Source organism: Gossypium raimondii, chromosome 12, assembly GCF_025698545.1.
Source record: "Gossypium raimondii isolate GPD5lz chromosome 12, ASM2569854v1, whole genome shotgun sequence".
Classification (NCBI taxonomy): Eukaryota; Viridiplantae; Streptophyta; class Magnoliopsida; order Malvales; family Malvaceae; genus Gossypium; species Gossypium raimondii.
In genome coordinates this window covers 34,555,179-34,697,388 of record NC_068576.1, presented here as the reverse complement: position 1 = coordinate 34,697,388, position 142,210 = coordinate 34,555,179, and the positions used below count along the sequence as shown (strand labels likewise).

At 35.4% G+C, this 142,210-nt stretch overlaps 16 protein-coding genes and 1 long non-coding RNA gene across 23 annotated transcripts in view; 8 read left to right on the top strand and 9 right to left on the bottom strand.

Annotated features, from left to right (window-relative positions):
* Positions 1-1,330, bottom strand: part of LOC105762421 (cation/H(+) antiporter 15) — a 2,672-nt gene extending 1,342 nt beyond the window's left edge. Inside the window, exons 1-2 of the mRNA XM_012580228.2 lie at positions 1,082-1,330; positions 1-988 (exon numbers count right to left, since the gene is read on the bottom strand). The exon at positions 1-988 is cut by the window's left edge and continues 8 nt beyond it. Of these exons, the coding sequence (XP_012435682.2) occupies positions 1-988; positions 1,082-1,330 (1,237 nt within the window). The remainder of the gene's footprint in view (positions 989-1,081) is intronic.
* A 17,380-nt stretch (positions 1,331-18,710) lies between these two features.
* Positions 18,711-21,487, bottom strand: LOC105763773 (cation/H(+) antiporter 15). The gene is made up of 3 exons (XM_012582119.2): positions 21,218-21,487; positions 20,138-21,139; positions 18,711-20,066 (listed from the first exon to the last, which is right to left on the bottom strand). The coding sequence occupies exons 1-3, from the start codon at positions 21,485-21,487 to the stop codon at positions 18,711-18,713; spliced, it is 2,628 nt and encodes an 875-aa protein (XP_012437573.1).
* A 3,297-nt stretch (positions 21,488-24,784) lies between these two features.
* Positions 24,785-26,361, top strand: LOC105763772 (uncharacterized). The gene has a single exon (XM_012582118.2). The coding sequence runs from the start codon at positions 25,153-25,155 to the stop codon at positions 26,122-26,124; it is 972 nt and encodes a 323-aa protein (XP_012437572.1). The 5' UTR covers positions 24,785-25,152; the 3' UTR covers positions 26,125-26,361.
* An 8,413-nt stretch (positions 26,362-34,774) lies between these two features.
* LOC105763771 (probable purine permease 11) lies at positions 34,775-37,136 on the bottom strand. Its single transcript, XM_012582114.2, has 2 exons — positions 36,935-37,136; positions 34,775-36,105 (listed from the first exon to the last, which is right to left on the bottom strand). The coding sequence occupies exons 1-2, from the start codon at positions 36,939-36,941 to the stop codon at positions 35,018-35,020; spliced, it is 1,095 nt and encodes a 364-aa protein (XP_012437568.1). The 5' UTR covers positions 36,942-37,136; the 3' UTR covers positions 34,775-35,017.
* A 712-nt stretch (positions 37,137-37,848) lies between these two features.
* LOC105763770 (ras-related protein RABH1b) lies at positions 37,849-39,992 on the bottom strand. Its single transcript, XM_052624970.1, has 6 exons — positions 39,847-39,992; positions 39,601-39,671; positions 39,219-39,307; positions 38,897-39,013; positions 38,682-38,767; positions 37,849-38,376 (listed from the first exon to the last, which is right to left on the bottom strand). Exons 1-6 carry the CDS (start codon positions 39,961-39,963, stop codon positions 38,230-38,232), a joined length of 627 nt encoding a protein of 208 aa, XP_052480930.1. The 5' UTR covers positions 39,964-39,992; the 3' UTR covers positions 37,849-38,229.
* Positions 39,993-42,617: 2,625 nt separating this feature from the next.
* Positions 42,618-45,805, top strand: LOC105763768 (protein TRIGALACTOSYLDIACYLGLYCEROL 4, chloroplastic). Its single transcript, XM_012582111.2, has 5 exons — positions 42,618-43,018; positions 43,240-43,489; positions 43,984-44,365; positions 44,737-45,029; positions 45,424-45,805. Exons 1-5 carry the CDS (start codon positions 42,747-42,749, stop codon positions 45,619-45,621), a joined length of 1,395 nt encoding a protein of 464 aa, XP_012437565.1. The 5' UTR covers positions 42,618-42,746; the 3' UTR covers positions 45,622-45,805.
* Positions 45,806-46,058: 253 nt separating this feature from the next.
* On the bottom strand, positions 46,059-48,044 carry LOC105763769 (E3 ubiquitin-protein ligase ATL4). Its single transcript, XM_012582112.2, has one exon. The coding sequence runs from the start codon at positions 47,449-47,451 to the stop codon at positions 46,357-46,359; it is 1,095 nt and encodes a 364-aa protein (XP_012437566.1). The 5' UTR covers positions 47,452-48,044; the 3' UTR covers positions 46,059-46,356.
* A 4,966-nt stretch (positions 48,045-53,010) lies between these two features.
* LOC105763767 (eukaryotic translation initiation factor 4G) lies at positions 53,011-60,576 on the top strand. 2 transcript variants are annotated; one of them, XM_012582110.2, is made up of 10 exons: positions 53,011-53,181; positions 53,255-53,494; positions 53,659-53,792; positions 53,895-54,044; positions 54,207-54,271; positions 54,361-54,417; positions 54,789-56,228; positions 56,307-59,425; positions 59,706-59,900; positions 59,997-60,576. In XM_012582110.2, the coding sequence occupies exons 2-10, from the start codon at positions 53,316-53,318 to the stop codon at positions 60,325-60,327; spliced, it is 5,670 nt and encodes a 1,889-aa protein (XP_012437564.1). In that variant the 5' UTR covers positions 53,011-53,181; positions 53,255-53,315; the 3' UTR covers positions 60,328-60,576. The 2 variants fall into 2 exon arrangements, with proteins under 2 accessions (XP_012437564.1, XP_012437563.1); XM_012582109.2 differs by having other exon boundaries at positions 53,012-53,181; positions 54,204-54,271.
* A 317-nt stretch (positions 60,577-60,893) lies between these two features.
* On the bottom strand, positions 60,894-62,991 carry LOC128035326 (uncharacterized). Of its 3 annotated transcripts, none has more exons than XR_008191714.1 (3): positions 62,636-62,991; positions 61,651-62,485; positions 60,894-61,335 (listed from the first exon to the last, which is right to left on the bottom strand). It is a non-coding gene; the product is annotated as an uncharacterized LOC128035326 (long non-coding RNA). The 3 variants fall into 3 exon arrangements; XR_008191713.1 differs by lacking the exon at positions 62,636-62,991 and having other exon boundaries at positions 61,651-61,785; positions 61,995-62,622; XR_008191712.1 differs by lacking the exon at positions 62,636-62,991 and having other exon boundaries at positions 61,651-62,623.
* Positions 62,992-92,721: 29,730 nt separating this feature from the next.
* Positions 92,722-96,341, top strand: LOC105763766 (pentatricopeptide repeat-containing protein At1g09900). Its single transcript, XM_012582108.2, has one exon. The coding sequence runs from the start codon at positions 92,849-92,851 to the stop codon at positions 95,549-95,551; it is 2,703 nt and encodes a 900-aa protein (XP_012437562.1). The 5' UTR covers positions 92,722-92,848; the 3' UTR covers positions 95,552-96,341.
* Positions 96,342-96,549: 208 nt separating this feature from the next.
* LOC105763765 (eukaryotic translation initiation factor 4G) lies at positions 96,550-104,221 on the top strand. Of its 4 annotated transcripts, XM_052625124.1 has the most exons (11): positions 96,550-96,644; positions 96,791-96,841; positions 96,937-97,171; positions 97,299-97,432; positions 97,535-97,684; positions 97,843-97,910; positions 97,995-98,051; positions 98,416-99,855; positions 99,929-103,077; positions 103,422-103,616; positions 103,714-104,221. In XM_052625124.1, exons 3-11 carry the CDS (start codon positions 96,996-96,998, stop codon positions 104,042-104,044), a joined length of 5,700 nt encoding a protein of 1,899 aa, XP_052481084.1. In that variant the 5' UTR covers positions 96,550-96,644; positions 96,791-96,841; positions 96,937-96,995; the 3' UTR covers positions 104,045-104,221. The 4 variants fall into 4 exon arrangements, with proteins under 4 accessions (XP_052481084.1, XP_052481087.1, XP_052481086.1 ...); XM_052625127.1 differs by lacking the exon at positions 96,550-96,644 and having other exon boundaries at positions 96,677-96,841; positions 97,559-97,684; XM_052625126.1 differs by lacking the exon at positions 96,550-96,644 and having other exon boundaries at positions 96,677-96,841; positions 97,846-97,910.
* A 7,412-nt stretch (positions 104,222-111,633) lies between these two features.
* LOC105762419 (uncharacterized) lies at positions 111,634-113,260 on the top strand. The gene is made up of 3 exons (XM_052625530.1): positions 111,634-112,109; positions 112,210-112,363; positions 112,448-113,260. The coding sequence occupies exons 2-3, from the start codon at positions 112,349-112,351 to the stop codon at positions 112,976-112,978; spliced, it is 546 nt and encodes a 181-aa protein (XP_052481490.1). The 5' UTR covers positions 111,634-112,109; positions 112,210-112,348; the 3' UTR covers positions 112,979-113,260.
* A 15-nt stretch (positions 113,261-113,275) lies between these two features.
* LOC105763764 (uncharacterized) lies at positions 113,276-116,131 on the bottom strand. The gene is made up of 3 exons (XM_012582104.2): positions 114,825-116,131; positions 114,250-114,511; positions 113,276-113,905 (listed from the first exon to the last, which is right to left on the bottom strand). The coding sequence occupies exons 1-3, from the start codon at positions 115,937-115,939 to the stop codon at positions 113,735-113,737; spliced, it is 1,548 nt and encodes a 515-aa protein (XP_012437558.1). The 5' UTR covers positions 115,940-116,131; the 3' UTR covers positions 113,276-113,734.
* Positions 116,132-117,110: 979 nt separating this feature from the next.
* LOC105763762 (putative casein kinase II subunit beta-4) lies at positions 117,111-121,051 on the bottom strand. Its single transcript, XM_012582101.2, has 5 exons — positions 120,510-121,051; positions 119,945-120,163; positions 118,760-118,869; positions 118,505-118,670; positions 117,111-117,641 (listed from the first exon to the last, which is right to left on the bottom strand). Exons 1-5 carry the CDS (start codon positions 120,718-120,720, stop codon positions 117,511-117,513), a joined length of 837 nt encoding a protein of 278 aa, XP_012437555.1. The 5' UTR covers positions 120,721-121,051; the 3' UTR covers positions 117,111-117,510.
* A 124-nt stretch (positions 121,052-121,175) lies between these two features.
* LOC105763761 (cytochrome P450 714C2) lies at positions 121,176-123,336 on the top strand. The gene is made up of 5 exons (XM_012582100.2): positions 121,176-121,616; positions 121,705-121,931; positions 122,015-122,256; positions 122,339-122,702; positions 122,777-123,336. Exons 1-5 carry the CDS (start codon positions 121,307-121,309, stop codon positions 123,200-123,202), a joined length of 1,569 nt encoding a protein of 522 aa, XP_012437554.1. The 5' UTR covers positions 121,176-121,306; the 3' UTR covers positions 123,203-123,336.
* A 125-nt stretch (positions 123,337-123,461) lies between these two features.
* On the bottom strand, positions 123,462-129,295 carry LOC105763763 (cytochrome c oxidase-assembly factor COX23, mitochondrial). The gene is made up of 3 exons (XM_012582103.2): positions 129,139-129,295; positions 123,924-124,000; positions 123,462-123,816 (listed from the first exon to the last, which is right to left on the bottom strand). The coding sequence occupies exons 1-3, from the start codon at positions 129,227-129,229 to the stop codon at positions 123,769-123,771; spliced, it is 216 nt and encodes a 71-aa protein (XP_012437557.1). The 5' UTR covers positions 129,230-129,295; the 3' UTR covers positions 123,462-123,768.
* Positions 129,296-130,560: 1,265 nt separating this feature from the next.
* LOC105763754 (uncharacterized protein At1g28695) lies at positions 130,561-132,082 on the top strand. Its single transcript, XM_012582089.2, has 3 exons — positions 130,561-130,704; positions 130,795-131,181; positions 131,564-132,082. Exons 1-3 carry the CDS (start codon positions 130,561-130,563, stop codon positions 132,080-132,082), a joined length of 1,050 nt encoding a protein of 349 aa, XP_012437543.1.
* The last annotated feature ends 10,128 nt before the right edge of the window (positions 132,083-142,210 follow it).

The window sequence follows — 142,210 nt, the reverse complement described above, 5'->3', positions numbered from 1 at the left end:
TTCGTCCTTCATTAAGAACAATGAGCGCAAGAACTCCTTTGGTGTTCATGAGGACTCCAAGGGCCAAACCGTCCCGCATTGGGCACTTGAAGTAGAGGCAGACAAGAAGAGTACTTACAATCTTAGCAAGGGAAGCCAGAAGTATAACTAAGAGCACCATTCCTATAGAAACATCGGCAAATATAAAAACAAAATTGGTTCTAGCGCCAATAATCAAGAATGTGGGGGGCAACAGAATCCCCACTATGAACTCTTCAACTTTGTCCTTGATGCTAGCCCCAAGCTTTCCACCGGGTATCATCAGTCCAAGCATAAAAGCTCCAAACATGGAATGTGCACCACATAATTCTGTGATGAAACCCGAGAGGAGCACCAGTGATAGAATGAAATATATGTGGTTATCCGGAATCGGTGCATCTTTGCTGCGTTTGGAAATCTTTTTGGCTATCTTACGGATAAATGGTCGTAACACAAACCACAAGCTTGCCATGCACACCATCACTGGGATTGCAATGTGCAATTCCTTTCTCCCACTGATTATACATACAGCTACCACCAGAAGACTCCAACATGATAGGTCACAAACAGCGGCTGCAGTCAATGCGGTTTTACCAAGCTCCGTGTACATGAGCTTATGGTCTGAAAGTGCTCGAGCCAGGTCGGGAAAGCTGGTAAGGCTAAGGGCAATGGACCAGAAGTATGCACCCATCTCAGGTGCGCGTACACTTGTCTGGTGTTCCAGTATCGTGGCATGTAATCCCACTCCTGCAATGAGGGGAAAAATAATACCAGCAATGGCAACGCTAAAGGCTGTTTTCCCCATTTTTCGAAGTGGGGTTATGTCCATCTCCAGCCCCACCAGAAACATATAGAAAGTTACCCCAAGGTTGGCCATTGTCTCCAGAAACAAACTCGCCTCGAAAGGAGTAATATGATTTGCTACCCACCCTAGATTTCCCAGCACGCTTGGACCCAGCAGAATCCCAGCCTACATTACATGATCAAGAAACAACAATAAAATTATAGTCTAAGCATCTTAATTGCAAAACAAATAATATCTTATCCTGGAATTAATACATACAAGAAGCTCGGAAAGAAAGCGAGGTTGGCGAAGTGGTTTGAGGATAATTATAAAAACACGAGTGATTACAATGAGGAGACTTAATTGGGTCAGAAATATAGGAAGCTTATTCATGACAGGGTTTGTTGATTGCCAGAATGTGTTGGATATAGGCTTGCTTTCATTGTAACATATAGTAAACTCTTTCCTCCCCCCGAACATTATCCTATACTTTCCATTGATTACGAAATCTTTTCTGTGTGTACTCATTTTGCCTCTTTTTCTTTCTCAGACTTGGGCAGATTTTGAGACAAAAAAGAAGTTCCAAATACTATAATGCATCAAACAACTGGTACAAAAATAGCATCCTTGTCTGTCTATAGCTCTTGAATCCAAAAACCAGCATATCCTTAATTTAATTCACGTCTTTTTATTTATTCATTTTGTAAATCAACAGTTTCTAACTACTTAATCTTTCTTTGTTATTTAGTTTCAACCAATCCTCCCTATTGCATTTAATTAATGCACGCTTTAATTGATTTTGGCTTCAACAAGCCATCCCTCTTGCTATTTTAACTTTGGTTATTCAGTACCTAAAGTTTCGTTTCATCCAACAACCTTGTGTCTTTACCAAAATTTTGACATGGTGGTAATTAACCTATTAAAAACCGGCACGCCATTTTTACCCTCAACTTCAAACCAACTAATGAATCATTTAGCATTCTATTTACACACAAGACTTATGTACTTAAACATAACTCATTTATCACTCTTTGTATAAATATTTCCTCTTCTCACGATATCACTTATACTCTCAACCAATAAAACTAATCCATGTTAATATTTCCAAGTCATTTCAAGTCACCAAATTAATTGTCTTATGAAAAAAATAAAAATTAAAGACAAATGAACAAAAAATTGGAGTTTTATTTATCAAAGGCAAATGAGACCAACCTAGTTATAACTTTCAAAATAAGCTTGAATTTAGGCAAGACATGGAGGTTTCTATTCAAATATTTTCAAAATATTTAGTGTTTCAATACTTATAAATAAAAAGTTACAAGTAACCAAAAGTTATGTCATTTGGTTATTAACCAAAAGTTGTCACTATATATAGTGATGAGTTATATCTTTTAAATTTAAAAGTTATGTCACTTGATTATTAACAAATAGTCTACTTGAATAATTATGTTTATTGCTAAAAATATTATAATCTATTTTTATAGTTATGTCCCTATGAAGAGACATGAGATCTCACATAAATAGGAGTGAACTTTTATTTGTATAACACACCTAAAAAGATAGAAACAAAGTTTTTTTTTAATTTCTCTCACCATTTTTTATATTTCTAGATTGTTCAACAATTGTGGAAATTCTTTATAGAAATTCATATCTTTGCTATGCTCCGTGATGTGTGTTTTACGTGACTAACTAAAATACGACTAAGGCAAGCGCACCAATCAAACAATAATATAGCTATGGTGAGTAGAGATATTCTATCCACGAGGACTAAAAGTATTAGTACTTTCTGTTCTCCTATTATTTAGCCGACAAATTGGAGTGATGGGTTTTAAGCTAAATTTACTAAACTAAATTAACTAAGAACTCAATAGAGAATGAATCAAGAAAATAATCGAAAGATAACCAATAAGAGAGACAATACCCAAGAAAGAATTCACCTAGACTTCATCTATTATTATGAATCTGAATTAAATGATTTATTCACTTGGTATTTTGATCCGTAGAAATCCTTAAATTATGCTAATATCTCTTTCGAAAGTAAGAGCAACTGACTCTAGGTTGATTAATTGAATTTTCTTTCTAATTAAAACCCCTATTATCGCATTAACTCGATCTATGGATTCCCCTATTAGATTTTACTCTAATCCAGTAGATTTACATCATCCTATTTCTAAAGTTGTATGTAACTCCACTCAATTATGCTAGATCTACTCTTAAACAAAGACTTTTGCTCCACTAATTAAACACATTAAACATCAATTAATATCCTGAAAATATTAAAATAAGAGATAAGCACACATAATTGAGAACAAGAATCAAGTATTTATCACGTAAAATAGAAATTAAATAATAGAATTCATCATAGGTTTCATCCTCCCTAGGTATCTAGGGAATTAGTTCATAATTGCGTATAAAAACATCAAAAAGACAAAAAAAAAACCACAAGAAATAAAGAAACTAATAAAAACTTCAAAAGAAATTAAAAGGAAATCTTCAAACTTGAGGGAGATTCACTTCAGAGTTGGCTCCTAATGGTGTTCTTCGAGTGTTTTCTTCGATCTTCTTTGATGGATCCCTGTTCTCTTATTCTATTTGATATTTATAGACTTTAGAATGCCCAGAAAGTCTAAAAATTGCATTTTTTCGCGCATTTAGGATGCGAGTTACGAAATTGACACGACCTGGCACATGGCCATGTGTCCAGCCTGTGTGGCTCACACTAGCATGTCTTCAGCCTGTGTGAGAAGGCCCAGGTCGAGTGGCTCCTAAACACAGCTCTATTTGTCCAATTTTGGCTCATTTCACTCCCAAATGCTCTCCTAAGTATAGAAACATAAATTTAAAGGATTATGAGCATCAAATTCACCAATTTGCATAATTAATCATACAAAAACACATTAAGAATGGGATTAAAATATGTTACTTTCATCACTTATCACTCGGTTCAATGCTCAATGGATTGTTTCCGTCAGTGCAAAACATAGACATTCATTGGGCTTTATTGCATCATTGAGGTTCATTTGCCAGTAACTCTTTTGCATATCATAATATAGGTAAGGATGAATAAAACCTTAAAAAGAGTGGCATTGATTCATGCCTTGAAGCCTTCGTTAATTTCTCATAAGTTAATTTTTATCTTCACCCACCAACACAAAGTATATATAATGTTTCAATAGTTGCAAATAAAAAGTTACAAGTAATCAATAGTTATATCACTTAGTCATTAATCAAGAGTTGTCGCTATTCAAAAGTGATAAGTTTTGTCTCTTGATACTAAAAGTTATGTTACTTGACTATCAAAAAAATTATTATTCAAGTAATATCTAATGAATAGTTTTGTTCATTATTAATATATGTGATTATCTAAATGTACATTTATTGGATAGTTATGTTTATATGAAAAGACATGAGAATTCCTATAAATAGGAGAAGAATTTTATCTGTATGGATACTAAGAAATACCAAACCACACTAAAATATTGAGAAACAATAGTTTCTTTATTTCATCTTCTAATATTCAAATATTGTTCTACAAAGAATTGCTGTAGAAGTTTTTTTTTTTTTTATAGAATTTGATCTTCTTACTATACTCCACTAGATGCTCAATGGACCATTTTCTCCAATGCAAAACGCAGGCAACCATTGAGGTTCGCTATATTATTGAGATTCATTTGCTTGTAACTCTTTTACACACCAAAATATAGGTGGGGACAAATAAAACCTTAAATAAAGTGACATTGTTATCCACTAGTAGGTGCTAAAAGTAACATGTTTTTAGCCTCATTCTTAATGTGTTTTTTAGTGAGTATTTGAGAGTAATAGTGAATTTTATGCTCCTAATCTTTTAAATTCATGTCGATTCTGAAGCAGTTTTCGTCAAGATTGAAGACTCCTAGTTGATTTCTTAGGAGATTATCATGAGTTTCTTTATTTCTTTCGGTTATACTGTCTCTGGGATGCTTTTATTTGCTAGCATGAACTAATTTTCTAAATACCTAAGAAGATGAACCCTACGATGAATTCTATCTTTTGATTTTTATTTTATGCAATAAAGACTTAGATCTTGTTCTCAATTATGTGTGCTTAATTCTTGGTTTGATATTTCTAGATTATTAATCCATGTTTGATGTGTTTAAATGAAAGGAGGAATAGACTCTATTTAAGAGTAGATCTAGTGTAATTGAGTGGATGATGACCACTAAACTAACTATAAATATGAAAAAGGCAATCGCACCTATCGAACAATAGTATAGCTATGGTAAGTAGAGAATATCGTACCCACGAGGACTAAAAGTATTAGTAATTACCAATTTTCTATTATTTAGCCGACAATTTAGAGTGATGTGTTTTAATCTAAATTACTAAACTAATTTAACTAAGAATGCAACTGAGAATAAATCAAGGAAAAAATCGAATATTAACCAATGAGATAGACAATACCAAGGAAAGAATCCACCTAGACTTCACCTATTATTATGAATCTAAATTAAACAATTTATTCACTTGTGTCTTGATCCATAGAAATCCCTACATTATTTTAATATCTTTTTCGAAAGCAAAAACAATTGACTCTAAGTTGATTTATTGAAATCTCTTTCTAATTAAAACTTCTATCGTCGCATTAACTCGATTTATGGATTCCACTATTAGATTTGACTCTAATCTGGTAGATTTATGTCGTCCTATTTCTGATCTATGGATTCCACTAATAAATTTGACTCTAATCTGGTAGATTTATATCGTCCTATTTCTAGGATTACATGCAACTCCGCTCAATTATGCTAGATCTACACTTAAACAAGGACTTTTACTCCACTGAATTAAGCACATTAAACATGAATTAATATCTCGAAAATATTAAAACAAGAAATCAGCATACATGATTGAGAACAAGAATCAAGTATTTATCGCGTAAAAACAAAAATTAAATAAATGGATTCATCATAGGTTTCATCCTCCCTAGGTATCTAGGGAATTAGTTCATAATCTTGAATGAAAACATCTGAAAGTCAAAATAACCACAAGACATAAAGAAACTCAATAAAACTTTGAAAGAAATTAAAAGGAGATCTTTGATCTCGAAGGAGATATGCTTCCTAGTTGATTCCGATGGTGTTCTTCGAGTGTTTTATCCGGTCTTCTCTGATAGCACCATTATGTCTTCTTCTCATTGATATTTATAGACTTTAGAATGCTCAAAAAAGCTAAAAATTGGGTTTTTTCGCATATTTGGGAAGCAGGGTGAAAACTCGACACGGGCTAGCACATGGGCGTGTGTCCAGCCCGTGTGGCTCACACGGCGTGTGCCCAGCCCTTGTGGAAAAGCCCAAGTCGTGTGGCTCTTGAAAACAACTCTATTTGTCTGATTTTGGCTCGTTTTTCACTCCTTTCACTCCTAAATGCTCTCCTGAGTATAGAAACATGAATTTAAAGGATTAGGAGCATCAAATTCACTAATTTGCATAATTAATCATCCAAAAATGCATTAAGAATATGATTAAAATATGTTACTTTTATAGCTTATCAGTGGAGTTGCATGCAATCCTAAAAATAAGGCAACATAAATCTACTAGATTGGAGCCAAATCTAATAGGGGAATCCATAAATCGAGTTAATGTGATAATAGGGGTTTTAATTAGAAAGAAATTGCAATTAATCAACCTAGAGTCAGTTGTTCATACTCTCGAAAGAGATATTAGCATAATTTAGGGATTTTAACGGATCAAGATATTAAGTGGAGAAATTGCATAATTTAGATTGATAGTGACAGATGAAGTCTAGGTGAATTCTTTTCTGGGTATTGTTTCACTTCTTGGTTGTTAATCGTTTGTTTTCCTGATTTTTTCTTTTCTGCATTCGTAGTTAATTAAGTTAACTACTTTTAGTTTTAATCCATCACTCGAATTTATTGGTTAAATAATAGAAATGTTGTTATTACTAGTACTTTTAATCTTCATAGGAACGATATCTTTGTTCACCCTAGCTATACTATTAATTGATAGGTGCACTTGCCTTAGTCAAATTTTTAGTTGGTTTACGACTGCATCACTTGTGAGCAACACGGGTTGCCACACGACCATGTGGTAAGTCGTGATGATTTTGTGAATTGGGACTCTAAACTGCAGAAAAACGTGATTTTTAGGTTTTTTGGGCATTCTAAGACATATATATGACAAAAATAAAAAGATACGAGTGAGTCGTCATAGAATACTTAAGAAAAAACTCGAAAAACACCATTGAAGCCAGTTCTGAAACATATTTCCGTCAAGATCGAAGATTCGTATTTGATTTCTTAGGAGATTATCATGAGCTTTTTTGTTTCTTTCAGATATACCATGTTTTGAATATTTTTATTTTTAAGCATGAACTAATTTTCTAAATACTTAGGTGAGAAGAACCCTATGATGGATTCTTTCGTTCGATTTTTATTTTACGCAATAAATACTTAGATATTGGTCTCAATTATCTGTGCTTAATTATTGGTTTGATATTTCTATACTATTGATCCATGTTTGATGTGTTTAAATTAGAGGAGGAATAGACCTTGTGATAAAGGATGAGAAGGATGAACGCGAAAGTGGATCATAAAGTTTGTCAAAGTCACGGATTTGATTTAGGGCTCCAGACGTTCGAAAAGAAACTTAGATTTTGACACAACCTGAAACAAAATTAAATCCAATTTAGATAAAACAATTAAAATAAATAACTAAAATAAAATAATAAATCAAAGATTAAAGGAGTGAATAAAGAAGATAAATTGAAAGATAGAACGTGGCGTGTAGAAGTCCTAAGAAGCTTTGGAAACACGGAGAATCCACAACCCCCTTCAAGCTGCTCTAATTTCCCCTCCAAGATAGAAACCTTGGCAAGAAAAAGTTTGAAGATGATCCCCACAATCTAAAAAGATTGTTAAAACTCTTCTAAAAGAAACTCAAGAGAAATTCTTGAAAAAAAAACCCAGAGAGAATTTATTAACTCAAAAGAGAAATAGCATAATAATGAATTGTATATAATGTAAAGGCCTATACATAGGCTAGCTAAACAAATCTAAATAACACTCCTAAGTATACTAGAACTCTAATTTAATCTAAATAAGAAATAGTTTTAAACTAGACTTTCTTGTTAACATAAAACTCCTAAATAACTTAAAATACTTAATAATTATCAAAAATTTAGAATATAATAATAAAATAATAAGAGCTGATAAATACAATATTGGGTTCATATATAATAAAAATTAAGCCTAAAACCCTAACCCAATATGATTTAAACTTGAATTAAAAGCCCGAAATTCGTAATTCTCTTCATAATCCCATTCAGAAATTTTGATTGTGTAGTCTTCACAAAAATGGTCATAACTTGAGGTCCCGAACTCAAAATTGAGTGATTCAAAATGCATTTTGAAGCTAAGAGATAGATATTCAAACTCCATGCAGACATATTAACCCATAAATATCAGGATCCCATCCAAAAAGTCATCAAAAGTTTGTTGATTTCCCAAACTTGAAAATTGGCAGCTTTGATTATTGGAATTTAATAAATTTCACCCCATCCGTGCATGCATCATTCTCCCTTTCCTCAAAAAGATTCATTCTCGAATCTTGTCTTTGATCTAACCCTGATTTGAATTGCTTAGCCATTAACATTATTGTTGGGCCTTAAGGTAATGTGAGCCCATCACATTCATGGGTCTGAAATTGTGCATTGAGACTCGCATCATTCCCCCCTTCCTCAAAAAGATTCGTTCTCGAATCTTTAGCTACACAGAAAGAAAAGGGATTAGAATAACTAGCAATAAAATGAATAAAATACTTAACTAAGCTTTCTTGTGCGCCAAAACTATCTCCAGGATCAAAGATATGATTTTGATATCCCAGATAAGTATCGATCAAGTATCTCTCCCTCAAAAATAAACCATCAACACTAGACAGAAATATTAGGCACATGAGTGTTCAAGTAAAAAATAACTTATAACTTTCTTTAAACATGAATGGTCATCCATAAGAATTTCCAACGATAAGTTAAGAATTTCACATAATTATAAAAATCAAGTAGTTTAATATTATTATGTAAAAATTCATATTTAGAGTTTAAGGTAGAAAATTTTGTTGCAAGATCAAATGTATGAGGTTTTTTAATAAACCTGTCGAATGCAACAAAAGTAAACTTTAAATACCTATATAAACCCATAAAATCATTTGAACTTTTAGACCATTTTTTATTGAAACTTGACCAATGAGAAAGCATGTCGTAAGAAAAGAATCAGTAGCATACTTATCAAAAACATTCAAGGTATGCCTACATATTTCAATTTCTGATGTATCATTACTTTTTTTACCTTATAGCACCTGTGAAGAATTATCAATATTCAACTTACCTCTTTCCCACAAGTAAAATCGTCTATCGATGGTAGAGTAATATAATTGAGAATCCGTCAGTGGATCCTTAAAATCCTGTAACAAAGAAACACCACTAAACAAATTTAAGTTAAAGTTATTTAAAACATAATCATTCCTCACTTTTGTATGGGTATTTTCTTGCTTTTCATTTTCTTTTTCCACTTCAGAACTCTCCAATTTTACCTCATATAGATTTTCGCTCACCAAATTTGGACCATTAACTAGACTTTTATCACTAAAGGTCTCTTTTCTCTTTGTCTTTTCACATGACTCTTCCTCACTTCTCATATCCCCCTCATGAGTATTATGAATATTCAATTCAGTACAATATATCTTAGTAGGAGAACATGATGTAATATCCACAAAAGTTTGTCATCTTCTTTGATCAACAAAAGTCTCGTGTTGGCACAATCACGACTATAGTATCCACGCCCTTTGTAATATCCTGAAAATTACTGCTGTAATACCCCAAAAATTACTACAGTGAGAAAGTAAGTATCCTTGATAGTAAAATAAGAAAATAAAGTGACAAAAATGAAAATTTTGAGTTATGGCAACATTGGGAATTATATAATGACATATTAATTCAAGAAAGGATTAAATCACAAAAGTGAGAAAAGTTTTGTTGCCCAAGAGTAAATACTCGAAATTTGAGGGGTTAAAGTGTAAATACGATAAATTTTAAGGACCAATAGTGTAAATACTTTAAGGGTGGAATAATCTAGAAACTAAGAAAAATGGATGAATTAGGACCAAATTGAAAAGGTAAAGAATTTTGAGGGACTAAATCACAATTTTACCAAATTAAGTGATGACTCAAGGATGGAATTTTTAAAGATTATAAAGGGCAAAATGGTCAAATAGAAGAGAGAGAAATCTAGAAGGCAATGATGATGTTGGTGATATTTTAGATTAATTAATTAAATAAATATTAGTTTATTAATATTTTAATTTAATTTTTTTGAATGATATTTTATTATTTTATTATTATTCTATTTAGTATATATACGGAAGGAAAGATGAAGAATCTTCATCTTCTTCCCATGCATCCAATGTATGAAGAGAAAAGAAAGAAAGAAACTTTCTTTTCTTTACAATTTGGTCCTTTCATCAAAAATTCACCATTTTCACTTAGAAATCAAAAGAATTTTCATATCCATCAAGAGAGCAAGATAACAAGGAGACAATGGGGAGCTAGAATATCAAGTTAGATTCAAGAAATAGAAGCTGAAGGAGACTGAAAATCAAGTTAAAGATTGAAATCAATAGGACAAGGTAAGAACATCAAGATTTCAATATATTTTTAAGTTTGTTATTATTGAAAAGTATGGAAATGATGTTATAGTAGAGTTTTCTTAAATAAATTCTTATGTTCTTGATATATTATTGAAGGAAATAAGAGAAAGTGATGGAAAATATTATAGAGAAAATGAATAAGGAAGTTATAAACTTAGTAATCAACATTTTACACTAAAATAGTTTTGGACAGCAGCAGTAGGCTAACTTTGAAAAATCACCATAAATTATGGAAATTGAATTAGAAGATGAAAAATATGGAATTAAATATTATTAAGTCTAGTTTCTCATAAAAGAAACGGTGTAAGTAATGGAATTGTAAATCATGAGATATAATAAATTATGTTAGACAAGGTCAGAATGAATTTGGGTTCCCTATTCTGACTTTGTAAAATTATCAAAATTGGAGAAAAATAATTATGGGATTAAATTATATGTTTAAAATCCTTAATGAGTATATTTTCAATAGAAAGAAACAGGAACATCATCTGAATCCTGTACGAGGAGATAATTAATTTTTAGTGAAGAAGGGTCGGAACTGTCAGACAGCAGAACAGGAATGAATTTAAAGAATAAACTGTACTTATTGGCTAAACAAAAAATTCTAAAAATTTTTTAGTAAGAATATATATGAGTCTAGTTTTATATAAAATTAACGGATCTCAATTCGAAGTTACATAGCTCAAGATATAAATAATTTTGTGACAATGACTCAAGTGGACAGCTTTGAATGAACAAATAAATAAATAGTGAAATTATAGATAATGTTACATATAAGCATGTTATATACATTAAGGATGTGGAATGGAGAGGAGAAGGAGGAAAATATATGATTATTCAACTAGCATGAGTTTTCATTAAAATGGCTAATTTGCATGTTTTAGGCTCGTGGACTAAATTGAATAAAAGTAATAGTAAATTTGTAAAATGTCAAAAAAGTGATCAAATTGCATGAAATGAATTGTTTTATTATTTAAATTAATAAATTGAATGAAATATTAATTTATATCAAGATTGGGTGGAAATTCGAGGAAAATAGAAAATTACCAAAATGTCCCTAAATTTTGGTATTTCATAAATTAGCTCGTAAGTTCGTGTAACTTGAATTATATTCTTAGATGATTGAAATATATATATATATATATAGTGTATTGAGAAATTGATTTGAATTGTGAACATGAGAAATTGTGAATTGAATGAAATGGAAATGAAGCTTTGAATTACATGAGTAAATATCGGGTCTCGTAGGCCCTATTTGTTATGAATATAATATTTCAAGGATATACTGTAAAGAATTATAAAATTATCTTAATAATTTAACAGTTTTAATTCGGATGAAATTTTATAACTCGGTTTAATACATATGCAAATGTATGTCTTCTAGTAATGCCTCGTACCCTATTCCGGCGTCGAATACGGGTAAGGGGTGTTACAATGTGACATCACCAGATTCGGTCATAACGTTTAGACCGGATTTGGGGTGTTACACCCTTTACACGTAAAACAGTCAATGTCACGAGCTCTATGTTGTTTTGGTGAAAAATTAGTAGAAATGAACTGCTTGAAAGATGTAAAAGAATTTTTTGTTGGAGCCCCACTTTTCCACTCAAACGGTTTAGTCTCAGCTTGTTTTGGCAGCAACTTATTAATAGCATAAGAAGGTTTCAAATTGTTGAAAGTAGAATTAAAACTTGTACCTCGATAATAGTGTGATGCGCCAAATGGACGAGATTGATATTGCTGAAATTGTTGCTCAATCTCAATTGCCTTGTGTACCATCTCCTCAAGATCAATATAGGTTTGAAGATTAAGAGTATTGGCTATCGAAACGCTCAAGCCATCTACAAATTGCACCATGGTAGTTTCGTCATCCTTTCGTATATTTGCTCTTTGCATAAGCATCTCCATCTCCTTAAAGTACTCATTAACAGATCGATTACCTTGAACAAGGCGTTGAAGTCTCATTGAGACCTCTCGATAGCAATGAGAAGGAACGTAACGCTTTCGCATCACTTGCCTCAACTCGTCCCATGTTTCCATTACACTTTCACAGTTTCTTTAACGATAAATTCCAAGTTGAATCCACCAACTCAATGCATAATCTGAAAATCTAAGGGTCACCAATTAGACTTTTTCCTCTTCCCAACATTTATAGTGACGAAACATAAGCTCAATTTTTGATTCCCACTCACAATATGCTTCAGGATCTGTAATAGCCCGATTTTGATCCTAATTAGAATAGTGGTTTCGGGACCACAAATTCGAGTTTAAAAAATATTTTTATATTATTTTTTGTGTTAATTATGTGTGAATTTATAGGTGTGAAAGTTTCGTGAATTTATTTTATTGTTTGTGTGCTTAATTTGAGAAAAGGGCTTAATCGCGTAAAATGAAAATTTGATGATTTAAATAAAAAAGTGTTTAATTGTTGTTGTCTTTATAATTTGGAGGCTTTATGTTGTATTTAGCCAATAATAATAGTTAGTGGACGGCATATTCATAATACATATGGTTTTTATATATTAAAAATAAAGGTTAAAATAATAATAATAATATAATATAATGTTATATTAAAATAAACATAACTTAAAAGCCATGTTTTCATCTTTCTTCAAACAGAAAGAAAAAGAAATAAGAAAGCTAGGTATTCGGCCCTTGTTCAAGCAATTTGAGGTATGTTTCGGTTTTTGATAATTTTTACGTTTTTGAGATCGTTGCTAAGTTATCTTCAAAGCCCATGTCTTAATTTTTGAATTTGATGATGATTTTATGTTTTGCCATTGATGATAGCTTGTGATTTTTGTTGTTTTTTGATGAAATATTAAAGATATGTTAAAGATTAACATGTTTTGTCTTGGGATTTTTGATGAATTTGAGTAATTTGGACTAAATTGTGAAAATAAATTTTTGAGGGACTAAAATGTGAAATAAATGAAAATTTTGGACTTTTTTGGAGCTTCTGAATATTCGGCCTAGCTATGGTGAGGTGAAATTTTGTGTATTTTGTGCTTTATGCGATAAGGACTAAATTGCAAAAAGTGTAAAATGTCAGGGGTAAAATGGTAATTTGTCCATTTATGTGTTTTTGGATTTAATTGAATCAATATGTGGTTAAATTAGTTAAATTTGAATTTATTTAGATCAAAAACGGAAGAAAACGGAATTAGATCGAGAGAAATTGAAAATAGACGAATAGTCGATTTAACCGTTCGACAACGTCCGAGGTAACTCTATAGGCATTTAAATGTTGTTAAAATTGAGAATATATAAATTTTATGTGATGAAATGAATTATTCGATTATATATGTGTTTGGCCGAATGTGATTTGAGATAGGGGAACTATGTTTCGAGCTCGTTTCGTTCGAGATAAAATATCCGAAAGCCTCGTATGAACCCTAGGAATAGATAGGATACATATGTTATGACATAAGACCTTTGATATGTGTTTTTCGTGTAAGACCACGTCTGGGATGTTGGCATCGACTTGTGTTTACGTGTAAGACCATGTCTGGGACAGTGGCATCGATATGTGATTACATGTAAGACCACGTCTAGGATGTTAGCATTGTATGAGCTTTCCTATTAACCGCATATCCTTTTTAATTCCGAACGGTTCAATGGGAAATGTGAGGTAAATACCGAATGAAAAATCTAATTCGGGTTCAGGTATGTGATAGTAAATGTTTATATGGAAACGAGGTAAGTTGATTACTTGAAATGATATAAGGTATTTGAATATGAATTTTGGATTAGTATGTTTGAACATATGTATATGATTCGGCCTATTGAGGTCATTATGAAATTAAAAGTGAAATTTATGTATGTAATTATGATAGTTATATTCGGCCATATAATATGTATGTGAGATCAAAGTATGCCCTTGGTAGTAAATGATATATTTGTATTGTAAATTATGTGAATTCAGTCTTACTAGCTAAATGTTAATATGCCATTATTAATATATATGTTTATGCTTATGACTTACTAAGCTTTAATAGTTTACTATGTGTTTGTACTTGTTTACCTCTGTTTTATAGATTTTGGAGTCGTTACGAACTTAGGGATTGTCAGCAAAGTCTATCACACTATCGACTGTTTCTTTCGGTATTTTACTAAGTTGATTTTGAGCATAAGGCATGTATAGCATAGTTGAATTGTTTGATTTTTGGGCATGTATATATTTAAATCCATACGAAAATGGGTTGATGACTTTGCTTATATGAGTTCTTGTTTAAAAGTTTAATGTGTTTGGTTTTATCATTTGACCATGGCTTAATTATGTAGTATATGGTTGTTATGTTAGATAATATTGTGGTAAATGTTTTGATATATATATATATAAAGTGTGGTATGTTTGGATTTAGTATTTAAGTGAGCTTGGTTAGGTCTTTTAAAATGAGCTATGTATTTAAAGGTTAGAAGTTAATTATATGTCCGAATGTATATGGGTTAGATGATTATAAGTCCGAATGTGTATAGGTTATATTGAATAGGTTTGTATTAGTAATGTATTCATATATGTTATGCTTGATTAATTGGTTAAATAGGTATGGTTGGTAACTTTGGAATTTGTTTTATTTGTTATGTGTGTACTAGGCTAAGCTATAGGAATTTGACAATTTGATATGGTACTTTGAGTTAAATTGAAATGGTATGTTTGCATTGGTGAAATGGTTTAGAAATGTGGAATATGTGTACAAGAATATTCGACTAAAGTATTAAACTTTTATAAATAGGTATGTGATATGGTTTATGTTATGTATGAAAACTATCTTATATGACCGAATATATAGTTAGTTAATGGTTATGTGTATGGATTTAAAGAATGCGAATTTGGTAAAAAAATTTAGTATAATTTGTGCTCAAATGGTTCAAATCAATATGGTTATTTGAGCATGAACTAGTGTTAAGAAAAGAAATATAATTGGTCATTGAAATGATACTTGTTTGAATGATTATATGTGTATATATGACTAGCATGCCATGTGGTTAATTAATGGAATAAGTTAATATTGATTCGGTAATTATATGTAGTTATGGTTTAGATATTAGCATATATGCGTATGATATTATAGTAAATAAAGTATGTTTGGTTATGTTTTATATTTCCAATGTCGTATAAATGAATAAATGAAAATTTTTAATAGTAAAGTTTGGTTTGTTTGAAGTTTAAATTTGTATATGTGCAAGAGTTTATATATATTTATAAAAATAAATTTGATATACGACTAAAGGAATTATATGATATGTTTAGATAGATGCCGGATTATGTTTTAACTATGCAATGTTTTTTTGAATGTTATGATTATTTTTATAAATTTGATATTTGATTAAGTTTCGAGATTTGATGTGGTAAAATTTTGAGTTGTGAAATGTAATGAATATTTGTATGAACTGTGATATGTCTGGTAATGCCTCGTAACCCAATTCGGCGACGGACTCGGGTTAGGGGTGTTACAGGATCATACTTCCCTCGAAATGGTGGAATGTTGAACTTTGATTTGGCTAAAAAAATGTTGTCTATGGTCATTATTAACCAAAGTCTCATCATTTTCATGAGAGACACGTTGAGCATTATTTGCACGAAAATGAGGCTGATCAATCTTATCTACCCAATTACGATTCGACGCTCAATTTTTGTACTTAGACTTTCTAAATTTATGTTGGTCGTGTCTAGAATAGTGTCATGTTGCTGATCTCGAGCATTTTGAACCTCTTGATCCCTTTCTCAACTTCCCAATCATAGTATTGCGAATCATTATAAAAGCCTGAAAAGAACACAACACTCAAGAAAAGAAAAATTAAGCAAACCTCAATGTTATGCACTCAGAAATAAAATCAAATTCTCAATGAGGTAAGAATTAATCTTGTGAGTCTTTTAAAAAGTGTCGATATCAATCAATCAGAATGTATTAGAATCAAACTAACAAGGCAAACCTAAGAGCATTACGAGTCCAAAATCGGCTAGACATCAAAGAATTTTGTTGCACGGAGGAAGAAATGTGCAACGTGTGTTAACCTACTAACACAAGAAACAATAAAGTGTTAGAATGCATAAAGGAACAATAAAAAGCGAAAAACAAATGAAAACCTAAGGCTAAGAGTCAATGAAAATTGCTAAAACCCGAAAACCTGAAAAATTGCAAAGCAACTTGACAAACTTCGCTTGAGGTGTTCCCGATTTTCAAAAATCATGAAATTTTAACTGGAGCCTCCTCAAATAATGCAGCTCTGATCTAGAAAGTTTCAGCACAAAATTCAACCCACATAATATTTTATTATTTTTTCTTTTTTTGTTTTTTCTTTTTTTCTATACTTTTTATCACTTTTTTTGTGGGAGATATTTTTTTATACCCTAAAATAGTGTCAAGAAATAGTATGTAAAATTTCAGATCTTTTGAAAAATGTTTACCCACTAAAAATATTTTTTTTCAAAAATTTTGGGGGTAAAAAAATTATTTTTAGGTTGTTTGCTAGAAATCAGTTTATAAAAATAAAAAGAACACCAAAAACACCCAAATCTGATACCAAATGATAAAGGATAAGAAGGATGAATGCGAAAGCGGATCGTAAAGTTGTCAAAGTCGAGGATTTAACTTAGGGCTCTAGACGTTTGGAAAGAAACTTGGATTTTGACACAACTTGAAATGAAATTGAATCCAAGTTAGATAAAACAATTAAAATAAATAACTAAAATAAAATAATAAATCAAATATTAAGGAAGCGAATAAAGAAGATAAATGGAAAGATAGAACGTGGTGTGTAGAAGTCCTAAGAAGCCTTAGAAACACGAAAAATCCACAACCCCCTTCAATCGGCTCCAATTTCTCCTCCAAAATAGAAACATTGGCAAGAAAAAGTTTGAAGATGATCCCCACAATCTAAAAAGTAGATCTAGCGTAATTGAGTGGAGTTACATGCAATTCTAGAAATAGGATGACATAAATCTACCGAATTAGAGTTAAATATAATAGGGGAATCCATATATTGAGTTAATGCGATAATAGGGGTTTTAATTAAAAAGAAATTTTAATTAATCAACTTAGAGTCAGTTGTTCTTACTCTCGAAAGAGATATTAGTACAATTTAGGGATTTTTACAGATCAAGATACTAAGTAAAGAAATTGCATAATTTAGATTGATAGTGACAGATGAAATCGAGGTGAATTCTTTCTTGAGTATTATTTCGCTTCTTGGTTGTTAATCGTTTATTTTTCCTGATTTGTTCTTTTTCGCATTCATAGTTAATTTTAGTTTTAATCAATCACTTGAATTTATCGGTTAAATAATATAAAGACGGTAATTACTAGTATTTTTAGTCTTCGTGGGAATAATATCTTTGCTCACTATAGTTATACTATTAATTGATAGGTGCACTTGCCTCAGTGAATTTTTTAGTTAGTTTTATGGACATCAATATATATAAGTCAGTTAAATTCTATCACTTGAAATTCTAAATACTATTCATAAACTTACAATGCATTTAAACCCATTTCGGACATTCATACTTGAATCTTTATACTTAAGAACAACAATTCTTCACTTTACCAAGTAAATCTTTTTCATATCTAAATTTCTAATCTAATCAATTAATATCAACACCTCAAGCACGTAACAGTGGTAACACTTCGAAACTTAAACAATTTTGAAAACAAACACACGGGTTAGCTAAATTGAGTTATCATGTTCACAAAATCATAAAATTTATGAAAAACAAATTATAATTTACTTACCATGCAAGGCCAAAAGCGAAGGAAATTCTTAAAACTTTTCTTTCTTCCTACTATGGTGAGATTTCGGAGAAGAAGATGAGAATGCTACTCCTAAACACTCCTCATAAATTGCCTCAACAACTTTAAGTTAAAATCTAGATTTTGCTTTAATATTACTAGGTTAATTTAGAAAAACAAGTTTGAATTATTGTAAGATACATGACACAAGACCAGGTTAAACAGATATTTGAATATTATCAATTATCGAGCATGACATAATACAACGTATAAAAACAATATAAAAAGATAGTTGAAATATGATATAACACAAAAAGTAATATACGGTCAGCGTAAATACATTGAAAAATAATGTAAGTATGAAGACCAAAAAAAAAGAGCTGAAAAAGAAGAAAATATTATTATGTTGTATAAGTGTTTGTTTACCTAAAACAAAGCCCAAGCATTGATTTAATTTCAGTGCAGAAGAAATAAATTGATGAATCATAAATAATCATGGGTTATTTGATGATTAACAAAAGGTTGATTGGAAAAGCGTGGAGCATCCATAGATACGGTTTTTTTGGAGACACAGCTGATGTTGTTTTTGGAGACAAGGGGAGGGCGAGGGGTAGCCTTAGGAGCTGATTGTTGCATAACCAGAACGGAGGCGGACGTTAAGGAATCCACCGATATTAATGTATCCCCAATCAGCCCAATCTCTGGGAATTCATTCCAATCACAAAGCCCTGAGGTCAATGGAGATTTGGTATCATATCCTCTACCAACTATATACAAATCAAAATCATTATAAGCTGATTTAATGGTGGATACAAGCTCGTCTCCACTGTTCACAGGTTTTTCCATGTATGCAATGGATTGATCGTGCATTGTTCTAAACCTAAACTCATTAATGTAGTCATCATCAAGCATTTTCTTCTTATCTTTCTCGAACATGGCCGAGAATGCCTCCGGATCATCATTAAAATTAGCCTCAGCCTCAGCCTCAGCCTCAGCCTCAGCATCATCTACTACAGTCTCCAACATGTCTTTTCCGGGGACAAATCTCACTACAGTTAATGCCACCCCGGGATTCCCTGCCATTCTCCATGCATAAGCCAATGCCTCTCGGTCATCAGCTCCTTCAAAAAAAAGCATAGCCACTCGAATTTCACGTATACTATCATGTTCAAAATCCAGAGGAAGATGTCGAGTTAGGCCCCGATCCACAAGTATGGCAATAGAACAAGGTGCATTTGCAAGCAAATGTTGACTCACTTTTTTGTGCTCGAGGCTTTCATCCACCCATCCCCCAATGCCATTGGGTTTCTTGTGATATGGGAGTAAGATGACAGCCACGTTCTTATCTATGGCGAAGTTTCTAACATCTTCATGCATAGTGGAGAAAGGCGACACTGCTGTGAGTGGATAGACAGCGATAGCACGGTTGTCGTTTTGGAGGGATTCAAAGGCATGAACAATATGCTCCGCCTCGAGTCTTTCTCGACTGGAGTTACCACAACCAGCTATATCATTCATGTTACTCTTATCATGGAAAATTAGCATGGCTGAAGCACGTCCTGTGAGCTCAACCAAGTAGACAGCGAAAACCACAATTGGGGATTTTCTTGTGGCATTTGAAAGATGCAGGAGATTGATTAGGCCAGCAAGATTTCTGCTGGAATGGAGGCATGCTAGCACTCGAAGCTCCGTGTCTGGTTTACTCCTTTCTAAATTCATCCGATGGTAGTGCTTCAAATGCCTTGCGGACTTGTGAGTGAAACTCACTACTGGACCAACCAAACCCGTCATGATTAACATGGCAATCACCATCCAAGTATATGTTTGTTGGTCAAAGCCCTGAGGTAAAAAAAATGTTTAGTTAATTACAGTATATATGATATATAAGAAGCATATCAAAGAAATCCAACCTTTACGTTCCGACCCTCATGAAGAACAATGATGGCAATAACGCCCTTGGTGTTCATCAGGACCCCCAAGGCTAAACTATCTCGAAACGAGCATTTTGAGTAGAGGCAAACAAGAAGAGTGCTGAGAATTTTTATCAAGGAAGCCACAACCATGACAGTAGCGACCAGAGAATAACGAAATCCAGCAGCTATAAATGCAACGTTGGTTCGTAGGCCAGCAACCAAGAACACAGGGGGTAGCAAAATCCCCACGACGAAGTCTTCGATTTTATCCATGATCTTAATCCCAACCTCTGAACTGGGTATCATCAGTCCAAACATGAAGGCTCCGAACATGGGATGTACGCCACATAACTCTGTGACAAGCCCACAAAGGAGCACCCCTGTTAGAATGAAACCTACATGTTTCTCGTTGTATTGAACTTCCATTGACGATTCCTCTCTTCCTGCGTTAATCCGTTTAATCATCCAAAAGATAATAGGCCGAATCACAAACCAACATATCACCATGAAAATCAAAGTTGGGATTATCCTCAGAAAGTTGCCATGCCCATTAACTATGGCTACTGTTGCCACGAGAAGGATCCAAGAAACAAAGTCAGTGAGAACAGCTGAAGTCATGGCCATCTTTCCAAGATCCGTGGACATGAGCTTGAGCTTTGAAAGTATCCTAGCCAAGTCCGAAAAGCTTGTGACGGTAAGGGCAATTGCCCAAAAGAAGCCACCCTCCTTAGGTGCATCTGGTCGTTCATTCCGAACTAGCTGGTATAATATCATTCCCACACATCCGGGGAAAATAATTCCGGCAATGGCCACACGGCTTGCTGTTTTTCCCATTTTCCTGATTGGGGTTAGGTCCATCTCCAGACCCACTAGGAACATATAGAATGTGACGCCAAGGCTCCCCATTGTCTCTAGCAACAATGCCCCCTCAAAAGGGTGAACGTAAGTCGCTATCCATGCCTCTCTAGTCAGAAGACTTGGGCCTAGCACAACGCCTGCCTACATTATTCACCATCAACAATCAAAATAAAATACTAGCTAGTGTTTGTTCAACAACAAATATATACATATACATACAAGAACCTCAGAAACAAAGCGAGGTTGACGAATAGGTTTGAGGATGATCATGAAAACCCGAGTGAACATTATAATGAAGGTCAGTTGTAGCATAAAATTGGGGAGACATCTCATCAAGGGATTCGCAGCTTGCCAATCCGTAGCGGCATGGGTCCGGTTTTCAACAAAACATACATTGAATTTATTTTCTAAGCCATCCACTATGTTGTATTTTCCTAATACGCCGATATTCGGCCTATCACCTACGTCAATCATGCCATCTTCCATCATTTTGTCTAATGAACAAAATCTTTTCTTGAGAGAGTTTTTGGAAGACGATACCAATTTTGAAGAGACAAGAATAAAATGGAAGATATTTGTTGCTGTAAGTTGAAAAGCAACTATTTGGAATATACAATTAACCGCATTTTTGTTGGATTTTCAGTTGTGAAAACCGTTGGTGACAGATAGACACCAAATATTGAAGGATATAATATATATTTTCTATCCCCAAAACAAGTTACTTGACATATGGTTATTTTGGGGTAAATCCGAATTATGCAACGAATAAGAACGAAAAAACGAGAAAATTGGACACTAATATTTATGTGAAAAAATTTCTCTGAAGAGGATAAAAATTCATGAGTAAAGGAAACTTCACTAGAACAGCAAAAACCGAAAAGGAGTACAATATAGAGAAACAAACAAACCCAAACCCAAAAAATACAAAGTTCTCCTAAAATTCCCACAAAATTCTCTTAATTATGTTATTGAATCAAACTCTTTAAGATTGTTAAAAGCCCTATTTACATATTAAAATTTGTGCGCTAATCTGATTAAAATATCTCTAGAGTTATTAGAGTTTCAATAGGAAAAAATTACGGAGTTTAACTAAGAGAAGAAACTCAATTTAGTGGGAAACACGTCGTGACGTCCTTCGCATCGTCGGGACGTGGCGATTCTTCTCATCGGGACATCGTTGTATAATGCAATTTGGAGTAATCAGAGTTTAACTGGGAGAAGAAACCCGATTTATGTGGGGAACACATCACCATGTCGCAACATCCCCATTCACATCGTCACGACGTTGGGAAGCTTCTCATCGTGACGTCGCCGTCTATTCGATCGAAAATGTGAGTCACACTCCACAAATGAAAAATTAACCATTTTCTTTGCTTTGGTTTAATCTGATTGCCAAATAAAAAAAAATGTGATTTAATTTATTAACAAAAATGAACCCTAATCCGATCAGCAGTCTATAAGGCTTTGTCTAAAGATTTAACAGGTTTTTATTTAACTATATGTCGTATTTTGCTCAAGTAGTTAGATTGGGTGCTGATAAATGTTTATAAATTCTGAAATCAACTAAACTTTATTCTTCTTGCAGCATGATATTCATTTTATTTAAACAAATTTCCAATGAATTATAAACCAAAGGGAAAGCACCTCTCTATTTTTTCCTTCACTTTGATTCATAAGATTGGACTCCCAAATACCTATCAACAAAACTTGAGTTGAATGGTCATTATCTAATATCGCATCATTTTAATTATATCTATACTTATATTAAAATCTTTAATGAAATTGTATCATAAGCAAATCGAACATCAATTTAGTTGAAAATTTATTAAAATATCTTGTTAGTATGCAAAGGAGTGAATGTTAATACTAGGGTGTTTTTATATTTTCATGTTTTTAAATAAAATAATACTATAATAAAGAAAAAAATAGAATGTCGATAATAGCAATGTATCTCAAAGAAAATAAAAAAATAGAACACACAGATTTTAGTTGGAAACCCTTTCGGGAAAAAAATCATGGGCAGAGTAGAAGAAATTTTACTATGTCGAATTCGAATGATGACAAAGAGTATAGACCGCATCTATTTATAGGTTTAGAAAACCTTATTCTAATCAACGTCTAATAAAAGTAATGCAGTAAGTTTGAAATACCTTATTCAAATCAATATCAAACAGAGAAAGTAAACTTCTATATGAATTCCTCTTGTGTAGCATGTACCATACTGCAGATTGCAACCCCAGTCCAGTATCTTGCTTATTGGGGATTCACGATGGGCTGCGACCTTCACTCTCGCGAATCCCCTTATCTTGCAACTTGTATTTTATTTTAATAAGAATTTGGGTCACAACTCTAACAATAAACTTTTAACTTTATCATTACAATCATATAATTTTATGTGAATTTTTAATCAATATATTTATTACATAAATTATTTTCACCCTATAAATCTAATAATTGATTAAAATTTTCGTTTGAAATCTTTTAAGATGATACATACTCAATCGTTCGCTACATTCATCTTCACTCACACAATTATAATATTCGTTGTTGCCTTCATTGACTTAAAATTGTAGCATTTGTTTTGGTCTAGTCTAGTTGAGGAGTTTAAAATTCCGATGGTTCTCAAACAAAGATTTCAACTTCAGGTGAGGATAAAATAATGGAGAATTTGGTTGAATATAATTTTCTTTTTATGCAAAAATTAAAAAAGCTCCATACACCTAACATGAAAACCCTGCCTCCAATAATAGTAATTAAAATAAGGGTTTGATTGACAAAATTAATTAAATATTGTGGTATGAAGGGGTAAGAATGTGTGCTCTGAGTTGAAATTATCTTATATGAGAAGAGATTGTATGAAATTGTGATTCCATATCATCACTATCCCTTTTCAATAAGAGAATGACAAAGCATATTTTTCCTCCTGATTTTCGGCTTTTTCCTCCTGAAAAAATTTAAATCCAATTAAAAATACTAAAAATCAAGAGGGAAAATATGATTTATCATTCGCTTATTAGAAAGGGATAAGAATGACGTAGAATCACAATTTCATATAATCTTTTCTCTATCTTATATATATAGATTTTTGTAAAATATGATTAATGTTAGCATGATCTAGTGAGTATATCCTTTTAAACTAGCTCCCACATCATTTTTCTTTTAGCCGTATGCCAAAGTGTTCACACATAATACACATACTTTGACATGCAAGAACAATAATACAGCTTTTTTTTTTACTTTGAAAATGGGACCTCAAAAATCATCCATAAATCCAGGCTGTGGTAGAGGGAATGCCGACAAATATATGTCCGTCACCTGGCATTCGGGTCAACCACCATGGAACTGGAGATGAAATCCAACTAGCCCACTTGTTCCTGCAGCGCGTGCATGGCTTTGACAAGCACCAACATAGTCGGATCATTTTAACGTACAGTAAAAGCATTGTTGAATAAGATATTTTATGCTTTTTCAAGATATTTTTGTGCTTTTCAAAAGTATTACAAAATATTTTTTAACAAAAGATAAAAGAAAAAAATTTAACTTCTGTTTAAAATAACTTTTAAAAAGTAATGCTAAACTAATTCGAAATTTTTTGTAATGCCCCATCCTCGTAAATGACGCAACAACTTACCACGCGCGTCCCACTAAAATTAGGTCAATGAATTTAAAAGCATCAGAATCAAGGCGCAAGATATCTTAAAAATTGTAATGACCAAATATTTTGGAAGAGTACTAAGAGAGAAAAACTCAAAAGACCGGAGTCCAGGTTTCCTCAATATCCTACTGCTAAGTAAGAAAATAAAGATGAGTATTGATTGATTCAAAATTGAAGAAAAAGAAAAAGTATGGTATTCAAACCATTGCTTTATGATCCACGTAAAAAGTAATGCCCCCTGAGATCCTGCCGTTGTGATGTAGCGTGGCCTCATTTTTAAACAACGGTTTGGGTCGTCATTGACCAATCTTCTTCTTTCTAAATTTAAATGAAGATGCCAAAAGAGATAAGTTAACCCCATTACAAATACACACATTCATAGGATCAGCAAGTCTCAAGCACCCACCAAATCCTCCCTTTCTCTCCATCACTTTTTCCAGCTTCATTACATCTTACAACACCATCCACTTATGTCCCATCCCGAAACAACCTTTTTTTTATGGTTATACTCACAATTCACCAACATAGGACTACAACAAAAGCTTTTCTTTCTTCTTTTATTAAACAGAAGCAAATGAGGTGTAAGAAGCACCTTGCCGACCTAAGTAGCAGCGCCGGCGTGTGTGCGACATGTCTACGCGAACGTCTTCTGGAGCTCATGGCTGCGCAGACCCGAGACCAACAGGCTCTATTAACGCGCGTTGCTGAGAACTGTCGGAAGCCTAATCCGCCCCCGCTGGTTTTCCCTCGCTCTGTTTCTCCTTATGTCAGCCGACGGAAATCCGACGAAAACAGTGCCTCGGGATTCCACCACCAGCGGTTTTTCAGCACTCCTCAGATGGGCCCCACCTACAGTACCACAACTACCGCCGATTTTGAAGCCGCCAAATCTTTCAAAAAGAAGAGCAAGTTCTCGATGTTTTCGAATCTGTTCAGGCCGAGATCCGACAAGTTCAATTCGGGTGCTGGGACTCAGTTTCATCGGGACTTGTGCGATGAGTCGTCCTCGTCTTGGTTCTCAGCAATCTTTGCCTTTCATCGAAAGCAGCACAAATCTTCGAGGACTCATGCAGAAGATTTTGGCCAATTTGATCCTGGCTGTCGAAAATCATGCAGGGTCGTAAATCGTGGAATGTCGCCAGCGATTGAAGTGGATTCAGGAGACGAGTGTGATCAATCGCCATCGGTAAGCACGCTAGAAGCTTCCCCCCAGTGGAAGAGGACGCCAACAGCGGCGAGGGGGGGGAGAACACGAACAAGGAACGTGTCGGGATTAGCATTTTGCTTGAGTCCGCTCGTGAGGGCGAGTCCTAACCGACAGTGGAACCAAAAGGGTGGATTGCCACCTGACAAGTCGTTTGCAGGCGAAGGTAGGCCGCAGATGAAGCCCCACCTGGCAACCGCCGCGGGGTTTTGTGCAAATAGGTCCAGGAAGCTTGCCGATTTTGGCCGAGTCAACTATAACCACTGAGTCGATAAACTGTTGATATATGACCAGACACACTTCGTGATTTTGAGTGAAGCTACTTGCAAATGACATATCAAACTACGATTATGCCATTGCTTTTGTGCAATTTTTACTTTGTGATTCCTAAATTATTATTGATTTTCTTTTTGAGAAGAAAGAAAAAAGAGAAACAAAATTTGTTAGTTCCTGCATTTAGTGTTTTCTAAAAACAATTATTTTATAGAATATGATATTTATGTGCATTTTTTTTAATGAAAATTTTAGCTAGCTTCGTATATTCAATAATTTTTCAGTATAACCAACGTTCTTAAATCTCGTTATACCAAAATTTGAACTCACATAAATGATTTAAGATTAGTTTATCAATGTTTTTAAAAGTACTGTGAAAATGTGTTTCTAAATGTGCTTTTGAAAAGTTTGGTTTAAAATTTGAGTGTTTAGCATTCTTTGTTAAAAAGTACTTTTGAGAAATAAAATGTTTATTTTAGACATATTATTATCAAGTAACATATATACATTTAAATAATATTTAAATTAGTTAATATTATTATATTTTAGTAAGAATATAAAAAATTATTATAACTTGTTGTTAATATTTTACTATATGAAATATAAATTTAAATATTTGTAAGCAATAAATATTAATTATTTATAAAATTTAATTAGAATATATAAACTATATTTTAAATATTTAAATATAACCATTAAATATTTGTAATTAGTATTTTTATAAAATTAATTAATAATTTTAACACATTTGTAATTAAGTACCAAGAAAAAAAGGAAAGTATTATGTTATTGAAGGATAAAAAATTAAACATCAAAAGTATTTTAGGAGAGAAAAGTCAAAATTTTCAGCTAAAAATAACTTATTTAGCACAACTTTTCTTCCAAAATACTTTTGAAATCAAAAGTATTTTTTTAAGCACTATTAAACAGGCCATTAATACCATTAGAATTTGAACTCATATAAGCCATTGTAATCCAAAGGTAGGCTGCCCACTATCTTTAATAAATTTAATTAATTCATATTTATGGTCTAAACTTAAGAAAGTCTTTATTTGTCATATTCAAAATTGCTTAAAATGCATATTTGTATGTGATATGGAGATAGAGAAACAAATGTATTTTGGTATATCTTTCTTAATTGAAGATATTGTCTTGGGGCAAATTAAAGAGATTGTGCGGGCTCACTTAAAAAAAAAAGACCAATCAATAGAATCCTATTAATGCTTCATTTTGTGCTTCTTAGGATATCTTTAATTAATTCATTTGTATAACTTAAAGTTACTGTAAAATATTTTTTTTGTTGTTTTATAGGAGTTTAAATTATTCATCTAAGAAAAAGTAAACTTAGGAAATGTTGGATGAATTTGAACATGAAAATTGTATATGCTTCTTCCTCTTCCAACCAAACCTTAACCCGAAGCAAGGGACAAATATGTGGGGACCAAAATTCTTGAAAACACGGTCAAGTTGAAGTAATGGAGCCACGTGGATAAACATCAATGAGGTGGCAAAACAAAACTAAAAAAAAACCATATAAAAGAGTGGCCTCAGCTCCACGCAGAAATTAAGAAGACAAATGGTGAGTGTCAGTGTTTCTGCAACTGCCGCATCAGCACTTTTTGTTGGCCATGGTGGGTGCCTTCTAACCTCCCCCACAACACAAGGCCCTAGTTCTAGTCCAATAATATCCCTCCACGTCATCAACAAGAGTGGGTCAAACACAATCTAGGAAAAGGTGCAGTTCTCAATTTAGTACTGTCCATGTCTTGTTCCGTCTTTTACTCCCACCATCTAATTTGAAAGCTATTTGCATGTTTAAGAGCTTTTGAAACCAACTCCTTTTCTTCCTTCTTTTCCTTCAAACTGCCTGATGGGGAGGTTTAATTGTGTAACAGATTCAGCAAAATATTAAATGGAGAAGAGAACACTAAAGAGATGATAAATTTTATGGTTGAAATTTCTAACCAAACATATAATTATGAATCTGTCATTTAATCTTATCTCACTTTTTCCATGTGCTGCCTACAAACAACGTTTCATCCTAATTAAATGCCAAACAGTTGATGGGAGGGAGATGACAGAATTTGAGTTCCTGTTATCTAAATTTCAGACCAGGATTTAACCATAATTCATCATGTTATTTTTCATTTTATTTCACAAAAAACCCTAAAATTTCTCTACTATTTTATTACGTTGGCATCACACATTATGAATATATTTCAGAAAAAAAGTATTTAATCCAATCACTTAGCTCATTCTCTTATAAATGATGATAAAATGTATTATATTATTGGTGGTTAAGCTTATTCTATCCTAGACTAAGTGAATTAGCTTTTGCCTCAATGGAGAAGTCTTATTTTATTTGAGAAACAAAATAGCCAACTAGGGAGGTTGCTTCAATTTAGAGAGAACACAAGTGCAACATACAGCACTGCTTGCAAAATGTACATCTCATATAAATTAACGAAGGACTTCAGTATCATATAAAACAAAGTCCCGAAAGGCTAATAAAACCTAACGCACTTTGAAGAATGAAACGAGCCTCCATTTCTGGAATTAGAACTCCCTGTCGAGTGGGTTTGAAAGGAATTTAGTTGAAAATGTTATAGTTAAAACATATTCCATAAATTTATATATTTTTAAAAATAAATTAGTATTATACTTGGCACCACCTCTTTTTTCTTGAATTAAATAATTTAAATCTGTTTGTGCATGTGTCATGGGTTGCGTATGGAAGCTCACAATTATGGCACAATTGTGCCATCTATCATGTTCAAGGGAGATCATTTGGCCCAATCAGATTGGTCCGTTGCTTGGAGAGATTGAAGGGGCAAAGACAACGTGTGTGACATGCTATAGTTCATATGAGTTCCTTGCGATGCCCTTCGGGCTAACGAATGTTCCAGCCACGTTCTACACCCTTATGAATATGGTACTTCAATCCTTCCTAAATTGTTTTGTGGTTGTTTATCTTAACAATATTGTGGTGTACATTAAGTCACTTCAGAAGCATGTGGAACATTTGAGGGAGGTGTTCCAGACCTTGCGAGAAAAATAGTTTTATGTCAAAGAAGATAAGTGTTCATTCGCCCAACGCGAGGTACCGTTTTTAGGCCATGTTGTGGGAGGTGGCAAGATCCGGATGGATGGAAGCAAAATTCGGGCCATTGTTGATTGGGAACCACCAACCAAGGTAACAAAAGTGATATCTTCCCTTGGGTTGGTAAACTACTACCAACACTTCATCGAAGGCTACTCCAAGGTGTGGGATTGGAATCCTCAATGTAGAATGTTTTAACCAAGTGAAGCAAGTGATGACGAGGGAGCTCGTACTTGCTTTATCGGATTATTCGAAGCCATACGAGGTACGCACGAATGCATCAAGCTATGCGATTAAGGAAGTACTGATGCAAGATGGGCATCAAATTGCTTTCGAGAGTCAAAATCTTAATTAGACGGAGTGGAGATATACAATTCAAGAAAAAGAGATGACCATTGTGGTGCATTGTCTGTGCACTTTGAGGCACTATTTATTGGGTTCCAAGTTCGTGGTATTTACTGATATTGTTACAAATAGTTATTTTCTAACCCAGAAAAAGTTGTCTTCCAAGCAGACTCATTGGCAGATTTTCCTAGCAGAGTTTGATTTTAGTATGGAATACAAGTCGAGGAGTGCCAACACTGTGGCTGATGCGCTTAGCCGAAAAATTGAGTTTGCAACAATTAGTCAGCCCAATAGCTCTCTATTGGAGCGCATTCGAGAGGGATTGTCCCATGATCCCACAACCAAAAATTTAATCGAGCTTGCCAAGAACGAGGTGATTTTGGCTTGTGGGGGAATTGTTATTCACTCGAGGGCATCGTCTTTATATGCCTTAATATAAGAGTTTGCACAAGGAAATTATAAAAAAGTGTCATGACTCGAGATGAGCTGGCCATCCAGGTATGCACCACACTATAGATCTTTTGGAGGACCGCTATTATTGGCCTCATATAGGTGATGATGTTGAGACCTATGTGAAAACTTATCTATTGTGTCAACAAGACAATGTAAAATTGAAGACTCCGACCAGATTGCTACAACCTTTGTCCATTTCGAACCATCCATAAGAGAGTGTATCCATGGACTTTATTGTTGGTCTGTCTAAGTCTGATAGGTTTGCGAGTATTTTTGTTGTGGTGGACAAGTTTTCCAAGTAGGGAACGTTCATTCTAGCAACAAATGAGTGCCCTACTGAGGAGACGGCTCATTTGTTCCTTAGACATGTAGTGAAATATTAAGTAGTGTCACAGTCTATCATCAGTTATCAGGATGGGCGATTTACGAGTCAGTTTTGGACGGAGTTGTTCAAGTTGATGGGCTCTGGCTTGAACTTTTCCACTAGCATGCATCCACAAAAGGATGGGAAAACTGAAAGAGTGAATGTGTTGTTAGAGACGTATCTTCAGAACTATGTGAGTGCCACACAGAGAGATTGGTCAAAGTTGTTAGATGTGTCCCAATTTTCATACAACTTGCAGCAAAGTGGGGCCACGAACCGAAGTCCGTTCAAGATAGTGACAGGGCAACAACCACTCACACCCAATGCTATCATGACCCGTTATACAGGACCAAATCCACCAGGTTTTCTATAACAGCCTAATTTTTAGTGGTATCGGAAACAGTGATTCGAGATCACTAAATCCGACCAATGAGTCTTAAAATTTAATAATCTAATAATTATGGGTCAACTGTGAATTTAAAAGAATTTTTGAATTAGTGAATTTTGTGATTTATTGAATTTTGTGATTTAAAAAGAATTTAATAGGTAAATTGGGTCCAAAATGAGGTATCGAGACCTCGAGTTCATAAACCAAGCCATAAATATTTTTATAAATATTTATGGAGTGTCATTGAGTTAGTATAAAAGTTTCGTTAGAAAATTTTAACGTTTGGATAGTCAATTAATTAAAAAGGACTAAATTAAAAATAGTGCAAAATTTGTTAAATTGTAATTAAATAGCTTAAGTGACTAATAAGAAGGGATTTAAAAGACAATTAGGCCCAAATTATATGGGTTGGACGGTTGGGCAAGAAAACTCAGCAAGAAAGTAAGGAGAAACAAGGGCAAAATTGGAAATTTTACAAATTAAATATATAAAACAAAGATAAAAGTGAAAAATCTAGAGATTTCTTCATAATTTATCAGCAAAAACGCCATAGGAGGTCTGAAAAAAGCTGGTTTCTCATATTTTTATACCATGTGAGTTCAATTCTTGCTTTTTTCTTTAAAATTTTATGTTTTGTGACTTTTACAAATAGGTCCAACTATTGAATTCATTAGTTTTTGATTCCATGGGTGATTTTTTAAGTTACTATGAATAAGTTCTGGAATTTTATGATGAATTTATATATATTTGAAGTTTTAATTTCATTATAATATGATTTTATTAAGTGATTTTAGCATAAAATGATTTTTAGGACCTAATTGTGAAAGATTTAGGAATTGGGGTTTTGTACTGAAATTCTGAATATCAAAGGCTGTATAGTAGTCTAAAATGGTTGGATAAGGTGTTAATTGAGAAAAATTAGATCAATTGAAGGGTTAATTGAGTAGGGACCAAATTGTAAAAATTGTAAATTTTTGGTGTAAAAGTGTAATTTCAAAAATTGAAAGGCATAAATTGTGAAGTAAATTAGTATTGAATTATATGCTAATGAATGGAAAATTTTATATTATAGATCAGGAATCCGAAGATAAACGCAGAAAAGAGAAAGTATCGAACTAGTTTCTGAACTTTTACAACTTCTACGAATTGGCCCAGGTAGGTTCATACGGCTGAACTTTTATGATTAATTGTTAATTTGGGAATGATATAATGTATCAATCTGTATATTGTTGTTGAATTATGATTATGGTAAAAATGAGAATAAAATGAGATTGTTAGTTCAAATTAAAGGATATGCAGGATTGAGTACATAAGTTCAGAAACCAGTGATGAATTGATGAATAAGTCCATGGTGGATCCACGGAAAAGTGTGAAACGTAGGTATGGTATTCCAGTGAAGAAAACCATACTGAGTTGTGAAAAGTAGGTATGGTATTTTGGTATGGTATTTCGGTAAAGAAAACCATACTGAGTTGTAAAAAGTAGGTATGGTATTTCGGTAAAGAAAATCATACTGAGTTGTGAAAAGTAGGTATGGTATTTCCGTGAAGAAAATCATACTGAGTTGTGAAAAGTAGGTATGGTATTTCCGTGAAGAAAACCATACTGAGTTATAGCCTTGTATAGGCTCATAATAAAATCTTACCAAAATTTCACTAACAACATTAATAAACAAATAAAAATTCAACATTTCCTGCCAACCACAATCTCAAACAAGCCTATACAAGGCTATACTGCCAACTTTTTGATTTATATGGCATGTATAGGGAGTTGGTCAGTTTGAGTGTATTCTTATGATATGGCTAAGAAGTAGCAAGTAAATATTTGATAATGATTAACTATTGAATTGGCTATATAAGAATGTGTTTTGGTATTGTGTATGCTTAAATGATAGTTAATGCAAAGAAATTATAAAAGAGTAAAAATTTGCAATGGAACAGTTTTTGGACAGCAGCATTGATGTGATTTTGAAAATCACTAAAATGGTGGAAATTGAATTAGAAGTTGAGTTAGATATGAAATTAAATATGAATGAGTCTATTTTCACATGAAAGAAATAGAGTAAGCAAAAGAGTTGTATATTTTTATATATTTTAATTTTAGTGAGACAGGGTCAAAATAGTTTTGAAATCTCCTGTTCTGAATTTAGAAAATAATTAAAATTGTACAGAAAGAATTGGGAGTTATAATTTATATGTCTAGATTCCTTAGTGAGTCTATTTTCAATATAAACAAACAAGAATGTTATCCGAATTCTGTATAATGAGATAATTAATTTTTAGTGAAGAGGAGTCAGAGCTGTCGAATAGTGAAACAGGGGAGACTTTAAAGAATAAACTGTACTAATTGGCTAAATAAAAAATTCTGAAAATTTTATGGTAAGAAGATATATGAGTCTAGTTTCAGGGAAAATTTACGGATCTAAATTTCGAGTTTTGTAACTTGAGTTATAATTAAATTAGTGACTGTTGCGCAGGTGGACAGTTTTATTGTGAATAATGAAATGAATTGTTTTAATTTGTTTTAGTATTTGAAAAATTATTAATGTTTCCGGTTTGGACTCGAACTGTTTCTATTGCATGATTTAGGGTCTCGAGATTCTTTTTTAGGGACACATTGAATGAACGTGAGTGAATTAATTTTTTTTAAAAGCAAATTTTTATGCTCTGAACTAGTAAGTTAAGTTAGGTAATGCCTCGTGCTCGACTCCGGCAACGGTCTCGGGTAAGGGGTGTTACATTTTCGTTTTGTGAAGGATTGGCAAGAGCAGACTGATTTAGCTAGAGCTTTTCTATATAGGCAAGTAAGCGCAACAAGAAGTGGGCTAATTAGAATTGTAGGGATGTGGAATTTCAGGTTGGTGATTCAGTCCTTACAAAGTTGCACTCGATTTTGCGCAACAATAGCTTGCACAAGGGGCATGTGCGGCGGTATAAAGGTCCATTCCGAGTTGTAAAGAGAGTAGGTAAGGTGGCCTACAAACTTGAGTTGCCACCAAAACTCAAAGTTCATTCGCTATTCCATGTCAGTATGCTTAAGTCATTCTATGATGATCCAAATCGAGGTAAGTCCAAAAGAGCACCAATGGGGGTGAAGGTCTCTTATGATCGTGAAGTTGAAAGCATCGAGACAAGCCGTGTGATCAGACGAAAGTATTATATGTTGTGGCATGAATACTTAGTTCGGTGGAAGAGACTTCCCGACAGTGAAACAAGTTGGGAACCTACCGAGGCCTTATGGCAATTCTAAGACAAGATAAATCAGTTCAATGTGGAGGACACGACGAGGGTGTCGTTAAAACAGGTGGGAAAGAATGTCATGAGTTGTGCATGGGAGCCCACAACTATGGCACAATTGTGCGACCCATCATGTTCAAGGGAGGTCATTTGGTCCAACCGAACTAGCCCATTGCTTGGAAAGATTAAAAGCACATCTACAAAGCATGCAAATATGGAATGTAATCTTCAAAAATATACAATCTTAAAAATGACTTGTAATCTTAGAAGATATTTTTTTATAATATTAAAGATTTGATTTGTAGATAACTTTTAATCCTAGCCATTGATGTACTTTAATCAATACAGTTGATTTTGGGAGGTTCAACTATAAATAGAGGCATCACCCCTTCATTGTATTTCATTCATTGAGTAATAGAATTCGCTTTGTTCATCTTTCGAGTTCTTTCAACTTTTGGGTTGCTTCCGCTTTGCTTTTCGTTGGTGCCTTGGAGGAATTTTGTTTGAACCCTCAATTATTGGGAGTTAGGTTGACTTAGGCATTTTTATAGCGAAGAAATTGCCTAAAACTATACGAATTGCGAGACTAAAATTCTAGCCCCACGACACATGCATGTACATTTATAATAGATTTGTTAAATATAAGCATGGTTTGAAATCCATTGTACAATAGTGGCTGTAGTTAATCATTTGGTTGACAAAACCTACAACAACAGCATCATACAAGAAAATTATCAAACATTCACAATTCACATGAATGAACCATAAAAAATCAGTTGTATTAATCGAAGGCCTGCAAAAACAAATGCTCTTCCCTGCAAAATCTAGAGTATTAAACTAACAAACACTAGTGCTTTGCTTATAAATAACTTGCTTTATATCTTTAGAGATCTTGTTGCAATGTAGTAAGCTATAAACTAATGTTTGGTCTCCCAGTTGAACAAAAAACAGACATAATTTCACAGTAAATAATTAGTGTGTCTACATTGGCACCAAACATATCAAGCAGTATGCTGGATTTCCCGGACATGGGTCTGCAACGTCCTTGCCTTCTTATCATCAATATAATTTTGATAAATATAAGAAGCAAAACCACAAAGAGCCAAAAGCATGGCGATTACCTTCACACCATTCATCTTGTCATGGAAAACTACCAGTGCAGCTAGTGGGGTAACAGCCAAAGACAGTGTGCTGATTACATTGGAGAAGAGAGATGACACAACAAAAATCAACCCCACAACACCAACAGCACATACTTGCCAAGTTATAGCAGTCCACACCAACGTCAGCACGTATGAAACTCTTCCGGTGCCAAATACCTCCATCTCATGCTGCAAACTCTTCCATTCACCACTAGCAAAGAGGCCGATAGTCGATAGGCAGCTTGCAACGACTGATGTATAGATTTGCATTTCCAAAACAACAGAAAATGTTTCCTTTTTCAAAACCTTCTGAAATGAAAGTTGCATAAAGGAAAGCAAAAGGGAATAAAGGGCAGAAGCTCCAAGGGTGCAGAGGAAGCCTATAAGGAACTTCCCCTTGGGAACTCCTGATGGCCCATCTGAATCATCATTCACTGCAATTAAGGCAGCAGACAATGACAGGATGACCACTGAGTTGAGAATCAAAGCAGTGAACTTCTGTGAGTTAAGGAAGTAGGAAAAAACTGCATTGAAAGCTAATTGAGTTGCGCAAATGAGCGAATAAGTAGAGGCTGAGAGGTACAAAAGCCCTACAGAATACAACATATTGTCACCAGCAACAAGTACACCAAGAACAAAATATAGCAGAGCAAGGGTTTTGATGGAAGGTGAAGTGGAAGAAGTCGAAGCTTCCCGAGAAGGGTGAAGAAGAAAATAAGGGATACAAAGGACTGGGAAGCCAGCAGTTTGCACAAGAGTGGCCATCCATTTACTGTTTCCACCTTTATCATAATAAAATCTCCCCAGAAGAACTGCTGCAGCTTGGCCAGCAATGAGGAAGAATATGTTGATTGCCACCAAAAGCCACCATTGCCACCGCTGCAGTTTAAGAAATGGTGATTCATCCATTAAATTTTCCTCCTTGTTGACAATAGATTCTTGATTATCTGTAATTGAACAATAGAAAACTCAAATTTAATGGAACAAGATCAATGTTCTAACATCAAGAGGACTAATGTTGACTTTTGCCAACAAAAGAGCATGAAAGAGAGTCTTCCAAATCCCAGCACTATAAACTTAACATTTACAACACACTTCAAGTTCAAGCACAAATATTGTTTATAAAGGTAGGAACCAAGGGTTAAATTGTTTCTCAAGTTACAAGTATACCTTTATCGACATTGTTAGAAGGGGCCCTCCACAAACCTTAACATGGACAGTAAAACAAAAATGGAGGATAAAAAGAACTACTCTTCTTATAGAGAGCATAAAGAAAAAAAATGGGACCACTTCAAGAACATAAGAAAAACATGCAAGACCATTCATGCAATAATCTAGAAATCCTCCCTTGGATTATATTAGGAATCTTCAACGGGATCCTGGAAATTACAAGTAAGCAAACATGAAAGAGAACCAAAAACATAAATTTCCAAAGAAAAATAGCCTACCAATTAACTGATTTGCTTGGCAATATCCAAGTTTTTGACCAAAACCTATCGGATGTTCACAAAGTCAAGCTAAAACACAAGGTATATCTTTTACTTCATTGCTATATTCCAAAGCAAAAACTAGACTGGTAAAGAATCATATCATCACGAATCGCCAAAACAAGCGTAGTAATGAAATCTATACATGAAAAACTAAAAGGGGCATTCAAGATTTATCACGGAAGCCCCCTTTTTTCCATCATTTAAAAGGAATCTTATCGGCATAGTGAAAATAAATCCGATTCTGAAGAGAACCCAGTAAAGTATTTGGCGTAAGAAAGCAGGTTACCAGTCATGGTGCGAAGGAGTGGACCGTTGAATCAAAGCAAGAAGACGAAGTGAGAATGTGTGTAAAAACAAAAGAAAGAATATAAACGAAAGAAGGGATCATTTTGTTCTGTGTAAATGCTATCGTAAAATTGAGAACCACCACACACAGGCAGTGCCCAACAGAGTAACTTTATTGGACGATTAGATACTTTATAATGGAAAGTCAAATATTAATGATTTTTTTTTTATGGAAGACCGGAGAAAGTCTAGTTTGTACAAAGTGGTCACAGTTGCCCACGGGTTCTAATATCTAGCTTCAACTACCACCCGCTTTACGACAAGATTTTTTTATTAATATTCTTTATTAGGTAAAAAATAACTTTGATGAATTTTTAATATCAAGTACTTCTAGCTCTTTTTGTTTGTCAAGCATGTTTGGTTTTTGTTTTCACGTAATAGTCTACAAATTTTAAAATTAAAATTTATTTGCTATTAGTAAAAATAAATTCTCAAACTTTGAAAGTTTGAATTTGAGTTTCATCATTTCTAACTTATGATTATGATGTATGGATCTCAATTTCACCATGTACATATGTCATGTGTACAGCCTATTTGATTATTTTCAAATTAATCCGATTCTTCATCACATTGATTTAATTTTATATTATAGTTTTAAAATTTATCTGTTTTAAAGTAACTGCAAAACATAAGAAAAAGACTATAACTAGGTTTTTTGTCATTCATTAGGAATTAAAGAACCCTTCAAAAGATACATTAAAAAGTATTATAGACTAATATATTTTAGATAAAGTCTAATATATATATATATATAATTATCTAATTCATACTACTATCTATATACCTCAAAATCTTTAAATCGAAATATAACATGCATTTAAGCACATTTGAACTAATATCTTGTTGCATCAACAATAGTACCAACAAAACTAAAGCTTAATTGATATATATTGGAAGAAGGAAAAAATGGAATGGTGCATTAACCATCACTGACGAGGAAAATCGCTTAAAGTGAAGCTAATAATATTCTTTACATAGTCAAGAGCAAAGCAAATCCTCTATTAATATAAATAAGCAAAATCAAACTGGCATAATTGCTTGAGATCACAAGAACCCTACTCATATATGACTGGTTAGGACTTAGGACTAGCCTAACTACCATACCAAATATCTTCTCTCTCAAGTTATATACTCAAATATTCAACCACACCCAGTGCTTCAAAACAAGATTTCTTACATGCACTTAGTAGGATCATGGAAGCACAAAAGAAATGCTGAGATGAATGATTTTGGGTATTAGCAGGCACATCCTCCTGACTCTTGTTGTGACTGCGATCCATTTGAATTGCTCGACTTAAGATTCACATCCACCATGTCTTCATGCTTTGTTGAAGATAGTGTTTCCATTCCAGGCAATGCAGCTGCAATCTTCCGAAATAGAGCCTATAAAATGTGATCAACAGAAAGAGTGAGAGACCCCAATACATTGCCCACCAATGCTGCGGGGAGGAGAGAAAACAAATCTTAATATCAGCTAATGGTGCAATATTTGTCATGTTGGACTGGAGATGCATGCACAAACAAGATGTAAAAAAACTGATCAAACCATCAGTCACTCTTCAATATTATCCCAAAACAAAAATGCAGTCCTAAGCACAACAAAGTTCTTCAGCAACAGATACAATCAATATAATATTTCTAGGAATATATATACATGATGATAGGTTACCAATGGTTTACCACTTTACCTTGATATTGAAACCAGCCTTGGCACTAGCTTCAATAAACATAACATTGATGTCACGAGCCTTGGCTTCTCCTTCCTCCACCGAGACTTGCCTGTTGAACCAGCCACCGAATACACAACAGTGAAGTAATGATCACAAACTAATGCCTGAGGCAATTGCAAACTAGAAAGGAAGGCAGTCAATCTTATTTTCTTCAACAAGAAAGCTGAAATAACATTGCCTTTTGTCCACAAGATCTGTTTTGTTCCCCACAAGCATAATGATAACATCACTTCCCCGTTCAGCCCGCACCTCTTCAATCCAATTTGAAGTATTTAAGAAGGACTGCCTGCCTACACCATCAAAATTAAAAGTTGGTAAAACTTCACCCCACTTTTACGAACAATTAACTAAGCAGGAAATATAAATCTACGAGATTACATTTTGGAAATTGGCAATGTAATTACCTACAGAAACATGCATAAAACACAATAACTTGAACAAGCAAACGTACAATGAGAAAGTGAAAGAAGAAAACAGAGTGAAATGATACCATACTTGCTACATCATAGACAATGACTGCCACCGAGGAATCCCTAATGTAGCTTGGTATAAGACTCCTGAACCTTTCCTGCCCTGCAGTATCCCTGTAATAAAGATCAAAGATGCCACTCTTTTCAAACATAACACTTAAAAAACCAAGCAAAACTCTATCCCCCACAAACATTTAAAACCAAAATTTCCAATTAACACAATGAAACCTTATGAAGCTAATCCAAAATTCAAGTAGCAATAGTGATTCCATGCTAAAACAAGATACTTGATACATACAAGGAAAAAGAGGCAGAATCTAAAATGGGTATACAGTAGCACGCTAAGTTAAGATAAATCCATAAAAGTTGAAAATAAAATAGGTTAAGATAAACAATAACAGACTCACCAAAGCTGCAATCGAACAGTTCGATCTTCGAGGTACATTGTTTTGGATAGAAAGTCGATACCAATGGTAGCCTGGTAAATAAAAAAGAAACAAATTTCAGAAATGGGAGCAAACAAGATCTTAAAAGAACACGGAAGTTAGGCAATCTAAATCGCAACCAAATAAAGGTATGATCAGATCCAAGGCGGATCGTAAAAATACATGAAAGGGCAATGAGAGGAGTATAATAAAAAGAAAGAAAAACACCTGGTAATTGTTATCGAATTTATCATACATGAAGCGACTGATGATACTGGTCTTCCCCACAGATTGATCCCCCAAGAAAACCAGCTTGTATTTCGCCAGAGCTGAAATAGGAGCCATGGTGATGGAGAGAGATGCGAAAATGATTTCCAGACATTACTATTTATTTCATAAATTATAAATTAATTTTTTAAAACATTTTATTTTATTTTTAAAAGAAATAATACATGTTTTATTTATATGATAATAAAACAAAACAGACCAATGTGTTTAACCATTTTACCTTAATGAATGTAAAATTGTCTAATGCACTAAACTTTATATGATAATAAAATAAAATCAAGGTTATTCACAAGGATGGTGCTATGCTTATTTCTTTCCGGGAAGATCCACCCAAATTTGAGACAGTCCCACCCCATAGCCATCATCTCTTACAACATTACCTGCTGTATGTTCGGAGCCATTGAATATGGTTCCCACGATGGACACTGGGTACTACTAACCTTGCAACTCATTATTAATGAGGCTTTCTGCCTCAAGACAACCACTCAATGCATACCAACATCACTCATGTCCTCCCTGTTTCCACTGCTCTAAAATAATTCCCTCCAACACATTTGTTACATGGACCGGATCACCCATTCAGGCTCGAAACTCGAAAGCTGCCATAGAAATAGGACTTAGAGAAAAAAATATAAATCTGAAAAATGAATTTAGACAAAAAAAATATGACCCATTTTCTAAACGAGATGGACTTTAGGTAAGATTTTTTGTTCAGGTCCGACTCAAATTTGCCTTACATTTTTAGTGTTGTTTATTGTTGTTTTACTGTCATTTTATTATTATATTGCTACTAGTTTGTTATTATTGTTTGGATATTATATAATTTTTGTTTATTATTTTTGCTATTATTTGCTTGGTAAGTTGCAACTATTATCTTAGTATTATTTAAGTATAAAACTTTTTTAATATATTTTTAATTTGTTGGAAAATATTTATTTTAATATTTGCAGCGTATTTGATGTATTATATTTTTAAATTTATTTTATATAAAAACAAATTTAATACGGGTGAGTTGGGTTAGGCTTGAGTTTAGAGAGTTTTGTAAATTTCAAATATAATTTTGCAAAATTACTTTAAAATTCAAATTTGTTTGTTATCCACACTAAATGTTCAAAATCATTAAATATAAAAATATTGTTAATAAAAATTTTAAAAAGTAAAATAGGTAATAGATTCAATATCTAATTTGAATCATTCATCCACAAAAGTAAAATAGATTCAAATATTAACCACTTAACTCCCGTAATTAAAATATCTGAATTCAAATATCATCCAAATCCTAAAAAAGGTAACACAAATATTCAAATATTTAGAATGGTAAACATGTAGTAGGGGATGTGATGAATTGTTGACTAGCAATTTAATTACTATATAACAAAATATTGAGGCATATTTTTTTACCAAAAATGAAATTGAAAGGCAAAATATCAAAAAGCCCTATTTTTTTAAAATTTACCGAAATAGGCCCGGTATTTTATTATTTATCGGAATGGGCCATTTTTCTCGAAATCGCGTCCATGTCAGCGCGATGTCAGGGGACGTGTCAGCAAACCGCGTCCACATCAGCGCGATTTGCTTACATGGACACAAATCGTGCCTACGAGGACGCGATTTGCTGACACGTCCCCTAACATCGCGCTGACGTGGACGCGATTTTGGGAAAAATGGCCCATTCCGGTAAATAATAAAATACCTGGCCTATTTCGGTAAATTTAAAAAAATAGGGCTTTTATATGTAATTTGCCCCTTTTTTTTTGGTATTTTGCCCCTAATAATACATATTAATGTATTGCTGTAATATGTAGCTCAAATTATCAATCCGTCTATACTATTGTACTAATAATATATATTAATGTAATATTGAAGAGTTAATTGATTAAAAAAATAAATGCAACAAGTACAAAAAGATTCAAAATTATTACCAACAAGATTTGAACCAAGGTACTAAGAGAAAAGAGCAACCATCTTAACCAACTAAACTAAACTAATTAATTAACATATTATAAAAATACTGTTATTATCTTAATTATATTACTTACGTTCTAACGATTTATCGGACCTATTCCATACACGTGTCAAATCGAAAAATAATACAACAATTACGTAAAAAAATCCGTGTTTATTTCAAATAAATAAGAAAAATAATGATTTGAATGTTTCAAAATTCAATTTTAAACTGAAAAAAATCAAAATTTGGAGGCAAAAAAGGATCTTTTTCGACGAAAACTGCGGCAAACCGCCTTCGGCCGTTTGTCAGCGTGTAGATCTCGAAAAGTTATTCGAAATAAAAAAAATCGTCTCAGTCGGACAACCGAGCCAAAAGTTATGGCCTTTCAAAGTTTTCCAAGCTAAAAAACATAAACTGTTCGTGAATTATTGCTTCCACGTCAGCAAATCGTGCTTACGTGGACGCGATTTGTTGCCACGTAAGTAATCGCGCTGACGTAGGCGCAATTTGCTGACATATCCCTTGACATCTCGCTGACGTGGATGCGATTTCGGAAAAAATGACCCATTCCGGTAAATAATAAAATACCGAGTCTATTTCGATAAATTTTAAAAAAATAGTATTTTTATGTATAATTTACCCGAAATTGAATTTCCAGAAAGAGAAGCTTTGCTGGGCCAGTACCTTAAACAGAAACAGACAAGCAAAAACGCCCTTAAACCCTTTCTCACCTCGAAATTATAACCCTTCCTCAAAGCGCTAAACAAAAGGCCAAAACACAGCAAAAACCCTTTTATGTACTATCATCTCAAAATGCCACAAAAACAGCTCAGATAAGGCAAAACCCCAAACCTCAAACCCCAAGTAGTCAAGCGCAAAAGTTTAGCCAAAAATGGCGAACCTGGAATCGGCAATAGACTCTGCATTTTGGGATCAGAGCATATCCTGCCCACGGACTTTGGATGGCTCGGCCAAGTCAGTTCCAGGTGAGCCGTTTCCTTTAGATGGAGCTCGAGCCAGCAAAGCCCTTCGAATTCAGCAGCTTTCATTTCTCCGAAATGGCTTCCCTTTGGGTATCATTCCTTCAATATCTCCCCCTTCTCAGAAGGACTTGGGTTCTTTCTCTCTTCAGACTCTCTTGCTTAGGCCTTCCACTTCTAACTGGTATTCACTTCCCTCTCTTGGGTTTCTACCCTTTTTTTTTTTCCTATTTTGTCTAGCAAAAGATGAGATTTTTATGTGGTTGTTGGAAAAATCGTGGTTAGTACGAAAATTGGGGGGGGTAACATCGATTTAGTTGCATAAAGTTGTTCTCTCGCTACAAACTTGTTCACTTTAGTTATCTAATGCTCTCAAAAAACACTATTTATCTTTTGCACATATAGGTGGCTTGGGTTAATTGGTCAGTTTAGGCCAAAGAAGCTTATTTCAGCTATTAAAACGGAACTTCAGAGTGCCGATGAGCTGGAGCTCCCTGTTTTCCGGGATGCAGCCAAGCATTTTCTTGACAAGTCACTGTATTCAGTTGCATTGGCCACACAGCTTTCCTTGTCCCCTTCTACATCCCTATTGTGGAGCACGGAGCGACAAGGCGAGAAGAAAGGTTATCGCAACAAGTTTAAGATTTATCACCAGGCAGGCAATTCAACTCCATTCACCTTCATATGTTCCCTTGAAAACATCATGCACGCATTCATTTTTCCATTTTTACCTTTATATATTAGTGAACTCTGCTAAGTTTCAAAGTTTTGCAAGTTTCCAGAGTAATTGCATAGGAATATTGGTTTGCTGCTGGGATACTTCATGCATGATAAAGTATTATTTCAATTTTTCTTTATTATATTTGTGTTGGACTTTTACTTGGGTGAATTAAGAGTCATATGGCTAGTAGCATAAACAAGTATATGAGAATTAGTGCCAGATAAGGAACTTTAAATCCTAATTCTAGTTGTTTGTGTTCAAAACACGAAATAAGTTCAGCAAATTGAATTCTCAAGCCTACTACGCATTCAGAAGCTTAAAGTTTTGATGTTGTCTACACTTATAATGTCAAATCTTTCTGGTTGCATGATGGTGAATGAGAGTTTTTTAACCTACATGTTTATGGCACCACTTATGTGTATTTACAGCTTCCTGATCACGATATCACATTAGATGCTGCATGGCCTGAGCTTTTTATGGACCGTAAAGGAAAATATTGGGAGGTTCCAGAATCAATATCCTTAGACATGTCTTCTCTTCCTTCTGACTCGGGGTTGCAATATCATTTTGGCATACACAAAAACAGTGGCCACCCTCAGGCTTTCAATGCACTTGACGGTGAGGCACCTTCTGCTTTAATGCCAGGGTTATGCGCAAAGGCTGCATTTTCCTATCAGAAGAGCAAGGATATTTGGAGGCGAAAGGAGACAAAAGAGGATCTCATCATAAAGACAGACAAAGGTTCATATTGGCGGCCGTCATATGATGTTCGTCTTAGAGAACCTCATGCTGCTATATCTGGAATTATAGGTATGTTTTCTGTATTGCAGGGTATGGTTTTTTTACTTTTCTTGCTTGACTTTCCCAACTTTCCCTCTAGTGACCTTGTCAATTTTGCACTCAATGCGGTAATACTAGTAGTACCAATACCACCATTTTATGGTAACCTCTTCTATTGCTTTAGATCATATTATATTTTAGATTATGCTATCGGACCAAAACCTTGAAGGAAATTGGTATTCCTTCGTTATTGCTTGCTTGTTGGAAGAGGCAACAGCATCGAGAAACAAGTTATTCAGACTAGTGATTCCAAAAGTTTCATTTTTTTGCTACTTTTGGTTTGTTTTGGAGAAGGCTTCTTTTTTGAGTTATTGTTTTCTTCCTTCTTAATCTTATTCTAGGAGGCACATGTGCGGCCTGGTTTGAGAAAGGCTCCAAAAATGTTGAATCACAGAGTGAGGATAACATACCTACAACCAATAACAAGAGAAGCCCTTTGAGTGCGGATTTCTTCGGTTCAGCTTGCTATACTTTTCAGCATGGGCAGTTTCGTAAGCTATATGGTGATCTAACTCGAGTTGATGCTCGTTTGGACTTATCTTCACTCTCATCATTTGCCAAAAGAATTTTCAAGAGTTCTAGTGCAAACAAATCTCTATCATCCCCCAGACTAAATTTGATATTTCAACAACAGGTAATTTTGTCCATACCCCTTGCTTGATTGTTACCCTTTTTCTTTCTTTTTAAATGAAAACATGACATTGATAGTCAGTGGATTTTATTAGCTGTTTTTAGTCACAAGTTTCCTGCATACTCTTATGGAGTTCTTGATGAACAAGCTTTAGAATCGAACACATTAACACGTATTAACCTGGTTCGTGTCAGTTGAGATGTACTTTTGAAAGGGAATTTATGGAGGGGCCTCATAAACTGTTACGGGAGGTCGATGAAATGATGATTCAATATTCAATTGCAAGTTTCTAGGAAACTGTTGAAACCAATATTGGATTAAGTTAATTATTGCATACAGATCTCACATGGCATGGTATATATTTACTTAAAAGAGTTCCGCATTTTGGGATATGCAGGTTGCAGGGCCAATTGTGTTTCGAGTGGATTCAAAGTTGCTGCTCGATTCTAAAGCTGGGAAACTAGGCCCTCATATCGAAGATGTCATATACAGCTTGAGCTACTCATTGAGGCTTCTGCGTTCCGGAAAAGTTGTAGCTTGGTATTCTCCAAAGAGAAAGGAAGGGATGATAGAATTGCGCCTTTTCGAATTCTAACTCATCTTCTGTCATCCTATCATTGTTTTTGTTCAGAATTTCTTCTAATCATATGATTATCCTAGTTAGAGGCTGATGTGAAATCTTGCAGCTTCATTTCCCTTTTTTGGGCCAATTCCCATGTTTTGTAGGCCTTTATGGAGCTTCATAGTTCATCCCAAATCCAAACCCTGCATGTTAAGTTTGTCTTCTCCCTTTTATATTCAACAATTGAGCGTGCGAGAGCGAGATGGTCTGGTGGTATCTGGTTGTTCAGTTCCAGTAGGCACCATTTTCTTCTAGTGGTCGCATCCATACGTTACTTTTAATGTAGCAATTGAATATCGAAAATCAGATTCGGCATTATATCTAAAAATAAATTTAATAATAATACGGATAACATAAGTCTTCAATTTGGTATACTACAGGTTTGTCTTGGAACTTGATTTGCCATAAGGTTTTGACGGTCAAAAGCAATTTTAACGTATTGTTTACTAAAATATCACCGTGGATTACATTCTGTTAAAACTACTTGTATTCTTTCACCTACTTTATTTAATATTTACAGAGGGATATAATGGTAAAAAGGAGGCAGGCAATACTCAAAAATTTTGCTATGTCCACTCCATTTCTCTACATTAACTCTCTGTCGTAAGTTTCATTAGGAACAGAGTGGAAGGTGCAAAAATAGAGTGATTGTGTGAAGTAACTAGTCAAACCGTGAAAGCTGAAAATGCAGAAATGCCGTTACCTACGTCATACCCCTGAGAACCAACGAAACATTTCACTGATCTCCTCACCTATGCGATTGGCTTCCACGTCATAATCTTCAGTGGCGCCGGAGATTTCGCTTCGGCGACTGCTTCCGGTAAAGAGCCTACCTGAGCTGCGAAACGACATGGTACGAGACGATAAGGAAGAAGATAGCCTATCCACGTAGTCCTTAAGCCAACTCCTCTCATTAGCAACTTCCCCGGCGAGGCTCGCTTCCAAAGCTGGCTCAGCTCCTCCAAGTTCTTCCTTATCGGACAAGTTTCTCCGATGCGTTTGATTCCTAGTAATCTCTGATTCTTCCTCCACGATATAATCGAAAGAGCCAACGGAATAAGATCTTCCCCGTTCAACGGATTCGGAGCCTGGTTGACGGCCACTGATAGAGCCAATCTCCAGCCGGAAACTGTCGCTGCCGCCAGTCCCGATCACGCCGGATACGTTAGAAAACTGAAGCGAAAGCTTTATGAGATCGGAGTCGGAAGCTAAGAGAGGAGAGCGACATAGAGGGCAAGTTTTGTTTGAAGTGAGCCAAGTATCAATGCATTGAGCATGGAACGCGTGGCAACAAAGAGGGAGAAGCCTGAGTTGATCCATCGGTTCAAATTTGGACAAACAAACCGCGCAATCTCCGGAAACGGTTGAATCCTTGTTGGTGCGGCTAGTAAGTGAAGAGAATGTGAACAAAGGAAGCGAATCAAGCAACGAAGTTGTCGGTGGTGATGATTGTTCGGGACTGATACGGTGGGCAGAAGAAGCGGTGATAGTGGACGTAGATGAAGGAGAGAGGCGACGCAAGCAACGGCGATTGAGGTGGCGAAGGAGAAGACAAATACATACGGAAACAATCACCGTAATGGAAAGTATAGAAACTATTATAATTATACTCGGGTTCACGTTCTCAGTCGAAGAAGAAGAAGGATGCGAGGGTACAGTGGCATTATTTTCGGCTGCCGTGACAGCTACTCCCGTAACGCCTAACAACGCAGGTGGCGAAGCCATCGATGACGCCGCCAACAAAAAAGAAAAGCTAGTAACAAAAGAAGGAAGGTTGTTGAAGTAGATGAGGATGAAGTGCATGTGACGTGTAGTAACTAGGGTCGTACGGACGGCGACTAAGAGATGAGTGGAGATGAAGAAGGCGTTGTTGGGTTATAGTAAAATGAAGGGAGGACAGTGAGAGAGAAATCAGATGAGAGCATTAAATTGGTTCAAACTGGCAAAATCAAGGAAGGAGGGAAGTAAATGCTCTTTGGCGCAGATTTTAAAGGTTGTGTCGTCGAAGCCAGACAAAACCCCCCAAAATTAAAGACCCTTTCACCAAACACCTCACCCATTTTGCCTTTTAACCTCAACTAGCCACCCAACATTATCCTTTTTTCTTTTTACTTTTTACTTTTGCTCGACTAAACTGAAACCTAACAAGCCACAACAAGAAAGCAACCCCTTTATTCTAATACTCCAATAAAACGCCTAGCTATGGCTCTCTATCTGATCACTGCATCTCATTCAAAAATAATACAGCATCACTCACACACACCACAGCACCTCTATGATTACATCCATAATTAATAATAATATATACTTAACATATATACTTGTAGGATCTCGCGTGTGCCTGCCCTGCCATCGCTTCGCTTCCTGCACACTCTTGGCATGCTCCTAAAGTAGCATTCCCTTCAAGGTTAGCCTTTTCATTTTTTTTTCAATTAATATATATATAATATTGTTTTCACTCATCACCTTTTGACTAACATTTCCAACTCTTACATGAATATATACTGCAAAGGAAAACGAGGTTAAATTGATCAAAATTATTGGAAAATTACAAGCCTACATTTTTAGTCTTAAAAGTCAACCAGATTTTAGCTCACTTACACAGCAGCAGGCAAGGGTAAGGCTTTTACTTTGGCTAATTCATATTTATCCAAATATATACATACGTGTATGAGGTTTCGTGCTGCAATATTATTTCTCCACCTTGTTAGATAAACTATTTCTTTCTTTTTTTGTTTTTTCTTTATTCCTTAGTTTCAATGCTCAAACTCCACGAACCTGCTGATTAGTGATAGTGTTGCTATGTCGTTGAAGAGAGTTTCTTGGTGTTTGCAGCAAAGTCAACTTCCATTTTTTTAATGTGAAGGGAAAATACAAAGCAAGTTGCATTGCATTCCTTAAAAAAATTTCAAAGCCGCGAATCGGAAAGATTAGGTCTTAATATATATACAGTTGGTGTATTATTAATAATAATATTATTAAGCTGCTTTTAAATGGAGGGAAATTAAGACAAGGACAGCGGTCTTGTTGGAAAGCACAGGGCACCATGTATTACCCCCCACAACATTAATAAACATTTGGATGGAACATCCAGCAACCAATCTCTTTTCTTTAACCTTAATAATGTGTTGGTTGATCCATAGCTGAGTGTGAGTAAATTCTAATGTGGCCTCGGCTCTTAAAAGCATATACGACGAATGAGGTTAATTATAGAACAAGTATGTGGTTTCTCTTCTTCCAACAGTGCATATTCCCGCTTCCCAGGAAATGGAGTGGTGTAATATATATAAGATTATTTTTCGTCAACTACTACATAAATTAACTTTTAATCTGCGTATTGTGAATATAGTAGAACGAAAATTAAAATGCATTAAAACGTATTAATATTTTATTTATGAATTAAGAAAAGATTATAAATAATAAAATTATGAGTAATTTTAAACCATCTTTTTCTTTATTTTTAAGGTTTAAGAGAAAGCAAGTTGCGAAGCAAAAGGAATGTATTAGTTTAATAACTAAATATGGGATATAGTCAGCGAAGAACATTCAAACATAAATGTAATTTCAGTCATACACGCTGTGATGTAGTAATAATTTACAAAATCCCACACACCAAGAAATTTCGGCCTCCCCTCCTTTAAACTTACACTCTATTCTATTGCTTTCTTGTTTCCTAGTGTAGATAGTTACATTTCATTTCCATCTCCTTGTCTTATGTATTCTCCAAATTCATCATTGACTACCTGGTCAAAGGAGCCCAAATCTGCTGATTTAGCTATTATACTAACACGAAACAACCAGAGGTCGCAATTTTCATTATGTTTTTTTATTCATCTTTCTTTTTATTTAGGGCTATTCACATTTTGTTAATACTGTAATTATTTTTGTTGAGTATTTTTTCTATCTCTCTTAAATGGTGAGGCTTCTCTATTTATATGATATAGGTATTATTCATTGATATGACATATTAGATAAGTTTCATGCATGTTAACATGTATCCTACTCTAAACCTAACACGTGTTTATGCGGTCCCATGTGCGATCTCATGTGTGGCTTCGCAGGAGAATGTAGGTACCCATCCTGCGAACACCTATTATTATGCGAGCTCGGTCTGCAAGCTCGATGCACGAGCTCAATAGAATCCGGCCCAAACCCATTCGGATTTTGGACCAATGACAACAAGTATCATAACAATTTTATATTAATATTATTCTAAAATCAAGTTGATTTTACATAGACACCAAATCACATAAAATTTCCGATTAATCCTTATCCGACCCCAAGTGGTTAAGGTAAGACATTTTCAACAAGCATGCTTGAGCTTAAACTTGTTTTCATATCATTATAGGATGACCATACATCAAGTTCAATTTACAACATTACATTTTTAATCAAATTCAAATTTATTAGATAAAAATACTTCTCGGGTCTTTCTCATTTTCGTTGTTAAGTAGATTGGTCTCTCTCTCAAAAAAAAGAAGAAAATCAATTGTACATGATTTTAATTGGTTTAATTACAAATTTTGCCCTTAATGTTTATATAATTTGTATAAATGTTGAAAGCTAAATTTGCTAAATCAAGACAAAATTGATAGAATTTATAAACTTTGAAAGTAAAAATTGTAACTATACCAATAAAAAAATTGGGTTTTACTAGAGGTGCTCATGGGCGGTAGCCTGCCTGAAAAAATTTCGGCCTGGCCCGGCCAAATATGGGCCTAGAATTTTGCCCAGGCCCGCCCGGAAAAATTCATAAGCCCGGCCCGCCCGTTTTTAAATAAATACCAAAATTTATTTTAAAAATTAAAACAAAATTAAAAAAGTATTTTAAAAATATTTTAAAATTAAAAAAATTAAAAAGCATTTTAAAAAATTTAAAATTTAAAAATTTAAAAAGTATTTTAAAATTAAAAATAATAAATAATAAAAATATTTATTATATTCGGGCGGGCCCGGGCCAAAAAAGTTGTGCCCGAGGCCCGGCCCGTTTTTTAATCGGGTCTCGTTTTTTTACCCAAACCCATATTTCGGGCCTATATTTTTACCCAAACCCTCCCATATTTCGGGCGGGCCATCGGGTCGGGCCGGGCCGCCCGGCCCATGAGCACCTCTAGTTTTTACCTAAATAATATAAAAAAATATTTACTGAAATAAGATAAGGCTCCCATTATTTATCAATATAGGCAGAATGAATAGTGAACCCACAGTGCCGCCTAAGCAATTGGCGGCATCCCCCTTGCCACTGATGATTGAAGCAATCATTTAGTTAAAAAAAACAATTTTTTTATGGTGTCACCTGAGCAATCGGCAGTACCGGTATTTGATACCCAAAGAATACACAATATTTTATACATGTAGAACGTAAAAAAATATATATTTTTTAATGGTGCCGCCTGATGTTATTTTAACATTAATTTTTTATTAAACTGAAAAAATATATATTAAATAAACGGGTGTTAGAACCCAGACCCATGACCGACAAGTCACATCGGTGGCAGGTCGTCTTATTTAAGTTATGATGAAAAACATTAAGATTATGATTAATTGTAAAAATGATGAAAAGCATTAAAGTTATGATTAATTGTCCTTAATTTCCCACTTTTGATTTTGATAGAAATTAAATTGTTATGATTTTTTGAGAGGGACTAAAGTGATGTTTTAACCAATTTATTTTTATGGCTTCAATAATCTTACGTCTTATTTAGAGGGCACGTATGATATTGATAGACCCCAAAGTAAAGCCCAGAACCAAACAAGTCCATAAAACAAACATTGAAGAATTGATTAAAGCCCACGAGCACAAGATCGAAAAAGGGCCAAGTGTACCATCCAACATAAAATGCCCATCCCTGTTTTGAAAAAGGATGGAAATGAAACACCATATAGCTGAATCCGGCAACGGATCTTCGCCACCCGATTGCCGGAAAACTTCACAGATTAATACAGTGATGCAGTTAACTTCAGAGAATGAGCGAAGGTCTTTCCCTTTACTGTCCCGACTCCTGGTTTATGAGTCTAAATAGTTCTTCTTATTGCAGATGAGTGTTCTAAAAGCTCCAATAGGATGTGTTGTATTTATCAAGTCCAGGGGACAATTTAATATTTGATATCCATTAACCCCAACTTGGTTTGTGCAAAAAGTAGATGGTCGGGCGAATTTTAAACTCGTTTTTTTAGGTTGGACTCGACTCAAAAAATAAGATTAAAATTTTACCCAAACTTAATTTAGATAAAAATGTTAAAACACGAGTTAAACTTAACTCAAGACGTATTAAATTTTTATAATGTTATTTTGTATAAAATAAATTTAAAAAATATAATACATTAAATATACTAAAATATTAAAATAAATATTTCCTAATAAATTAAAAAAATATTTATATTTAAATAACACTAAAATAAGTGTAATTTAACAAGCAAATATTTTTAAAATAATAGCAAAATTAACAATAAAACAATAATTATACAAAGTTCAAATAACAATAGTAAAATAATAACAATATAATAGTGAAATGCAAAACATAACAATAAATTATTTTTTTTACAAATTCGGGCTAGACTAAGTAAAAAAAAACTTACCCAAGACCTAATCTACTTAAAAAATGAATCTATTATTTATTTAAACTCATTTTTCGAACTTAAAATCATCTCGGATATAAATTCGGGCTCAGCATGCTTAGCAAAAAGGTTATTAATTCCCACTTTCGACGAAAAGAATCCCCACGCAAACATAAAATGCAATCTCATTTATGTATGTTATGTTTGCGGCTGACTTGGGAATGTGTTTCTACTTTCATTTTAGTGTAAATTTTAAAAATAGTCATTTATATTTGTTTCAGGTTACAATTTAGTTATTTATGTTTGAAATATTACGTTTTAGTTATTTACGTTATCGTTTTGTTACGAATTGAATATCTAAGTTGGTATTTAAAATCCGTTTAGATTACCACATAGAACCGCCGTTAGGGAAGTAACGGAACTTAACGGTAAAGTGACTACTTCGTAATAAAACAATAACGTAAGTGACTAAAATGTAAAATTTCAAACATAAATAACTAAAATATAATTTGAGATAAACAACATAACTCTTTTCATAGTTTTACACTACAAAATCTGAAATAAAATTTGAAACAAAGCATTAACCATTGCCTGCCCACAGTGAAAATAAAAACATTATGAAAATCCGAATAATAATAAAATAATTAGGGAAGAAAGAAGAAAGAAGACGTCGGTGAAAAGAGCAGTATAAAAGATAGGGCAGTTAAAAAGTATCGGAAATCTCTCGCACTTGAAAACTCAAAAACGAGTTGTTTTCTGTTTTTCACCTCCCACTGTTTTTCACCTCCTAAAACTTCCGACTTTTTGACCATATTCCTCTTCCCAGTAACTCTCTCTTTTTTAATTTGGCTTATCTTTCTTTCTCTTTCTCTTTCTATTTATTTTAAAAAATAAAGCTTTTTTTCATCTTCTACGACTAGCCATTAAAAGAAACCCTAATTCTCTTTCTCTCTGCAAACTCTTTGGAGTTCACAGGTACTCTCTTTTGCTGTTTGATCTCATTGCTGTTTCTTTAATTTCATGGATTTTGCGATCTGTTTGGATGCAGAGATAAAAAGAAGGTAAACAAAAAAAAAATAGAGGGCAATAGGTGGAATCAAGTGTGGGATATGTCCTTCAATCAATCTAGGTCGGATAAAAGCGAGCAACAATACCGAAAATCCGGGCGATCAGCCAGTTTTAATCAACAGCGGTCCTCCTCAGGCGCTTACAGTAAGGGCGCTGGCGGCGGCCCTGCCCCCTCGCGGTCTCCTTCATCATCTTCTTCTTCTTTATCTTCCAATCGAAGGTAATAACAACTGATCATCATGCTTTGCGCTTTTCAGTTTGTTTTGCTGTGTCTCTTTCCGTTTTGATTGCCAGATTATTTAGGGTTCATAGGATTAAGGTTTTCTAGGCAATTCCATGATTTCGTGATTTTATTTTGCTGTTCGCTTGGTAATCGTACAATAGTCTTAAGAAGTCTAACAATGCACAAGGAGGGCAATACCGGTTAAATTCACTGGCCGCGAATTCTACCGAGTCTAGTAATACTTCTGCTGCCCGCACCAAACAAAATGGCGCTCATTTACAACCCCAGCTACAGGGTATGATTTAAATTTCTTAAACTTGCTTAGCTTTATAGGTTTACAGTTGAAGAAACATGATTATATTTATGTTATTTGCATTTGCCTTTATTTTTCTCATAGGAGCATCAGATGCATCGATTGCAAGCAATGTTGCCCAGCCTGTTCAATCACCCATCATCCAGAATAGCACTCGAGCTGTTTCGAAAACTCCAAATTCTCAACCACCCACCATAAGTTCCGACAGTAGTCTCCCTACAACCGCTGGAAAGGGTATGTTTTTATTGCGCTTGTGTACTAAACTTATAGGGTCAAATTTGCTTTAGTTGGGTAATACTATTGGCTGTTTGTTTTCTTGATAGTGTTTCTAGTTAGCTCTAAGCTGATGCAACTACTTTCATGTTTTTGTTGTTTCTGATGGATTAACACCAGAAGATCCATCCAAAGCATTCTCTTTACAGTTTGGGTCCATAACTCCTGGTTTCATGAATGGAATGCAGGTATGGTACTATTGTAATATTGGCATTCCTTCTTTTACCATTCAAAAACTTGTTTCTAACAGCATATGTCTTGTTCTCATTTGAATCAGATTCCAGCTCGAACTAGCTCAGCACCCCCAAATTTGGATGAACAGAAACGTAATCAGGTTTGTCTCTTATCATAAACTGTACAATATAACGTTTTTGTTTTTTCCTTTTTAAAAACTTTTAAAGATAAGAGGGTATTGGATCATTTAATCTACTGAGTGATTGTCCTTCTTTATTTAGTTTAAACTTTGAAGAAACATGTAAGTTAAGATGCATAAAACTGAAAGATCTCTTCCTTCTGCCCACTGTGGTTACATTTTCGAATATTAAGAGACAGATCCTATAGAACTGAAGAAAAATACGAATAAGACCTGTTTGGGACCATCTTAATTGTTGGTCTCTCATGTTTATACATTAGATGCCTTTTAACTGATATTGTTTTGGACTTTTAGGGATTTACTTATATTTAAATGAAAATTTTTATCTGCAGGCACGCCATGATTCTTCTTTTAAGTCTGTGCCGAATTTGCCCACTTCCATTCCTAAACAGCAGCTACCAAGAAAGGATTCAGTTGCAACTGAGCAATCTAGTTCTGGGGAGGCTCATTCAGTGCCCAAGATAAAAAAAGATGCACAACCCTCTGCTGTACCCCCTGTGAACCAGACACAGAAGCCGTCTCCTGTTAATATACCAATGACATCTATGCAGATGCCATTTCATCACCAGCCTCAGGTTCCCATTCAATATGGCGGGCCTAATCCACAGATTCAGTCTCAAAGTGTTACTGCTAGTTCAATGCAAATGCCAATCCATATCCCCTTAGCTATGGGAAATGGACCTCAGGTGCAGCAGCAAGTCTTTGTTGCAGGTCTTCAGGCTCTTCCATTGCCACCTCAAGGGATGATGCATCAGGGTGGGGGCTTAAGTTTCACGCCACCCATAGGTGGCCAGCTTACGCCACAATTGGGCAACTTGGGGATGGGCATTGCCCCTCAGTATTCTCAACAGCAAGGTGGAAAGTTTGGTGTTACACGTAAAACCACTCCTGTCAAGATTACTCACCCTGATACTCATGAAGAATTAAGGCTTGATAAACGAACAGATATACGTGCAGATGGTGGCTCATCAGTTCCAAGGTCTCATCCTAACATGCCTTCTCAATCCCAGCCAATTCCTTCCTTTGCCCCATCTCATTCTATCAATTACTATTCCAATTCCTATAATACCAATTCCGTATATTATCCGCCACCAAGTTCACTGCCATTGGCTGGTAGTCAGATAGCACCCAATGCCCAAGGACCGAGATTTAACTATCCTGTTAGCCAGGGTCATCAAAACATTTCTTTCATGAATTCAGCAGCTGCCCCTGGTTCATTGGCAGTTAATAAATCTGTTAATCATGCGTGTGGCACTTCAGAATCAGTGAATGTGGATCCTGTACGTGATGCACAAAATGTTATATCCTTTGCTACCTCAGGTTCAACACAGGTGACAGTTAAGCCAGCTACTGTTTCTGCTGGGGAGAAGTTTGAAGATTCCTCTTTTTCAAGTATCTCGCCTTCTACTGAAAAGGCTGGGTCGCTAAAACACTCTATGCCAGCTTGTGAGGTTAGTTCGTCTCAGGCTCAAAGGGATTTGGATACTTTCCCGGAAAGCTCTGTACAACAGCCAAAACTTGGTAATGAATCTTTAACATCCGAGTCATTACCAGCTGCAGCTAAACACTCTGGTGGAGTTCCAGCGACTAACTTGGATGAGAGCCAGCCATCTAGTTGTGTATCTTCTGCTTCAGATTCCACATCCAAGGAGTCTACGCCAGTTTTTGCCAGTAATGAAGGCAAGAGGAGGGAGGGATTGAGTAGGTCAAACTCTATAAAAAATTATCAGAAGAAACCAGTACAAGAAGGACAAATTCAGCCACCAGTTCAGGTATCTTCCTTGTCTTTTTTTTTGTTGCACTTACTATGTTACAGTTTTCATTTCTTTATCTGACACATTTCTGTACAGTCTACATCAACATTCTACTTGGGTACCAACCCTGCAGAATATGGTGTTTCCTCAGAAAGTGCCGTCACTGAAGCTCTAGTGGCTAAAAAGGCTTTAACATCATTAGCAGCTGCTGATGTTTTGTCACAATCTACTAGGGAATTTACAGCCATTAATGAGGCTTTGCCTTCGTCCTTAGACCCGAAGACAGAGAGCAAGATAGAATGCTTAATCTCTGTTTCTTCTGAAGTTTCTGGTACTGGCAGTAAACTTGATAGCTTTGGCCTTGTCAAGCATGCTAAGTTTGATGGTTCTTCCAAGCTGGATGAACTACCAAGGTCTGAAATTAGTGGAATTAATGATGAAGAGGAAAAACATTTACCTGAAGAGCACTTAAAAGACAGCGTTAGCCTTGAGATTTCTTCTCAACCAGTTCCCTTGAAATCTACGGAGCTTAAATCTGACCAGGACTCTGCTTCAAAGGTAGTAGCTACCGACAATGTTGTTCATACCCAAGGAACTGAGCACAGGGTACTAAATGAAGATTTGAGTGGCAAGGTGGAAAATGTGGAAGTCACTGATAGTAAGGATATCTCTACCTCTAGAATTGCTGACTCTACTGATATCGAAGGTAGTCATGTTACTAAATCTGGCATATTGGACCAGCAGTCTGCACCTGTCCCATCTCCTGATCTCTTAGAGTCAAGTTCAAATTATGAAGGGGAAGGTGTTCCGTTACCTAGTTCAAAGGACAAACCAGCGCCACAACTTAGTAGGACAAAGAGTACTATAACTAGTGGGAAGAAAAAAAGAAGAGAAATTCTTCAGAAAGCAGATGCTGCCGGGACAACTTCCGATCTCTATATGGCGTATAAAGGTCCCGAGGAAAAGAAAGAGACTGTTGCACCTTCAGCAAGTGTGGAAACCAATTCTGTTGGTGTGAATTTGAAGCAGACATCTCATGAGGCCCTTCAGGTGGATGCCATAGAAAGAGAGAAAATTACACAGAGTAAAGCTGAACTCGATGATTGGGAAGATGCTGCTGACATATCTACACCAAACTTAGAAACTTCAGACACTGACGAAAAGGCTCATGGAGGTGTACCAAGTCATGAGGAAGATGGAAGTGGGAATATAACGAAGAAGTATTCCCGAGATTTCCTTCTTAAGTTTGCTGGACAGTATACTGATCTTCCACAGGGATTTGAGATTGCTTCTGATATTGCAGCGGCCTTGATGGCTGCAAATGTCAATGCATCTCATGCTGTTGATCATGATTCATACCCAAGTCCTGGAAGAAAATTAGATAGGCAATCTAGTGGATCTCGATTAGATCGCCGTGCTAGTGGAATTGTTGATGATGACAGATGGATGAGACCACCTGGTCCTTTCGGCCCTGGAAGGGATCTGCGACTTGATCTTGGTTATGGTGCTGTTGCAGGTTTTCGGCCTGTCCAAGGAGGTAACTTTGGTGTTCTAAGGCACCCGTGGGCGCAAACACCTCTTCCATATCTCGGAGGGGTCCCTGGTGGGCAAATGCTGCATATGAGTCCACATGGAGGGATGCAACACAGTGGTCCTGATGCTGACAGGTGGCATCGTGGTGTTATGTATCAGCAGAAGGGTTTAATTCCCTCTCCACAAACTCCATTGCAGACAATGCACAGAGCTGAAAGGAAGTATCAAGTGGGTAAAGTGACTGATGAGGAAGAAGCCAAGCAAAGGCAGCTGAAGTCCATTTTGAACAAGCTAACTCCTCAAAATTTTGAGAAACTCTTTGAGCAAGTAAAAGCTGTTAACATTGACAATGCAGTTACACTCACTGGTGTCATCTCACAGATATTTGACAAAGCTTTGATGGAGCCTACTTTTTGTGAAATGTATGCAAACTTCTGCCAGTGTCTGGCTGGGGAGTTGCCTGATTTTATCGAGAACAATGAAAAGATAACTTTCAAGAGATTGCTGCTGAACAAGTGCCAGGAGGAATTTGAGAGAGGGGAGAGAGAGCAAGAAGAAGCAAATAAAATAGAGGAAGAGGGTGAGGCTAAGCTGTCTGAGGAGGAAAGAGAGGAGAAGAGAATCAAGGCTCGAAGACGAATGTTAGGTAACATTAGACTTATTGGGGAGTTGTACAAGAAGAAAATGTTAACTGAGAGAATAATGCATGAATGCATCAAGAAACTACTTGGTGAATACGAGAATCCTGATGAGGAAGATGTCGAGGCATTGTGCAAATTAATGAGTACGATTGGAGAAATGATTGACCATCCTAAGGCAAAGGTGCATATGGATGCTTATTTTGAGAGGATGGCGAAGTTGTCGAACAATATGAAATTGTCTTCTAGGATCAGGTTCATGTTGAGGGATGCTATTGATCTGAGAAAGAATAAATGGCAGCAGAGGAGGAAAGTTGAAGGGCCTAAAAAGATTGAGGAAGTGCACAGAGATGCTGCTCAAGAGCGACAAGCACAATCCGGTAGGCTTGCTCGTGGTCCTGGCTTCAATGCTACTGCAAGAAGAGCACCCATGGATTTTAGTCCACGAGGGCCAATGTTATCTTCTCCAGTTTCTCAAATGAGTAGTTTCCGGGGGCTGCAGGGTCAACCCCATGGTTTTGGGGCTCAGGATGTTCGCATGGATGACAGACAGTCTTTGGAGTCTAGGACTCTATCGGTTCCCTTGCCTCAAAGACCAACTGGTGACGATTCTATTACTTTGGGCCCCCAGGGTGGCCTTGGTAGAGGGATGTCTTTTAGAGGACCATCTGTAATGTCCAGTACTCCCCTAGCTAATATTTCTCCAATTTCTGGAGATTCAAGAAGAACCGCTGGATCAAATGGTTTTAGTTCTGTATCAGAGCGAACGACTTATGGTCCTAGAGAGGATCTCATGCCGAGATTTGGAACTGATAGGGTTGCACCAACAGCTGCTTATGAGCAGCCAAGTTCCCAGGAACGGGGCATAAATTTTGGTAATAGGGACTCGAGGACCCCGGATCGCAGCATTGTTAGACCTCTTGCAGCTTCACCTTCCACACAAGCCCAATCATCTGGTTTCAGTCAAAATATTCCTCCTGAAAAGGGCTGGTCTGAGGAGCGCCTGCGTGATATGTCCATGGAGGCAATTAAAGAATTTTATAGGTATCCTCTTGGCTCATTTGATTTTAGAGTTTGTTATATTAGACTTGTTTCCCATAAGAAGATGTGTATATATGTGCGAACACATAAATTTGACCTTAGAAGGGTCTTTTGCTCAGAGTATGATAGTAATATGATATTGATGGGTTGATTTAAAATACAAAGTAGTGAGTGTTGTGGTAAATTTTAAGGAGTTATGCTGCATATCTATATTTGCTGTAGTTAGGTGTTACCTGATTACTTTTATGAAGTAATTGGCAATTTTGTGTCATAATTGAAACAGCGCTAGAGATGAGAAAGAAGTTGTTTTGTGCATCAAAGATTTGAATTCTACAAGCTTCCATCCAACAATGATTGCACTATGGGTAACGGACTGTTTTGAGAGAAAAGACATGGAACGGGATCTTTTGGCGAAGCTACTTGTCAACCTGACAAGGTCCCATGATGGTGTATTGAGCCAGGCTGAACTTATTAAAGGGTAAGAGGATCATTTAAGACTATAAAGCCATCTCACTGTAATGATTGATTATAATAACATTTTGAAGTGATGATATTGATGTTGTGTTATATTCAGGTTTGAATCTGTCCTGAGTACATTGGAGGATGCTGTGAACGATGCGCCAAAAGCTCCAGAATTTCTGGGACGTATTTTTGGGAAAATGGTAGTGGAAGATGTGATAAGTATGAAGGAGATAGGGCGGTTAATACTGGAGGGTGGGGAGGAAGCAGGGCAGATAGTGGAAATAGGGCTGGGCGGGGATGTAATGGGAAGCACCTTGGGGATGATTAAAACGGAGAAAGGAGAAAGTGTGTTGAATGAAATTAGAGGTAGCTCCTGTTTGCGGCTGGAGGACTTTCGGCCTTCGCATCCTAACAGATCAAGGATTTTAGAAACTTTTTTTTAATTTAGAACATAGCGAGTGGAGTGAATAGTGATGCTCCCTTTGGTTTTGTTAGAAGAAAATTCATGTCTGGCCTAGCCTAGCCTAGCCTAGCCTTGGGTTCTTGTCAAGTTCCAAGCTTCTTTGCTATGTTTGAACATTATTATTATCTTGCAAATATTCACTTCACAAAAATTATGAGAAGACTGTGTCGCTACCAATTGGCTAACTCTTTAGTCGGCAAGATACAGTAATTAAACTACACTTAGTACATATTTATATTTATTCCAACATTTAAATGTATTCATTAACAATCTTAATTTTTATGATTTTAAATAGCCTTTCTATCAACAGAAAGGCTTTTCAGGAAAATTGAATGATTTTCTGGAATGTGATATTCTTTTTAATGTTTGAATGCTTTTGTGTAAAACATTATTCATTAGTTGGTTTATTTTCTTGAAATTATTTTACAATGAAAATGTTTTCTGAACTGAAAAAGGTATTCAAGTATTAATTATAAATCAGTAAATAATATTAATTTGAGAAGTTTTGTTTCATAATCAATCTAAAATAATTAATTAGTTCATGGATATCTAAAATTGTTTTATATAAACAAAGAAAGTCATTAGTCCTACAATTAGACAGAAAAAAGCAAAGGAAAACATTAAACAATGAGACTCAAGGCCATAGAAAAGTATTGTCATCTCTTCCGGCAGCTATAGCCTTTTCAATTATCTTCCTTTTGACTCTAGTGTTCTTGAGCTTTGAAGAGGAAACTTTTAGTATCCTCCACAATCAGCATTAGTCTCCAATGAATACGAACAACGTAGTTCGTAAATATTTTTCTTAGCATTCCATCTCTTTTCCATATACAACATAGGGTAAAGCCTCTTCAAGAAGTCTCTAGCAGGGTTTCTCTACTAGTAATGAGCTTAACTTCCCTGCTCCCCTTTCCCGTGATAGATTTACTTCTTCAGTAGAGGTCCTGACCATCAAAAGTCTGAAAACATATAGCATTCCCATTCTTAAAGCCTGCATTTTTTTCAAGCCATGACAACAATGTAAGGGGTTTTCAGCATCATAACCAGAACTGTCTTTATATATATACAACTTTATATATTTTTTAGGCAAAAAAATGGTAAAATTTAGGCACCTAATTACATAGTCGTACAATGAAAAAGACCATCAAACTCATGCCATTAGTTGAAAATATATGATAGACAATCTTCTTAGACTCTCAAGTTTCAAATTCAATCACTAGATACTTAGGTCCTTTGCCTCATGCATTATATTTTTTGTTAATACAAAGTACAAATAAAAAAAGAGGTATAACAAAGTGAAGCTCACATTGATAAGCTTGAAGAAGATGGCAAACTGCTATAGTAACTAATGCAAAGTTTTATTGCAATTTTTGGTAACATCCATAAGCATGCCATATTTCCAAGATTTTCTGATATACATTGGCAGCCACGGTATAGTCACCTGCCCAAATAAGAAGCTTTCCCTATCAACTTAAAGTCAAAGAATATAGTTTCATAAGAAAAGGAAAGCAGAACAACTCCTCAAGAAATTATGTTCAATCTAACACAACACAGATAAATTTTGTATAGGCAACATTTGTGCAGAAGCTAGTTAAAATATCAACATTTATATAATCTTAACGAGTAGGAAATATAAGCTTCAGAAAATACCTATATTTGTAACTTCTTTTCTACCATTGACATACCTATATCTGTAACTTCTTTTCCACCATTCACACAAAGAACCTAAGAAAATGTTCAGATCCCACAAAGTAAGCAGTTGAAGTAGACATATCCTACATCTTTGCTCTTTTCATTACCAAACATTTGACATTCATGCCAATCTCCCCTTTGTTTAGCAGTACTAGCAAGCATTGTCATGTTTATCACTAATATATATAATACATGGGATCATGGAAGATTATTCATTATCCAATTAAGTACTAAGCAGCCAAGCAACAGATATTAAAGCAGAGCAGCAAGCCATAAATGGATTAAATCCAACTTTTCTTTTCAGTTTTCACTTCTCTATTTCTGTATATTAATAAATTCCACAAACATACACATGAAAAATCTTGGAAAGTTAAAAGAGGAAAGAGCAAACCAGGGTTTGGGCCGTGACACAAATTTATTCGCCAAATTTGATATAAGTCCCAAGCAATCTGAAGACATTTGGGAAGCAATTAGGTAAAAGAAAGGGAAAAAAAGGAAAAAGAAGAAGATATCAAAGATGAGGGGAGAAAAAGTTATCGAAGAGAATGAGAGAATGGCAGAGGAGGCGTGGGAGAAGAAAAGAATGTAAAACGTCTTACAGAAAAAGTAACCGTTTTTCCGTTGACTTGTAAAATCTTTTGACTGAGTTGATTTTCTTGAATGAAACAAACGGAGTCTAAAATGCCCAGTCAATTTCGCTCTAGCAGTCCGTACAATAATTTAGCTGCTTAAGTCCATTCTTAGTGAAATTGTCTCTTCATAAATTAACGACAACTTTATTTTGATGTCGGAACTAAAGATCAAAGGGAAAGGAAGTATAGGGGCTTTAAAATTAGACGTGAATAAGACATCTGTACAACCAGTTCTTCAAAATAACGGGTTTGAGGGAAAGTGGATTGCGTTCATCCTAGAAAGTCGAGAAAATAGGAAAGAGGAAAAGGAAGAAAAAGTTAGAGAATAGAAAACCGAATCAACTGATAAAATTAGAATCAAAGTGCAAGTCTTTTCATTTATAGGCTAAATTACCAAAAATAAAAACTCATTTTTTTAAATTAAGGAAATATATTGAATTTTTGAAAAATTATAGGAATGGGTCGTTTTTGATAAAACGCTTCCAGTTGGAAACATTTTCAGAGAAAACTCAGAAAAACGTGTCCAGCTCAGCGCGTTTTCCTCCCAATGGTCACTTCCAACGGCTATTTTAAATAGTCGTTGCCCCCTCCCCAACAGTAAAAAAAAACTATATATCCCCTACTAATTTCTCACAACATTCTCTCAAAATTCTTTCAAATTTCTCTCAAATTCTCTCTTAAATTTTTTTACTAAAATTCTATTTCTATCTAAATTCTATTTTTTATTAATATTTTCAAGAAATATTTTTTTATTAAAATTATTTCGTGTTCTATATAATTAACAATGGCTAGATCTCTAATCCGTCTTGATAACAAGCATATCTTCGTCAATTAATTGCAAACGGTGAGAATAAATTTTAATAAATTTCAATCTTGTTTGATATTTTTTTTATTTCATTGTTATATTTTAACTTAATATTTTTTTTAATGTAAATAGGTAGAAGATTGAATTTTACAATGCCATATTCATAATCTACCCGGTCTTCTATCACTATTGATCGAAACATACTTGAGGGAAGCCAGATTTTGGCACGTGGCCCTTGTAGGTCGGGGGTGTAAGTTGGACCCGAAACTCATAAGCGCATTGGTGGAAATGTGGAGACCCGAGACGCACACATTCCATCTTCTATGCAGCGAGTGTACTATCACTCTAGAGGACGTACATTTACAGTTGGGGTTACAAGTTGATGGGTCAGTAATCACCGGGTCTATTCAGTCTGCTGATTGGGAAGATGTATGTGGTGATCTTTTGGGTGCGGCTCTGGAGACGATTTACAGAGGTTGGATCGAAATAGCTTGGATACAAAAAAAATTCCACGGGGTTGGATAAGGATTCAACTGAAGTCCAAAGAGAACAATATGCTTGGGCATACATCATTCAAATCATCGGGGGTATCCTGATGCCAGATAAGTCACGAAACCTCGTCCATCTAAGGTGACTACTGAAACTCATCAATTTTAGAGGAGTGGGTGAACTCAGTTGGGGGTCCGTTGTGTTGGCAACCTTGTATCGGGAGATGTGTCGGGCGACGTAACCAGGAAAAATCAAAATTGGTGGTTGCCTTTTAGTGCTACAATCATGGGCTCGATTTTGATTTCTATTTTTCGTCCTCGAGCAAACTACTCGTATACATTCCCATTCGTAACAAGGTAAAATTCAGTAGATATTACCATGATTAAATTGATTTAAATTAAATTTATTATGCTAAGAAGTTATTTAAATAGGTGGAATCATGCACCATGTTATGTAGGATTAACTACTGTGGCTTCTATTAGACCAACGATCAGAAGCGGAGGTATGTATTTATTTAATTTTGAACTATATACAAATAACGTAGTTGATTTTGTATTTAGTAGTTTATATATAACTAATGTTTTTATCATGTTAATATAGTTTGAATGGACACCATACGAGGATCCGAAAATTCGAGAAGTAATCCTCGAGGAATTCTTTGTGAATCCTAATGCCTAGCACGTGAAGGTCCCATTGGTACTGTATGCTACCGTCAAGATGTACGGGACGGATAAAGTGTTGTGACAGTTCAGATTCTGATAGTTGATTTCCATGGCACCTCAAGACCTTGATAATCTGCATCCTATCAACTTGCGGCAGCCAGATGAGAATTGGTTGGTATTCCACTGCCAACATAGCAACATGTGTAATAGTCAGTATGATTTTTTACCTACTCGTGAACCTTTTATTGTTTCGGAGTTAGCATGCAATCTGGAGTACATGCCATGGTTTAAGATTCATGAGAAACCATATTTGTACGAGGAAGAGGCAATGCGTTGACATCCCCATACGAGTAAGCCACGACGACCCTCTTTAAATCCAAAGGCTAGCGAGGTGGGTCCATCATCAACGCCCACACAAGAATTGGCACCTACGGCCTCAGCACCGATGCCCACACCACCCTCCGTTCAGTATGTACCGTCTTATTCTGGTGCATATTCTAACCCTATCATCTTCACACAAGCACTATATGTTGCATCGTATTTTTCTATTTTTCTACATCTGTGCCATCTACTTTTTTGATGATGCCGATGACGATGTATAGGTCGTCTATGTTTCAAGCACCGACGGAGAGTCCATTCGTTATCCCATCGGTGTATGGGACTCAACCTAGTTATGCTCATTCATCGTTTATGACGCAAACACCTCCGAGATCTTTGTTCTACCAAGCTGGGTCATCTTTCCAACCACCTATTCCTAGACCGAAAGATGTACGATGACAACCGAGAATACAAGGATCGCAATCAGCTGAAGGTGAATAAGAGGAGCTACCGAGACCACAACCACCACAACCGCAACAACCATAACCTTACCCGAAGGCTGAACTAAGAAGAAATCTAGCACATAACCATCGTCCACCCCGATGTGGCACAAATTCTGATCAATATATGCATTGATTAATTTTATCCTTCTATCGAACATTTATATTGTAATTTTATCCTTCTATCAAACATTTATATTGTATCGATGATTTTTATTATTATATTTTTAGAGGAATATTGTTATCATTTAACAAAATGTTAATTGATATTTGTTATCATTTTACAAAATTAAAGTTATAATTTGTTATAAATTCACAAAATGAAAAGCTGATATTTGTTATCATTTCATAGAACCACGTGTTTACATATAATAATGGAATTGATATTTATTTTCTAGTTTGCATAGTCCTTTCGATGTGGACATAACGACAATGTATAGCCTGGGTTCCTACACCACCCGCATAACCTCAGTTGGTTTGACCTATCTTGAATATCCATGTTGTCGCATATTCGAATCGATGTCAGTCGACCTTTTGGTCTATGACGCAATCTTCTATTAGGTAACAACTTAAACGGAGCGTTCAATACAAGTGGTCACATACTTTCATTTGGGTCTTCACACGTTGTACAAGTTTTCTCATTTGTACACTTCGTCCACAATACTCATAGGATCTAAGCGTTGATTGCTACAAGCTAAAATTGTATGAGCGCATGGAAAATGAAGTATGTCAAATCTCCTATAGTCGTAAGTCCTATTTCTCAGGTGTACATGGTACACTCCCCTAGCAATACCTTGGTTCGGCCTGTCGAACTACATTATCCAAAACCATACGTCTTCGCGTGAGTGCCACACTAAGTGCATGTAGTTTGCTTGTGTCTTAGCCTTCTTAATTTGTTTCACCACATCCGGGCACCATATGTGGCCTCCCTACAATTGCCCAACATAACTTGCCATTCACTTTAGGAATAGTTCTGCCAAACGGAAGTAAGTCTCTTTCACAACTGAGGTTATTGGCAAATGATGTGTTTTCTTTAAAATGGAATTGATGCATTCCGCCAGGTTTGAGGTCATGTGGCTATATCGTAGAACCCCGTCATAAGATTGTGTCCACTGATCGAAGGGTATGTTAGAGAGGTACCGTGCTTCCTCCTTGTTAGTTGACCATAAGATTTGCAACATCTCATGGAAACAATCCTTCACGATCTCGTACCCTGTCAATAAAAGTGGATAATGACGATTACATACCAAAGAATATAAAAAAAACAAATGAAATATTACAAACCAAAGAATACTGGTGGCGATTACATGCTCATGTTGGTAACTTGTACTCGCTCAACAATAGAGGGATATTTTCGGTAGTAGTTGGATGCAACATGCCTTAGACAATACTGATGGTGTATGCGGTCCAAGAGGCTTCCCTGTCGTTCAATTGCAGATAGTATTACAGTTCCCCGATCTGAAATGACACATAAATTAGGTTAGGGGTAAACATGCTTCCTCAACCTAGACAGAAAAAAACTCAGTCGTATATTGACTCCCCCGGTGTTATTGCAAACGCAATTGGAAGGATTCTTTTATTACTATCATGTGCCACACAGCCAACAACAACCGATGGGTATATCTACCATACATAAATGTACCGTCTATTTGTACCAATGGCTTGCAGTAATGGAATGCTTGAGAGCATTGCTTGAAGGTCCAAAACAGACGATGGAACACTTGGTATCAACGGAGCAAGCGGTCATTGTATATGTCCGAATTAAGTAAATTGCGATGAATTGCTTCTGTAATGAGTATACAATAGGGATATTTCAATCATTGTACTCTTGTGGACTGGTCTCATAATTAAGTAAATTACAAATTATCGAAACGATACTCCTAGATATAATTGCAATTACTCGAGCCTAATTGTATATGTTCGATTGGTCCCTCTGCTAGCTCAACAAAAGCTCGATCGAACTGCATTTGAATTAGAAGAAAACTCTACGAATTTGGAAATAATTTATTGAGTCGATTTATTTTATGTGGAAATAAATTAGGCAGTTGTGAGATTATTCAACTAGAGAATTTGATTAAAGAATTTTATTGAAAATTTAATTAGGAAAATCTCAATGATTTTTGAGAAAATTAATTTTGATCAAGTAAAATTAAATTAATCAAATTAATTAAAATAAATACGATATTTTTGGAAGTTAATTTTCAAGTCAGATAATTTGCCCAATGGGTAATTCAACTTAAAATTTAGACTTGAGATCGAAAATCGAACCCAATAACCAAAACTCGAGATTGAAACCCAAAAATTGGTTAAACCGAGCCCTGTGTCTAAAACTGCGCTGACGGTCCAACTGATGGTTGGACCTAACCAATCGGGTCGTCACTGGCATGGACCAAACCAACAACAACTGAGCTAGCCATGCCCATTCGAGTGAAATAGTGACGGTTTAGGGTGTCGAGGGAGTCACGTCGGTGATGGCCTACTTTAATTTCTTTATCTATTATCTTGTTCAATTTTTGGTTGTGTTCTTTCTTCAAATTCCTATTATCTATCATCTTTTAAATTCACAGGTTCATTTGATCCATTTCGTACTCGGGCTCTACGTTGATTTCTTTCTCTAACCATATTAAAAGCCCTACTCTCTACTTCATCTTCAGAACTTTCTCGAGTCCTATTTGACATCTTTAAAATTACAATATATAAGAATTTTACAATTAAATAACTAAATCCCATCTCATCACTACGGTATATCCTACATGGCATGTACGTTTAGATTCATTCTCGACTCAAACATCAGAAAACCTAAGCTCTGATATAAATAAATGTAACACCCTTGTACCTGATCTGACCCTCGAAACTCGATATAGGAGTATTACATTTGGTGCCAAAGCGATCTTGGCTAGTCACTAGGTATTATGAGCACTAAACAATGAAATTTTCATTAAATCAATCCGATAATATTTTTTTTAGAATTTTAGGAACATTATTGGTTAATCGAGTACATTTAAAAATGAATTAAAAATGATTTTTAATCAATAGAGGGGTCAAGTATTGATACTAAAACATAAGGTATTGATACCTATGTTAAGATATCTATACCCCTGATGTGTATCGATACCAAAATTGGCCTCTAGAACTCCAAATTTTCAAATTTTGATGAAGGTATCAATACCTTAGACCTAGGTATGGATACCTTGCCTTTAAAATTGATACCAAATGTGATATCGATACCAAAATGACATTTTGTTTTCGAAATATTCAATTTTAAATACCATGTATTGATATCTAAACCCCTGGTATCGATGCCTTAGGTCAAATTTGTTAAAATTCAATTAGGAAATTTGTTAAAAACCTTTGCAATATTTCAAAATAGTCCAACACTTCAAAACCAGTCTAATTAATCTCAAACTCATTAAAATTCAACACAAAAGCCATATAATAATGTCTTATATGCATACATATGTTAAACTCTTATAAATTCATTTCAAATACTAACAAAATATATCATTATATGTAACACCTCTAACTCGTATCTATAGCTGGAATAAGTTACGGAGCATTACTGGACAAACGAAACATTAAATCATTCAATTCATACATCAAAGCAAACATAGTCTAATTACATTCAATTACATTCATAATGTCCCTTAATCAAGCCCACGAGACCCTAAAAATACTTTAGAAACAATCCAAGACTAAATTGAAAACATTTGAAAAGATCAAGAAAAAGTCAAAAAATTTAGATTGCAGGGGTTACATGGTCGTATGGCCAAGTCATGTAACAATCGAAATAGGGACACACTGCTGTGTCCCAGCCTGTGTCCTTACTAGTGTAACTCTCTAAGTTGGGTCACACGACCAAGCCACACGCCCGTGTGCCAGGCTGTGTAACTTTCGAAATAGCCTCACACGCTCGTGCGCTAGGCCGTGTAACAACTTAACTTGCATGCAATGGAACCTACAAGGGACACACAGCCGTGTCGCCAGGCCGTGTGTCACACACGACTGAGTCGGCTGAGTCACAAGCCCGTGTCTTAGGCCCTGTGGACATAAATTTGCCCAAAATCAAGCCATTCTCAACACCAAATCATGCAACCACCTAAGAACCTTTTGTACTTATCATCAAGGCGTCAAAACATGACCAAAACCTACATAAAATGATCAATTCAATATTTTAAAATCATTCATCCAATATGTCATACAAGGCACCTCAATTGCGAACATTCAAGCATACCTAAACATATATACTTTACCACATTTCAATCATACACATCTAGTTCAATACCATCTCAAAAACATATTATTTCTTGGACATATTGAAACCAATTCATCACATACCATTACAACATTTCAAACAAGCATTATAACATAAATACATTAACTCATACTAATATGACACCAAAAGTACCAAAAAGGAGTATTAACCATAAACAACTAATATATTCAAGAGTATACTTAACTATTTACATATCCAAAACATTAATATGAACATTCAATCCTATTACATGCCATATAATTTGAAATAAACGTTCCCAAAACTACTGAATTATGTAGGATAGTGTGACTTGAGTGCCGATCCGATAATCCAACCTTCTGAGTATCTACAAGAACATTAAATAACACAAGTAAGCTCAATAAAGCTTAGTAAGTTCGACGTATTAAAACAATAATTCTCACTAAAATAAATACAACAATTCAAACATGAAGGTTCCCTGTCATCCGCAATCTCAACCGATAAATCAAAAACATCCAATTCAATACTCAAATATATAGAAAATCCATCAAATTCATTAAACAAATTACCTTACCGAGATTTTCAATTCGAAGAACGACTTACGAATAAGAGTACATCGTCAGTCCAACCAAAACACACCAGATGCTCACACGAGCCATTCCCTCCAAAACACAGCAATGCTCATAAGAGCTACTCCAACTGAAACACAACAATGCTCATAAGAGCTAGTCCAACCGAAACACACCAATGCTCATAAGAGCTAGTCCCTCCGAAACACACCAAACAGAGAGTATAACACTAGAGTTCGCAACAAATGCTGAATCTCAGTTTACTTGAGAAACATATATATACATCACTCGATATCCATCTCCACTCCAATCCCTCATAACACACCATATCTCGACTGTACTCTATACCGCGTTAGATCCAACCCAAACATCAAATTCAATAATATTTCTTAAATAATCATATCAACAATTGAATATATTTATTGTACCATGTTGTACCATTCAATAATTCATATAGATGTTAAATTTTAAACCATACGAACTTACCTGGATTAAATTGTAATAGCTGCAGAAGTTTAGGGACTATTCTGTAATTTTTATTTTTCACAGTATCTACTTTATCTTGATCTAAAATATAAACTTTCTCAATTATCAGCTTAAATTTCTCATTCCAATCTATTTTAAAATTACTACCCTAATATTTTTTAAAAATTACACAATTACCCCAAACTTTTATATTTTTGCAATTTAGCCCTTAACCCAAATTCATCAAATTAACCCTAAAATTTAGACATTTTCACAATTTAATCTTAAAATCAAAATCTAACAAAAATCACTTTACAAAATCATTAAACAACACAATCAAAGCTTCAAATACATGGTATTCATAAAAAAAATTCAATATTCATCAATAGAAACTTCCAAAATTTTTAACAGATTCAAAAATGAAGGTACGGACTAGTTGGACTTAGTTGCAACGATCTCAAAAATATAAAAATTACAAAAAAAAGGCAAGAATTGCACTTACATGCAAGGTTTCTATGCTTAGCCGATTCTCAAGCCACCATTTCAAGACAATTTTGGTTATGAAAGAAGTGGAAATGAAGAAGAAAGGTATTGTTTTACTATTTGTTATTTAATTTCATTATAATTACCATTTTGCCATTAAAAACTTAATATTTTTATCATTTTAATATCATTGTCGTCCAACACTAACTTAATATTTTATCATTTTAATATAATTTCCTTAATTAACCATCCAAACATTAAAATTTCTTATTCAAATTTTAATACGACCCTAATTACTCTATAAATATTCTAAAAATAATATTTACGAGTCTATACGACGAAAATTTATGGTCTAAAATCACTATTCTGTCACCACTAAAAATCGGGATGTTACATTAGAACACCAAAGTAACAAGGTTTTCAAAGTTTGCATTTTAGCCCTTCTAACATTCACCCATACCAAGAACCTATGTACATGTCATACTAACTCCAAAAATTATACATACTCAAGTGACACTTGAAGTGGTGATGAGATGGGATACCTTCAACCTCGATATAAGCCTGACGGAATCTATTGTACCTACGCGTTGAAAAATAAATGCGTTAAATCTACGAAGACTTGATAAGTACAAAAAGAATTCTATAAAGAATTAAAATTTCCAAATTTCATTAATAACTTGAAATATACTTCTATACAATAATTTATACTTATAATCAACACAATCAACCCTTTTATTTTCAATACGTACATTATTACACAAAATTTCCTGTATAAACCACATTTCTTATCATTGCCCGATGTATACTTAGCAGAACAAATTAGGACATATGAAATGAATATAAGATGCATTAAAGAGCATAATCATATCAGTGGGCACTGTAGTGTTAAACTGAACAACGGGCACTGAAGTGAATTTTAGAACAGTGGGCGCGCTAAATATCCTTAATGGCATGCAATTTATATCCTAATAGTTCTTATCTCGTCTACATGGGTTGAAATTTTTACTATTTGAAAAAAACATTTAGTCGATAAATGGTACATAGTTTTCCATATTCACAATTCAGTCCTTCTTATTGCAAACATTATACAATCTTGTAATTTGATTAAACATTTAGTTCTAGTAACTTAATCACTTTGTACAACCTCTTTAAATATTACCTTCCCACATATATAGAAATATCAAGACATAATTTGCCTTCTCTTCAATTTTGTCATTCTACCATCATTATGAAAATGTCAAATTTTATTGTACAATTTAATACTTGAAATCTTCTCATAAACTCTATATTAATTTTAATACACATAATTTTAATATTTTAATATTTCAACTATCAATTAACATAATTTATACTTAAACCCTAACTAAAATGGATAAATTTGTAACAACCCGCTTTCAATAAAATCATAACAGAGGTTTTGGGACCACAAATTTGACAAGTAAATTATTATTTTATTATTATTTTAATGTCTATGGGATGTTAGTAAAGTCGTATTAAAATTTCGTTAATAAATTTTGATGTTTGTGTGATTAATTAAGTAAAAAGGCTAAATTATAAAATGTGTAAAAGTAGAGTTCCATTAGTTAAACGAGCTAAATAACTATAAAAATCTAAAGTGAATGGAATTATATGGTAATTAGACCATTTCTATAGTTAGTGGATATTCATGGCAAGGTTTTATTGAAATCTTGAATGTTTTTAAAAGGTAAAAAGTTAATTGGTAATTAAAGTTAAAATTAATCTAAGAAAAGATGTCATATTCCTTATTTCTTTCTTGTTTCAAACAGAATTGACATGGGAGAGGAAGCTTTGAATTCGGCTAGGGTTAATTCACTTGCATGGTATGATTTTGAGTCTCGTTTTTAATAATTTTCATGTTTTCGAGATCGTTGTAGCGTAATCTAGTTAGCCCGGGGATTAATTTGTAAAATTGTTAAATATTGAGGGTTATTACATTAATGGTTTTGTATGATTATTGATGTTTAATGATAGATCATGAGTCCTTGTTGAAAAATAAACAAGTTTTGTTAAGTGATTTGTGTTGAATTTTAGAATTAGGGATTAAATTGTTAAAGGTATAAATTATAGGGTTTTATTATGAAAAAGTGATAAATATGAGTATTTTAAGGTCCCTTGAATGTTTGATGAGCATGGAATTTGATTGAAATAGTTAGATTTTAAGTTATAAGCTTAACGACTAAATTGTGAAAAGTTAAAATGTTAATGGCAAAATGGTAATTATGCATAAATGTGAAATATGGATTGAATTGAATGTTTGGGATTTATTGGAACACTTAACTGAATATAATTATTTATTTAGATCAAGATAAATCTCAACCGGATCTAAATCGAGAAAAGACGAAAATCAAATATTAGCTCAATCATATTTCTATGCTCTAGTCGTCAAGGTAAGTCCATAATATTTCAATATGTAATCGAATCTCTACTTGTATTTTCATATTATAGTTACTGATTAAATGCTTATAGTTAATTTATTGTATGAATTTTACATACGTGCCTCTGTTTGTACTTCGGTACATCTGAATTGTACGTAAATGCCCCTGTTTGTACTTCAATACCCCTGAATTGCACATACATGCCCCTGTTTGTACTTCGTACTTCTAAATTGCACATACGTGCCCCTTTTTGTACTTTGGTGCCCTGGATGCACTTTTGCACCCCAGTAACCTTGAATCGAATAATAAATGAATTGTATTCAATTATTGTTAGATTAAATGATATATTGTGTCCTTATTAAACTTTATAAGCTTATTCGTTCATGTGGATTGTTTTGTAGATTGTGTTGTTGAAATTTGGATGGATCGAACTTTCGGCTCACACTATCAATCAGTGTTGGTAGTTCTTGTGTCTCTTAAGGTAGTGGCATGTATATGTGGCTAAATATGTTGTTTTGGTACAATTTGATACTATACTAAACTACGTTATTAGGTGTTTTATTAAGCTTGTAAATATGTATCTTTTTGGTATAATTAGAATGGTATGAAAGTGAACACTTGTGGTATGTTTTGGTTTATGATTAGATTAAGTTGCTATGCAAGGAATGGATCAATGTTGACATGTTTTAGTTGATGATGTTTGGACATAATTGTGCTATCTATGAATGAGACATTGGTTGGTTTATTTTAGGACATTAAAATGGTATGCTTGTATAGTGGTGGATGATGGTTATGTTCATTGAAGCATGTTTAAATGACTAGGTTGGCTAGGTGTGATTTGCTTGTGGAATGACAAATATATGTATCTTTAGGTATGTTTTGATGCCTTAATAGTGTGCACAAAATTTTCATAAATTGGTGTAGAAATGGCTTGATTTTGGGCAAATTTCATGTCCACGCGACCTGAGACAGGGCGTATGACTCAGTCGTGTGTGACACACGGCCTGACGACACAGCCGTATGTCCCATGTAGGTTCCTTTGCATGCAAGTCAGGTAGTTACACGGCCTAGCACACGGTTGTGTGCCCCTAATTCGATTGTTACACGGCCTAAGGCACGGGCCTGTGTCTCTACCGTGTGACCCTTATAGTCAAATTTTTCTAACTTTTTCTTAAACTTTCCAAGTGTTTCTAGTTTGGTCTTGAATTGTTTCTAAGGTGTTTCTAAGGCCTTGAGGGCTCAATTTAAGGATCATATGCATGTGAATGAATGTTTTATAATTTGTTTTCGATGATGTATGAAATGTATGTTTTAATGTTCCGTTTGTACGGTAATGCTCTATAATCCTAATTTGGCGATGGATACGGGTTAGGGGTGTTACATTTAGTGTAACAACCCAATTTTCAGTGGTGTCGGAAACAGTGATTTGGGATTACTAAATCCAACAAGTAAGCTTGAAAATTTAATAAATAAATATATATGAGTCAAGTGTGAATTTAGAAGAATTTTTGAATTAGTGAATTTTGTGATTTAAAAAGAATTTAATAGGTAAATTGGGTCTAAAACAAGGTATCGAGACCTCGAATTCATAAGCTGAGCCATAAATATTTATGGAGTGTCATTGAGTTAGTATAAAATTTTCGTTAGAAAATTTTAACGTTTGGATAGTCAATTAATTAAAAAGGACTAAACTGAAAATAGCGCAAAATTTGTTAAATTGTGATTAAATAGCTTAAGTGACTAACAATGAGGGATTTAAAAGGCAATTAGGACTAAATTAAATGGGATGGACGGTTTGGGCAAGAAAATCAGCAAGAAAGTAAGGAGAAAATTGAAAAATTGAAAAAACTAGAGATTTCTTCATAATTCATTAGCAAAAATGCCATACGAGGTCTAAAACAAGCTGGTTTCTCATATTTTTACACCATGTGAGTTCGATTCTTGCTTTTTCTGTGAAAATTTTTATGTTTTGTGACTTTTACAACTAGGTCCAACTATTGAATTCATTTGTTTTTGATTCCATGGGTGATTTTGTAAGTTACCATGAATAAGTACTGGAATTTTATGATGAATTATCATATATTTGAAGCTTTAAGTTCATTATATTATGATTTTATTAAGTGATTTTAGTAGAAAATGATTTTTAGGACCTAATTGTCAAAAAGCTAGGAATTGGGGTTTTGTACTGAAATTATGAATATCAAAGGCTGTATAATAGCCTAAAATGATTTGATAAAGTGTTATTTGAGGAAAAAATTTTCAATTGAAGTGTTAATTGAGTAGTGACTAAATTGTAACAATTGTAAATTTTAGGATAAAAGTGTAATTTTCAAAATTAAAGGAATAAATTGTGAAGTGAATTAGTATTAAAATAGATGCTAATGAATGGAAAAAAATTATATTATAAATCGAGAATCCGAAGATAAACGTGGAGAAGAGAAAATATCAAACTAGTCCCTGAAATATTGCAACTCCTACAAATTGGCCCAGATAAGTTCATACGGTTGAACTTTTATGATTAATTGTTAATGTGGGAATGATATAATGTATTAATTCATATATTCTTGTTGAACTATGATTATTGTAAAAATGAGAAAAAAATGAGATTGTAAGTTCAAATTAAGGGATATGTAGGATTGAGTACATACGTTCAGTAGCCAGTGATGAATTGACGAATGAGTCCATGGTGGATCCATGGAAAAGTGTGGAACATAGGTATGATATTTTAGTAAAGAAACCCATGCTGAGTTGTGAAAAGTAGGTATGGTATTTCAGTAAAGAAAACCATACTGAGTTGTGAGAAGTAGGTATGGTATTTTAGTAACGAAAACCATACTGAGTTGTGAAAAGTAGGTATGGTATTTCGGTGAAGAAAACCATACTGAGTTATAGCATTGTAAAAGATTCAAGCAAATCGTGGCACCGGGCAAACGATGTACTCAAATCCGTAAGACGATCCTCAATTTGACAAGTATTTGTAAGTTCAATTGAAGCTAAATGTTGGAAATAAGTTGATATCTAATATTGAGCTCGATTGAGTAAATTCATTGTTTGAGATTGTGGTTGGCAAGAAATGTTGAATTATACTTGTTTATTAATATTGTTAGTGAAATCTTGATAAGATTTTCTTATGGGCCTATGAACTTACTAAGCTTTCTGTAAGCTTACTCCTGTGTGTTTAATGTTCTTTGTAGATTGATGTGAAATCGGTGGATCGGACCAACACATCAGGGCACACTATCTAGATTACTTCAATAAATTTTATTGTGCATCATAAGGTTTATGTTGCATGTATAAGGTTTAATTGACAGGAATTGAAGGTTTTATAAACTTGCTTATTAACATTTTTTTTACTAAAATAGTTTTAGACAGCAGCAGTAGCTTGACTTTGAAAAATCACCAAAAATTATGAATGTTGAATTAGAGGTTGAATAAGATATGAAATTAAATCTTATTGAGTGTAGTTTTACATAGAAGAAATGGTGTAAGCAAGAGAATTTCATATTATGAGATATTTGAATTTTTATGAGACGGCGTCAGAGTGATTTTGGAATCCCCTATTCTGAATTTGGAAAATCATTAAAAATTGTATAAAAATAATTAAGGTTAAAGTCTATATGTTTAAAATTACTAATGAGTCTATTTTCAATAGAAATAAATGGGAACATCATCCGGATCCCATACGAAGAGATAATTATTTTTTAGTGAAGAAAGGTCGAAACTATTAGATAGCAGAACAAGGATGACTTTAAAGAATAAATTGTACTTATTGGGTAAACCATAAATTATAAAAATTTTATGGTAGGAAGATATTTGAGTCTAGTTTTAGAAAAATTTAGCAGAGCTTAATTCAAAGTTCCATATCTCAAGATATAAATAATTTAATGACTATGACTCGCGTGAACTGCTTTGATATGAACAAAGTAAATAGTGGAATTATGTGCAATTATTTTATAAACTCCGGTAACATCCTATAACCTTGGTTTAGTGAAGGATGTGGTTAAGGGTGTTACATTTAGTGGTATCAAATGTACAGTTTAGTTGATTCTAGGACTAACATAGCGATGTAGTGTTTAGTGTATACATGCCACATGTACCCCGTTATAGTGTGATGCTTTTAATTTGTTCTAATATTGTATTTTCGTATAGATTCAAGATGCCAGCAGAATCGAATCGAGCTGTAGTTAATGAAACTAAAAGTAATGTTGAAGCTTCAAATCCTGAAGCAACTAATAGTGCATCTATTCCAAAATAGTTCTTTGATGAGATGAAAAATGTATTCCTCAGAATGATGAACCAGTGGTTCAATGAGTTCAAGCAATCAAATCTTGCAACTCTGCCACCTCTATCCCCTACTGTGCCTCATTCGGCACGCTAAATGCTCCAAACCCTGTGCCTGTGATGGTTACCTGAGTATCAGTGGATAAAATTCGAAAATATGTAGCAAATGAATTTAGAGGTAAGGTGGATGATGAACCTTCAAAAGTCGAGTACTGGCTAATGAAGTGTATTTCTTGTGGGACAATTTGAACACGATGACATCGAATGATCGCATTAATTGAGACTTCTTTTAGACTGAAATCGAGAAGAAATATGTTAGTTGGTTGTTTATTGACAGGAAAAAGAAAGAGTTTCACGAGTTAAAATGAAGAAATCGGATTGTAGATAAATATGAACGGGAATCTGTGCAGTTGAGCAAGTACGCCCATAACATAGTATCAAATGAAGAGGAATTGTGTCTTAGATTTGAGGACGGGTTGAATGATGATATTCGTATGCTCGTGGTAGCAGTTACGAGAATTTGTAAAACTTTCAAAACGGGCTCAGAAAGTTGAAGAAATTTGTAAAAGCAAACGACAATCAGATTGAAAATTTCGAGACTATAACAAAAGGGGGTCATTCAAGGCTACTCAAACGTCTCCATCAAAGAAATTTAGAAATGATAGAAGTCGATTAGCTACCCCTTTAGAGTTCACAAGTAGAGAGAAACTAAAGCAAAGTAATTTTCAGTTTGTAAATTCTCCAGCGGCTAGTGTAGGAAGTGTGAGAAATGTTGAGAGAAACATAATTGTCTGTGAGGAATGCAATAAAATATATTTTGGTGAGTTTTGATCAAAGTCAAGAGATTGTTTCCGTTGTGGATCCACTAATCATTTCTTTCGTTATAGTCTGAAAAAGCAAAATGAATTTGGTAATCAATCAAAAAAATTTGAAACAACTTCCCAAAAATGTAGACGATCTAGAAACACTAGAATGATATTCCCGGTCGAGGGAAGACTAGTGAGATGGATGAACAGTCTGAAGCAAGAACACTAGTTAAGGCATATGCAATCCTGGCTCGAGAGGAAGCTACTGCTCTAGATGTTATTGTGGGTACTTTTTCTCTCTTTGATATTAATGTATATGCATTGATTGATCCTAGATCAACTCATTCGTATATATGCACTGCATTAGTAGAAAAAAAGAAATTACTTGTTGAGTTTACTGAATATACTGTTAAAGTTACAAATCCCTTAGGTCAGTGTGTTTTAGTTAATCAGATATGTAGATTATGTCCACTGAAAGTTAGGGGTTACGATTTTCCCGCTAGTTTGATGTTATTACCCTTTGATGAGTTTGATTTTATTTTGGGTATGAACCGGTTGACTCTACATGATGTTATTGTCAATTGTAGATGAAAGCATATCGTATTAAAATGTCAGAACGGTAAATGGATCTGAAGTGAATCAGATAGATTGGATGGTACATCTAGTATAATCTCAACTGTGACGACACAGAAATATGTTAAAAAATACTGTGAAGCGTATCTCGCTTATATAGTTAATTCCAGGGTTTCAAAATCAAAATTAGAATCAGTTCCGATTGTATGTAAGTTCACAGAGGCATTTCCAGAGGAATTATCAGGGTTACTGCCGATCAAAAAGGTTGAGTTTGCTTTTGAGTTAGTGCTAAGAACATCTCTGATATCGATAGCTCCGTATAGAATGGCACCTACAGAATTAAAAGAGTTGAAAGCACAGTTGCAAGAGTTGACGGATAGGGGCTTTACTTGGTTGAGCTTTTCTCCTTGGGGTGCTCCTGTGTTGTTTGTTAAGAAAAAAGACGGGTCAATGTGACTATGTATCGATTATCGATAGCTTAACAAAGTCACGATCAAGAACAAGTATCCATTGCCATGTATCAATGATTTGTTTGAACAGTTGAAAGGTGCGACGGTATTCTCAAATATTGATCTTCGTTCTGGTTATTATCAGCTGCGGGTTAAAGACTCTGATGTGCTGAAAACTGCGTTCAGAACCAGGTACGAACATTATGAGTTTCTTGTAATGCTGTTTGGTTTGACTAATGCACCTACTATGTTTATGGACTTGATGAACCGAATATTAAGATATTTAGACAGAGTTATTGTTGTATACATTGATGATATTTTGACCTATTCACGAGATGAGGCAGAGCATACTCAACATTTGAGAATTGTTGTGCAAACTTTACCCAAAAAACATTCGTTCGCTAAGTTTAGCAAATGTGAGTTCGAGCTTCGAGAAGTTGGATTTTTGGGACATGTAGTGTCAGCAGACGGTATCTGAATAAAATCTCAACTACGGTTGGCTGGAAACCTCCGAGAAATGTGTCTAAAGTTAGAAGTTTTCTAGGTTTAGCTGGATATTATCGATGATTAACCAAGGGATTATTGATGATTGATATGCCGTTGATGAGACTGTGGTAAAAAGATGTTAAGTTTGTGTGGTCAAAGAAATGTCAACAAAGTTTTAATCAGTTGAAAGCATTGTTAATCGAGGCACTTGTGTTGGTTCAGCCTGAGTCTGGTAAAGAATTTGTGATTTACAGTGATGTGTCATTAAATGGTTTGCCTTGTGTTTTAATGTAAGAGGGCAAAGTGATAGCGTATGCTTTTCGACAGTTGAAGCCGCACGAAAAAAATTATCTGATTCATGATTTAGAGCTTGTAGCTATTATGTTTGCTTTAAAGATTTGGCAACACCATTTGTACGAAGAAAAATGTTACATCTTCACGGAGTATAAAAGCCTGAAATATTTAATGTTATAGAAAGATTTTAATTTGAGACAGCGTAGATGGTTCGAGTTATTGAAAGATTATGACTTGATCATTAATTATCATCCGTGGAAGGCTAATGTCGTTGCTGATGCTTTGAGTAGAAAGTCTCTGTTTTCTTTACGAGCATTGAACACATGATTGACAAAGATTGATGATGGTTCAATATTAGCTGAATTGAAAGCTAGACCAATGTTTCTACAATAGATTTGCGAAGCTCAGAAGTGTGATGAAAATTTGATTCCTAAACGGAAACAGGTTGAGTCGGCATCTGATTCAGATTTTCATATTGGTTCTGATGATAGGTTGTACTTCAAATATAGAATTTGTGAGAGACATTATGATCTCATTCAGAAGATTTTACAGAAAGCTAGTTGTAATAAAATGTATGGTGATTTGAAACACATGTACGAGTGGCTAGGTATGAAACGAGACATATCAAAGTTCGTATCAAAATGTTTAATCTGTCAATAGGTTAAAGCTAAACATCAGGTACCTTCCGGTTTGTTACAACCTGTGATGATTCCAGAATGGAAATGGGAACGTGTTACGATGGATTTTTTATCGGGATTACCGCTATCATTGAGAAAGAAAGATGTTGTATGGGTCATTGTAGATCGATTAAAGAAATCTGCACATTTTATTCCAGTGCATATGGATTTTCCACTCAAGAGATTGGTAGAGTTGTATATTTTTGAGATTGTTAGACTATACAGTGTGCCAGTTTCTATTATCTCTAACAAGGATCAATGATTTAAGTCTCGATTCTAGAGCAAGTTACATGAAGCCCTACGTACTCGACTGCATTTTAGCAAAACATTTCATCCACAGACCGATGGTCAGTTTGAGCGAGTAATACAAATACTCAAAGATATGCTTCGATTATGTTTTATAGTTCGAAGGTGATTGAGAGAGATTTCTACTGTTAGTTAAATTTGCATATAATAATAGCTATCAAGTGAGCATTAAAATGGCACCATACGAAGCTCTGTATGGTCGAAAGTGTCAAACTCCATTATACTAGACTGAGCTGAGCAAGAAAAAGTTGTTTGGTTTTGATTTGATACAGGAAACCGAAGAAAAGACCAAAGTGATACGTGATAATTTGAGCACAACTGTAGATCATTAGAAATCTTATGCAGATTTGAAAAGAAAATATATAGAATTTTAAGTCAGTGACAAAGTATCCTAAAAGTATCCCCTTGGAAGAATGTAACAAAAAAATTTTGACCCTAACCGGACATAGTGGTTTCAGGACTACAAATCTGAGTCAAAAAAATATTTTAAAAATATTTTTATGATTTGCAGTATGTGAATTACTATGTGTGAAAATTTCGTATAAAAATTTGATCGTTTGAGTGCTCAATTTGATAAAAAGGTCTTAATCGCGTAAAATAAAAATTTAGGGGTCAAATTTTAAAAGTACTTGAATGTTGTTGTCTTTTAAAGTATGAGGATTTAATAAGCAATAAGACCAAAAGAGCTTATAGTGGGCGGCATTTGACAAGTTTAACCATATGTTATATGTTTTATAATTTATTTATTTAAGGTTAATTTAGTCATTTAGTAATTATAATATATATTAGTTAAAATAAGTTAAGAAAAGATTATTTTTATCATCTTTGAAAGTCGAATGTGGAAAAGAAGAACTCACCCATGGCTTTTTGAATGTTCGGCACTTCCAAAGCTAGATTAAGGTATGGTTTGGTTTCAGTTTTTGATAATTTTTACGTTTTTGAGATCGTTGCTTTGTGTACTACAAGACCCATGCTTTAATTTTAGAATTTGATGGTGATTTTGAGTTATTCCATTCATGAATGTTTGAGCTTTTTTATAGTTGATGATGAAATATGAAAGATGGGTGAAAGATTACTATGTTTTGTCTTTGAATTTTTGGTGAAATTGAGTAATTAGGGTTAAATTATGAAAAGAAATTTTTGATGGACTAAAATGTGAAATAAATGAAATATGTGGAGTTGTATGAGCACTAGGGATTTTGGCCCTTGTATAGTGTGGACAAATTTTGTGTATTTTGTGTTTTATGCAATAGGGACTAAATTGCAAAAAGTGTAAATGTTACGGGCAAAATGGTAATTTCCCATTTATTTGTTTTTGGACTAAATTGAATATAATAATATTTAAACTAGCTCATTTTGAATATGTTTAGATCAATAACCAAAGAAATCAGAGTTAGATCGGGGAAAAGCTAAAGTCGTCGACTAATTGTCCGGTTTCAATTTTTCACTGTCCGGGGTAAGTCTATTAGCTATTTAATTTTATTAAATCAGTATATGTGTATGTATATCAATTGTATTTTTGTTGAGTTAAATTTAAAAGTATAAAAATCGAATTGAAAGTATGAAATTATGTATATATATATGTGTTAGGTTCGAATCACTATGAATATGCAAATATGCATATAAGTGTCCTTAAAATAAATTTAGGTATGAACATATATGTATGTATAAATTACATTTGAATATACATGTATATACATGTAATTTTTTGTATTGAATTTAGGTATGGAATTACATAGGTATGAGATATATTCAACATATGCATGTATTTGTGAATAAGGTGTGAATTTAGTATAAAATAATTGTATAAGTTGGAGCGAATAAGCATGTATACTTATGAATAAATACTTATATTGAGTATAAGTATGAAATTATATTTATACATATATATATGTTAAATTCGAATATGTATGAGTATACAGTATAAGTTCTTGCTTGAATATAAGTATAGAATAATATATATATTTGTTAGATTCAATATGTATATATGTACATGTGTAAGATCCTGTATTGAAATGGTATATGAAATTATATAGGTATATGTGGAATCCGAATGTTAAAGGTACATAGTATAATATAAGTTAAATCTTATGATATTAGTAGTGGAATCTAAAGTATGAGGTTATATATATAAATATGTTTGGTTGAATTATTGAATTATTAAAGTTAGGTTTGATGATTGAGATTTATATATCCATGTGTTTCAAAGATATAAGTTATGAATTTTGAGCTAAATTTTAATGCATGGATTTTATAGACTTTACGTCTAGCAGGCTTGATGCCCGTGAAATGTTTCAGACTTTACGTCTAGCAAGCTTAATGCTGGTGAAATGTTTCAGACTTTACGTCTAGCAGGCTTATTGCCGGTGAAATATTTCAGACTTTACGTCTAGCAGGCTAATTGCCGGTGTACTGAATCAGGTTTTAAGCCTAGCAGGCTAAGCGCCGGTGAATCTGATTAAATTATGTGAATGTTCAGATTTAAGTGTTTAAAGAAGTTGTGCATATATTCGGCATAGGTGGTTGATAAATATATATATATGCATATGTTATATGTAGTTGAAAAGTATATACATATGTGTGCATTTGGCATACTAAATTGATGAGTATCCTTATACGCAATTGGGGATATATATAAGTGTGTATAAACATTTGTTTATAAGTAAATGTTGAATAAGAATGCATTCGGTTATATGCATTATATATGAGTTAGGTTAAAAGTTTATGATTGATATATATATATACACGTATATGAAATGTAATAGGTATTTTTGTATAGGTTTAGTTATATGTACATGTTAAGTACATATATGTAATTGGATATATGCAGTGATAAATACATATATACAATTGGTTGTAATATTTGTTAAGCATATGTATATATGCATTCGACTATTCACGTTTATAGTAAATATATATTCGGTTCATGTTCAAAGTGTATATACATTTGGAGCTAATATTTATTAAGCATATATGTATATATGCATTCACTATTCATGTTTATAATGACTATACATTCGGTTTTAAGAGTGATTATTAAGTATGCATTTGACTATATGTAATAAGTTAATGTATATAGTATTTGTGAATTCATTAAGTGTACCAGGAAATTATATAATTATTTATATAATATTTGTTATGCTATAGACTTACTAAGCTATAAAAGCTTACTTTATTTGTTTATGTCTTTCTGGTTTATAGAATTAAAAATCAAGCTTCAAGCTCGGGGATCGTCAGAAAGTTCATCACTCTATCTACTGTCTCGGTATTAAACTGTTTAAATTTTAACTATGGCATGTACATGCTAGATAATTGTTTTGGAAAGTTGTACTTTGATATATTGTATATGAAATTAATACTCATACGAAAATGGCTTATTTTCTTATGCTTTAGTTGGATTGTAATGTTTTTGTTTTGTTTTAAATGGTCATAAGAGAAGCTTAAAATTTTGCATTTTTAATATTTGACCTAGCTTATTATATGTAACTGTTAAAATTTATTAAACTATACTGAATGTCTGTTTTGAGTTATGTTTGATTAGTAATGTCTCTTAACCCTAATTCGGCGACAGACACGGGTTAGGGGTGTTACAAAGAAAGTTCTTCAATATGGTCGAAAAGGAAAGCTTAGTCCACAGTTTATCGAACTGTACGAGATTATTGAGAGGATTGGTCTAGTAGCTTATTGGTTGGATTTGCCGTCAGAGTTAGAAAAGATACATAATGTCTTCCATTATGATGGTATCGATTAGATTCTTCACACGTAATATCCCCAGTTGATGTTGAGATTCAGTCTGATATGACGTACGGTGAATAACCGATTATAATTCTAGTTCGGGAAGTTAAAGGATTGGGAAATAAAAGTATAACTTTAGTTAAAGTTCTCTGGCAGCGACATGGAATAGAAGACGCTACCTGGGAACTAGAAGCTATGAAATTTCAATACCCAAACCTATTTTCTAGTAAGATTTTCAAGGACGAAAATTCCTTTAGGGGGAGAGTTGTAATAACATGTTTTCAGTGAAATTGGAACAGTGGTTTTAGGACCACAAATCTGACGAGTAAATTATTATTTTATTATTATTTGAATGTCTATGGGATGTTAGTAAAGTTGTATTAAAATTTTGTTAAGAAATTTTGATGTTTGCATGATTAATTAAGTAAAAAGGACTAAATTGTAAAAGGTGTAAAAGTAGAGTTCCACTAGTTAAAAGGGCTAAATTAATATAAAAATTTAAAGAATAGACTTAGTTGATAATTAGACCATTCCTATAGTTATTGGATATTCATGGCAAGGTTTTATTTAAATTTTGAATGTTTTTAAAGGGTAAAAAGGTAATTTGGTAATTAAAGTTAAAATTAGACTAAGAAAAGATGTCATCTTCCTTATTTATTTCTTGTTTCAACTGAAATTTCCATGGGAGAGGAAGATTTGAATTCGGCTAGGGTTAATTCAGTTGCATAGTATGATTTTGAGTCTCGTTTTTAATGATTTTTATATTTTTGGGATCGTTGTAGCTTAATCTAGCTAGCCTGGGGATCAATTTGTAAAATTGTCAAAGATTGAAGGTTATTCCATGAATGATTTTGTATGATTATTGATGTTTAATGATAGATTATAAGTCCTTGTTGAAAAATAAACAAGTTTTGTTAAGTGATTTTTTGTTGAATTTTAGAATTAAAGATTAAATTGTTAAAGGTATAAATTATAGGGTTTTATTATGAAAAAGTGATAAATATGAGTATTTTAAAGGTACCTTGAATGTTTGATTAGCATGGAATTTGATTGAAATGGTTATATTTTAAGTTATAAACTTAAAGACTAAATTGTGAAAAGTTAAAATGTTAAGGGTAAAATGGTCATTATGCATAAATATGAAATATGGATTGAATTGAATGTTTGAGATTGATTGAAACACTTAATTGAATATAATTATTTATTTAGATCGAGATAAATCTCAACCGGATCTAAATAGAGGAAAGGCAAAAATCACGGATTAGCTTGATCATATTTCTACGCTCTAGTCATCAAGGTAAGTCCATAGTATTTCAATATGTAATTGAATCTCTACTTGTATTTTCACATTATAGTTATTGATTAAATGCTTATAGTTAATTATTGTATGAATTGCACATATGTGCCCCTGAATGCACTTTTATGCCCCTGTGTACACTTCGGTAACCTTGAATCGAATAATATATGAATCGTATTCAATTATTGTTAGATTAAATGATATACTATGTCCTTGCTAAGCTCTATAAACTTATTCGTTCTTATGGATTGTTTTTAGATGGTTGTTGTTGACATTTGGACGGATCAAACTTTTGGCTCACACTATCCATCAATGTTGGTAGTTCTTATATCTCTTAGGATAGTGGCATGTAGATGTGGCTAAATAGTTTGTTTTGGTACAATTTCATACTATACTAAACTATGTTATTAGGTATTTTATCAACCTTGTAAATAGGTATCTTTTTGGTATAATTAGAATGGTATGAAAGTGAACACTTGTAGTATGTTTTGGTATATGATTGAATTAAGTTGCTATGCAAGGAATGGATCAATGTTGACATGTTTTAGTTGTTGATGTTTAGACATAATTGTGGTGTCTATGAATGAAACATTGGTTGGTTTATTTTATTATATTAAAATGGCATGTTTGTATACTGGTGAATGATTGTTATGTTCATTGAAGCATGTTTAAATGACTAGGTTGGTTAGGTGTGAATTGCTTGTGGAATGGAAAATATATGTATCTTTAGGTATGTTTTGATGCCTTATTAGTGTACACAAATTGTTCAAATGGTCATGCATGAATTGGTGTAGAAATGACTTAATGTTGGGCAAATTTCATGTTCACACGGCCTGAGACACGGGCGTGTGACTCAACCTATAGGTTTCTTTGCATGCAAGTCAGGCAGTTACACAACCTAGCACACGGCCTAGCACACGGGCGTGTGGTGCTATTTCGAGAGTTACACGGCCTGACACGGGCGTGTGACATAGCCTGGCACACGGGCGTGTGACACAGCCTGGCACACGGGCTGGGACACGGCTAGGTGTCCCTAATTTGATTGTTACACGGCCTGGCCACACGGCCGTGTGACTCTTGTAGTCAAATTTTTCTAACTTTTTCTTAAACTTTCCAAATGTTTCCAATTTGGTCCCGAATTGTTTCTAAGGTGTTCTAAGGCCTCGAAGGATCGATTTAAGGACGATATGTATGTGAATGAATGTTTTATAATATGTTTTCTATGATGTATGAAATGTATGTTTTAATGTTCCGTTTGTAAAGTAATGTTCTGTAATCCTAATCCGACGACAGATTCATGTTTGAGGTGTTACAGAATTTTTGAAGTACTTACAACCAAAATGGATGATAAATTCTTCTTCCTTCCTAATCTTTAGCCAAATCTTTCCCTTTTCCTTCAACTTGATCTTTAATCTTCTTTTTTTTTAATCCCATATCCAAAAATACAACATCTCCATGTTGAAAACTATAATCAAATAACTCTTTTTAGGCTATCTATTGAAATAAACATATATGTAATGAAAGTTTTCATCATGTCTTACCTTACCACTTGATATCACCACTAAATCCCTAAGTTTCTCTTTCCTCTATATAGCTCTGGAAGCTCTCTTTAAGAAGTTAAGATCTCCAGTAGTTTCCTCTAAGGTTAGTAGCAAGAGAACATCGAATAAGTGGAAGAAAATGAACTTGGAATGGCTAAAAATGGTGGAGAAAACATAAATGGAAGAAAAACAAAAGTTTGGTTGATGGAGAAAAGAAAGTGACGGTTGGCTTCTCAAGTAAGGATGGTGGCTTTCATCCTTTCTCAAATTTTCTACACAACTCTTAAGAAAAATCCATGACTTTTATTTTAAAATGATCAAATTGCTAGCTAGTCCTTTGGCCTATCATCTTTACACTTTGACCCCTAATGATTGTACTTTAAAAATATCTTATTTAACTATTACTATTTTACCATTAATCATCTTCACAATTCCATGTATGAATCATATTTTAGTTTGGCAAAATTTCTTATTAGACCTTCCTTGATTTTCCACTACTACATAAATTCTCATAGCTTTCTAAATTCCTACTTCCACCACAACAATTTTTATACTTTTTCAATTTAGTCAATGCTTCTATTTAAAATTTTCTATCTAAGAAGTATTTTCTAATTTCCTATCGAGTTTAAATACTTCTTAATTTAATATTAAAAATCCCTATTTAGTTTATTTAAAAAATTCTTCACTATTTTCTAATCCTATCCATCATTGTACCTAGCTCTGAGTCAAAACGTGGATGTTATTGTAACACCCCAAACTCGGCCTAGATGTTATGGCCAAATTTGGAGATGTTACAAAGAAGGATTTTGAAAACAGTGTTATTTCGATTAAGCTGTGTAAAGTTGTTCGATAAAACATCCAAGTTTTATAACCTATATTTGTTTATAACTATTACTGAAAACGTTATTTAATTAATTCACTTGCCAAAACATAATTTACTAGAAATTGTTATGTTTTGAAAATCTGGTTAGTATTTTTAGAAAAACCTTTATTTTAGAAAAAACCATGTTTTTAGTCAACCATCACAAATAAAGAGTCAAAACGATAATTCAAAATCCAAAATAAAAACCAAATAATCCAGAGAGTCCATTAATTACAAAACTCACAGAAATAATCTTTAATTAAATAAAAACCATTATTTAAATTCAGTTCACAAACTTATGGTCACTGTGAGACTCCGCTGCACCGATCTGCCTAAGTCTGTGGATTACCTGAACGGAACAGAAAAACATATGTGAGTTTTCGTAAACTTAGTGTGTAACCCAACAGAATTAGACATGCAATATACACAGAAACCTCGTATACAGATAGATACAAATTCGGACTTAGGTCCATAACAGATGCATATAACAAAATTAGATAAATAGAACAAATATAGTGAGTCCTACCACCATCCTCTACCCACCATCTCCAACCATCCTATCAAAGCATGTGGGGTTAGAAAACACCCATCCATCCCTACACACCATATAGTGTCGATGAGGCACATTACAGATAATATGCAGTCAAGCTGCCATAATATAGGCGATGTGTCACCATACAGATCACTTCCTCCACATATATAAGTCCCACCCCAAACACAGATATAGAATACAGATACAAAAATAACATGCTTAAAATGCTCACATACATATAACATATATTTACTTAACAGAACAGTCAAACATACATATCAGTGTCCTACTCAGAGCAGACTATTAGAATATCATATCGCATAAATTGGGGTTGGTTAGCCCTTACCGACCATATAGTACATTCACAATCGATCGGAACGACCCGTGCGACCCTAGGAAAAATTACAAAATTATGGGCCCACACGCCCAGATTGGCCTTGCCCATGTGGCCCACACAGCTTGGCCTAAACCCACACGCCCATGTGGCATGCCCGTGTGGGCCCACATACCCAACTTGGCCTAGCCTATATGGCCACACTCACACCATCACACGGCCGTATCCTGCGCATGGTCAGGCCTTCGTCAAACACACGACCGTGTCTTGCACACGGCCAACCACACGGCTAGGCATACGCCTGTGTGGCGTCGACAAAATACTTTTTCAGCTTTCGTCGAAGCTCAATTTTTCGTGTTTAGGGTACACATCTGATTCGTTTTAGATGCTACAACAATCCCGAGCCCTTCAAAACCTAAGAAATAGCATCCCATTGACCAATTAGCAATCAATTTATGAATCGACACATAACCCAAAAATAACGCACATAACTTACCGATGACACGAACAAACACTAGCTCGATTTAGGCTGTCGGATTAAGACTTCACTGCTCACAACCTTCTTCTACACCACAAAATTACAGAAATTAGATTCCCTAAAACATCGAATACGCTACTACAGAGAGAAAACATCAACATAGCTTACCAAAACTGCTACTCCAAACAAAAGTAGTCGCTTTTATCTGAATCATGCGAAGAGTACTAAAAACCGAAATACAACGCGAGTAACGAACAAAATTACGAACATATTAAAAAGGGGGAAAATGAAAGAAAGAGGAAGAATGGAGGAAGAAAACTCACGTCGGAATTTTGAAGGATAGAGAGAAACCAAAATTTTGAAAAAAAATTAAATCTAATAATATCTATCCTAACCACCCACTATCCACTAACTCTGAACTCTATCAGAATTTCACTTTCACCCAACCACTATCTCACAACCGAGACAAAAAATATCAACCACCCTCTCATAGAGAATCGAACACAAGACCTCCAACAAACTAACTCTTTACCACTCGAACCAATAGGCTCATTCTAATATGAATTTACTAAAGATAAAATATAACCCAGCCCATCAAGGATAAGGCTAGGGTAAAAAATAACAAAATTTCCAAATGTGGGGCTTAAACCCAAGACCTCATACACACATCCAAAACACTCAACCACTAAAACAGATACACACTTGTGTCAAAATTCACAAAAACAGACTTAAATTATTCAGAGCGTTACAGTTACACTTGGCATCTTAGACATCTCACATATAAGTTGTTTCATTCGAACAAGTGGGATGGACACAATCATCTCTCTCTATCTCTCAACCATTCGACCAACCCCCTCGCTATTTCTTTCACATTCTCTTTCACTGACTCTCTACGACAACTCTTCGCCTTCCATGTTTGAATTGTCATTCACCTTCTCCAGCTTTTCCTTCATATTGATTCTTGGTATCAACAATTTATATTAATTTTATTCTACGATCTAGTTTATTTTACATATATACCAAATCACATGAAATTTTGAGATTAATCCTTATTGAACCAAGAGTGGTTAAGGTAAGACATTACCAACATGTGAGCTCGAGATGAAGTTTCTATCACCTGAACTAAACATCAAGTTTAATTTACAACTTTACATTTTTAATCAAATTTGAATTAATAAGATTAAAAAAACCTCTCATGCCATTACCAATTTCGATATTGAGCAAATTGGTCCCACTACAAAAATTAGAGCAATTTAATCCCTGTCAATTTTGAAAGTGAGCAACTAAAGACAATTAATCAGGATGTTTATGCTTTCATTCAATAGTAAATTATTTTGATTGTTATAATTAGAAATTAAGCGCTCAATGTTTATATATTCTATGTGAATGTTGTCATGATATGTAAATATTGCAAGCAAATTTGTCAACTCAGGAAAAATTGATGGGATGTGCAAATGTTGTAAGCTAAATTTGTTAAATCAAGACCAAATTAACAAAATGTGTTAACTTTAGGGGCTAAATTTGTTACTCTACCCATGAAATTTTGTACAATTAACAAAAATACATCAAGATTGTGACGAATTATCTTTAATTAATCACTTTCAAAATTTATAGGGATTAAGGGCCAGTTCTTCATTGCTTTTGAAAAGTGCTTTTGAAAAGTACTATGAAAAAGTGCTTTTGAGAAGTGTTTTTGAAAAGTTTAGTTTAAAATTTGAGTGTTTAGCATTGCTATCAAAAAATGCTTTTGAGAAATAAAATGTCCATTTTAGACATGTTATTATCAAGTAACAAATATGCATTTAAATAATATTTAAATTAGTTAATATTATTATATTTTAGTAATAATATAAAAAATTATTATAACTTGTTGTTAATATTTTAATATATAAAATATAAATTGTAAATATTTTTAAGCAATAAATATTAATTATTTATAAAATTTAATTAGAATATATAAACTATATTTTAAATATTTAAATATAACCATTAAATATTTGTAATTAGTATTTTAAAAAATATTTTTTATTTTTAATTAATGATTTTAACACAATTATAATTAAACACCAAGAAAAAAAAGAAAAATACTATGTTATTGGAGGGGTGAAAAAGTAATTAAACACCAAAAGTGCTTTTGGGAGAGGAAAAACTAAAATTTTTAGCTTCTACTTTTCAACTCCTTAAAAGCACTTCTAAAAAGCTAAAAATTTCAGCCAAAAGCAGTTTGTTCTTCACAGTTTTTCTTTCAAAAGTGCTCTTAGAGTCAGAAATACTTTTTTAAGCAATGAAGAACTGGCCCTAAATCGTTTTAAGAGATGTTAAGGGCAGGTATGATAGACCCCCACGAAAAGCCCAGAACCAAACAAGTCCAGAAAAGAAAGAACAAACATTTATAGTTTCATAAATTGAATAAAGCCCACAAGCACAAGATCTAAAAAGGGCCCACTTATACCATCTAACATAATTGAAAAAGGATGGGAATGAAACACCACTTAGTTGAATTCGGCAACGGATCTTTACCCATTGTTGCCGCCTTTTCTGAACCACCCGATCACAGATTCCGCCGCCCGATTGCCGGAAAACTCGTCATTATAAATTAGCGCAGCTCTGCATGCCTGCTAAAGTACGCTACATGGGCATTACTTTCCAGGTGCATTACTCCCCTATCTATCTCACTTGTTTACCAAAACAACGAGTTTATTTTACTCACTCCTTACGAACCCTATTTTTATTCAATCTTATTAATTTCCACAAATCCCCAAGTATCCAGACTCGGCCATTTTCTTCTTCTTCTTCTTCTTCATCAACTTCAACAGACTTCGATTACTTGAATCAGTTTTCCCCTTTTTGCAACTCTAATAAAGCAGCTGTCACCAGTTCTTTAAACTTCATTAATTTGAATGAACGCCGTAGAATCACTGTTGGCCTCTCGAAGATGATCAAGTTGCGACATGGATATCTATTGAGCGGTTTTTCTGACAAGTTTTGCCCGAGCTTCTTAGTCAGAATCATGAATATTATAGGAACCAGAGAGACTGCATTTGCATTCTTTAGGTTTGCATTTAGGGATGATTCTGAGGACGCTATTAGATCTTCTTGCACCGCTGCTCATATTTTAGCTTCTCAAAACCTACGGTATCTTGCTCAAGATGTTGTTTCCTGGGTAATTAGGAGAATTGGGGAAACTAGGAGTGAGGATTTGGTGGAGTTTATGTGGGAAGGTCATTATGATTATGAGTCGGATTTCTCGGTTCTTGATACGTTGATGCGGGCTTTTTTGACTGCAGGCATGGGTACACGGGCGTTAGGCATTTTGTGTAGGATGAGGGATGTGGGTGCGGTGCCAAGTTCTTCTGCAATGACAACCCTTTTTGAGTTTTTGCTGAGAGTTGGTGATTATGGTAGTGTGTGGAAGATGTTTAGGGATATGATTCGTGAAGGACCTTGTCCTTCCAATTATACTTTCAATGCCATGATTCTTGGTTTTTGCAGAAAGGGTCATCTAAGGACTGCGGAGAGTTTGCTTAATGTGATGGGGAAGTATAAATGTAATCCGGATGTTTGTGGATATAATATTCTAATAAATGCCAATTGCATCCGTGGATGGACTTCAAGCGCACTTGGTTGGGTCCAACTGATGATAGAGAGGGGTTGTACCCCAAGCATTTTAACATTTAATATAATTGTTAATGCCTTGTGTTCTGAGGGTAATGTGGTGGAGGCAAGAAAGGTTCTTAATGAGATTCAAGAGATTGGTCTTTCTCCTAATGTCGCAATATATAATACCTTAATAAATGGGCATGTTAAGGCAAGAGATGTTGGTCAGGCAAACATGCTTTATGAAGAAATGAGATCCAAGGGTATAATTCCCGATGCTGTAACTTTTAATATTTTGGTTGCAGGGCATTTCAAGTTTGGACGGAAAGAGGATGGAGATAGGTTGCTGAGAGAGTTATTGGTAATGGATTTGCTTCCAGATCATTCATTGTGTGACATTTCAGTTGCAGGGTTATGTTGGGCAGGCCGTTTGGATGAAGCCATGGAAATTTTAGAAAATATGCTGGAGAAAGGGATGAGACCAAGTGTTGTTGCTTATAACTCTGTTATTGCTGCATACAGCAGAGCTGGCTTGGAAGAGGATGCCTACAAAGTCTTTAAACTTATGATGAAATTCAGCCTGACTCCGTCATCGTCCACATGTAGTTCTTTGCTAATGGGTTTATCCAGGAAGGGGAGGCTGGAGGAAGCTAGGGAACATTTGTATAAGATGATGCACAAGGGTTTGCCCATCAATAAAGTGGCTTTTACTGTGCTTTTGGAAGGTTACTTCAGGAAGGGAGATTTAGCTGGGGCTAAAGATATTTGGAATGAAATGCAATGTAGGGGGATATACCCTGATGCTGTTGCGTTCTCAGCCTTTATCAATGGACTTTCCAAAGCTGGTCTGATTGAGGAGGCATATGATTTGTTTCTTGAAATGTCAGACAAAGGATTAATGCCAAATAATTTTGTATATAACTCCTTGATTGCTGGGTTTTGTAACCTTGGAAGGATAAATGAAGCGCAGAAATTGAGAAGAGAGATGAAGCAAAATGGTCTTGTTCCCGACATTTTTACCTTCAATATCATCATTAATGGATTTTGTAAACACGCCACAATGAAATCAGCATTTGATGCATTTATGGACATGCATTGTGCAGGGTTGGTCCCAGATATTGTAACCTATAACACTTTGATTGGTGGGTATTGTGAGGCATTTGACATGGTCAAAGTCAATCAGTTCATGAATAACATGTATGCTAATGGGTGGGAACCAGACATCACAACCTATAATATACGGATTCATGGTTTCTGTAGTAGTCGAAAAATGAATAGAGCTGTGATGATGCTAGATGAACTTCTTTCAGCAGGTGTTGTTCCGGACACCGTGACATACAACACAATGATAAATGGTGTTTGTAAAGACATACTGGATCGTGCTATGATCATAACCGCTAAATTGCTTAAGATGGCCTTTATTCCCAACGTCATTACTACTAATGTATTGTTGTCCCATTTTTGCAAGCAGGGGATGCCTAGAAGGGCACTAATGTGGTGTCAGAAGCTAAGTGAGATTTCCTTTGAATTTGACCAGGTTTCTTATAAAATAATGGACCAAGCATACCGTAACATACATGAAGATATTGAGTTTTCTAAAGCAACATCGGGGAAAAGTCTCCTACTAGAATTTCTCATGTACATTACATACGATTATTTCTCTAGAAGCAGACATAAACAGGAAATGAATCCAGAATCTTTTGAATTGATTGTGTAATCCCTGGTGGCATTTTAGCATTCTCATGATTACAGGGAGTGCTTCGCATCTGTCAGGGATGAATATAAAAATAGGAACAGTTGGAAAAGATGTGGCTGATGGTTGAGATGATTGCAGAAGTCTATCAGAGACTTTTACCGCACTGGGAACAAAATGCGTGGAGCTGAAAGCACCGCAAGGAGAAAGGAGACGTAAAGAACAGAGGTACAGGAACTATGAAGGAAGACACGGTGTTCCATACAATAAATTTTGAATGGAAGTGAGAAAAGGGATCTTTTTGACCTGCTTCTTAAACTGAATAATAGCTATTCTTATGTAAATTTGGTTCATTGCATAAATTACTGGTGGCTGGCTGGCTGCTTGCTTGTTTCTACAGTAACATGCAGAGGATGTGGATGCTGAATGTCTTCCTTATTGACTACGAGAATCCACTTTCCATTTGAATAGCTAGTGGTTGAAATGAATGTGTCCACGATCAGATTGTTGCATCTGATATGGAGTGGTGGGAATCAACAACAAATAAGCTTCGGCTTGGGGGTAGCATGCTGTTAGATGATCTTGTTGTATGGCGGTGGATTCAGTTTTGGGGTAAAGCTTGAATAGGATGTGTTGTATTAATTAAGTCCAGGGGCCAAATCGATATTTAATATCCATTAACCCCAACTTGGTCTGTGCAAAAAGGTTTTGTATTTTACATTAATTCTCACATCTGACGGAAAGAATCTCCCATATGATCCTCTCATTATATATTCTCCCGGCCTATAAAAAGGAGATAATACATTTCAATAGACTCGAATCTATATTTTCTTATATTGATAATATCAATCGAGTTAAAATTTAATTAGCCTTTTTGTATTATATTAATGAATATTTTAATAGAAGATATAAAGAAAATCCAGTTAATAAGTGCATATAAACCTTAATTATCAATTTTGCATTACTATGTATTTTTAGCAAATAAATATATTATTATTAGATGGGAGATCTCTTTCACATAAAACTCAAAAGCGGCAATTACGAGTCGTTCTCTGTTTTTCACCTCCAAAAACTAGAAGTGACTTTTTGACCAAATTCCGCTTCACTACTCTTACCAGTAACTCTCTCTCTATTTTATTTTATTTTGTTTTTTAATTTGGCTTATCTTTCTTTCTCTTTCTATTTATTTTAAAAACTAAAGTTTTAATTTTTATTTTATTTTCGTTTCTTCTTCTACTTCTGCTGCGTAATCGACATGACTAGCCATTAAAAGAAACCCTAATTCTCTCTCTGCAAACTCTTTGGAGTTCACAGGTACTGTCTTTCGCTGATTGATCTCATTGCCGTTATGTTAGAATATCATGATTGTTTCTTTAATTATATGGATTTTGCGATCTGTTTGGATGCAGAGATAAAACGAAGGTAAACAAAAAACAAAGAGGGGAGTAGGAGGAATCAAGTGTGGGATATGTCCTTCAATCAATCTAGGTCCGATAAAAGCGAACAACAATACCGAAAATCCGGGCGATCAGCCAGTTTTAATCAACAGCGGTCCTCCTCAGGCGTTTACAGTAAGGGCGCTGGCGGCGGCCCTGCCCCTTCGCGGTCTCCTTCTTCATCTTCTTCTTTGTCTTCTAATCGAAGGTAACAACAACTGGTCATCATCCGTTTTGATTGCCACTTTATTTAGGGTTCATAGGATTAAGGTTTTATAGGCAATTTCATGATTTCCTTTTTTTTTTTCTTTTCTGGTTGGTACTCTGTACGATAGTCTTAAGAAGTCTAGCAATGCACAAGGAGGGCAATACCGGTTAAATTCACCGGCCGTGAGTTCTACCGAGTCTAGTAGTACTTCTGCTGCCCGCACCAAACCAAATGGTGCTCATTTGCAACCCCAGTTACTGGGTATGATTCAAATTTCTTAAACTTGCTTAGCTCTATAGGTTTACAGTAGAAGAAACATGATTAAATTTGTGTTATTTGCATCTGCCTTTATTTTTCTCATAGGAGCATCAGATGCATCAATTGCAGGCAATGCTGCCCAGCCTGTTCAATCGCACACCATTCAGAATAGCACTCGAACTGTTTCAAACCCTCCAACTTCTCAACCTGCCGCCATAAGTTCTGACACTAGTTTTCCTTCAACCAGCGAAAAAGGTATGTTTATATTGTGCTTGTGTACTAAGCTTATAGGATCAAATTTACTTCAATTGGGTAATAGTTTTGGCTGTTTTTACTTGATAGTTTTTCTAGTTAGCTCTAAGCTGATGCAACTACATATATGCTTTTTGTTGTTTCTGATGGATTAACACCAGAAGATGCATCCAAACCATTCTCTTTACAGTTCGGGTCCATAACTCCTGGTTTCATGAACGGAATGCAGGTATCATACTATTGTCATCTTGGCGTTCCATCTTTCACCATTCAAAAACTTGTTTCTAATAGCATGTGTTCTTATTTGAATCAGGTTCCAGCTCGAACTAGCTCAGCACCCCCAAATTTGGATGAACAGAAACGTAATCAGGTTTGTCACTTACATAAACTGTACCATATAAGGTTTTTGCCTTCGCTTTTAAAAAAAATTATAAGATAAGGGAGTATTGGATCATAAAATTAGTGAGTGATTCTCCTTCATTTAGTTTAACTTTGAAGAAACATGCAAGTTATGACGCATAAAATTGAAAGATCTCTTCCGCCTGCTCACTTTGGTTACATTTGGAATGTTAAGAGACAGATCCTATAGAACTGAAGAAAAATACGAATAAGACATGTTTGGGCCCCTCTTAGTTGTTGGTCTCTCGTGTTTATACTCTAGATGCTTTTTAACTGATATAGTTTTGGACTTTTAGGGATATACGTATATTTAAATGAATTTTTTTTTCCTGCAGGCACGCCATGATTCTTCTTTTAAATGTGTGCCGAATTTGCCCATTCCCATTCCTAAGCAGCAGCTAGCAAGAAAGGATTCGGTTGCAACTGAGCAATCTAGTTCTGGGGAGGTTTATCCAGTGCCCAAGATAAAAAAAGATGCACAACCTTCTCCAGTACCCCCTGCAAACCAGACACAGAAGCCGTCTCCTCTTAATATACCGATGACATCGATGCAGATGCCATTTCATCACCAGCCTCATGTTCCCATTCAATATGGTGGGCCTAATCCACAGATTCAGTCTCAAAGTGTTACTGCCAGTTCAATGCAAATGCCAATGCATATCTCCTTAGCTATGGGAAATGGACCCCAGGTGCAGCAGCAAGTCTTTGTTGCAGGTCTTCAGGCTCTTCCATTGCCACCTCAAGGGATGATGCATCAGGGTGGGGGCTTGAGTTTCACACCATCCATAGGTGGCCACCTTCCGCCTCAATTGGGCAACTTGGGGATGGGCATTACCCCTCAGTATTCTCAACAGCAAGGTGGAAAGTTTGGTGTTCCACGTAAAACCACTCCTGTCAAGATTACTCACCCCGATACTCATGAAGAATTAAGGCTTGATAAACGAACAGATACACGTGCAGATGGTGGTTCTTCAGTTCCAAGGCCTCATCCTAACATGCCAATCCAATCCCAGCCAATTCCATCCTTTGCTCCTTCTCAGTCAATCAATTACTATTCCAATTCCTATAATACCAAATCTGGATTTTATCCGCCACCAAGTTCACGGCCATTGGCTAGTAACCAGATAGCACCTAATGCCCAAGGACCGAGATTTAGCTATCCTGGTAGCCAGGGTCATCAAAACATTTCTTTCATGAATTCAGCAGCTACCCATGGTTCATTGGCAGTTAATAAATCCGTTCATCTTGTTCGTGGCAGTTTAGAATCAGCAAATGTGGAACCCGTACGTGATGCACAAAATGTTATGCCCTTTACTACTTCAGGTTTAACACAGGTGACAGTTAAACCAGCTTCTGTTTCTGCCGGGGAGAAGTTTGAAGATTCCTCTTCTTCTAGTATCTTGCCTTCTATTGAAAAGGCTGGGGCACTAAAACCTTCTACACCAGCTAGCGAGGTTAGTTCATCTGAGGCTCAAAGGGACTTGGATACTTGCCAGGAGAGCTCTGCACAACAGCCAAAATCTGGTAATGAATCTTTAACATCTGAGTCATTACCAGCTGCAGCTAAACACTCTGGTGGAGTTCCAGTGCCTAACTTGGATGAGAGCCAGACATCTAGTTGTGTATCGTCTGCTTCAGATTCCACGTCTAGGGAGTCTACGCTAGTTCTTGCCAGTAATGAAGGCAAGAGGAGGGAGGGATTGAGCAGGTCAAACTCTATAAAAAATTATCAGAAGAAACCAGGTCAGGAAGGACAAATTCAGCCACCAGTTCAGGTATCTTCCTTTTCTCTTTTTTTGTTGAACTTACTATGTTACAGTTTTCATTGTCTGACACATTTCTGTACAGTCTACATCAACATCCAACTTGGCTACCAACCCTGCAGAATGTGGTGTTTCTTCAGATGGTGCAGTTACTGAAGCTCTAGAGGCTAAAAAAGCTTTAACATCATTAGCAGCTGTTGATGTTTTGTCACAATCTACCAGGGAATTACCATCCATTAATGATGCTTTGCCTTCTTCCTTAGACCCGAAGACAGAGAGCAAGATAGAAAGCTTAAACACTGTTTCTTCTGAAGTTTCTGGTACTGGCAGTAAAGTTGATAGCTTTGACATTGTTCAGCATGCTAAGATTGATGGTTCTTCCAAGCTGGATGAACGACCAAGGTCTGAAATTAGTGGAATTAATGAAGAGGAAAAACATTTTCCTGAAGAGCACTTATCTTCTCAACTGGTTCCCTTGAAATCTACAGAACTTAAATCTGACCAGGATTCTGCATCAAAGGTAGTAGCTACCAACATTGTTGTTCGTACCCCAGGAACTGAGCAGAGGGTACACAATGAAGATTTGGGAGGCAAGGTAGAAAATGCGGAAGCCACTGATAGTAAGGATATCTCTACCTCTAGAATTGCTGACCCTACTGGTGTCGAAAGTTCTCATGTTCTCATGACCTTTGGTTCCAATCCTTCTTCTAGTCCCTCTAATAGCTATGAGATGACTGCTACTAAAACTGTTATATCATCCCACCAGTCTGCACCTGTCCCAACTCCTGACCTCTTGGAGTCAACTTCAAATTATGAAGGGGAAGGTGTTCTGCTAACTAGTTCAAAGGACAAACCAGCGCCACAACTTAGTAGGACAAAGAGTACTATAACTAGTGGGAGGAAAAAACTAAAAGAAATTCTTCAGAAAGCGGATGCTGCTGGGACAACTTCTGATCTCTATATGGCGTATAAAGGTCCTGAGGAAAAGAAAGAGACTGTCGCACCTTTAGCAAGTACAGAAATCAGTTCTGTTGGTGTTAATTTGAAACAGGCATCTCATGAGGCCCTTCAGGTGGATGCCATAGAAAGTGAGAAAATTACACAGAGTAAAGCTGAACTCGATGATTGGGAAGATGCTGCTGACATATCTGCACCAAACATGGAAACTTCAGACACTGACGAACAGGCTCATGGGGGATTAGCAAGTCATGAGGAAGATGGAAGTGGGAATATAAAGAAGAAGTATTCCAGAGATTTTCTTCTTAAGTTTGCAGGACAATATACTGATCTTCCACAGGGATTTGAGATTGCTTCTGATATTGCAGCGGCCTTGATGGCATCAAATGTCAATGCATCTCATGCTGTTGATCATGATTCATACCCTAGTCCTGGAAGAAAATTTGATAGGCAATCTAGTGGATCTCGAGTAGATCGCCGTGCTAGTGGAATTGTTGATGATGACAGATGGATTAGACCACCTGGTTCTTTTGGCCCTGGAAGGGATCTGCGGCTTGATCTTGGTTATGGTGCTGTTGCAGGTTTTCGGCCTGTCCAAGGAGGTAACTTTGGTGTTCTAAGGCACCCGCGGGCACAAACACCTCTTCCATATCTTGGAGGGGTTCCTGCTGGACCAATGCCGCATATGAGTCCACATGCAGGGATGCAGCACAGTGGGCCTGATGCTGACAGGTGGCATCGTGGTGTTATGTATCAGCAAAAGGGTATGATTCCGTCTCCACAAAGTCCACTGCAGACAATGCACAGAGCTGAAAGGAAGTATCAAGTGGGTAAAGTGGCTGATGAGGAAGAGGCCAAGCAAAGGCAGCTGAAGGGCATTTTGAACAAGCTAACCCCTCAAAATTTTGAGAAACTCTTTGAGCAAGTAAAAGCTGTTAACATTGACAATGCAGGTACACTCACTGGTGTCATCTCACAGATCTTTGACAAAGCTTTAATGGAGCCTACTTTTTGTGAAATGTATGCAAACTTCTGCCAGTGTCTGGCTGGGGAGTTGCCTGATTTTATTGAAGACAATGAAAAGATAACTTTCAAGAGATTGCTGCTGAACAAGTGCCAGGAGGAATTTGAGAGAGGGGAGAGAGAGCAAGAAGAAGCAAATAAAATAGAGGAAGAGGGTGAGGCTAAGCTGTCTGAGGAAGAAAGAGAGGAGAAGAGAATCAAGGCTCGAAGACGAATGTTAGGTAACATTAGACTTATTGGGGAGTTGTACAAGAAGAAAATGTTAACTGAGAGAATAATGCATGAATGCATCAAGAAACTACTTGGTGAATACGAGAATCCTAATGAGGAAGATGTTGAGGCATTGTGCAAATTAATGAGTACGATTGGAGAAATGATTGACCATCCTAAGGCAAAGGTGCATATGGATGCTTATTTTGAGATGATGGTGAAGTTGTCAAACAATATGAAATTATCTTCTAGGATCAGGTTCATGTTGAAGGATGCTATTGATCTGAGAAAGAATAAATGGCAGCAGAGGAGGAAAGTTGAAGGGCCTAAAAAGATTGAGGAAGTGCACAGAGATGCTGCTCAAGAGCGACAAGCACAATCCAGTAGGCTTGCTCGTGGTCCTGGCTTCAATGCTGCTGCAAGGAGAGCATCCACGGATTTTAGTGCACGAGGGTCAATTTTATCTTCTCCAGGTTCTCAAATGGATAGTTTCCGGGGGCTGCAGGGTCAACCTCATAGTTCTGGGGCTCAGGATGTTCGCATGGATGACAGACAGTCTTTGGAGTCTAGGACTCTGTCAGTTCCCTTGCCTCAAAGACCTACTGGTGATGATTCTATTACTTTGGGCCCCCAGGGTGGCCTTGGTAGAGGGATGTCTTTTAGAGGACCATCTGTAATGTCCAGTACTCCCTTAGCTAATATTTCTCCAATTTCCGTAGATTCAAGAACTGCTGGATCAAATGGATTTAGTTCTGTATCAGAGCGCATGACTTATGGTCCTAGAGAGGATCTCATGGCAAGGTTTGGGTCAGACAGGTTTGCACCAACAGCTTCTTATGAGCAGCCAAGTTCCCAGGAACGTGGCATGCATTTTGGTAATAGGGACTCGAGGACCCCAGATCGCAGTTTTGCTAGACCTCTTGCAGCTTCACCTTCTTCACAAGGCCAATCATCTGGTTTCAGTCAAAATATTCCTCCTGAAAAAGGCTGTTCCGAGGAGCGTCTGCATGATTTGTCCATGGAGGCAATTAAAGAATTTTACAGGTATCCTCTTGGCTTATTTGATTTTAGAGTTTGTTAGACTAGACTTGTTTCCTATAAGATGTATATATATGCTCAAACAAATTAAGTTGACCTGAGAAAGATCTTTCGCTTAAAGTATGATGTTAAGATGTATATATATGCTCAAACACATTAATTTGACCTGAGAAAGTTCTTTTGCTTGAAGTATGATGTTAATATGATACTGATGTGTTGATTTAAAATACAAGTAATGAGTGTTGATGGTAAATTTTGAAGTTATACTGCATATCTATATTTGCTGTCGGTAGTTGTTATCTGATTACTATTATTAAGCAGTAGGCAATTGTTTGTCATAATTGAAACAGCGCTAGAGATGAGAAAGAAGTTGCTTTGTGCATCAAAGATTTGAATTCTTCAAGCTTCCATCCGACGATGATTGCGCTATGGGTAACGGACTGTTTTGAGAGGAAAGACATGGAACGGGATCTTTTGGCGAAGCTACTTGTCAACCTGACAAGGTCCCATGATGGTGTATTGAGCCAGGCTGAACTTGTTAAAGGGTAGGAGGATCATTTAAGATATATAAAGCCAGCTCACTGTAATGATTGATTATAATAACATTTTGAAGTGATGATATTGATGTTGTGTTATATTCAGGTTTGAATCTGTCCTGAGTACATTGGAGGACGCAGTGAATGACGCGCCAAAAGCTCCAGAATTTCTGGGACGTATTTTTGGGAAAATGATAGTAGAAAATGTGATGAGTCTGAAGGAGATAGGACGGTTAATAGGTGAGGGTGGGGAGGAAGCAAGGCAGCTAGTGGAAATAGGGCTGGGCGGGGATGTTATTGGAAGCACCTTGGGGATGATTAAAAGAGAGAGAGGAGAAAGTGTGTTGAATGAAATTAGAGGTAGCTCCTGTTTGCGGCTGGAGGACTTTCGGCCTTCGCATCCCAACAGATCAAGGATTTTAGAAACTTTTCTTTAATTAGCACATAGCAAAGTGTAGTGAATAGTGATTGCTCCCTTTGATTTTGTTAGAAGAAAATTCATGTCTGGCCTAGCCTAATCTAGCATTGGGTTCTTGTTAAGTTCCATGCTTCTTGGCTATGTCTGAACTTTATTATTATTATTATCGTTAATGCAAATATTCACTTCACAACAATTATGGAAAGACAGTACTGGTGCTCTTTAATCGGCATGATATAGTAATCAAACAACAGGTAATCCGTAACATTTAAATGTATTAATTAATAATATTTTAAATATGTTAACAGATAATATTTTAATTATCCTAGCCTATAAAATGTCCGAAAGAAAAATGGGAAAAAATTGAAGTTTTCATTACTCTGCTTACTAAATGTTGTCTAAGGTTGTAACTTCAAGTAAACAAAGTCTCCCTCCTCAAACTGCCTATCAGATCTTTGTTTAAGTGACACTGCAACATTTTCCTTGTTGCTTCACGATGCTGGAGGCTTCTGTCCACAATGGCTACTATAGATGTCCTAGCTAAGTAAGGCATAAGCTGGGGTGGAGGCTGCCCATATAAAGCCTCATACGGAGTGAGTTGCATGTCTGAGTGATAGGATGAATTGTACCACCACTTAGCCTTGTATCCAGCTTAGCTAATCGTTGGGCCTCTCCCCTATCATGAATCTCAAATATCCCTTGAAACATCTATTTAACACTTCAGTTTGCCCATCAGATTCATGATGATATACAATTGACATCTACCGAATCTGGCATCCCATGTAATCTGTAAATGTGATCCATAAACTCTTTAGCCACCACAGCAACAGTGAAGGGATGGGAGAGAGCCAAGAAGTGGGCCATACTTGGTAAGATGGTCCACTACCACTAGAATTATATTTTTTTCCCTTGGAACTCGGTAACCCTTATATGAAGTTCATACTGATAGATGACCATGCTCTTTCAGGTATGAGAAGGGGTTGCAACAGTCTTAGCCACATTTTCTGTTTTACACTTCTAGCAAATGGAACACTCTTTCACCCATTTTTCGATACCCCTAGTCATTCCCCTCTAGTAGAGTACACTTGAAATTTTGTTTTTGTCACATGGACCCCAGAATGCCCTCCTATGGTACTGGCATAAAAATACTGAAACAGCTCCTAGTTGAGATCTGCCACTGTTCCTACCACAATCTTGCCCTTTCTTCTTAAAAATTTACCATCCGAAGTGTATTTTGGATGGATTTGGTTCTATTGCTGGACCTTAAGACACAACCTCTTGAGCTTATCATAAAGTTGGCAAGAAGCTTGCACTCTGGTAAGCAATCTGGAGCTCACGGTGTTGCCAGACAATTGTAAAAATTGACCCTCTATCAAAGATTGCCTCTGGATACTGCATCAGCAGCAACATTGTTTGACCCTTCCTTATATAGGATTGCATAATCATAACCCAACATTTTTTCCACCCAACGTTGCTGAAAATGGGTGATCGCAACCTGATCAGAAAGAAAATGCAAACTTTGGTGATCTGTACTTATTTTGAAATGTATGCCTACTAAATAGGCATGTCATTTCTTGACAGCTAGCAATACATCAAGCATTTCCTACTCGTTTATTGACAGTGACTGATGCCTCACTCCATGTCCTTTGCTGAAGAAAGCTACTAGTCTACCTTGTAACACTGCCCCTACTCCATATCTTTAGGCATCGGTGTTTACACAAAATTTCAGCTGGAAGTCTAGAAATGTAACTCCCATATCTAGTCTCCGTTGCTAGATTAAGGATTTGAGTGTTACAGAACCAAACAAAACAATTTATCTTAATTCCTTAACAAGTTTTCAATTAATTTATAAACATATATCATATCATAGAATAAATATGCACATGGGCTTTTATTCGGGTTTATGGGACCCTAAAATTACATTAGAAACAATCAAGGATTAAATTGAGACAAATCAATTTTTTTTAGAAAAACATGATAATTTGAGATGTAGGGGTCACACGGCTGTGTGCCCAGGCCGTGTGACATAGCCCAGATCGTGTGGGCATTCGAAGTTGGGACACATGATCGTGTCCCAACCCGTGTCTCTACCCGTGTAACTTACTAACTTAGATCACATGGCCGTGTCGTAGGTTATGTGTCAAACCGTATAACTCACTGACTTGATACACACGGTCGTGTCGCAGGTCATGTCTTAGAACGTGTATGACACACAGCCGTGTGGCAGCCCATGTCCCAGACTGTGTACACCAAAATGAACCTTAAACATCAAGTTTATCAAATCATGCTTACTTGGACTCTAAACAACCCACTTACTAGCCATTTAACCTATTCAAAACATAATTAAACATGCTCAAAACATGCCAACACAACCATTTAAGTGCCAAACCAATGTACTCTCATTAGTACCACAATTTTATTTTTCAATACATTAGCAAAGCATCAAACATTCATGATTCACATACATACCAAATTTTGCTATATTTGAACTAGTATTTAGCTATTTAACCAACAAAGCCTTAAACTAAAACATATACCAAAACATTGTCACAAAAACAATCAAAAGACCTCCCTATATATGTCATTACAAAATAAAGCATCACACCACAACTCTAAACGACATCATTCAACAACTACACATCAAGGTATTCATCTATGCATTATATATATGCTTGTTCCATCATTACAAAATATACTATAAGAAAACCAAAAATCTCACTCATTAACTACTACTTTCAACATTCATAAAACTCATATATTCATCTATATATATACATGCCACTACCCAAAAATAAGATGCAAAAACTACTGATTTAGATGGATAATGTCAGCTGGTTGATTGATCCTTCTAAAAAGTCAACAATGATTATCTACAAAACAACCCAAGGAAACCCGTAAGCTTACTTAGCTTAGTAAGGATATTGTATAACATTTACTCTAAACATGACTAAACTCAGTTCACATATTAAGTAATTACTCAAAGTTTCAAAAGCATAAATGGTGAAATACTGAGACATTATAATACATTCAGGAGGGTGCCAAATTACAAGCAATGGCATGTATGTGCATTCAGGGGTACCGAAGTACAAACAGGGGCACGTATGTGCATTCAGGGATACCGAAGTACAAACAGGGGCACGTATGTGCATTTAAGGGTACCAAAGTACAAACGGGGGCACGTTTGTGCATTCAAAAAACACTTCATCATTTCCATGATCACAATCCAATTCACTTCATTCATATAAAGACTTGACACGATTCAAATAACACTCTTATAATATTTTCTTCAATTCTTATCTATCTATTTAACATTTTGCAACATTCATAGAAGTATATAAACATGTCTTCCAATTACTCAAATAAAAATAATATAGCAACATCAATTACATGATAATCACAATAAGAACAACTCACTACGAACTTACCTACGATTCACTTCCGGTTAACACGCAGGGACTACTTCGTAATTTTCCCTTTTCCTCAGTTATTGTCTTTTTGATTCAAGTCTCGATCTATATAATAATTAAATACAATCTATTAAATTCACATGCATTTCACACCCAATTTAATGCATATGACCCTTAACTTTTCATTAATTACACATTTCCCTAAACTTTTACATTTATCACAATTTAGTCCCTAATCTCAATATTCCAATTTTAATAAAATTCCCAAACATCCCAGGCTAGCCGAATTTTATTAAAAACTAGTACAATCCTTAATTATTCAAAATTCACAAGAATTTCTTGTAACTTTTAATATTTAATCAAATTAATCCTTTACTCAAAAACTAACAATTTACTTGATAAGCTAGTTTTTAATCAACAACTAACACTTCAATATCATCATTTAACATCCAAAATAACAAGGATTCATCAAGGAGAACATCTAAAATCTTTGTCAGTTTCTAAAACAAATGTACGGGTTAGCTGGACGTAATTGTAATGATCTCAAAAATATAAAAATTACAAGAAACGGGTTGGAAAATACTTACATGCAAGAAATGAACATAGTCGAACCTCAAGCTTGATAAAAATGGTGTTTTAACACCCTAATTTTTGGTTGCTCTCTTGTGGAAGATGATGATACTAATTTTAATTAGTTTTCTTTAGTTTAGTTTTATTATATTACCATTTTACCCTTAGAATTAAACTTATAAATTAATAACTAAAAAGGCCCTTAATCATCTATCCAAAATCTTATGGAATAATTACTTCATAAGTACTCATTTATTTAATAGTTAAGCTATCAAATCATTATAATTCAATTATGTCTAGATTTTGAACCTTTTACAACTTAGTCCTTTTCTTAAATTAACTAAGTAAACATTAAAATTTCTTCACTAAAACTTAATAAGACATTAATGTAACTCCATAAACATTGACTAAATCATAGAACATGACTTCACATATTGGAATTTGTGGTCTTGAAACCATTGTTTCGTTATTACTGAAAAATGAGATATTACAAGAAGAGCTAAGATTGGTGCTGAACATAAGGCCTCTTAAGTTGTTGGAAAACAACAGTGGCTTGATCAATCCAGTTCTAAGCATTCTTTTTGAGTAAACTTGTTAAGGGTTGAGTCATTGAGCCATAGTTTCTGATAAATCTTCGATAGTACCCTAAAAGTCTCAAGAATCCCTTTAATTCTTTGATAGATGTAGGAACTGGCCAGTTGGCTACACACTCAATCTTAGCCTGATCCATAGCTATTGTTTCGCTGGAGATAATATGCCCCAAATACTCCGCTTGGTTAGTACCAAAGCAACATTTGCTCTGTTTAACAAACAATTGGTTCTGTCTTAAAATCAGAAATACTTTCTTAAGATGTAGCAAATGGTCAAGCCAAAAAGTGAAGTACACAAGTATGTCATCAAAGAAAACTAGTACAATTTTCCTCAAAAGTGGCTTGACAATGACATTCATCAACCCTAAAAAAGTTGAAGGAGCATTGGTGAGCCCAAAGAGCATCACCAAAAACTCATAATGACCCTCACGAGTCTTGAAGGTAGTCTAGTGAATGTTTCTTTCACATATTTTGACTTGGTGGTAACTAGATCTCAAGTCTAACTTGGAGAAAACTCTAACCTTCTTTAATTCATCCAAAAGCTCCTTAATTATGTAATAGGAAATCTATCATTGATGGTCAACTGGTTGAGTTGTCTAGTCTACACAATCTTCAATTGCCATCTTTCTTCTTGACCATAACAATTAGGGAGGTAAATGAACTATTGTTGTCCTTGATAATACCACATTAAAGCATCTCCTTAATCAATTTTTTCATTTTATCCTTTTGTATAATGGAGTGCTTGTAGGTTTGAATTTTGACCACAACACATTCACCTTTAAGTGGTATTTTATGGTCTTGGAACCTAGATGGAGGTAAACCAAAAGGAGTTCTGAATATACTAGCAAATTCATCCAAAACCAATTGTAATTCAACAGGATATACTATAGGAGTTGTTGTCAAAGTGACCTAATCTGACACAAGGTCCCAAATCTTGGCCTACCATGGACAGATACTTAGTAGACTGGCCAGTAGACATCACCTAAATGTGACCAGGGAGGATACCCTTAATGATGCAAGGAATACCACTGGAAGAGAATTGTACGGTCATGGAATAAAAAATTCCAATTAATTAACCCAAGAGACAAATGCCACTGAATGCCCAAAACTACATCACAACCCTTCAAGGGTAAAACCATAAGATCTGTAGTAAAACTTGAACCCTGAATCTCCCATCGAACTCCCTTGCAAGTGCCCTTAGTAAACAAACACCTACCATTAGCTACAATCACCCTTAATTGCTATTGTTTCTAGATTGGTAAATTTAACCAAGCTATGAAACAAGTGTCTACAAAATTATATGTACTTCCTGAATCCACTAGAAAAATGGCCTCAACTGCCCCAGCCTTAGCCCTAAAAGGATAAGATAGGTCCCTAGGGTTGATCACCCTCTTCAAAAAAGTTCCAATTGCTCTAAACATTCTTGAAATTCATCACCATCCTCTTTAGAAGGAGACTCCAACAACATCTGGTAAAGTTGGGCCACTGTGATGCTTGGCTCTGCACCAAAAATACAACCCTTTTTGTTTCTTGCCTTCCATAATAGTTGGACTTAGCCCTTTGGAAGGCACTCTAGAGCCACCAGATCCCCTAGCCACAAAGTTGCTCGATTGCACAAAATATCCAAATTGAGCAAAAGTGTTTGGCTTGCTAAGAGCAGGAAAATGTAACACATGTGATCCAAATCTAGGTAACGAACTTGAGCTAATAAAGAATCCCTTTTTAAGAGATTGACCTAAGATGCTCTCCACTTGCCTAGCAATGTGAAACCCTTCTACAAAAAATTGAGGCATAAACAATTGTAAGTATTGGCTAATTTCAAGTTTTAGATTACTTAGGAAGATACTTAAGGCATAGGGTTCAGGAAGTTGCAATTGATTTAGTAGGCTGACAAACTGATCATGAAATTGCTTCATTGTCCCTTATTATTTCAAAGTCACCAACTCAGCCATAGGATCTCTGAATATGCTAGATCCAAACCGTTCTCTCATACTATGGGCATACCAAGCCCAATCTAACAAGTGAAGCTCTCCATGCTTTATGCTTTGGGGCATAGAAGTGATGCCAGTCCAAAACTCTCACTTCCAAATGTATCATGACGGTTCAAATCTTGTCACCTTCAGCCACTCCTTCAGCCACAAAATACTGTTCAAGCTTTGACCATCAACCTCTGAAGTCAGATCCATCAAATCGTGGGCAATCTAGTCTATACGAACAGTCTAGTAAGGTTCCATCATAGGATCGAGGCAAGTTAGTCACGCCAATAACGACTGATGGCAGAGGCACCTCCAAAGGGTCCTTTGGAGGAAATCCAGGTGGTGGCCCTCCCAAGATGCCTTTGCCTTTTGTCTGAGTTGTTGTCACGTTGCTGGAAGAGTTTGGATTGCCAAAATATTGCTCAAAAAGGTTATGGAGTTCCAAACGCATCTCACACTTAAACTTGTGCTTGAATTCCTGTAGCTGAGCCTCGAGCTTTGCTTCCACCTTAGCATCGAGTTGAGACAACTCTTCTTGGATCTTCATCATCTCCTACTACAACACACCCACGTCATTCTATAACCGCATAGTAACACCCTCCTCGGCCATGGAGAAATGTTGAAACTCTGATACCTTTGATAAAGATAAAACCATAAAAGAGAGGAACAAGAGAAAAAAGAAAAGAGGAGAAACTTAAAGGAAATTGTGATAACTAATTGCATAACCTCCAACCCAAAATACAACTGAGTATATCTGGAAAAGAAAAGAAATAAAAACAGTTTAAAAATTGTTAAAACTAACGGTATGGATGCGCCCTGTTTTCATTAAAGCTTGTTGCGCACCGTTTCATTAATTCAAACTAAAATGCACCATTTGCCCCTTTTCCTCTTAAGTTTCCATATCTTAGATTTAACCCGTATCATTTTGTATTTTGTGTGAAGTTGATAGCTGATATTAGCTCTCTACTTCTTTAATATATACAGACAAAGAGAACCAAGATTTCCGGTATTGTTTGAAAATCTGGAATGTGCTCCATTTAGATTTATAAAGGTGTATCGTTTCCGATATGCTTGAGTCATTGTTTTAATAATTGTAGAAAAAGGAAAGTAGATGTTCAAATTCTTGAAAATGCGTTGTTTTAATAATAGGTAGATCAAATGCCTGCTTACAGTATTGAACTTCTATGTTCTTATGGATAAACGAGGTCCGATATTCAGCTTTCGCTCTGACGGTCCTTGCCTTACATGGCTTTGGAGCATTGAATACTTATCAAGCTTCCCCCATCTAGATCTTTCGATTGTACCCGGTATGGACAAATATAAATCTGTTGATGTTTGTTGACTCACTTTTTCTCTCTTCTTTCAGACTTGGTCAATCAGCTCCAGTATCTCCAGATGAATCAGGGGAAAATACAACCGAAAGGGTCGCATTAAGATGTTTAGAGGAGCCAATTGTCCCCGAAAATGGTGTCTGACATGTTGCTCCTCCTGATTCAAGAGTTAAGTTTGACATTTCGGTTCTCCTACAAATACTGCAGGAGGTAAAATTATACACCATTCATATTCCCATCTCAGCATTGCTTTATGACCTTCAGGTTGTCTTGAAATACATTGCAAGTTACAAATGTCTTTATTTATCAGGTCTCATTTTCGAGCCTGAAAAAGGCTGGACCCGAGCTTGTGAGATGGGATGTTCAACCCTTTATTATGCATAAAAAGGCCCTCTTACCTAAATGTTCATTAGAACAAGTCAGAATTTCATGTCTTTGTTTCTGTTGCAATGATAAGAAATGGGGTATCAATCTTCATTCATTTAGTTTCTTTTAGCACTAATGTTTTTATTTATTTATCATTACTTTCTTGACCCTTTTTCAAACAGTTGAAAGGTGATATAAAGAAGTTTGATTGCTTGCATGGTGATAAGCAGATGGAAGGTGAGTCAGGAATTACCATTAAAGTTACTAAAATAGACGGTTGTCATTTGGGACATGATTCTCAAGCAGGTGAAGGTGAAGAAGATGTGAATGTTGCCACAAGGACCTTTGAGCGTCCTTGTATGGATCAACTACGTGAAAATGAAGATGAGAGGCTTAATATTGCCATGAAGAGGAGTCTTTTCTTAAGTTCGCAGAGCAGACCAAGTAAAGATCCTGTTGGGAAAGCTGGCCCTACAAAACAGAACTTATGTGTCAAGTGTAACCTAAGCGGCAAGGTTTTGATCTGTGGTTCTAGTGATTCTGCAGTCGCGGTTCACAGAAGCTGCTTGGGTTCTTCTGCAAGATATGACGATAAGGGCAACTTCTTGTGCCCTTTCTGTGCTTGTTCTCTTTCCAACTCAAAGTACTTGGAAGGCAAGGACAGGATCATCTTGGCAAGGAAGAATGTAGTTGCACTCGTGGAGCTTTGTTAAAAAAACCTTGCTGGTAAACAAAGGAGCCGGGATACCATGCCAGCAAAATCCTCGCCAAAATATGGAGATTGATGATTCTAGTTTTGTTGAAAATGGTGCATTGCCAAAGGGTTGTACTTAACATTGGGACTTAACTCAGTGGTGTCCAGTTTCTAACTTTTGTTGAGGATCTTCTTCCTCCTTTGAACATTTCCTACAACTTAAATCACAAAGCACCATTATAGGGTTGATCTTGGTGTGTTTTAACATTGAATGAAACCTGAGCAAATTCATGTGCTAAAATTAATTAAAAATAACTTTAAAAAAAACATGGCATATAGCATGATTTTCTTCATTGAAAGAACCAAATAAGTTCAAATACAACATTGACTGGATGAGGTTTCACCTGCTCACCAGCACTTATATATTACATCTTAACTCATCTTTACAAAACCGTAACAAGAAAGGAAAGCTAAAAAATAATTAGAAAAAGGTGCCATCACCATCTTTCTCCACCTCTTCTCTTCTCTTCTATGCAAAGGATTTTCTTCCCAGCATGTATACAGGCTTTTATGTTAAAATGGATTGAACATTCTTTTACCCTTCGTTCAAGCAAATTAAAAACTACAGTCTCTTGATGAAAGAACCAAGACTGCAAGTAGACGACAGTATAAAACACAAAGCTATTTGAAAGTAAAGTCGCATTAGCCATCAGTCTCTTGCTGCTTGCTGCTATCTAATGCATTTTCAAAAGTAAATGAGCCATTGTTAGAAAGTTCACACAATGGGAATGCTGTCACCGTTATTATGATGCATTTGCTTTTGTACTGCTTTAACTGCTATCACTCTTGCTGCATTAGCTGCTCTATTAGCTGCAGCTACTGCCTTGTTTACTCTCTCATCTACCTTTGCCACATCATAAGCTTTCTCTGCTGCCCTTCGAGCCTCCTGTTCATAACATAAACAAGAAATCAGTCATCATCATCAAGTTTCACACTGTCACATTCCGTCTGATACGACGGGAAAATGATGAAAACTGTAAGGGCAAATTACATTGCATCCAAGGGCATAATTCACAATAACAAAACAAGCCACGGAAAATTTTGCATTTTTCAAGTGACCCAAGGCCTAAAAGTATTAGGCCTCTCTTCTACAAATTTTCTACTATACATATTATATACAAATTACACAAGACTGAGCAATTATTTTCCCTCTCTACTGCACCAAATACCTCTTCATTGATATTTAAAAAGAAATACCAGTGGAAGTTAAAAGCAGAAAAGCATAAGTACCTGCACCACATTTAGCACTTTAGAATGATAAACAGCAACAGGAGATACGGGATATGAAGTGCTCTGTGTACTTGGGACATCAAGAATGCCATTTTGCCAATGTCCAGATTGTGTTTCCCCGTTTCGAAATGTATACATTCCAAGCCCTTGTCGTCTACCCTCATGCCAAGCCCCCTCGTACCTATGGCCATTTGCAAAACAATAGACACCAAATCCATGCATCTTGTCTGCAAAATATTCCCCAGCATATGTATCTCCATTCCTAAATAAAACAATCAAAAGGTTCATATCCAGAATGAGTTGGTTAAATACAATACTATGGCAAGAAACATATAGCTAGTTTCGAATGACAAAGGCAACCCGGACATCACAAAGCTTTATTTAAAGATAAACTAACTTCCCTATGTTTGTACCTATCTGCTACTCAAGCCAACCACGTAAGAACAGGGCAGAAAATGAACAAAGTTCTCAATCAACTGGCAATTAATGCAACAAACAGAAACTAAAAACTATTCCTAGCATAAGCCAAGAAAGATATAAACAATAACAAACCAATAAACCAATCTTTATGCTACCTAAAATGGTAATGGCCAAGTCCATGCTTGACTCCCCATTTGAATTCCCCAACATATCGACTTCCATCCTCACATGTATGAATTCCACAGCCATGGCTCTGCCCATTCAACCACTCTCCTGCATAAACATCCCCAGTATAGAACCTATAGACCCCAAATCCATGCCTAAGACCCTGCCTATACTGTCCACGATACCGGCTTCCTCTAGCCCACGTTTCAACCCCATAGCCGTCATACTTCCCATCCACCCAATCGCCCTCGTATCGTCCACTCATATAATAGTAATATACGCCACTCCCTGAACACTTCCCCTTATGAAACTCCCCTTCATAAATGTCTCCGTTGCTATAAACTTGAACCCAACACCCCGAATTTGCTCTCTTTTCGGATTTTGGTCGAGACCCAACTGACCATAACACTGGAAAATGAGACCTTGAGAGTGAAGATGACGATTTGAGCTTAATTGGAAAGGAACGGGATAAGAACAAACGAATTGAAGGGAGGCGTGGGAGGGCAAGGTTAAGGGAAAAAAGAAGGGCAGCTGAGAAAGCAAAAGCGGATAGGAAGTCGAGTAAAAAAGAGTGGCTTGGGTGCGAAACTAAGAAGTAGAAGAAAGGAAGAGATAAAAGAAGGATTAAACGTAGGTGAACTCGGAGACGACGTAGGTTCTTGAAACGACGGAGAATCCTATAAACGAAGGATTTAGCAGCAACGGAGAAGGAAAAAAAAGAAGTGGTATTTTGGGAATTGAAATGACGGGGCGTCGTAAAGCGGTACAAAGTAGGGGATTTGGTAAGAGAACGCGTCTGGGTCAAAAGGGGTCTCTTGTAAGGGGTCGGAGAAGAGGAAGAAGATGGAGGAGGAGGAGCAATTGTGCCATTTTCTGGAGGGTTCTGGGTAATTATCTGAGGGAAAACCGAAATCGGTGTGGTGCCGGTGACCGTTTCCGCCGCTGTTGCATCGGATTGCTGTTGTAAACGATGATGGTAATTAAAATGCTTCTGAAGGTGATGAAGTGGGAGTTGATGATGAACGGTGGAGGGTTTAGGATTGAAATCGGAAGAGACGCCGCTGCTTTCTTTCCCGATCTGAAGTTCAGATTTCTTGTGATGCATTACATACGTACAAATAACACTTGCTAATAAAAAAGAGTTTAGCCCTTTCGGAATCGAATTGGGAAAATCTCTCAATCACCCTTTCCTTCTAATTCTAATCTTTCCTGGCTTTTCAAGCAGAGAAGCCTTTCTTGGGAATTGTTTTTTTTTCAAAAGAGGAGCGTGGAACTTCTGGTTTAATTTTAAACCCATAGACCGACCCTTTTCCTTTTTCTGAATCCCCCTTTGAATTAAACTCTTTTTACTCAAAATGCCACTCCTTTTTTTAGGTTTTTGATGAATGGGTTGTAAAACTATCGTATTTTAAAAAATAATAAACTCGTAGATCTAATTACTTAGCATAAAGTATACCTAACAGGCAGTTAATTATTTTAGTAGAAACAATAAGTGAAAATAATAAATTCACACAACTCTACTTATCTAATTGTAAAATCTCTTTACCGAAATTGGAGGATCCTCAAAAAGCTTTCTTTTTTGTTACAGAATTTTGAGTCACCTAAATTCTGTAATACATAGTTTTTAACAATAGAGAATGATAAATTTTTATAGAAAAATTAATTTACTTTTTATCTAACATATAGAGATTAATTTATTCATTTTTTACTAAATAAGGTAAAGTACAATCGACTCTAATATAACTTCTATGATATTTTTACCTTTCTAAAGCTATATTTTTGTACATAAATTAAAGTAGGACCTTAATAATACCTTCAAAAAGAATATTTTGGTTAAGTAATTGTATTGGATGCAAAAAAGACAATCCTTAATTTTAATTATTTATTGTTAAACCATTAACCTAATTTTGTTATTATAGTTTTCTCTCATCTTGACTGAATCAATATATATATATACCAGATTATTTAACAATAGAGTTTATTTCTTTAAATTATTAAATTAATATAAATATTAATTCTCCTACTCTTTCATCCAACAATGGAATGGATGGATCCCTCCAAATAAGGGCTACTCATTTCTCTCAATACGATGCGACTCAACATGCAATACAATTAACATGACAACCAGCTCCCGTGTTTGGTTTATTGGATTCGTAAGAATTATTTACCATATACACTCATGTAATAATGATTTATCTTGTCAAGAACTCGTTATATGTGTGACCATAATTTACTCTTACTCAAATCGTAGGAATAATACCAACAAAAGAAAACCATTACAGAACAATGAAACAGTGAATATATCATATAACTGGCTTTCTTATTGTTTTTGTTTTGGGGTTATTGAATACAAATCCAGAGGAAGCTGAGTACATTTTATATATAGAGAAAAAGGCGAAATGTGTAGTCAAAAGTCAATAAAGGGTGGAAAGGATATCTCAGCTTAAACCACAAAAACCGATCCTCAACCCCCCCACAAAACAAGAAAAGCAAAAAGTAAATTATGTTTACAAACGCTCTGTGAGTTTAATTGTAGACAGATTCCTTCTGCTATTTCTTCATTCCCATACCTGTTTTTTTATGGAATCCCACTTCAGCTTGCATGTTAGGCCATGATAGGCTCAAGTTAAAATCGTCATCCCACTCAATACAACTTACAGCAAATATTACATGATCTCAGGGCTTGTGGATCTTGAACCCGAAAACTCTTGGGGTATAGTTTTGTGTTGGCTTTTGTGGTTTTAGGTGCCCATACGTCATCAGAAATAGATGTGGAAATGTTGTTCCGAAATAAGCTCCATCCATATCTTGTTAATGTCAAGAAAATCATAACCATGCTGAACAACAAAGATAACATGAAATAAAACAAGTCATACCAATGTTAAACTCCACCTATGCAACATATGCATATGCACACATATATAACGGTGTCTCCCACTAATGTAGGTACTCTTCTGACACACCAAACCCAATCATCAAATGTTGGGGAAGGATGTGATAGAGAAGTTAAAAACTGATTAAGGAAAGAATGTATTGAAATACATACATCCAAATAATGCCAATTCTGATTGTCATCATAAAATTAGCACAACTACTCCAATCCACCAAATTAATCCACTTAGATCAAAAAAGTCATGATTGCATTTTGGCCCCTTTAGTCAAAAAATAGGCAAATTAGCCCCTTTATATTAGATCAAAAAGCAATCTGGTCTTCTATTAAAAATCATCCATTTCTACCATTAAAATTTGGTCCCCATACGTCAATATGAAGTACACGTGGCACACCAAATGTCACTATCTGGTTATTTTGTCAGCCACAACAATTTTTCACAATACAATGGGATGAAATTTTTAATAGAAGGGACCAATTTGCTTTTTGATCTAATTTACAAGGGCTAGTTTGCCTATTTTTTGAGTAGAGGAGGCAAAATGCAATCTAACTCCTACTATAGGGGCCACCATGGTACTTTTAAAGCATACAAACATATGCAGGACAGAGGGTAGTCCAAAACATAAGTAGTCTTGGTAGGATATGTGTTTTTATTTCACGAGTGTACCATATTAGAGAAACAAAACTATAGGTATTTTAGTCCTCAAAGCCAGTCAAATTAGAAAATTTCAAGGGAGAAATAATAAAAAGTTAAAATTCTAGATGAAATAGAAAGGATACTTCCTTGATACTTGGATCGAGGATAATATATATCTTCGCATTTAGGACAGTAGATTTTCACCGTACTTGAACGAGGAATATCTGACTGACCAACTGGGAGACAAGGTTGTCCACAACAATAAACTCTTGGGCATCTCCCAAAGTCATAGCTTTTGTATTTCTCCAACTGAAATTGAAGTTGCAAGCAGAGCTTCAAACATGACAAACTCAACATAAAGCAAAAAGAAAGAACAAGTTAAATAACAGCAAATTTACCATAGCAGACATTCCCTTGCTAGTTAATATGTAACGAACATGTATAAGACCATACAACATCTCAGCTGCCGATTCAACCAATTCATTCTGTTCTTCAGTGAACATATCACCTATAAAACCCGAAAGACAGATGATACAAATGATATCAAGCAATAAAAAATGTGTGAAAAGCAAATGCTAACATTATCACTGCAAGCTATATAGTTGGAAATGCTATACAAACACAAGCTTTAAAGCAATTGCAACAATCAATTTCCTCAATTCATTCAGTGTAACGCTTTTTAAAAACATGAGCTTGTGATTTTGGAAATGCTACAAAAGTTAGCTGTCTCATACCGGTAAAAGTACCATGAAGGCCCTTATACTAGGAGTCAAATTGCATTTTACCTCTTTACTCAAAAAATGAACAAATTAGACCCTGTACGTTAAATCAAAGAGCAAACAAGTCATTTCTATTAAAAATTTCATCCATTTCTATTGATAAAAACTAGCGTGGCTGACAGAATAACCAGAAAGTTACATGTGGTGGGCCATGTATACCTCATTCTGACATACAGGGACCGGTTTTTAATAGTAGAAATGGATGAAATTTTTAATAGAAGGACCAATTTGCTCTTTGATTTAATATATAGAGACTAATTTGCCTATTTTTCTTAGTAAATGGGCAAAATACAATCCGACTCCTAGGGCTTCCATGATACTTTTTCGTCTCACACCTTATTTCCCGAAAAACTTCCATCAGCTATCTAAAATTCTTACCGGGACAAAATACACAATGAAGAACCAAAAACAAGATTTTATGTATTTATGAATCAAGTAGGCAGAAACATCTACTAAAGAGCGGTTTAGAATTAGGAAAATGATATCGCATACCACGGTTGAATACCGAATCAAACAAAGTTCATATGCTGCAATCCATGTCAATGAAATGCTTACACCTCCATGATACTTTTTTTGTCTCACACCTTATTTCCCAGAAAACTTCAATCGGCTATCTAAAATTCTTTCTGGGACAAAATACTCAATGAAGAACCAAGAACAAGATTTTATGTATTTATGAATCAAGTAGGCAAAAACATCTACTAAAGACAGGTTTAAAATTAGGAAAATGATATCGCATACTACGAGTGAATACCGAATCAAACAAAGTTCATATGCTGCAATCCATGTCAATGAAATGCTTACCATGAGAAGATTCAACGTCCAATATTAAATCCAGCGCATAGTCGTAATAAGGAACTTGACTGGTCAAGCCACAAAGATTGAAATCATCTTGAATGTATTCATCATCAACTTCACAGAAAAACTCATTGCCTCGTAAATTGCAAAACCACGAGATCCAAGACGTGTCGTCTCCATCAGAACCACTAACATCAGATTCTTCACTGTCTGTTTCAGATTCCTCTGCAATCAAGAACAGTAATAACAGGTCATTGAGAAGAATCTCACATTTAAATTACTTGTTTATCAATCATTATTGACGATCCAAATAGTTTCTGTTGTGGCTTATGTAAAACATGACAATAAAGTTATAAGAAAGGAATAATAACATAGCTAAAATATGCTAATACTAAGATTTTATCATTATAGTTCTAAGAAAAAACAAAGCTTATGAGGACATGGCACAAACTTCAACTTTACCAACAACCTATTTTCAGCAAGCCAAAATCCCAAGAATTTTGGCTTCAACAATGCGCTTTGCAAATGGATAAGATTAATAAAACACTTTTTCACATGGAAATGCACTAACCATCAGAATATTTGGCTTTGGAGAGCGATGCAGAGCGATGATCAAGCTGGGATTTACCAGTGGAAGTTGAAGGGAGGGAGGACCTTTCTTTGTCTTTGCTATTCAATCCCCTCGAAGTCGACGAGGGCGACTTCTCTAGATGCTTATCCAGCACATCACTAATGCGCTTCCAATCCAATGGCCCTCCTTCCCGATCTCTATGACTATACATAACTTTTTTTTTTTAACAACCCAAATTCCAAAAGCTCCCAGCTTTTTCGATATTAATACAAAAATTCAAGCTTTTTTGGAGACGAGAAGGAGCCCTAGATTCGAGAAATAAGGGGTTTTACAGAGGGAGATGGGAGGATGAAACGGCGGCGATTAATGGAGAATAAAAAAGGGGCTGGTTAGAGACGGTGAAAACTAGGGTTTCTTAATCAGAAAGAAGGATACACGAGCTCCACAAGGTGCTCTCTGTCTCCCTTGTCTTTCTTGTCCTTGTTGGTGGCTTGGCTTAAGCTTGGTGCTTGTAATGTTTTCTCTCCTTTTCCATTTCCTTTTTCCATTTTTCAATTCTTTTCTTGGCAGATTCTTTTTATTAAATTAATTCCTTAGGATTCCGTTGGACAATGCCCAAGCCCATACTCAAGCCATTATAAAATCAGCAAATATAATAAAAATAAGTTTAAAAAGAAATGTCATTTTCAAGCCTTCTTTGTCATTGATTAACAAGTATAGTATATTTTAACAATTTGAGTTTGGTGGATTACTAGGAAAGAGGGGGGAGCTTAGATTGAAGCAGGTATCAAAGGAAAATGGAGCAAAAAACAGAAGGGCTAAATTTGTTGATTTTATCAGTTGTGTTGACTGGGTTTGTGGGGTTGCTTTTTCATCTTTACAGTGGTGTGTTGTTGAAACCAAAAAAGCTTAGATTGAAACTTCAAAACCAAGGAATCAAAGGACCGTGCCCTTCTTTCTTATATGGGAATATCCATGAAATGAAAAGAATCCAACTTCAAGCACAGTCTACTGCAAAATCTGCTCACAAGGATCTCAAACCGGATTTTTCTCATCACTGGTTTCCCACTCTCTTTCCTTACTTAGACAAATGGAGAAATGAATATGGTAGGCACTTTTCTTCCCAATAAAAATGGGATCTTTTTGCAGTATTTGATAGTTTGCAGATGTAAAAGTTTCACTTTTGTGGTGACAGGGTCTATGTTCTTGTATTCAACTGGAAACCTGCAACTACTTTGCACAACAGAAATGGAAATGGTGAAAGAAATTGGCTTACACAAGTCATTAAGCTTAGGGAAGCCATCCTACCTAACTAAGGACCGAGGACCTCTGCTAGGACAAGGCATTTTATCGTCCAGTGGCCCCATTTGGTCACACCAACGAAAAATCATAGCTCCTGAGTTCTTTCCTGACAAGGTTAAGGTAAGGTACCCCAACCCTTTCAATGTTCTCTTCTTGTTTCATTTTACAAGCATTTCAATCGTGTAATATCAATGCTTATAAAGGGAACGGTGAACCTAATGGTGGATGCTACGATTTCAATGCTAAAATCTTGGGAGAGTAGAGTTGAATGGGAGAAAGGCATTTTAGAGATTATAGTTGATGAGGATTTGAGAAGCTTATCTGCTGATATAATTTCGAGAGCTTGTTTTGGCAGCAATTATTCCAAAGGGGAAGAAATATTCTCAAAGCTAAAAGCACTGCAAATGGCTATGGCTAAAACTTACATTGGGATTCCTGGTATGAGGTATATAATTTCACCACATTCATTCTTCAACTTCATATACATATACATACATATATGAACTTGCTGTTGCAAAATATTGAAGGTACCTGCCAAGTAAAAACAACAGAGACATATGGAAGTTAGAGAAAGAAATTGACTCATTGATATTGAGTGTAGTGAATCATCGCACCGAGGAGGCTACACACGGGAAGGATCTTTTACAGATGATACTCGACGGTGCTGAAACCTATGATGATTACAAAGGACTATCTAAGGAGAGGTTCATAGTGGACAATTGCAAAAACATGTATTTTGCTGGTTATGAAACCACTGCTACTACACTTTCATGGACGTTGATGTTATTAGCTGCATCTCCAGATTGGCAAGCTCGTGTTCGTGCTGAGGTGCTTGAAACTTGTAAAGATGGATTTCTTCCGGATGCTAATGCACTTAGAAACATGAAGATGGTATGTCAATGTAACAACAAGCTTTGCATCGATTATCCGTTTGTATGTTTAATGATTGTTTTCCCGATTGGCAGCTCACAATGGTGATTCTAGAGACATTACGCCTATACCCACCTGCAACTTTTGTGATAAGACTAGCGTTGGAAGACATTGATTTCAAAGGCATCATGATCCCCAAAGACATGAACATCCAAATCCCAATCCCAGCTTTACAACAATCTCTTCAGCTATGGGGCCCCGATGCGCACCGGTTCAATCCAGAAAGATTTGCTAATGGGATTGTTGAGGCTTGCAAGGTTCCACAAGCTTACATGCCGTTTGGTATCGGGGCTAGAATATGCACCGGACAACACTTCGCAATGGCAGAACTGAAGGTGGCTCTATCTCTGCTTTTATCTAAGTTTTGCTTCTCTCTATCACCGGCATATGTTCACTCCCCTGCATTTAGGCTGGTTATACAGCCAGAACACGGAGTCCGTCTCCTCATAAAAAGGGTTTAAGGGATTATTCAAAGGTTTTTGAGCCTAAACATGGAGTATGTCTCCAAGTACAAACATCATGACCTGATGTATTATTGCTTTTATAGAATCCATGTGTTGTACTTTTACAAATTCAAAGGTCCAGATTAGTAGAAGATGAGGCATCATCAAGATTCAAACATAGAAGTTCATGGAAACATCAGATTCCAAGAATTTAACTTATTTTTTGCACAATGATCTCTACATAAGGGAAGAAACTAAAGAAACTTGCACCAAATGCTTAAAATAAAACGATTTGGGATTATTTTGCATAAGTAATTAATACTAAAGTCTAAAACTTCTCATTACATTGAAACAGAAATTCTAAAATACATGCCATAGCTAAGTGAACCACAGTTGCTATTATTGCACACAATAAAGAACATTGGTATTGAATTTCTATACTCCATAAGATAGTCATCAATTATACAGAGTTTATGTTGAGTATCGGTTTAACTCTATAGCAACTCAACAGGAGAAAATTATCAGCCCCCCACGAACTCATAACTTCAGCTTCATACGAATAGTGAAGAAAATCCTGAGGGATTTCATGAGAACAAGGACCGATTCTTGTTGCGTTCCAAACGAGCCTCCCTCTGGCAAAAAGGGGGGAAAAAGCAAAAAATATGTAATGCTCAGTGCACTATAGCCATTTACAAACAAATGGAATATACACAACAAATGGAAAAAGAAAATGGAATACCTCCTTTTTCTTGCATTCCTTGTAAACATCAAAATGTTCTTGGCATTTACTCTTGTCGGAGCCATATTCTTCCAGACCTGAAGACCAACACTTCAACATTAAAAATTGACCTTCATCTAAAAAGAAAAAGGTTAGGACATCAACCGGAATTAGTTAATGATGACAAAGAATCATATTTGCTTCGAAGCTTCCATGCTTTTTCTTCCCTACTTCATGTGTAAAGAGTGATCCAATAAGTTGTAAACACTATATTCGAGCAACCAATGGCAATCTACTTCGCAAAAGGTTACAAACATTATCTTAGAAAGGTATCACTGATATTCATGTTTCAAGCCAAAAGCCATGTCTTACCGCTGGTAAATGCTTTGGATTCTTAGGGTTCAATCCCTAATGGCATCAAATAACAAAAAAGAATCCATGTTTCAAGCATATGTGCATTGCTTACAATTAATTCTTTCATATAGTTATTCAACTCCATAATAAGATCTCCATGCTAAAGAAACCCAGTGTTGCTAAAAGCTCCAACATTGCCATAATTCATGAACGACAATGTAAAAGACTAGATTTAACCTGGTTACATTACATTACATCTAAAAAATTATCTCCTTTCTTTCTAGATTACATAAATCAAGTAGCAACAAACTATTACAGGCCAAATTAAAAATACTCCAAAACGTCCATTAGCAATGTCATTTCATTACAGTTGTTATTTTTCTTGGCTGTTTTCGATTGCTGATTTTTGTTATTGTTAGTTTTTGTCAATTTTTGATTTTCTAGGTATGTCAGGTACAACGCCCTTTATATATGTAAAACAGGTAGTGAAAGAGAACTAACAGAAAATATTCAAAAGTAATTTTCTCCACTATCTCTCCCTTATATTTCTTTAACCTCATTTTTTTCTACACTACTCTTTTCCCATAAAATTCTTTTTTCTTGATTTTAATCTGTTACAGTGGTATTCAGTGCCTTTGATTCCTGGCAGCCATGAAAAAAACACGACTTCAGAAAGAGCTTGGGTAAAAACAAGAAGATGTGGCTAATATTAAACATGAGGTTCAACAACCTGACAAAAAGTTGGCGGACCTGAAAGTTGAAATTAAGTCAGAGCTCAAGGGGTTTCTCAACTTGATGACAAAAGGGGATCTTTTCTCAGATAAAGGTAAAAGCCCAGCAGAATCTAGTGTGACGGGAGTTGGAGCTAGTGCAAAATCACCATTTTCGATTGAACCCAATGCACTGCCAGTTACGATTGGTCGGTCTTGTGTCGATGGGCCCTTGTTTCTCTGGGGATGATTTCAAAAATTGGGTGATAAAATTGGAACAGTTCTTTGAGGCAGAACAGGTACTTGAAACATCTAAGGTTCGAACAGTGATGTTGAGCTTAGACGGAAAGGCACTCCAATGGCATCACTATTTTGTCAAATCGCAAGGAGGAATGGAGAACCTGAGTTGGGTTAAGTATTTGGCTGAAATGTATGATCGCTTTGCTCCCAGTGAATATGAGGACCCCATGGCTGACTTAGTTGCTTTGAAACAGACATGTACTGTTGATCACTTCCATGACGAATTTTTAAGTTTATTGAATTTTTTGGACCTCTGGAAACCTTATGCTCTCAGTATTTTCATTAATACTTGAAGTTTGATATTGCACCTTCTGTGAAATTGTTTAAACCAAAAAACTTAAATGAGGCCTTACACCTAGCAAAACAAGTGGAAGCTATAATACACCTTTCCATTAAAAAAAGTAGCCCTGCTACCTATTCGAGACCGCCAAATTCACCTCATCCCTATCACACTACCTATACACAGCCCGTGCTAAAGCCAACTACACCCACTTTACCTCCATTACTACCCACTCCAAAATATTCACAAACTAGCTCTACCTCACCAACTAGTATTGCGAAACCAAGCACCTCTAATATCACCAAACCCAAGACCACTTTACCTCATCCTACTGTCGATCACCATTAACTCCTGAAATAGAAGAAAGGAGAAAAAAAGGCCTCTGCTATTGGTGTGGCACTAAATAAACCGTAGGCCATAAGTGCCTCAAATCACAGTTATATCAACTCAATGGTGAGAGAATTGATGGTGAGGGGCAGCAGGAAGTGTTCGCTGATTGTTGAGTCTCACCAAAGTTACTAGGATCCAAAGGGGATGGCAGTGAGCAACCAAACTTGTCTTTGCATGCGATTTAGGGTACTACTGGGTACCAGACCAAGCGAGTTTCTGCTACTTTGTTTAAGAGAAAGTAGTGGTACTAATCGATAACGGCAATACTCACAACTTTTTGGATTGCAATGTAGCTAAGGTTATGGGTATTCCCATATGGCAGCAATCGAGGTTGCAAGTCACAGTTGCTGATGGAAGAAGGCTCACAACTAATGGGATTTGTAAAAAAGCTGCTTAGGAGGTGTGGGGTATTTCTTTTACAACTGATTTCATGGCCTTACCAGTAACAGGTTGTGACATTGTATTGGGGGTACAATGGCTAGTTACTCTAGGTCCTATCTTATAGGACTTCTCAGCATTGACGATGCAATTTCAAATGGGTTCGAAATGGGTGACTTTGCAAGGAGCTCATTTGAACAAGATAGAGATGCTTAATTCGAAACACGGGGCTAAGTTACTTTCTATGTTGTTAACTAGTACTAGACCACAACCATGTGCCTATTTTCTGGTTGGTGATTCACAACTGCAAGTGAAGTCAAATGCTGCCCCTGAATCCTTCACTTTGGAAACATTACTTCAAGAATATGATGATGTTTTTTTTTTTTTTGGCCCACTAAGCTGCCCCCCATTCGATTGCAAGACCATCGTATACCCTTGATTGATGAAACAAAAATAGTGAGGCTTCGACCTTACAGGTACCCTAGTATACAAATATATGAATTGGAGAAAACGATTGAGCAAATGCTAGAAGCTGGTATTATTCGCAATAGTAGCAGTGTCTTTGCTTCACCCGTGCTTATGGTACGGAAAGAAAATGGAAGATGGCACTTGTGTGTTGATTGTAGGGAACTAAATGAACTTACCATCAAGGATAAGTTTCCTATACCTCTCGTTGATGAGCTCCTCAATGAATTAGTACATGCAACATACTTCTCAAATTTGGATCTTCATTTGGGATATCATCAAATCCGAATGTTTGAGGACAATATCTACAAAACAGCTTTTAAAATGCAGGAAGGGCATTACGAATTTTTGGTTATGCCGTTTGGTCTAACCAACGCTCCTGCCACATTTCAGAGTTTAATGAATCAAAATTTTCAATCATTCCTTATAAAATTTGTACTGGTGTTTTTTGATGATATACTGGTGTACTCACCTGATAGGGATACTCATTTACAGCATCTTCGATAGGTGTTGGATGTTGTTCAATCCAACCAGCTCTATGTAAAACCCAGTAAGTGCAGCTTTGGGGCTACGGAAGTGAACTACTTAGGCCATGTTATCAGCAGAGGGGGAATTACTATGGGTGAGAGGAAGGTTAACTGTATTAAGGATTGGCCAATTCCTAAGAGTTTGAAAGATGTACAAGGTTTCTAGGGGCTAACGGGATATTATAGATGTTTCATTAGGAGGTATGGCGAAATTGCACAACCTTCAACAGCTTTGTTAAAAAAAGATGGATGGAATTGGACGGAAAAAGCCACACAAGCTTTTCAAGAGCTCAAACGAGTTATGTTTACAGCTCCTGTACTAACTATGCCTGACTTCAATGTGGAATTTATTGTAGAGACTGATGCTTCCAGCTTGAGGGAGGGGGCTGTGCTTACCCAAAAAGGGAGACTGATGACCTACTTTAGCAAAGCTTTGGGTCTACAACATCACGCACTATCTATATATGAAAAAGAGATGATGGCAGTGTTGTTGCCAATCAAGAAATGGGGTGAATACCTGGTTGGAAGGCACTTCCATCCTCTATACGATGATCAATCAGAAATTGTCAATAAACGTTTAGAGGGATACTTGAGGTGCATGACCAGCAAGAAGCCTAAAGAATGGTTGCATTGTCTGGTCCTTGCTGAATGGTGGTATAACTCATCATACCACTCTTCTAAGCAAGCAACTCCCTACAAAGTTGTTCATGGGCAACCCCCTCCTATCCATTTACCATACCTTGTAAGTGAATCCTTAGTTGCTTCGGTGGATCGTAGTTTTATCTAGCTGACAAGAAACGTAGTGAGAGAAATTTTTTGCAAGGTGATTGGCTTTATCTTAAACACCAGTCTTATAGGCAGCATATTGTTCATAATCGAAGGAATATGAAATTGGCTCCCAAGTATTATGGGTCATTTCAGGTTGTTAGCAAGGTTGGCCAAGTGGTGTATTGATTGGAATTACCACCAGGCTCTAAAATTCACCCTGTACTTCATCTTTCACAGCTTAAAAAACATATTGGCAGCAAGATTGCACAACCACAATTACCTCTCACAGCTGACGATGGTACTATTGTTAAGGAACCTACTCGAGTACTGGATAGAGGATGATAAAAAGAGGGAATTGGGCCATGACAGAAGTTCTTGTTGAATGGACTAATTCATTTCCAAAGGATGCTTCTTGGGAGATATTACAAGACCTTCAACAGAAATATCCACACTTCAATCATTGAGAACAAGGATTTGCTTCGATGGAGGAAGTACTGTTGCATGACAAATTTAAAATACTCCAAAACATCCATTAGCAATGTCATTTCATTACAGTTATTATTTTTCTTGGCTGTTTCCAATTGCTGATTTTTGTTACTGTTAGTTTTTATCAATTTCTGATTTTCAAGGTATGTCAAGTACGACATCCTTTATATATGTAAAACAGGTGCTGAATTAAAATTAACAGAAAATATTCAAAAGCAATTTTCTACTATCTCTTCCTTATATTTGTTTAACATCAATTTTTCTACACTACTCTTTTCCCATAAAATTCTTTTCTCTTGATTTTAGTCTGTTACACAAATTAATTAATCCCACTTTCACTCAATTAACCTGCCACAAGGTAGCATAGAGGGAAAATTTCAAGAACTATTATTTTTAATTCAAAAGACAAATTTGATTAACTTTCCTTTCAAAAAAATTATAATACAACTATATTGAAGTAAGACCAGGACAATATTACGATTCAAGCAAAGTAAAGTTTCGGGCTTTAATGATTCAATTTGATCGATAACAAAATTGTTTCAAAAATAGAGATTGAAGAATTAAGAGGGATAGCTTACATTTGAGAGAAGCGGTGTACTGTGGGAAGCATGGTGAATCGGCGATCCTGGCAGCACTGGGGTAAGGCGGTGTTGCAGCTCTCGATGCCATTGACTCTGTATTTTCCAGGGAAACAAACAAGTTGGAGCCATCGTATGAGGTAAGAAAGCAATTCTTGGGCTAATGGGCCGGAACATTTTCCCATTTCTTACAACATTTTTGGGCCAACAAAGACAATAACTAATTGGAGAAACTCTCCTGTAAAAAATTCATAATAATAATATAGGTATTAAAACTAGTATCTATATCTATACTTTTGTTTTTTTGAACAATTTAATTTTATCGACTAAGACAAGTTTGTGGATTAGTTTTAACAAATTCAAAACATAAAAAAATTTCGTTATTCTCTTTCAAATAGGTCCTGAAAGGAAAAAGAAAGTTGAAATGTCACTAGACATCTATTATTGAATTCACTCGACCCGATAGTGCCTATTTTTTGGAACGTCCAGTGCCAAAGTCACGGAATGGATAAGTCGCCAATCCCTAAAACGGACTATGTAATGTACTTTATCCGCTAGATTATGGAGGGCATTTTACTAGTTGTTTATATTGTATCAATCTACTCTTGTGTGCATGATTCCTGTTGAAGCATATACTCAGGGATGGGTGCAAGGTGAACGATTTCAAAGCAGACTCCCCATTCATGAAGAAGGGAGAAACAGAAAAGAATGGAAAATAAAATAAAAATTAAAAGAACATAAAAGAAAAAAATTAAATTACTCAAAATGAAAAAAATATAGGGACTAATTGTAGAATTCAACCTAAAATTTCCGTTTGAAATGATGATTTAACGTGCCACGTCAGCTAACCGTTACACCATTAACGGCTCAGTGACTAAAATGTAAGTTGAGACAAACAAAATTAACTATTTTGATAGTTTAACCTTATTATTATTATAGTATAATTGAAATATATGGAAAAGAAACTATTTTATGAGAAGAAGAAGCCTTCCATTTCTATCTATGTTTACAACTTTTCTAATCCTAACAATACGCATAATCAGTAAAAATAAAGAGAGATCCAACGCCACCCTACTCCCAATCATAAATATCAACCCAATCCAAAACCTCCACTTCCGATCGCCTCCGCCGCCACCACCAATCATCTAACTTTCACTATTTACAAATAAAACACAGAAGGGATATTGAAACAATAGCTTCCGTCGAAACTTTTATGAAAATCGAAATTATTTTAGGATTTCATATTAAAAATCTTGAGTTTGTTCTTTTCCTGGGTTTCAATTTATTTTATCGACTTTAACTCCAACAAAATGTTTAGCTCTGATCCACTCTAACGTCGAAAATTTTCTAGTAATTTTCCATAGACGAGACTTCAAATTCTGCCCGGACAACCGTCAAGAAATTACAATCATCTTCTCAGAAATGGATCATAATTCAAAGCAATTTTGTCCAGGAAGCCATGTAATGATTTATCTCCTTGTAGCTATAGCTGTGTACGTTTTCGTATGGTTCTCAAGCCCCTTTTTCGGGAATTATAATGAAACCAACTCTTCACCCTCTAATTTCGTAAGCATCTTTAAATTTATAATCTTTAATTACAGCATGCATGCATGTAATAATTTGACGTTGAATTCTCTTTATTTTGTTATGTTGTAGCCTGGCATTGGAGTAAAAGATGAGCTTGAGTTAGCGTTAAGGGAAGCTTCAATGCCGAACCGGACGGTCATCATTGCGGTGATCAACAAAGCTTATGTTGAAAGAAGTGTTAATGAAGAGGCGACGATGCTCGATCTTTTCTTGGAAAGCTTTTGGGTAGGAGAAAATACTAGGTCATTACTCGAACATTTGCTGCTCGTCGCCGTCGATCAAACGGCTTACGAACGATGTCAGTTTCGGCGGTTGCACTGTTACAGATTGGTGACGGAAGGTGTGGATTTTGCGGGAGAAAAGGTTTACATGTCACAGGACTTTATTAATATGATGTGGAGACGAACTCTTTTTCTTTTGGAGATCCTCAAGCGTGGCTATAACTTCATATTTACGGTACGGTTGTTTTTATCAGCCAAACCCTAATTATATATTTAACATCGTTTAATTTACGAGAAGAAATTGTATGAAATTGTTTTTATCAGCCAAACCCTAATTATATATTTAACATAGTTTAATTTACGAGAAGAAATTGTATAAAATTGTGATTTAATATCTGAAAAATTTGATTTATCAATCATTTCTCTTAATTTACACATTAATTTGATAATAATGAATAAATAAATGTCATATGTTTGGTTTTGAAAATAAAAAAATTAATATTTCTTGTTCATTTTGATTCATCTAAAAGATTAAGAAACAAACAAAAATAAGCTTATTCATAAACGATTCATTGAACACTTTATTTATTTACGAAAGTGTTTAATAATTTTATCAGGACATAGACGTAATGTGGTTTAGGAATCCATTTCTACGACTGAGTCCTCTCAAAGAGGCTGATCTAGAAATCAGCGTCGATACATTCAACGACGACCCCCGACCGGAAAACAAATATATCAACACAGGTTTCTATTACATAAGATCCAACAGCAAAACCATCTCGTTGTTCCACACATGGTATTCTCAGAAGAATAACTCGACAGGAAAGAAAGAACAGGATGTATTGCAAGACCTAAACCGTGGTGGGCTGTTGCAGAAACTGGATCTCAAAGTAAAGTTCTTGGAAACTAGGTATTTTAGTGGCTTCTGTCAAGACAGTAAAGACATCACGGCCGTAACCACCATGCATGCCAACTGTTGTCGTAATTCAAAGGCAAAGTTCAGAGATTTAACGACGGCGCTACGTGATTGGAAACAGTTTAAAGCCGCCGTCTTTCAACATCCTGAGATTATTGACAGGATTGGTTTGGATTTTAAATGGACAGCACACACTGAATGCTTGAATTCTTGGCAATGAAGTCATGGTTGACCATAACTGCAACTCACCAAGCCTTTCTAATTAATTTTATAATATGTTAATGGAAATTGTTTGATGCATTATTTAATTAATGTTACCCAATTCATCTGTCGACTTTAATTATAAAAAAGAATACCTTCTAAATGCATTTTATAAAGAGAAAATCATTAAATCAACCATAAATGTATCCATTTATATTCAGCATAGCATACGCTTTTTCCCTCTTCTCTTACTAGCATGGCTTGATTCCTTAATTGCATATAATTTTTTTAAAATAAAAGTTGTGTGTAACTTTCCAAAATTTTAATTTTGGGTATTGTGAGTGTATGATACCAATATTTGTCAGCTTTAGTGGTTATGTGTTTTGGGAGTGTTTGGGAGTTCCCAAGTTCAAGCTAGGATTTGGGCAAATTTTAGTATTTTTATGAATAAGCCTCTATCTTGTATAAGTAAAAGTTGGAAAATAATTAACAGAATGAGCTTGCTGGTCTGGTGGATAAGTGGAGTGTTTGTGTGAGGGAGGTCATGGGTTTGAATCTTTGCTTACACTTGTTAGCATAGGATTTCTAGGAACAGAAATCCACATAATGGATCTTTCTTATAGTAATTCTATAAATAAGTTTCATTCTTTTATATCGGATGCAACTAGAAATAAATAAAAATAATAATTGGATTCTTTTGTTGCTAATCCATTTCTGATCACTTTTTCCTTCTTTTTTCTAAAAAAAGAGAGTCGTTTTTCTCTCTATCTTTCTGACATTTTCTCTCCCCCATCTCTACCGAATTTTTTTTCTTCTTTGCTTCTTACTCGATTATCTTTTCTTTTCTTTCTTCTACTACCGAAATTCCCTTGTTCCCCTTAAACCATTCTTTCCTCTTGATTTCGTAGCATTAAGCAGCACTTGTGCAAATTTAGTAAGTTGTTGGGTATCATTTTAAGAGATTGTTTTGTGTTCAATAGTTTAATTTTGGGGTGTTGGCAGCAGCATTTCGCGAGGATTAAGGCTCTCCTCGTGATTTTCGTAAACGTATCGATTTGAAGTTTTTGGGGTAAGTGTTCATTGTTTTATGAGTAAGTATTTTGGTTTCGGGATTTTGATTAATCGCGAGATAAGACTGATTATGGTGTTATTTGTTCAATTATAGGCTTTGGAGTGCCTGGGGACTGTTTTAGCATCAAACAAAACCAGGTGTGTACCCGAAACACAAAAATAAGGGATTCGGTGAAAAGCCGAAATTGCTTGCTGTTTGGACAACAACAGTAGGCTAACTTTGAAAAATCACCATAAATTGTGGAAATTGAATTAGAGGATGAAAAAAGATATGGGATTAAAGATATTTGAGTCTAGTTTTTCATAGAAGAAAAGAAGTAAGCAAAAGAATTTCATATTATGAGATATTTGTATTTTAGTGAGACAGGGTCAAAATGATTTCAGAATCCCCTGTCCTAACTTTGTAAAATTATTAAAAATTGTATAAAAATAATTATTGGTTAGAATTTATACGTTTAAAATATTGAATGAGCCTACTTTCAAGAGAAACAAACAAGAACATCATTTGAATCTTTACGAGAAGATAATTAATTTTTAGTGTAGAAAGGTCGAAACTGTCAAATAGCAGAATAGGGGAAACTTTAAAGAATAAACTGTACTTATTGGCTAAACAAATAATTCTGAAAATTGTATGGTAAGAAGATATGTGAGTCTGGTTTCAGGGAAAAGTTGCGGATCTTAATTCGAAATTCTTTAGCTTAAGATACAAATAATTTGGTAACAGTGACTCAAGTAGATAGCTTTGAAGGATCATATAAGTAAATAGTGGAAACACATATGAATAATTAACTAGCACGTGTTATAATAAAATGGATCACGAGGCCAAGGCCAGTTTGGGTCATTTGGGCCACACGAGCATGTGGGCCCACACAGGCGAACATCATGGGCTTGTAGGCCCATTTTCACTGTTTGACTGATAAGGTTGCACGGGTCACCCAAGTCAACTGTGAACCTACTGTAGGGTCGGTAAGTTTACCTAGACCCCTAATTGACTGAAATGACTGTATGACTAATATGATTAAGCCTGATGATGTCCCACTGATTTGATATTATATGCCCTGTTTACATGCATGATATTATGTTATAGCATGTCATATCTGTATGTTTCATTGCATTGGGTTGGGGGATTATAATGTTCGAAGGAAGTGTACTGAAAGGCCTCGAGCCTAATTTACTGGCAACTCAGCTGCAAGCTACTGTCTAGTGTCGTATTCGGTGCTACTTGGAGTGTAGGGATGGGTGGGTTGATTATATCCCCACATGAAGTGTAGGGTTGGACGGAGATGGTGTGTAAAGGCTGGATGGGTAGGTTTTTTATGACTGCATATCTGTTATTGCTACTAATACTGTGATGGGTTAAAGCCCTACTGCATGACTGTTTTTGTACTAAGATGGGCTAAGGCCCAAACTGGACTGATACTGAAAAGGGCTTAAGCCCAAACTGTGATTATCTGTTTATTGTCTGTTCATTTGTATGTGGATTACACACTGAGTTTACATAAACTCACCCCTTCTATTTAATCTATACAAGTAATCCCCATATTTAGGCGGATCGGTGCAACGGAGGACTCAGTGGTGGCCACACGACTTCTTTTACACTGTTTATTACCTATTTATGATTTTACTTTTATTTGAGAGTATTTTCCTGTAATTATGGCCTTTACGGATTTTGGTTTAAAATTGATTTTTATACGGTTTTATGATTTAAATTTGCTAGTGTTAGGTAAAACTCGGGTTTTCAAATGAAATTAATGTTTTATCAAAAATACCACGAATACGCAAACTGTTTAAAAGCTTCCGCAATAAGAAAACGTTTTGAAATTGAATAACGATTTGTAAATGAATAATGTTTTGGAAACGAACGACACTATTTGAAATTAACATAAGATAATGAAAAATGGTTAAATAGAAAAGGGGATTTAGCGACGACATATTTTTCGAAAAGCACTACCCTGTGGCATCGTTAGATTCGGCCATAACGTCTAGGCCAAGTCCGGGGTGTTACATTGTGTCTATATATTATTGAAAACCACAATCTATCATATAGATTGTAATTTAAAAATTAAAGAAAGTTCTAAACAAGAAAAAGATAACAGCTTCTACCTCTTACTTACAACCAAAGTAAAAACGAAAGAAAAGCTTAACCACCTCTGTGAAGTCTCAACCTCGAAAATGAAAGAATCCGTTGAAATGCCCAACTTCAGAAGAAGAAAAAACTTTTTGCCCCTCCCGGTAGTAGACTAGATAGAGGTCCACATCTCTAGCGACGGCCCGTCCGGACCGAGCAACACATCCACTGAAGCACAAATCTCGGCTCCTGATCACACCATTGCCAATCACCTAGATCTGAAGTATTAGTCCCCTCCACCATCATGATCGTGGAGAAATCACCCATCCAACATGTAACGACTACGTATACACCACACCGTAGATGGTGACGGAACCATCCTTGACCCACCAAGAATCACGTTGCTAGTGAAAGCGTTCCTTTGCCATAAGGTGAGTGGCTTTTTTTTATTGATAAAAAGTAAAATTCACTTATAATTTATAGGGTAAACTTCGGTTAAAATCGAATTAACCGACTAAATTGGTCTAATTTAGTTAATCGATCAATTAACCAATCTAGTTCGGTCAGAGGCCGATTAAAGGTTTTTTGGAATTTCAGTTAATGGTTAATTCGGTTCGAAATCGAGTAATTAATTGAATTAACTGAACTTAATAAATAATATTATATATTATATGTATTAATTCGGTCAAATGAACTTTATCAAATTATTTTTATTGTTTTATACTTGTTTTAACAAAAAAACATATAAATTTCGGTTCGATTAAGTTTTCTTTGAAAAAATTTGATTCAGCTTAACTATTAAAGGATTAAAAATTGATTAATACTAATTCAATTCCATTAACCGATCAAGAATAGTTGGAAAACCCTAATAAATTATTCTCTTTTATTACTTTTACTTTATTTTCATTAACAATTTTAAAAATCTCATCTATAATCACAATCTTTTAAAACATTTCACCATCATTTATTGATCAAAGATGATGTTTAATAAAAAAATGAAATATACTAACAAACAGTGAAAAGACAGGAAAATAAATTAAATTTAAATATTAAAGATAATATTATTAAAAAAACAATTACAAACATTATAAAATGAACATAAAAATATTTAATCATAGAAAAAGGCATCAAATTTTAAAATTTTTCGTACATGTATGGGAATCCATACGAAGGATAACGAAAATTTTATACGGTTGATTTTTTATTATATTAAAAAAATGAAAATATATAATAAATATTTTATTGTATGAAATATAAGTTTTAATGGCCGACCAATCTATAGCAGAATTGTCATCAAACAATGCCACATCAGTGTTACACTTCAACCAATTTGCAAGTGGCCTGCACTAGCTATAGCAGCAGTCCCTGTTGAGGTGGATGCATTTCGACCCTCTACGAGCACCCTGCCAAGCCTCCATAAACAAATCAGTAAACTGGATAATCTGTATAGCAGCATCTTGATTCCGCTAAAACTAAATGCTCCAGCTATACTCAACCATCAACATAAGACCTTCGCATCTTTCAACTGAAGATAACTGTCAAAAAGCTCAGGAAACGACCCTTGAGGCATTCTAAAACCATCAATGTTAAACAATAGTATAAAGATTGTTAAGATTGTTAGTCTGTTATCAAATCTGTTAATTAGTTGGTTATGAGTAGTTATTCTCATATGAGTATATAAACTTTATCAATGTGTTCATTCAACAGATAAAGAGTATTGATTAAAGAATTCCTCTGTAGTTTATCTTTCTGTTCATACATTTTTTGCATAGTATCTAACATGGTATCAGTCGCCTAATCCTGGTACGTGCTTCCGCACTATGGCACCATCAGCTGATTCTACCTCTACTGATCATATGAGTCCATCATTTTCTAGCGCACGTCTGATTCAATCATTTCCTCGCCATGACACGGTGAAACTAGAAGAAGGAAGTTTTGTCCAATGGCAGTAACATATCCAGTTGATAATAGAGGGATATGAGCTACAAGGATTCTTGGAGGGCACATTATCTGCTCCGCCTAGGTTCGTCGCGTCTCTAGAAGGTGCTCTCACTCCAAATCCAGATGCGTATGTGTTTAATCAACAAGATAAGTTGTTAGCCTCTTGTCTCCTCTCTACAATTAGTTCATATCTTTTATCATGTTTTACATCTGCTAAATCTGCGTACGAAATATAGAGCACAATTAATCGTCTTTTTGCTACTTCAACTGGTGCGAAAGTCTCCCATATTAAACATGACCTGCACTCTACAAAGAAGGGTGATTTAACTGTAAAATAATATATCAAAAAAATAGAAAATATTTGTGCGTTACTTGCAGCTTCTGGATCGGTGGTTTCAGAAGTTGAAAAGGTAGAAGTTGTTTTTGCTAGCCTCTCGTCGGATTTTGACGCAGTGTCGACCTTGGCCTCGTTTTTTATGGAGCCTCTTCCCTTCCAACAATCAGTCGACGTCCTCATGGAGTTTGAAAGTTGACAGATGCGAGCGGTGCGTGAGGTTTCAATGCATGCCCATCTAGTTGAAACACCTTTAGTTGCTGCGGTGGTCAACTCAGTTTCACGCGATGTGCGTGGCAGGCGTTCTACGGTAGGTTCGCATGGGTGTGGATTTTGACCATGAATGCAATGTCAAATATGCAACTAATTCGGTCATTTGGCGCAGCACTGCTTCTATCATTTCAATCGCAACTACAGCGGCCCAAACGCTTCTACCACGATGCGATTTTCTTCTGCGCATGATGGACAAGGGCTACAAGGTGATGACTTCTCTGGCCGTTCTGGTTTTTTTGGTGGTTCTGGATCTGGTGGTAATTATCTGCAGCAAGCTAGGGCTACTCTTTTTTACTATTCTTACACTAATGAAACTGGTCATGGAATTGGGCTTGCTGGTGGATTGAATAATACTTGGTTTGGGTCTGCTGGTCGCCCAATTGATGTTTATGGTTCATATGCTAGACCATCCATAGGATGGGACATGCAGTGTGATGTGGGGTGTGAGCTGGGGCGTAATTTGGGCTAGTGCCGTGTTGGGTCATCTGCTGTAGTGCATAGGCCGAGTCTGTAAGCCAGACTCTTGGGCATAATAGTGGGCAGTACCTTAGACCGAATGCAGGTTAGTTTCTTGGGCCTGCTAGTGGATAGAATAGTGGGCCGAATGCAGGCCAGTCTCTTGGGCCTGTTAGTGGACAGAATAATGGGCCGAATAGTAGGTAGGCCAATGCTAGCCAAAATTTTGGACCCAATTTACTTGGACCTAATGCTAATTATGTTGATCTTGAAGGCTCTATGCAAAATAATGCTCCTGAAGTTCCGTGGTGGACTAAACCACGAGCACGTATATTTGATTTTGAATCCTCACAGTGTGTTGGGCTACCCCGCATCCCTGATTTTCATGCGTCTGATTTTTGAATGCCACGCAGTATGATTTCAACTTTGATAATACTAACTCATATGTTCCTGTGCCGATAGGAACCTCATCATGGTATCCAAATTCAAGGGCCACTCATCATGTCTGTTAGAATGCATCTGCCTTAAATGCCTCAACTCCATATATAGGTACTTCTTCCCTTTTAATGGGAAATGGGGCTCCCACTAAAATTTCATCTATTGGGAATATTGTTCTACCAACAAAAGAATAAGTTATTACATATTTCTAATGTTTTGTGCGTGCCAAGCATTCGGAAAAATCTTATGTTTATCTCTCAATTTGTTATTGACAACAATGTATTTTTTGCATTTTACCCCTCTTATTGTGTTATTAAGGACATCCAGACACAGGAAATTTTACTGCAGGGCCAAGTTCGTGACGGTCTCTATCAATTTTCGACTGATTCGTCTATCTTTTCTGATACAATTCCCTCTATTAACAACACCGGGATCCAAGATTGTCATTTGGATGATGATGTCTTTACACTGTGGCATAAAAGACTTGGTCACCCTTCTCCTGCGATTGTTAAACTTGTGCTTGACAAGTGTCGAATTGTTTCCAATAAAAAATGTCTTGATAATGTTTGTATTGTCTGTCAAAAAGGGAAATCACATAAATTTCCCTTTTCATACTCTACTACTGCATATATGGAATTGTTTGAATTGGTTGTCTCTAATTTGTGGGGACCAGCTTCTGTTGACTGTGGGGGTAATCTGTATTATGTTTCGTTTATTGACATGTGTAGTCTGTTTACCTGGGTTTATCTGATTAAACGTAAATCTCAAGTTGTTGAATGTTTTCTTCAGTTTCAAAATATGGTCAGCACTCAGTTTGGAAAGACTATTAAGAAATTTCAAAGTGATTGGGGCAGTGAGTTTCGTGCTTTTGCCTTAGCTAGCCATGAGATTCTTCATCGTCTTTCCTGCACCCATACTTCAGAACAAAATGGTGTTGCTGAGTGCAAACACAGACACATTGTGGAGAACGGTCTTACACTTTTGGCCCAGGCTAATCTGCTAATGAATTATTGGGGTTATGCATTCTGCAGTGCTGTGCATCTTATTAATCGACCGCCCACTTCGGTCTTGAAAGGTCAGTCTCCGTATCAGAATCGTTATGGTCATGAGCCTACGTATGATCGCTTAAGGGTGTTTTATTGTTGTTGCTTTCCGTATTTACGTCCTTTTGTGTCACACAAGCTGGATTTTCGCTAACAGCCATGTACATTTTTAGGGTATAGCTCGCAGTATAAGGGTTATCATTGTCTCACACCAGAGGGTAAGGTTGTTATTTATTGTCATGTTGTGTTTGATGAACGTCGATTTCTGTTTCATTCGCCTGCTCTGGCCGCTGTTCAATCATCTTCTAGTTCTCTCACATATGTTCCTATTGTTCAAACCTCTTCGTTCGGCTCATCAGAACCGAAAGCAAGACCATCATCTTAAACCTACTGTACCCTCTGCCTCCCAATCCAAGTTGTAATTTTGACTGATCTGTTTCGGTTGAGTTACCAGATACATGTCATCCCAATGAGCCCGTCTTAGTTGATTCACCGGCTGAATTTGAGAATAATATAAGAGAGCATTTTCTTTCAAGTTCGCCCATAGAAGCTAGTCCGGTCGGTCAATTCAGTGTTTTCCAATTATTCCTTCTCTTCTTGTAGGAAATACCCATGCTATGGTTACTCGGTCTAATGCAGGAATTTTTAAGTCTAAAGCTTTGTCAGTCGACATTGTAGATTTTGAGCCTCGATCTGTTGAGGAAGCTCTTGTTCATATAGAGTGGAAATTCGCAGTTCAAGCTGAATTTGATGCTTTAATGGCCAACTCTACTTGGGAACTGGTTTCTCTACCTCCTGGTCAGAAAGCAATTGGCTGCAAATGACTTTTCAAAATCAAGAAGAATCTTGATGGGTCGGTTAGTCGTCGAAAAGCACAATTGGTAGCAAAGGGATGTTCTCAGGTTCCTGGGTGTGACTTCAAAGAAACATTTAGCCCAGTGGTCAAACCTACTACTATTCGAACCATTTTATCTGTTGTTATATCTAATGATTGGAAACTTCGTCAAGTCGATGTAAACAATGCTTTTTTAAATGGAGACCTGATTGATGAAGTGTTCATGCAACAGCCTCCAAGATATGTTCAATGTGGACCAAATGGTAAGCCATTGGTTTGTTGTCTGACGAAGGCTTTGTAAAGATTATGGCAAGCTCCTCGTGCCTGGTTTGAAAAGTTAAAATAGTTTATTATCTCTACTGATTTTGTCTTATCTAAAGCTGATGCTTTGTTTGTTAAAGTTTCAACCACGTCCACTGTTTTTATCTTAATCTGTGTGGATGATATTATTATTACTAGCAGTTCGACTGATGAAATAAATTATTTTTTTCAGCAACTACATAACAAATTCTCTCTAAAGGATATAGGTGAGCTTCATTATTTTTTAGGGATTGAGGTCAGTAGGTCATCCACTGGTAGTCTTCACTTATGCCAACGCATATACATTCGAGACCTTCTTGACAGGAGTTCTCTGGCTAATGCAAAGAGTGTTCATACGCCAATGGTTAATTCATCGACTTTGTCTAAAGATGAATGTGATCAGCTTGCTGATCCTACTGAATACAGAAGTCTAGCTGGTGCTCTTTAGTATGTGGTTCTAACTCGATCGGATATTGTCTATGCTGTAAATCGTGTCTGTCAATTCATGCATGCACCTACCATGGTTCATTTGATAGCCTTAAAACGTATCCTGAGATATTTACATGGTAGTATCACTCATTGGTTGATGCCAACTGGGGTCTTGATTTTGATGATCGCCGTTCTATTACGGGGTTTTGTGTCTACTTCGGTCATACACCTATTTCGTGGTGTTCTAAGAAACAACAAGTTGTGTCTCAGTCTACGACAGAGGCTGAATATCGAAATCCAGCTGCAGCTTCTAGTGATATTGTGTGGTTAGCGTCTCTGTTAACAGAGTTACAAATCAGTTCTGCTGATCCTCCTACAGTTTGGTGTGATAATTCAAGTGCGGTAGCTGTTACAGCTAATCCAGTCTTACACTCCAAATTTAAACATGTTGAACTTGACTTATTTTTTGTCCGCGAAAAGGTGGCTAATGGGTCCCTCGTTGTCGATGAAGTGCCAGCTTGTGATCAAATTACCGATATTCTCACTAAACCATTGTCTGTCTCTTTGTTTGCTCAATTTCGAAGTTTACTTCGGGTCTTACCCATTGAGAAGCTGAGTGAGTGTTAAACAATAGTATAAATATTGTTAAGATTGTTAGTCTGTTATCAAATATGTTAATTAGTTGGTTAGGAGCAGTTATTCTCATATGAGTATATAAACTTCATCAATGTGTTCATTCAACAGATAAGGAATATTGATTAAAGAATTGCTCTGTAGTTTATCTTTCTGTTCATACATTTTTTGCATAGTATCTAACAATCAAGGTTCCAGGATTCTTTAGCTTTATTACACCACAAAAGTACATGATCCAGATCTTCAGGTGCCCCCCACATGCCGGTAGCACATTTAAGCCCTTCTCCAACACACTCGAGTCTTACACGGAATAAAATTACTCCCAC

Bases quoted from the DNA above. Each gene is read 5' to 3' on its own strand.
- LOC105763773 (XM_012582119.2), bottom strand. From the start codon at position 21,487: ATGATGGAAGATGGCATGATTGACGTAGGTGATAGGCCGAATATCGGC. The intron at 21,140-21,217 runs GTATGTATATGT...TGAATAATGTAG, and splicing joins GCTTTGTTTCTGAGGTTCTT to GCAGGCGTTGTGCTAGGCCC. The intron at 20,067-20,137 runs GTTGGATTTCTT...TTTTTACCTCAG, and splicing joins ATGAGGGTCGGAACGTAAAG to GGCTTTGACCAACAAACATA.
- LOC105763772 (XM_012582118.2), top strand. From the start codon at position 25,153: ATGGTTATACTCACAATTCACCAACATAGGACTACAACAAAAGCTTTT.
- LOC105763770 (XM_052624970.1), bottom strand. From the start codon at position 39,963: ATGGCTCCTATTTCAGCTCTGGCGAAATACAAGCTGGTTTTCTTGGGG. The intron at 39,672-39,846 runs GTGTTTTTCTTT...TTTATTTACCAG, and splicing joins AATTCGATAACAATTACCAG to GCTACCATTGGTATCGACTT. The intron at 39,014-39,218 runs GTATGGTATCAT...TTGATGGTGTAG, and splicing joins CATTGTCTATGATGTAGCAA to GCAGGCAGTCCTTCTTAAAT.
- LOC105763768 (XM_012582111.2), top strand. From the start codon at position 42,747: ATGGCGAACCTGGAATCGGCAATAGACTCTGCATTTTGGGATCAGAGC. The intron at 43,019-43,239 runs GTATTCACTTCC...TTGCACATATAG, and splicing joins AGGCCTTCCACTTCTAACTG to GTGGCTTGGGTTAATTGGTC. The intron at 44,366-44,736 runs GTATGTTTTCTG...ATCTTATTCTAG, and splicing joins TGCTATATCTGGAATTATAG to GAGGCACATGTGCGGCCTGG.
- LOC105763769 (XM_012582112.2), bottom strand. From the start codon at position 47,451: ATGCACTTCATCCTCATCTACTTCAACAACCTTCCTTCTTTTGTTACT.
- LOC105763767 (XM_012582109.2), top strand. From the start codon at position 53,316: ATGTCCTTCAATCAATCTAGGTCGGATAAAAGCGAGCAACAATACCGA. The intron at 54,272-54,360 runs GTATGGTACTAT...CATTTGAATCAG, and splicing joins GTTTCATGAATGGAATGCAG to ATTCCAGCTCGAACTAGCTC. The intron at 59,901-59,996 runs GTAAGAGGATCA...TGTTATATTCAG, and splicing joins CAGGCTGAACTTATTAAAGG to GTTTGAATCTGTCCTGAGTA.
- LOC105763766 (XM_012582108.2), top strand. From the start codon at position 92,849: ATGCCTGCTAAAGTACGCTACATGGGCATTACTTTCCAGGTGCATTAC.
- LOC105763765 (XM_052625124.1), top strand. From the start codon at position 96,996: ATGTCCTTCAATCAATCTAGGTCCGATAAAAGCGAACAACAATACCGA. The intron at 97,911-97,994 runs GTATCATACTAT...TATTTGAATCAG, and splicing joins GTTTCATGAACGGAATGCAG to GTTCCAGCTCGAACTAGCTC. The intron at 98,052-98,415 runs GTTTGTCACTTA...TTTTTCCTGCAG, and splicing joins ATGAACAGAAACGTAATCAG to GCACGCCATGATTCTTCTTT.
- LOC105763764 (XM_012582104.2), bottom strand. From the start codon at position 115,939: ATGCATCACAAGAAATCTGAACTTCAGATCGGGAAAGAAAGCAGCGGC. The intron at 114,512-114,824 runs GTAGCATAAAGA...TGTTTTATTTAG, and splicing joins CTTGGCCATTACCATTTTAG to GAATGGAGATACATATGCTG. The intron at 113,906-114,249 runs GTACTTATGCTT...TGTTATGAACAG, and splicing joins AAGTGCTAAATGTGGTGCAG to GAGGCTCGAAGGGCAGCAGA.
- LOC105763762 (XM_012582101.2), bottom strand. From the start codon at position 120,720: ATGTATAGTCATAGAGATCGGGAAGGAGGGCCATTGGATTGGAAGCGC. The intron at 120,164-120,509 runs GTTAGTGCATTT...TCTTGATTGCAG, and splicing joins CAAAGCCAAATATTCTGATG to AGGAATCTGAAACAGACAGT. The intron at 117,642-118,504 runs GTATCCTTTCTA...GACATTAACAAG, and splicing joins TCGATCCAAGTATCAAGGAA to ATATGGATGGAGCTTATTTC.
- LOC105763761 (XM_012582100.2), top strand. From the start codon at position 121,307: ATGGAGCAAAAAACAGAAGGGCTAAATTTGTTGATTTTATCAGTTGTG. The intron at 122,257-122,338 runs GTATATAATTTC...AAAATATTGAAG, and splicing joins ATTGGGATTCCTGGTATGAG to GTACCTGCCAAGTAAAAACA. The intron at 122,703-122,776 runs GTATGTCAATGT...CCCGATTGGCAG, and splicing joins CACTTAGAAACATGAAGATG to CTCACAATGGTGATTCTAGA.
- LOC105763763 (XM_012582103.2), bottom strand. From the start codon at position 129,229: ATGGCATCGAGAGCTGCAACACCGCCTTACCCCAGTGCTGCCAGGATC. The intron at 124,001-129,138 runs GTAAGCTATCCC...GTTGGTCTTCAG, and splicing joins GTACACCGCTTCTCTCAAAT to GTCTGGAAGAATATGGCTCC. The intron at 123,817-123,923 runs GTATTCCATTTT...CCTTTTTGCCAG, and splicing joins AGGAATGCAAGAAAAAGGAG to AGGGAGGCTCGTTTGGAACG.
- LOC105763754 (XM_012582089.2), top strand. From the start codon at position 130,561: ATGGATCATAATTCAAAGCAATTTTGTCCAGGAAGCCATGTAATGATT. The intron at 130,705-130,794 runs GTAAGCATCTTT...GTTATGTTGTAG, and splicing joins ACTCTTCACCCTCTAATTTC to CCTGGCATTGGAGTAAAAGA. The intron at 131,182-131,563 runs GTACGGTTGTTT...TAATTTTATCAG, and splicing joins GCTATAACTTCATATTTACG to GACATAGACGTAATGTGGTT.